Source organism: Polyodon spathula, chromosome 9, assembly GCF_017654505.1.
Source record: "Polyodon spathula isolate WHYD16114869_AA chromosome 9, ASM1765450v1, whole genome shotgun sequence".
In the NCBI taxonomy this organism is placed as follows: Eukaryota; Metazoa; Chordata; class Actinopteri; order Acipenseriformes; family Polyodontidae; genus Polyodon; species Polyodon spathula.
In genome coordinates, this window is record NC_054542.1 from 23,862,152 (window position 1) to 23,999,440 (window position 137,289).

The 137,289-nt window shown below is 38.8% G+C and overlaps 4 protein-coding genes and 1 long non-coding RNA gene across 7 annotated transcripts in view; 2 read left to right on the forward strand and 3 right to left on the reverse strand.

Moving 5' to 3' along the window:
- Positions 1 to 2,984: 2,984 nt before the first annotated feature.
- LOC121321230 lies at positions 2,985 to 8,121 on the forward strand. Its single transcript, XR_005950920.1, has 3 exons — positions 2,985 to 3,085; positions 7,273 to 7,453; positions 7,991 to 8,121. It is a non-coding gene; the product is annotated as an uncharacterized LOC121321230 (long non-coding RNA).
- Positions 8,122 to 34,491: 26,370 nt separating this feature from the next.
- On the forward strand, positions 34,492 to 74,579 carry LOC121320527 (ICOS ligand-like). Its single transcript, XM_041258925.1, has 6 exons — positions 34,492 to 34,709; positions 49,256 to 49,320; positions 50,259 to 50,597; positions 55,290 to 55,586; positions 56,450 to 56,602; positions 74,465 to 74,579. Exons 2-6 carry the CDS (start codon positions 49,260 to 49,262, stop codon positions 74,500 to 74,502), a joined length of 888 nt encoding a protein of 295 aa, XP_041114859.1. The 5' UTR covers positions 34,492 to 34,709; positions 49,256 to 49,259; the 3' UTR covers positions 74,503 to 74,579.
- A 797-nt stretch (positions 74,580 to 75,376) lies between these two features.
- nit2 (nitrilase family, member 2) lies at positions 75,377 to 85,415 on the reverse strand. The gene is made up of 10 exons (XM_041258927.1): positions 85,297 to 85,415; positions 83,615 to 83,733; positions 82,967 to 83,087; positions 82,272 to 82,360; positions 81,709 to 81,802; positions 81,384 to 81,458; positions 80,825 to 80,903; positions 80,423 to 80,521; positions 77,065 to 77,120; positions 75,377 to 76,923 (listed from the first exon to the last, which is right to left on the reverse strand). Exons 1-10 carry the CDS (start codon positions 85,325 to 85,327, stop codon positions 76,829 to 76,831), a joined length of 858 nt encoding a protein of 285 aa, XP_041114861.1. The 5' UTR covers positions 85,328 to 85,415; the 3' UTR covers positions 75,377 to 76,828.
- Positions 85,416 to 87,630: 2,215 nt separating this feature from the next.
- On the reverse strand, positions 87,631 to 121,548 carry LOC121320529 (TBC1 domain family member 23-like). Of its 2 annotated transcripts, XM_041258928.1 has the most exons (19): positions 121,451 to 121,548; positions 114,176 to 114,287; positions 112,642 to 112,747; positions 108,262 to 108,466; positions 107,780 to 107,903; positions 107,088 to 107,212; positions 102,201 to 102,247; positions 101,848 to 101,951; positions 101,571 to 101,693; positions 100,314 to 100,406; positions 99,367 to 99,537; positions 98,215 to 98,257; positions 97,551 to 97,660; positions 95,318 to 95,460; positions 94,676 to 94,720; positions 90,965 to 91,053; positions 90,501 to 90,636; positions 89,263 to 89,457; positions 87,631 to 89,134 (listed from the first exon to the last, which is right to left on the reverse strand). In XM_041258928.1, exons 1-19 carry the CDS (start codon positions 121,486 to 121,488, stop codon positions 89,053 to 89,055), a joined length of 2,091 nt encoding a protein of 696 aa, XP_041114862.1. In that variant the 5' UTR covers positions 121,489 to 121,548; the 3' UTR covers positions 87,631 to 89,052. The 2 variants fall into 2 exon arrangements, with proteins under 2 accessions (XP_041114862.1, XP_041114863.1); XM_041258929.1 differs by lacking the exon at positions 94,676 to 94,720 and having other exon boundaries at positions 87,638 to 89,134.
- A 2,404-nt stretch (positions 121,549 to 123,952) lies between these two features.
- The window catches only part of LOC121320530 (mitochondrial import receptor subunit TOM70-like), a 19,386-nt gene continuing 6,049 nt past the window's right edge, over positions 123,953 to 137,289 (reverse strand). The window contains exons 2-12 of one of the 2 annotated variants that reach the window (XM_041258930.1): positions 135,463 to 135,636; positions 134,965 to 135,091; positions 134,676 to 134,785; positions 134,025 to 134,173; positions 133,457 to 133,664; positions 129,862 to 129,999; positions 129,500 to 129,607; positions 129,048 to 129,164; positions 128,815 to 128,912; positions 127,931 to 128,053; positions 123,953 to 125,845 (exon numbers count right to left, since the gene is read on the reverse strand). In XM_041258930.1, the coding sequence (XP_041114864.1) occupies positions 125,692 to 125,845; positions 127,931 to 128,053; positions 128,815 to 128,912; positions 129,048 to 129,164; positions 129,500 to 129,607; positions 129,862 to 129,999; positions 133,457 to 133,664; positions 134,025 to 134,173; positions 134,676 to 134,785; positions 134,965 to 135,091; positions 135,463 to 135,636 (1,506 nt within the window). In that variant the 3' untranslated portion in view covers positions 123,953 to 125,691. The remainder of the gene's footprint in view (positions 125,846 to 127,930; positions 128,054 to 128,814; positions 128,913 to 129,047; positions 129,165 to 129,499; positions 129,608 to 129,861; positions 130,000 to 133,456; positions 133,665 to 134,024; positions 134,174 to 134,675; positions 134,786 to 134,964; positions 135,092 to 135,462; positions 135,637 to 137,289) is intronic. The other variant, XM_041258931.1, reaches the window with a different exon arrangement.

The following is a 137,289-nucleotide window of genomic DNA, read 5'->3' on the forward strand; positions in this document are numbered from 1 at the left end:
TTTACTCCTCTTTAAGGGTAAATAGTTTTGAATTTTTAAGCCAACTGAGTACATTTCATAAGGGGATTTGGTTCCTTCACTTTATTTCCAGCATATGCAGATGAGAACATTAGGTTGAAAAAGGATTGATTTATAATCTCTGACTTTCTTTCTCCCACAGATGGAAAGGGGGAGGAGTTGAAGTCTGGTGAGACAGCAGCGATGCTGAGCACTGACCCAGGCCCCTCAGCACCCCCTCGAGACAGGGCTGTGCAGCAGTGCTGCTCCTGAGGGTAAATGTCGCACTGACTGAGGAAGGGTGTGTGGGTAATGAGGCTAGAAAACTGCCGTCATGGTTACAGTGGCACCTCTATATAGAAATAAGTTATAACGTGTGTATGAAACATATTGACTTTTAAGAAACATACATTTCATTTCTGTCAATCTGAGTACTACATACTCATGTCAGCTCCCACCGACACAACCCAGTCAGTGCAGTAAGCTGATCGCCTGATTGGCTAATTGTGCAGCAACAAATGAAGGCTTGTTCATCAACTGTCACAAATCTGTATTAATAAAGTTATTCCCTAAGTATTTAGTGTCACCTGGTATTTTTATTATGGTATTGCAACAAGAGTTCAATTATTTATTTTTTTAGAGCTTAACCAGATGGTTCAATGTTAAGCTACAGTACTTACAGGGGAGAGTTTGGTCTCTTCTATTCAGTTATACCCAGTGGTGCAGTCCTAAATCGGAAGGTACCAGAATGCCACTAAAAAAGATTTTCTTAAGAATTATACAAAGTCACATTTTATTTGTGTACTGAACTTATGTAACACACATATAATAGACAATTATAGTTACTCAGCATTTTTAGGCTTCTTAAGGAAGGAGTTTGAAATAGAAGTACCTTCTCATTGCATCAACAGGACTAAAGACTGAATCATGCAGTTGTGCAGGAGATGCGACTCATGTGACTTAGCTTGCCTACTGTGCTCGATTACACCACTGCTGCCTACAGAAAAGAGTAGCGGAGCGGAACTGTAGCACAAATTATACCTTACCTGTAAGTGTGCTGCCTCCATCATCCTTTCGGTTAGTTGGAAGGTCACAACCTTGATAGTTCAGATAAAACCCCTAAAACTACTTGTTTCTGTTTTTTAAAACTAAAAAATATATATATATATATATATATTATCTATATATGACATATATTATATATATTATATATATAATTTTTTTCAATATTTTTTTTTTCAAGCATCTAAAATGTGTGTTACAAAATACAAAAATATATAACCATGTGAATGTTTGAAAAAGATTTATTCAATCCATCAAAACTGAATTTCAAAGATATGTGACTAGGCCAACCTCCATATTTCTCATTGATATTCTAAATTGCACAAATATAGCCCTGGACCAAAGTCTAAAAAAAATTAACACATTGTTTTTAGTTTGATTTGTTTTCTCTTGCAGACTGAAATATGCTTGTATAAGTCAATACAAAACAAGGATGCAGAGATGAAAGAAAATACTGGTGGTGGAGTTTAGACTGAATGGGCAATTATAGATTGACACATTTGTAGAGACACTGGAGTTCAGTGGGACCCTGATCTTACAGGTGTTCTTTAAATGTGTGTGTGTATTTTTCTGTTGGTTAATTTCATTTTGGTGTGTGTGTGTATATATTGTAATGTGCTATCACCCCTATAGGGCTTATAGGAGAAGTTGGGTTTGGGACCTGCCTGTTCCCTGATGGGGTTGTACAGCAACAACGGGGTTTGGAAGCAGACCTATAGCATGTTATGCATTAGTGATTGATAGGTGAGGGTCCTGTGGGTGTTTTTGCTGGTTTTATTTGGGCTGTGATAGGAGGTGACTCCGGAGAGTGTGGGATAAGGGAAGGATCAGTTTGATGCGCTTGGGGTTCACCTGGACAGAGTTAGTTGTGAGTTTGAGCTGGCACGCTATTAGAACAGGCCAGCGTGTAAAACAAATAAAGGAATACAAATAGTTGTCTTGCCATGTTCTCATTCAAGTCATTACCTGACGCTACAATGTAATAAAGTATCCCTACTTGACTGGTGTGTCACTGTGTGGCCCAAAAAAACTGAACCTTCTTATCTTGAGTCTCCTTCATATCTGTGGTCTTCCAAGAAGAAAGATACAGACACATAGCATAGCGAAAAAGCACTATCAGCAAGCTATAGTTTCTGACATCTGTTCTGCAATCTTTGGTAGGACCCTGCACATGCTTTACACATGGTCAAAGGGCATCTGGGTGTAGTAAAGATGGCAAGTGTGGACCTCAATGCCACTGAAGAGAAGGAGCAGGAGTCAGGGGAGCCACATAACATTGTGTCTTGGACTTTCTGCAATGATATTCTGGTGAGCAGGATATATTATTTGTGTAACATTAGATAGCTGTGCCGTTGTTCATTTTATGAAAAGTGTTCCCTCCATACACAACTGTTCTTCCCACTGTTCATGCCTCTTCAGTGGCATTTCGATCTGTCATCATTTTTACTTTCCTCCGGTACACACTGGGCATGTTGCAAAGTATGACAAGATGACCAGGATCCTTGCAAAGTGGGTGGACAAGATGAACCAATCAAAGCGCTGAACTCGCTAGTCAGAAACTCCTCCCAAAACCGGAGTTGATTTGTCTATATCCAGAAACTAAACCAGAGCCGGACTGGTTATTCTAATACAGTGGAACTGAGTCCATTGTATAGTATCACAATCCCCAACTTTCACATTCACCTGTATATTACCTGTATTGTACTTGTTCTACAGACAAACACAAACGAATATCATACTATAACACACTTTGTCAGGTCTGCTTGCTCTTTGACCGATATGTAGCGTTGTGTTTATTGCATAGTATAGTATAGGCCAAGAGTTGCATACCAATAAATCAATCTGTCATGGACACTCCATCCAGTAGATGGCGCCTTAGCATTTTCAAGAAATTTCAACACCATGTAAAATTAACCAAAGGGAAGTAGATAAAAAGACACGTACAAGGTGTCATCGAGCTGCGTTTGAAAACAGCGAGAGACAAATCTAATCTTGGATAAAAGAAAACAAAAAAAAAACTGAAAAGGTAAAACAAAACCAAAAAAAATAAATAAAAAGCACTGTTGAGAACATGTTTGTTTACATATTTTAAAAAAAAAAACAGACTGGTGAAAACGCTGATACAAGTTTTCGAATAGTATTTATTAAGATTGATACAATAAGCCCTGCATATCCACCACAGGTGAGAAATACACACAGCGTTTGCGCGTGATTTGTTAAGATAGGCTGAACAAATACAATCAGAAAAAGCGGAAATGGAAGGTGAATAGTACTGTGTCTTAAAAAATGGAAAATGAAATTACTTTGGAAAGAGAATGAATGAACTGATTCCAAGAAACATTTGTGTGTTTTAAATACTACATACAGCAATTGTTTTCAGTCAAAAATCTTTTTTCGTTTATTTTCGCATAGTTTTGTTTTTTCTTCTATCTCTTAACAACAAGCCTAATGTTGACAAATTGAACAAATGATTTTTTACAAAGAAAAACTAGCAAAAAGTCGATTTAGAAATTGAGTTGAACCTATACTCAAAATATGCTTATGTTTGAGGCACAGAGAATAGTTTAGTCATTGCATTACAGATTAAATGATGGACAATTAGATGTTAATATAATGAAACACTACAAGTTTTTCTTAACAAGTACTGAAAACAAATAAACAAATACTAGTGCAATCATGAACGGAAACCAGTAAAATGTATTTACCATATGTATCGAAGTTCACGTCACATCGTTAATTAACTATGAATGCTAATGTCATTGTCATATAAAGCTTTATTAATGATCTGATGCTTCACTCATCGCTGATCATATTTAATTAACCGTCCATATGATATGCACACTTAAACAATGTCCCCCGCATTTTTCCCCAGTTCTTTAAGGTTCCTCGGTTCAGTAAATGGGAACTGAGCGCCTCAGTCCTCACATTTGACACTACATGGTGAACAAGATAACTGCCATGATTTTGTAGCAGTGTTTACCATAAACCTTTATCATAAACTCCTAGCCTCTATTAGACTTTTTGGATTAAATTCGGCTATGATGTGACAAAATATTGATGTTATACAAATATTTTCCACTTTTTTAAGTAGTGTGTGATTATTATGCACTTATGAGGACCGTGTTATTGTGTACAATGTGTGCCTGTGTTAGTTCTGGTGTTCTTAGCTTGTTCTGTGCCATGTGCCAAAATTAAGCATTGTTGGTTAGGTAAGCTGCATTTGTTGCTATACCATAGGCCATGCAACTGGGTAGGTGTACAGTAGTTCGTGGTGGGTTGTTTTGACAGAATTAAGAAATGGAAATGGCTCTGTGTTACATGGAGGGGGGGTAAGTTTGCTGTTACTTTTTGCACAAAGTGCAGGTGTCGTCCGTGCAGCTTATTTTTCGTGGCTTCAAGAAAAAATCAGCCATGGCCTTATGATAATCATATTCGGAAAATGAAAGTCAGCAAACCTCCAAGCTGCATTTCAAACAAACACTCACGTCTTTGATATTTAAAAAGTTTGATTTTTCCTACATTGACACTTTAACACACATCTTGATTCATGCAAGCGAACTGAAAATTGATCATTGGAGCAAGTGTCAAAATAAGTGAAAATATTGTCCCATGTGGATTATTAACAGCATTATACTACTTCATTGGTAATTTACGCTATTCACATTGTATAATCATTAGTTACACAAAGCATTTCCTTTAGCGTTACAAATCAATCAATCTATTACTTATTTTTTAAAGGTTGTAAACATACCATGGTGAGTGTTGTACAGCCAGGGGCTGTACCTGGGGTACTTTACCCATTCCAGGGCTCTACATTTAGATTGTTAACTGGCCTCTTGAGCAACTGAGCTAATGTTTTTACTGGTTAATCTGGCCCAATGTATATTTTCTCATGATGGTTTTTATTTTCAGTATGTTTCTAACTGTGTATGGTAACCAAAGAGAGCCCACATCTCAAAAGAAAGTGGCTAAACAAAGTCTTTCAATATATATGCACACATTTGTGTGGTTGTCGGGAAAATGAAAATACTGTATTCAAGATTTGAACATGTATGTGTACAAACGCTAAAACTGAATTGTACTAATCCTAATTAGGGATGGGTCAGTGTAGTCAAATACACGATTACATGAAAATAAATTTAAAAAAAAAAATATTTGAATAGCATGTTACATATATCGAGTACACAAAACACCTTGTACATTAGCTACTGGTAGAAGCAAATGCATCTTTATTTTATTTTTTTAATCCTGACGCTTTACAGGTGTTATGTCAGTAAGGACCCAAATTAATTATGCAATGCTTGTAATAGCAACATTCTACAGTAATCGTATTCTGTTGCCAGTTTTATTGCCTTGTTTTTAGCTAATGTTAAGAGCCCCGCATGAGTTCCAGTGTAATGACTGTACACAGCAGCTTTTGCAACTTTTGCTAGCCAGTTGTGAAACAGCTTCCGGGAGCATGGCACCGACGAACTTTGAATGTGCGAACTGAAATGAAATAATGTATATAGCAAGTGCTAAAAGAAGTAATCCAAACTTGGGTACCATTGAAATTAGAAAGGTAATTTAACATTATGATGAGTATAAAGACATACTAAATGTTAAGCACAACAACGCAGTGACTAATAAGAAAATGCAAGATACTTGCAGTTGGAAATTATTTCTTTTTTAACTCTGGACTGCAGTTCAGTGTAAAACATATATTGTTGACTTTCTGTGAATGGAAACATTTGCAATGACCATTAAAAGTACAACCACGTACCCTTGTTTTGAATTATTTACAGGTTATTGAATTAACAAAGTAACTTGACTTACATTCATCTGATGTCAATACTTGATGGCTAGTTGTAATTATAATGTTAAACTGTTGTAATGTTGGAATGTAGTTTCTATTGTTTTGGCCTTTTTACAATATTTACCCTAAGATTATTTTATCAATATTATTTGTTAGAATTAAACAGATGTAGAATATTTAGGTTGCTATATCACAGGTGTTATTTTATTCTGAATACACTACAGCAAAAATTATTATTTGATGGTTTGCACAATATTATGCTAATGCTGCTTTAATTGGAAGAGATACACACTGTGACTGCTGCTCATTGAGTTCTGTATTTTAATTCAGTAAACAAAAGGAAAAACATGTGCCTAAGGAAATAGGGTATGGAACAAAGAAATCTCGTCTTGGACATTGTTTGTAAACTTTGCGACCCCGGCTAAACTTTACCGGCTTACACTGTTATGCTGTCTGCTTGTACACATTTGCCTTTTATTCTTGGGAGCGTAAGGGACCAGAATTCGGGTAATCGAATACACAAAAATATTGCACCCTATGTATTAAAATAGGAAACTATTCAAAATTCCCATCCCTAATCCTAATAAAACACTATGAAAAATAATAACAATCCTTCTCAGAGCGTTGTCGCTTGTGTAGCCTCTCCCAAGCCAGCACCAATCTTGCTGAGAGATACCAAGGAGTCCTGGAAAGATTGTGAATGGCATTTTTGACCTGAACGCATCGGATCCCAAATCAAAAAGTTAGACAGTTCGATCGCGTATCTGGGTATCCATCAGGACATCTGTGAGACTGGATATGATGTGAACGAAATGTTGAATTCACAGCAAATAAAGCTGCTGTTTTATCTGCAAGTCTTCGAAACTGATGCCAAACAAGGCTAAACGTTACTTTTTTTCACTGTCATAGAAGCCAGATGAAGCCTCCACTCTAAATGTTCATCTTAATTTTTTTTTCCCATAATTACTTTCTTTATGATTTATTGATTTCAGCACTTTATATATATATTATACTAGTTAAATGTAACCGGGTCAGTGGTGCTTGTGGGGAAGCAAGGCAGAGCAGGAGCCTTGCAGAGCCTATTCCGCTAAAACAAACCTGAAAACTAACTTCACACGCGCAATTATGAATGTTTTTTTTTTTTTCCAATTTTGTGGTCAGCTGGCCCTGTAGAAGGGGAACCACTGTACATGTTGCAGTAATTTAGGAAAAAAAAATGCTACTAGACTTTGATTTGCGGGCTTTTCTTATTGATTGCACATATTCCCAGTATATTAGAGTATTAACATGTGAACATGTTTATTACCTATGTTTAAACATTCATGAAATGAATTCTCCCCTACTGTGCATTATTCAGTTCGACTTAATCACTCCGTGTCCAGGCTCTGATCTGAAGCTCTTTCCTTGTTCTTTGACAGGGATCAGCAGTGACACAGCAGAGGCATGGACAGTGGATCGAAGCTGACAGAGTTCGAGCGAGGCATGGTGATCGGCTGCATCCGGGCAGGCAAACAAGTCAAAGACATTATCAAGGCTGGAGGCCTGCCAAAGGCTGCGGCGCTGAAGTTTGCAGCGGATGTTGAGAAGGGAATTGTTGATGTAAGACTGATGTGCCTTTCTGCTTCTTTCAGTTCAGCAGTAGGGTCACACCAGGTTATGCAACATCGTATTTGTATGTGCACTTTAATACACGGAGTTTGTAAACCGAATACAAAGATATTGCATAACACGTACAAAGAACTTGGTAGAACCGCTGCGTTTGTTTTCATTTCCACTCCTAATTTTGTTTCAGCTGTAGAGGCACACATACCATTAATGACCTGGCTACAACTTCCAGCAGTGAGTGGTTATACAGTATCTCTGTTATGTTTTAACTTAAGAAACAGAACAGAAATTTAAAAAAGATGTTTGCCCTTTTAGTGACAGAGCCATGTTGAAGTATGGTGGTAAACGCTTTATGAATAGGGAGTGTTGTACTGGTAACAGTTTTACAAGAAACAGTTTTACAGATATTAAATGTCATCTTAAAGATGCAGTGTCCCAAACAGTTTGTGTTTGGTCGTTTTAGGAGATGTCTTGGAAACCAGGTAGTTGAATGATTTTTAAACCTGTTGTTTCTCTCACTTTCATACACAGAGTGAAACAGGACTGTACAAGTCAACCAGAATTGAGGATCTGGAGCCTAAAGAAAACACGAAGTGAAATGGAGAAAACAACAACATAATATACTGATGATCTACTTTTTGTGGAATTATGAAGTGACCAGTAAGTGTTTTAAAAAAAAAAAAAAAAAAAATATATATATATATATATATATATATATATATATATATATATATATATATATACATATTATACATATAACAGTTTACTCAAAGCCTCCACTAGTGTTTTCTACACTATTTTCTGCAATTTCATTTTGGAGTGTGTGTATGTATGTATGTATGTATGTATGTATGTATGTATGTATGTGTGTATATATATAGATAGATAGATAGATATATAGATAGATAGATAGATAGATAGATAGATATCACCTCCATAGGGCTTATAGGAGAAGCTGGGTTTGGGACCTGCCTGTTCTCTGAAGGAGAAGCTGGGTTTGGGACCTGCCTGTTCCCTGATGGGGTTGTACAGCAAAAACGGGGTTTGGAAGCAGACCTATAGCATGTTATGCATTAGTGATTGATAGGTGAGGGTCCTATGGGTGTTTTTGCTGGTTTTATTTGGGCTGTGATAGGAGATGACTCCGGAGTGTGTGGGATAAGGGAAGGATCAGTTTGGCGCGCTTGGGGTTCACCTGGACAGAGTTAGTTGTGAGTTTGAGCTGGTACGCTATTAGAACGGGCCAGCGTGTAAAACAAATAAGGGAATACAAATAGTTGTCCTTGCCATGTTCTCGTTCAAGTCATTACCTGGGGTGACGCTACAATGTAATGCCTTGTAATAAAGTAACCCTACATGACTGGTGTGTCACTGTGTGGCCCAAAGTTCAATAAAACCACATTTTTATCATCTCTTAACAAACCTTCTTGTCCTGAGTCTCCTTACGTCACATCTGTGGTCTTCCAAGAAGAAAGATACAGAGACAGAGCTCAGCAAAAAAGCACTATCAGCAACCTATAGTGACTGACATCTGTTCTGCAATCTTTGGTAGAACCCTGCACATGCTTTACACATGGTCAAAGGGCATCTGGGTGTAGTAAAGATGGCAAATGTGGACCTCAATGCCACTGAAGAGAAGGAGCAGGAGTCAGGGGAGCTATATAACATTGTGTCTTGGACTTTCTGCAATGATATTCTGGCGAGCAGGATGTATTATTTGTGTAACATTGGATAGCTATGCTGTTGTTCATTTTATGAAAAGTGTTCCCTCCATACACAACTGTTCTTCCCACTGTTCATGCCTCTTCAGTGGCATTTCGGTCTGTCATCATTTTTATTTTCCTCCGGTACACACTGGGCATGTTGCAAAGTATGACAAGACGACCAGGATCTTTGCAAAGTGGGTGGACAAGATGAACCAATCAAAGCGCTGAACTGTCTAGTCAGAAACTCCTCCCTAAACCAGGGTTGATTTGTCTATATCCAGAAACTAAACCAGAACCGGACTGGTTATTCTAATACAGTGGAACTGAGTCCATTGTATAGTATCACAATCCCCAACTTTCACATTCACCTGTATATTACCTGTATTGTACTTGTTCTACAGACAAACACAAACGAATACCATACTATAACATACTTTGTCAGGTCTGCCTGCTCTTTGACCGATATGTAGCGTTGTATTTATTGCATAGTATGGGCAGGGTTGCATACCAATAAATCAATCGTGTCATGGACACTCCATCCACTAGATGGTGCCTTAGCATTTTTAAAAAATTGCAACACCATGTAAAATTAAATAAAAGGAAGTAGATAAAAAGGCACATACAAGGTATGTCATCAAGCTGTGTTTGAAAACAGCGAGAGAAAAATCTAGTCTTTGAGGTCTTGAAAGCTTGTGAATAATTATTATTTAGTTAGTACAATAAAAGGTATCACATCTCTTTGCCTATCATCTCTGGACTAATACGGATACCATTTCATCTATCAACGACTAAGCTAGTTTGGAAACACTTGTGGATTCTACGTAATTCAGAAAATTAAAATAAAAAAAAATCTTAAGGCCCCAGTTGTAGCATTCAAAAGAGAAGCTAATTTAGGTGATATTTTAATTCATAGAAACATAAAAGAATAATTGACAGAATATGTTCTACAAATACTTGCACTAGTACATGTAAAGTGTGTAAATACATGGACAAAAGTAAAAATATAATTAAACATAAGAACACATCCACAAAAACTAATACCTACTGTAAAAATAGCAATGTTGTTTATGAAATAACCTGTGAAAAATGTGATGAAATAAAATATGTTGGAGAGACTGGAACACCTTTATATAAAATAATTCAGAATCACCTTTCATTAATTAGAAATAAAAGAATGAATGAACCAATAGTACAGCACTTCACCAGTCACGGACATGACCTCAATGATGTAAAGTTTGTAGTATTAAAACAGCTAAAACTAGACAATGCAACATATATACTGAGCATCAAAATAAATTTATCACTTATATTTGGATAAAATTCACTAAATGTAATCAAAAAATGACAAACTCTGCTGTAGAGCAGGTGCAGTGACTTTTCATTCTGCTGATTAACAATTAGCATTTTACTGTCTAAAGTTATGGGGGGACGGGGGGTACTGTGAAAGTCATAGGCTAGTGCTGTGTGTGGCCACCGTTGGAAGCAATACAAGCAGTACATCTGCGCCGCATGCTTTGTGCCAGGTTTCAGATGTTGTCTTTTGGAATCCTGGCCCATTCCTGTTGTAGTACCTGGACAAGCATCTGCATGTTCAGTGGTCCCTGAGCCCTAGAAGCCACACTTCTCCCAGTTTGTTGCCTGTCATTGACAGAGTGTATCCGGTTAGACCGTCTCACCAGGTTTGAAATTTCTGGCTGTGAGCACCGAAGACGACAAGCCACAGTACCCTGCCCTAGTCCAGCCTCCAACATGACGACTACACGAAGGCACCGTTCTCTTGTTTTTCTGTGATTTTCTTTATTGCTTTTATTCAAGCTTGCAATTTAACAGCTGAAATCACTCCCTATCCAGTGTCCAATAAACTGTCTCACTAATTAGGTGATTAAGTGCATATGCTTCAGTCATAGTCACCGAAGCGTGTCATGATCAAGGATGAATGATCGAGTGATTAGAAAAAAAAAGAAAAAAAGCAATACAGTTTTTTATGTGGGGATTTTGTTAGTTTCTGTTTGCACTTTTTTTGTCAAATGAAACGTTTTTTGCGGTTATTGTGCACAGTGTGTTTGTTTCGGTAGGTTGTATGCACATGTGCTTTGTATCTGTAGTGCATACGAGCAGCTACTGTTATAAACTGCAAAAAATGTTTGCCTTGCTTCACTCTGCACCATACATTTTCAGTCTTGGCTACTTTGCTCTGCTCAAACACCAGGGAGATATAGTTTTAATTGAGTTCAATCAGGTTTGTGATGTAAACTATTTCCTGTAATGTCAGACCTTAGGTACTTGCCCGTCCACCCCAAGTTGGGGCCCACACAAATTTCCATTCCTAGCTACACCTCTGCTTCGTAGAGGCATTAATAATCAGTTTACAGCTTGGTAACAACCACATTCGAAAGTCTGGTTACCAACTTTTAACAAGAAATGCCTCAAGTTGTCTTTTCTGAAAACCCGACTAGTCTATGTTTGTTGTTGTATCAAATGTTGTTGATCTTCTACAACAATAGATTCTCGGGCTACCTTACTTAAGATAATATTAGGCAGTCCAAGATTAGTTTTTAATAAGGGTCTGTGAAACCTTAGGATTTAGTTCTTTTCTTTACTTGTGGTATACAGCTGTATTGTTTGATTTTTTTAGTGAAGGTCCATGTGGCAAAGTGTAAGCCTTGCACAATGAAATATGTAGTTTATTGTATGTTTTTGTGTTAATTGTTAATATTGATTTAATTGTTTAGCTGCTGTGGCGCTCCGCGGTGGACGATTACCCGTCTGCGTGGAGCAGCAGCTGAAAGCAATCAGCTGTTCCAGCAGGCAGGTGGGCGTGTCTCAACGGAGCGTCAGTATAAAAGCATGGCCATCGCTGTGATCGGGGCTGCTGCAAGGCCTGCCGTTTTCACGGCACCTTTTGAGTTATAGTTTGGGGTATTGTGTTTTATTTTTGCACTTTTTGTACAGTTTGCTGTATTTGTCCTCTGTGCGTTACCATCGCTGGTAACGTCACATGACCGCCTTTATTTTACTTTCGTTTTATGTTTTTGTTAATAAATCCTGCGCGCCTGTGCCGGCGTTTCAACACCACCTCTGTCTCTCTGTATGCTTGAACAGCAGCAGGACACTGTATCTTTAGTGCCCACGGGTACCAACTTTGATTGAGCCAAGTTCAATGTATGAGGTGTCTATCTACATTAGAAGTGCATGAGTATTCTAAATGTTACTGTAATCATTTGTATGTCAAAATACATACAAATGCTTTGAATGGCAAGATTAAAAAACAAACAGACTTAAAAAGCTGCTCAACTCTATATGTTCAGCTTTGACCGTCTTGCTGACCTCCACACTCTGAATTGATTTTATTCATACTTTCAGAGACTGACATTGAGATATCAAAGATATTTTTGTAGTACTATTTCCTATTCTGATATTTAGTGTTTTTGCAAGCTGATGAAAAACCCCTAGCAATTTCTTTTTGGCACAATTTTGTAGAAAAAAAACAAAAAACATACCAGCTTTGTCCTCTGTTGGTCTTTTGAAAGTGCCGGTAATGAAAAAAGTTAGGGCAGCAGTTAGCTTGACTGGTGCTGCTATGGCTTGGCACAGTTATCAGCTAGTTGGTCTACGCGTTCCATGGGGACCCTTTGTGGAAATGACAGCAGTGCCCCCAGCAGAAAGCTTATTGGAGTCGCCGTAGCATTTAGGCAACTCCAAAGTGTCCCAAACCGGGGGTGCCATGGTTAGTTTGGAGCACCACTGTCTTCAGGGGGTCTGGTACTATCACTTGCCATCTCCTCCTGGTCCGATGGCTCTTGCCACCTCCACCGAAGTACCCCTTCTCAGATAGCCAGGCTGCTCAACCGCGAACACAGCCCTTTGCTGGTTACTGACTGGATGGCCCTCACTCCCCCTTGCTGCCTGGTACTGCTCAGAGTCCTCCCCTCAATGCCATCCACTGCAGTCAGCTCTTGCTTCCTGATCTCCTGTCTGTTGCAGTGGCTGCATCCCTTTTTGGCTTAGAGACAGCATGACAGAGCATCAGAGTTGGCATGTCACTCCCCAGCCCTGTGTTAGATCTTGTAGTTGAATGGCTGCTGTTGTTCAAGCCAGCAGTCACTTGAGTGTCAGCAGCCACTGGAGTGTGATGTGGTCGACGCGGATGGTTAAGGGTACCCCGCAGAGGTAGTGACACTCCGAGCATGTCACACAGTACTGTCGCTCTGGTTTGCTCAGAGACCGGCTGCAGCATGCTACCACTTGCTCTCCATCAGCTGTGACACGACTGCTCCAAACCTCTCATTAATGGCATCAGTGTCAAGCTGGAACGGGCAACCCGGGTCAAGGTTGGGGCCTGTACCAGCAGGTCATTCCGGTACACCAGGCAGTGTTGTGGCAGAATCCTGTTCAGCACTTTCTCCATGAGTTGTTCAAACGTGGCAGGGGTAACTACAGAGGCCAAACGGCATAACTGAACTGTCACAGTCCTCAAATGGTGGAGAAGGCCGCCTTGGCCCAGGCTGTAGGCCGGGGAAATCCACCTGCCAATAGCGAGCACAACCAGGATGAACCGGGCAAAGCCGACCAGTTGTCAGGTGGTTCGATGAGGCCTGCCACCCACATCTTGCTCAGGATATTCTCTGCTGCAGCAGTCCATGGGGCCGCAGCTTGATGGGTAGAGCATCTCCTCTGGTTTGGATGCAGAGGTGTTCTGAGACTCCAGGAACAGCTGCAGCTGAGCCTGCTGCTCCGGGTTAGCCCCTCAAAGACCGCATTAACTGTTACTGGAGCGGTGTCTCCAACTGTGGCATCATTGGGCTGGCAGGTCCGGCCACTGGCTGAGGGCAGATGGTTTACAAGAGCACTCCTGGGGGTTGATGGTTTCCCCCAGAATGGCCAGATTAAGGGTCAGCTCCCCTGGAAGCTGAGAAACCCCTTTCAAAGGTCCAGTTGGCTGCCGGTTTGTCTTTGGAAGTCCAGCCCCAGGATATGGGGGTCCCGGACAGCTGCCACCCATACTTCATGCCGCACCATGAGGGGAAGGTTCAGCAACATTAGTTGGCCGTCACCTCTCAGCACTCCAGTCAGATGGCTCGCCATCTCTGCATCACTCCAGCAGTACAGTCAGGCCTCATGCCTCCCAGCTGCTGATCCCATTGAAACACTGAATCTTTACCGCTCCTGCCGCTTGTGCCACCCCTCGCTGGACACCGCTCTATGCTGGTTTTCTTCCCCGTGGGCCCCTCTACAGCTCTGCTCCCCTTCTCTTCCAGCATGATGAGCTGCTCCTGCATCCACTCTCAAAAGTCAATCTCTTCCAGAATCAGCATCCGCCAGAGCAGTGGTGGCATGTCAGCCCCGGCCAAAGCTACCTCCGGATCCTTCTTCATACTCGAAAGCTTTCCGTCCATCCCACTTCTGATCACCAATGTAGCAATGGTAAGAATCCAAGCTGACAACATTCATTTTCAAAACAAACAACTCCTTTATTAGCAGAGACCAAACACACACAACACCCAAGCTGGCATGCAGGCCACTTATATAACCCCAGTCCCTTCTAGGTTGTAATATTCATGTAAATTGACGATAGCAAGGGCCGGACTATCCCAGATGGCCAATCAGGTTGCTTCCGTCTCACCCTGCAGTCCCTGGGGCACTTTTTTCCACATGCGGCAAGGTCAGCACAGGTGCAGAGTACAGAAACATAGCTGAAGAGTGCAGAAGCAACACATCCGTTGAGAGGCACCATTTACGTACCATGTTTTAAAAAACGTGAAAATAATTCTAGGTTTAGTAAAGTTGTTTAGAAATTTTGCAAGGTTGTATTTTTTTTCACAAAGTTTCTTTTGAAAAAATGTTTGCATGCTTAACTGCAAAGTGAGTTGGTGAACAGCTCTATTGTGATCAGCTGTGTTGCGTGTGGTGATTGGATTGAGTGTGGCGCTGTACTGATCACAGGGATGAGTTTAACAGTACCGAGCCCACAGGAGTTAAAGCTATGGAGCCAGCACAAACATCCAGAGCACAAACACTTGCACCGGGGGCACTGTATTTATTGTTTATTGTTTGGGACCTCAGCCACAGTTTGAAGTCCCCAAGGGAGCCTTTCGATGAATAAAAACAGGACCATTGTAAATAACCCAGCTGCTTGGACATTCTGTTTTCCCCCACTCCACTCACATCCTGACAATCGCTTAATACTTTAATATCCAGTGTAACGCTGTGTTTATGTTTCTTTTATTTGACTTAATAATCAATAATAATATAAACGAAACATGACTTTGGTGAGTATTTTTTTGTAAATGGATTAGTTATATGTTGAACCGAAGACTGCTATATGTATATGTCAAATATCAAATTATGTGAGTGTAGTTCTTAGGAAAGCCCTTTCATGCTCCTAATAAGTCAAATGTGCTGTTTTGCATGCTTAACATCTCTGTAGCTTTAACCTTCACCACCCCCCACCAGGGTCCCCAAACCGCCAGACCAGACTATATACAAATGTTGGCTTATGTTTCATCACCCACAAATGGAAAAGTCAAACTACACCCATGTATACACTGTATATATATATTAACAAAAACAGAAAAGTAATGGTGCTCTAATTTACCACATTAACCAAAGCATGATTTCCTGAGTATGGACAAATGTATAAAATGACTAGCCATATAGTAACCACAACAAAAACAATTGCTTTATCGTATGTGAACCAACAGTTTGTATCCTGCTCTCAGAGCTGAAACTCATCAACAATTTATTTAAGATGAATGGACTACTGATCATTATCTGCCTAACTTGTAAGTTTTTTGCATCAGTGTTTATTCAAAAAAACAAGTGAAAGGGTCAAATTTATATAAAAGTACTTGCCTTTATAACTGCTAGAATATTTAGTGCTTTTGAAATTACAAAATCATTTTTGGTTTTGAGGTCACAGTAAAGAATATACAGAACTACTGTTACAGATATATTATGTTGGGGAATTTTGAAGTTCAATTTTTTTATTTTCAAGGTACATTTGCAAGGCATGTTTCCCCTGGAGAGAAGGCAGTGATAGAATGTGATCTACAAGGAGCCTCTGAGATTATCTGGTACAGACATCATGCAGGACAATCTCCTGTCGCTATAGTGCTCTTTGCAAAAGGTTCTTCTCTGCCAGCTACATATTATAATGACTTCCACAGTAGAGGATTCAGTACCTCCAGTAAAAGTGGAGCCATGATATTAACCATTGAAAACTTCACCGAAGCAGATTCAGCCACATATTATTGTGCCAGCAAACAAAAAGGAGAAGTCATGTTTGGGATTGGAACTCAGCTGACAAATGAAGGTGACTGGAAATGTGTTTCTACATCTTTTTTAAATAAGGAGTATTTGCAGAAATCACTACTAGATATTTTTCCTTTGGTGTCTTGTGCAGTAATCTCTTAATGACAGATTTCTAGCAGAAGAAAACTCGGAGCACCACCATGGTATGCTTATTAATTCCACAAGCATGTGATAGCTGATCATTGTCTAATTATAAATTATTATACACTATTGGGGATAACTGGGGTAAACTGAATTTATCCACTTCTTACTTCTTCTCTTTGTGACTACCATGCCACTGCCCAGCCTGGAACACCAAAAAAGTGTAGTTTATCCACTTTGTTTTTTACCACTATACCACTCCCAGAGAGGAGATATAGTGGAGACATACACATGTCACATATACACACAACATATATGACTTAATTTATTTGAATCGTCATCCATTTCTGATGAAACTTGCGTCTTTAGCACAAGCTACACTATGCAGTATACTCTGAGAATATGAAACATTATATAACTAAAGAAAGTCTAGTTTCAACTATAGGACAAGAGGTTTTCTAGCTATATGCAAAACTTTGAAATAATATGCAGAAAGACACTTGGATGCATTATGTAACTTGTGCTAAACAAGGCACTTTCCTGACAATTGGACAAGTAGTTTTTTAGATCTGTCCATCTCCAATATATACTCAGCGAATACATGCAATTCCTTCAGGGGGTGGAAATTATAATATACTTAATATGCTGCTTTTAAACATATATTATTTTAAAAAATGTAAATTGTATGAATGAGGAAACTGCTGGTTAACATTTGCAAACTGACATTTTTTAATAATAATATTTTTTAATTTTTATATATAATTTCTTCAGGGTTGCAAGACAATGGAAATAAAACAAATGAAAGATCTTCTCTAGGGCTATGTGAGTCTAAAACCTATTTTAATGTTTGACGAGTGAGGAAACTAAACCACTGGATTTTGCATTATTGTTCTACTCAAATTCTATTAAAATCACACCTGTGTGGGGACCATAAAAACTATACTGAAATTAGAAAACAATGACACAAAAACAATGACATGAGTTGTGTAACATAGTTAACATGAACAAAAGAAACTGTGAGACATGCTTCAGGAAATATTGTTATTCCATAATCTGAGCATTAATTCAACAATCAACATGTTTTCAGATGATCGGGTAAGGTTTAAATCTCTGATTAATAATAATAATAATAATAATAATAATAATACGTAGGCTGAACCTGAGGGCTGTGAAAATATAGTGTTATGGAAATCTTGGTGAATATATTCTTAATTAGCACATATACAAAAACTGTACACATACGGGTGATCATTGACTTTTGTATAATGTCGGGTTTGGAGATTGGATTGTAGACTGCAGTTGTAACCGGCAGCAGCCCCAGTTTGATATTTTGAAACAAGATGAAATTGAGTTTACAGACTGGTTTCATGGTGCAGATGGAAATGTGGCTACTAAAATAATTATATATATATGTATATATATATATATATATATATATATATATATATATATATATATATATATATTGGGTATACCATTTCATGTACAGTGTAGCTGCCTTCATTTTAAATAAAAAAAGATTTAAGGAGTTTGCTTTGGATTAACAAGCTTTGGATTAACAAGCAGGGTATCAGTTTTGCTTGAATTTATTTAGCAAAGTTAGTGAACTTCTTGCAGTAAAGTAGATCTCAATCTTTTGAAGTGAAATTATAGTGTGCATTTAAATAGACTAAGTGAAAAAAATCTAGATAATACTACAAATTCTGTTTTGGGATTTTAACCTTATACAAAATCCACAAGAATGTACATCAAAGGCACACAAAGGCAGTGTATATATGTATATATATATATATAATATATATATATATATATATATATATATATATATATATATATATATATATATATATATATAAATATGCCATTATTGGCTTTTATCTTCCAGTATAAAGAAAAAGCATTTTGAGTACATTTGTTTTCCACAATTCTTAAAGTGTTATGATTTAATTAACTAACTGCTGTGTACTTTCCTTTACATTTCAGGTCAAATGAAATCCAAGAATTGTGATTTGTTCTTTATTCTTACAGTCAGCTTTTCTGTGATATTATTTCTTACTTTTGGTGCAATATTGCTTTATTGTATCAAAAGAAAAGGTATGTATACATTTATAAAAGGGCTTCACTATGGTTCGTGTCAAAGGGCCATATTTCCCACTGCTCTGTTTTAACAAGGCATGACTTACTTGATTTAGAAAAGTAAACAAATATACTTTAATCACTCGGATTACTGTTCTATTGCAAATGCCTTAACCTCTGCTTTTTAAGTGATCTATGCCATGGAACAACCACAAGTAAAACTGATCTTTTCAAGTTTATCTTGAATTTGTTATGAATACTACCTAACCATACCTGGCTGCAGATTTCTGTTGTAAATCTCCTCAGGATCTCCACTTGTACTGTGAAAACTGATTTGCACTGATTTTTGATTTTAAGAATGTAATATATCATTACACATAGCACCAAACAGTTGAAATGTTGACTAGTCTAATAGAAAAGCGACAGACGACCTCAAGACTTTGCAGTCGGCTAACAAAACATCACTTAGGCGTTATATTGTTTAGTTTCAGTTTCATTGTTTCAGTTTTCAGTTGCAATTCATTAAAATATATGGCAGATGACATTTGAATATTAAGAAACTGTTTTTAACAATATCCAATCAGTTTTATATATATATATATAGTGGCGACTAGCCAACTTTTAAACAACTATTTTTACCTAGACTTCTTGACTATGTCAAACTAGGAGTCATTCATTTACACATGATAATCTGGGGGTCATATAGTGGAATGCTAGAAAGACCTCACAGGTCTTTCTTGAGAAACAAATTCAGCTTTTGAAAAAACAATGAAAACAGCACAGATTTATTAATTACAGTTTTGTTTATTAAAACACAGTTTCACAAGATGCCAAAAACAGCCAATGCCAAGTTAAAGAGGACAAAAAGGATGATTCAGAGGTAAGATATATTTTTAATCACCTTCTTTCCCTGGATCTGCATCTGCATTTAAGTAACAGTGATCTAGTGCTTCAAAATCATGAAATCACATTATGGTATTACAAAATCCATAAAGTTTGGTATTCGCATATTTACTGTCTTTAAACATTATAGCACAAAAGATGCCAATTCTATCAAATGTGTAATCCAAAGTGCAATTCACTTTAATATATTGTGGAAGTAATATAAAACTGTTGATGTTAAAATAAATAAAATAAAAAAAAGTAAAGCATATCAGACAATTGAATACTGTATTAATGCTGCACTGTAGCCTATAGGTCATACATTTTAGCTATATTCTTCAAACATGTTGTTCATATTAATAGAAAAAAAAAACGATTTTTAAACACATTAAACGCTGCTCGGGGCTGCTGAGTAGAAGGATATAGTTAGGAGGACTGTGTTTGAGCAGTCACGTTGTAATTACTGTGTATTTGGGTAAACCGTGTGTTTTGTTTTAACGGGTAAACGTCCTATCCGTCCTGTGCTAGGAATGGCGTTGCAATGAGTTTTAGTTAGTGCTCGAACAGAGCTAGGTTTTTGTTTGTTTATTTTGTTTTTGTTTTGCTGGACAGAGATTAAACCTCAGTTTTGTGTGTCTGTGTGGTCGTAAAAGGTTCTGAAAGAACCCAGGGAAGGTATATCGTTTACACGATGTATATTAAAAAAAGGCATATTTTTAAATATATTGCAAATTGTTTAAAGAACTGTTTCAAATATATACTGGATTATTACTTATAAATATGTCTTGGTTGCACTGTATAAAGATTTGATTAATTTTAAATCTAACTATTTATTATAGCAAACTTGCACCCCTGGGTTGTCTATTTTGTGGATTTGGTGTTTCTGTTTTTTTTTTTTTTTTTAATGTGTATATGTGTGTGTGTGTGTGTGTATATATATATATATATATATATATATATATATATATATATATATATATATATGTGTGTGTGTGTGTGTGTGTGTGTGTGTGTGTGTGTGTGTGTGTGTGTGTGTGTGTACACAGTGTATTGTGCAACACGTTTTCAAAACTAATAGACATGTTAATAGATTATATTTATCAATTAACTAAATGCAAAGTGAGTGAACAGAAGAAAAATCTAAATCAAATCCATATTTGGTGTGACCACCCTTTGCCTTCAAAACAGCATCAATTCTTCTAGGTACACTTGCACAAAGTCAGGGATTTTGTAGGCATATAGTCAGGTGTATGATTAAACAATTATACCAAACAGGTGCTAATGATCATCAATTCAATATGTAGGTTGAAACACAATCATTAACTGAAACAGAAACAGCTGTGTAGGAGGAATAAAACTGGGTGAGGAACAGCCAAACTCAGCTAACAAGGTGAGGTTGCTGAAGACAGTTTACTGCCAAAAGTCATACACCATGGCAAGACTGAGCACAGCAACAAGACACAAGGTAGTTATACTGCATCAGCAAGGTCTCTCCCAGGCAGAAATTTCAAGGCAGACAGGGGTTTCCAGATGTGCTGTCCAAGCTCTTTTGAAGAAGCACAAAGAAACGGGCAACGTTGAGGACCGTAGACGCAGTGGTCGGCCAAGTGAAACTGTCGGCAGCAGATGAAAGACACATCATGCTTACTTCCCTTCGCATTCGGAAGATGTCCAGCAATGCCATCAGCTCAGAATTGGCAGAAAACAGTGGGACCCTGGTACACCCATCTACTGTCCAGAGAAGTCTGGTCAGAAGTGGCCTTCATGGAAGACTTGCAGCCAAAAAGCCATACCTCCGACGTGGAAACAAGGCCAAGCGACTCAACTATGCACGAAAACACAGGAACTGGGGTGCAGAAAAATGGCAGCAGGTGCTCTGGACTGATGAGTCAAAATTTGAAATATTTGGCTGTAGCAGAAGGCAGTTTGTTCACGAAGGGCTGGAGAGCGGTACACGAATGAGTGTCTGCAGGCAACAGTGAAGCATGGTGGAGGTTCCTTGCAAGTTTGGGGCTGCATTTCTGCAAATGGAGTTGGGGATTTGGTCAGAATTAATGTTCTCCTCAATGCTGAGAAGTACAGGCAGATACTTATCCATCATGCAATACCATCAGGGAAGCATCTGATTGGCCCCAAATTTATTCTGCAGCATGACAACGACCCCAAACATACAGCGAAAGTCATTAAGAACTATCTTCAGCGTAAAGAAGAACAAGGAGTCCTGGAAGTGATGGTATGGCCCCCACAGAGCCCTGATCTCAACATCATCGAGTCTGTCTGGGATTACATGAAGAGAGAGAAGCAACTGAGGCTGCCTAAATCCACAGAAGAACTGTGGTTAGTTCTCCAAGATGTTTGGGCCAACCTACCTGCCGAGTTCCTTCAAAAACTGTGTGCAAGTGTACCTAGAAGAATTGATGCTGTTTTGAAGGCAAAGGGTGGTCACACCAAATATTGATTTGATGTAGATTTTTCTTCTGTTCACTCACTTTGCATTTTGTTAATTGATAAATATAAACTATTAACATGTCTATTTTTGAAAGCATTCTTACTTTACAGCATTTTTTCACACCTGCCTAAAACTTTTGCACAGTATTGTATATATATATATATATATATATATATATATATATATATATATATATATATATATTATATATAATATTATCATATATAGTAAATTTTTACAACACTTAATAGAAAAATATTGTGTTATAATAGAAAATATAACATGTATATTGTGCAATATACTGTTAACTGTACTTTTTTTCTTTATTCCTTGTTTTTAGGAACCCAGTTCTCACTATGCTGATCTTGATTTCTCTGAAAACCAGAAGAGAAAAAAGATTGAAAAAAGAAATACAACGTATGCTGTAGTACAGTTTAAATAAATGTTACAACTAAAGGAGCATCACCAAAAACAGACTGCTCTGTCCAGAAAGAATATCATAAAATGTTACAAAGGAGCCACCAATATGTGACAGATTCAGAAAGTGGTTAATGTGTGCCTTTGTGCGGATCAATTGTCCGTGTTATTCCATCTTCTTGACAATGTTTCTTAGTTTAAATAACTTTATTAAAACTGTTAAACTTCTTACAGTTCTTGAATATAGTTCCTAATGGCCTTTTAATTAAAGACTAAAATCTAACACTCGCATATGTTACAAAGTAACATATGTTACAAAGCATTGTTTGAGTTTATATTAAATTATATTGCAGCAATTTTTTTTTTTTTTTACTTTTTAGCCAATGTTGAAGTTACTTTTAAAGGTAACACTATGTAGCACAATTTTTGTTCCTGGGTAGTAAGTGTTATTTCCTAATTGCTTATGCCTCAAAAGTATAGAAAATGGCTATTATTCCCCACAAACTTTGCTTGTAAATACAGTATAATCGTAAATCTCGAAAAAATACTCACTTCTAAATCTTTTTTAGTCATTTTTGTATTACTTTAGTATAAATACATGTTAATTTGGATTCTTATGTTGTTTTTTTTCTGACTTTATGTGAACGAAAAGACACACATTTGCCCGTTTTCCCATTGGAAATAGTGATATTTTGAAATATCACTGTCCTGGTCACAAAAGCAAAGTTTGTGGGGAATAATAGCCATTTTCTATACTTCTGAGGCATAAGCAATTAGGAAATAACACTTACTACCCAGGAACAAACAAAACAAAAAACAAAAAATGTGTTACACGGTGTAATCCATTAGTTACAAGTTACTTGAACACAATGGTAACCAACTAAAGTAAGTTACAGTTAAAAATAGTTACCTCTCAGGTACAGTTTATATTTTACAGAGATTTATTTTTTGGTTTTGGTCAGGTTGCAGATCCAAATATTTTTTGAAGATCCAGTTATCAAACCTACTTGTTACCTACTTGATGGATAATAAGATAATATGAAAAACGTGTTGTCATTCAAGGAAAATGTGCATTATCTATGTCAATATGATATAATAGGTTAAATAGGCAAATGTTTTCAAGTATAATATTTTGTTGAGAAAGCATACGGGAAAAGTAAGGACCTTTCAAAGAAATAAAAGTTGAAAACAAGGCGTTGTCTCACATGTACACTGCCTTCTCCCAATAGAACAAGTTGCTCCTTCCTTTCTCTCCATGAGGCATCCTGTCCTATGACTAACCACTCAAATAACATGCTCCTATCAAATAAACCCCAACAAAGCAACAAGACCAGAACTGACATTCACCATGCTTTATTATGTTTTTTTTTGTTTGTTTTTTGTTTTTTTATGTTTTACCATAGTTAAAGCGATTTATATTTTTTTATGAGAAATAACACAATTAGATTAAATTTATGATAAAAATGAAGTTTATAAATATCACCAACCATATTGTTTTTGTTATTAAAGTCAAATTTAAATATATAAAACCACTCAAAGGAGTTAGTGTTCGGAGGCAGAAAGAGATACATGCATGGGTCATGATAGAAAGAAACAGCTCTAAAAACAATTGCTACCGGTGCTGGTTGTACTCCAGCATGATACTTGTTTGGTTCTGTCTATTTATTTTGGCCAGCGAGCCAGTTCCCTCCCGTCGTTGTCCGAGTCACCATTTTGAAAATAAATAGTTTAAAAAATCTCTCTTAAACTTTCAGCTTTTCACAGAAGATTTGGGTCCCTCATAAAAGATACTTTGGGGTTATAATACGTTTTGTTGTCGTTGCTCCCGCTGTGCGTTCTTCGGTCTGCCTGCCTGCTGCCACTGGACCCACCCCCTGCGCAGCTGTGTGATCTGATGCTGAATATTTATAAATTCATCTCGACAGTTCCTGCCATACCTTTTAAATGTGTCCAGGTACGATGGTATCATGTCTTCTGCTGTGCCCTGCATTGTTTTAAATAGTTTCTTAACACTGGCCCAGTAGTTCTCCACGTTAGCATGCTGTAAATTGTCAGTTTGATAAGCAACCTGGTATTCCATTCAAATAACGTCTTTCTCGCCAATGTGAAGCTGTAGCACACATCTGGTATGAATACCTCCTGTTACTACCCCGGATAACAAAGGATGATTTAAAAAAAAAAAAAAAAAAAAAAAACGCATACTCTCACCTGATACTATTGCAGGTCTTGTGAGGAAGGGTCTGTCTGATTTAAAGGCTGTCTTATTTGTGCTGCTTGATTTAGCAGACTCATTTGTGCTGCCTCATGATGAAAATGGGCAGTAATATTTTACTTTAAAATGTAATGAATAAACAAGAATTACAATAAGTCAAACAAATCAAAACTGCACTTTCAATGGCAATGTTCAATTCAACATCTGAAATTATTTTTTATTAATGCATTTTTGGGTTTTTTTTTATGTTTCAAGGGAATATTTTTTCTGAGGTCAGGCAGAGATGGAAGGATATTTAATAAAAATTACTTTTTTGTTAATTAAAACATGTTTTTATGGGGGGTTTTGTTTGTTTTTTTGTAATGGTGGTTGATCCATTTTATAAGCGCAATAAGGCACTTCAGGGTGTGATGTCACAAGTAAAGCTGAATCAGCTAGGCTGTAAAACATTGAATCCCTTGCATGGAGGATCTCAGCAGCTAAGGCTCATGGCTCATCAACTGATTCAGATTCAGTTGTATTGTGTCTGCCAACTGATGATGTGAGGCAGAACAGTAATTGGATACCAGAAAATATGAATAACAGTGAGTTTTGGCCTTCTTCAGTATTCTGGATGGAAGGCATACCTCGCAAAGTGACCTTGTGTGAGCAGAAAGAAATTTATAGTAACAATGTGTACAGATCCAGAACTATTGTACATGGTGCAGAAGTAACCCTGACACATAAATTAAAACATAATCCTTTTGTTAATGGTGCATGTAAAGTGTGCCAAAGCAAGTCATCAGTGACTGGGCCCAGACTTTGTCCGGCCTGCAGTCATTTGGTTAACACTGTAGAATCTTGTTTGAATGCAATGATTCTATAGGAGTTTCTTTCTCTCATTTAAATGTAAACCCAAAAGATATTAAGAGGATTGAATGCATGAGTTGTGAAGGAGGTCACTTAGTGAAATTGGCACATCTAGGTAAATTGGAATGTGTAGAAGGTGTCCCAGCTAAACGTGTCCAAGTATCTTGTAGGTACAAGGTGAGGAGGATGGCGTCTCACACCTGTGATGCTAAACTTTGGATAAAGAGACCTGTGATGGTATTTTCGGAACCAACCAGAGCTGCACCCGGCACAGAAGTTGAATCCTGCTGGGAATGTGGGGATATGCTGGACATGGACTAGGCAATTTCAAATATGGAATGAACTTTGATATAAAAATGAAGTGTTAGAGGCTTTTTGGAAGGAGGGATAAAGAGGGAGTATCCTTGTACCACCAGTAGATGGCTCTCTTGTTCATTGAAATAGGTCAGTCTACACATGTTTTTAATTAAGTACTTAGTAAAATGGGAATTTCTAAGAGAATATATAATGAACGATTTACCACTTGTATATCTTATTAGAAAGCATGACGCTAGATAAAAAGCACCATTCCGGCTAAAAAGTGAACGTTAATCTACAAATTTATGTTCCAACAAAATAAGATAAGAAAGGGATTCTTTACCACAATAAATTAACATTAATCCTTGAACAACCAAAGTCTTAAGAAAAAAACCTGTCTCGGCTGGATTTTGTATGAAAAAAGAACAGGGTCAAGCCTAGTTCAGTCATTATAAAAATATAAGAGTCGAATGCAGTTATACTGGTTGGTGTTTGGATTTAAATCTTAGAGGGAATCACCAAAGAAATAAAGTGATATTATAAATTCTAGGAGCAACTGTTAAACTGAAGTAAATTAATTGAAAGATTATCTTATAATGAAACAGGTTCAGTACTAATTGATACTGTTTATAGTTCATAATAGTTAAAAAATAGTAATTAGACAGAAAGGTATTATAAATTAATAAAATAAATGATTAACTCCTTTTTTAGACAGCATGATATTTGAAACTAAAAATAATTATTTGATTTCATAAGATCAATAATATGTTTTAAATATTTGCTAAAATAAAAAAACATTATTTAAAACTGATAAGTATTATTGCTTGTTCATGACTTTAGTGATAAGAAGATTAAAAGCTGGAGCAGTATTCGATTTAATTAAATGGGAAAATGATAGTTTTCTTTCTCCTTCTATTGAACAACAAGACATCTAGACATTATGATATCCATTGAATTATAGAATATAAAATAGGTTGTGTTATGTTTTTGTGTTAAGTTTGTAATGATATACTATAATGTACCTTGTTGTTAATCCACTATACTATTGTCTAATGATGGTAGATGGAGTCCTTATAATGTGGTTCTTTGAAACTACTGCATTATAAAAGGGGGCCTCTCTCCTTATCCAAAAAGGAGGAATGCCCTTGGGTTCCACTTCAACAAAGCTGCAAGTCTTATAGATTTGGAGATTTAAGGTTTATGGAGTTAGTGGTTTAGCACAGATAAGAATATATCTTGAAATAATATGCAGAAAGTATGGCTTAACAGACATTTATAGGTCATAAATCTAAAAAGTGTTTGCACAGACTCTGGCTTTGTAAAAAGAAGGAAACTGCGGAAAACTGCTTGGAATAGTGCATTCAAAAGTCAGGTACAGGTCAGAGCCTGGTTAGTACAATTTTTAAGGGACAAATAATTCTGATGAAAACTATTACCACTTAAACTTAGTGAAACTAATTGACTTTTGACTAATTGACTAATTGACTAATTGACTGCATGAGACAATCTTTTGTCAAATACTCTGTTAGACATTGGAATATGGAATTAAAACTGACTCATTAGCAAAATGATGAAGCAACATGAGGTTAAAAGAAACACATACCTTTAATTTAGTAAAACATAATCAATTAGAAGATGATGTCACATATTAAGAACATCTCTCATATATAACACATATAAAAATAATGTTTTGCATGCACATATAACAGTAGTGTTTTTTTATTATATTATAAACCAAGATCCTGGGAACATTGGTTCACTTAACTTTTCAGATAAAGGAGGGGCTCAGAGGAAAACAAGGAATGAGATCATAAGAGTTGAAACAAATGTGAAGTTTTGAATTTATTTGAGTACATGACACCTATTAATTCTGAAAAGTTAGTCCGGATCATTTGAAAAACTATTATTTGTAAAACGGATAAGAACTGTCTCACTGATTAATGATTGGATTTAATTGAGGCGTCCCATGTATTCCAATGGGACGAAAAACCTATATAACTCCTACGTAAATTACAACAGACCGCCACACTCATCACAGACAGGGTGAGGTGGTCCATCTTCTGCAAACCAAAACACAATTGAGCTGAATAAACTCAGTTTAATTTGCCTGGTGAAGACATCCTATCCTTTTACGATCTATATTCAGGGATGAGCTTTAATCAATTATTATTTAATCTCACATGTATTGCATGTATTGCTGTAAGGGACTCACACTATGTTTTAGAAGTTAGAGAGTGATTTGTTGAATGTGCTGAAATAGACCATTGGATACTTTAAGTGACATGTTCTTGGCCTGCTTGTCGACCTTGAATATATATATATATATATATATATATATATATATATATATATATATATATATATATATATATATATAAGTGTTAACGTTGATATCTGTTAAGACTCTGGACTGCCCAGTGTGTCTGTCAGCTGGGGATACGAAGTAGCCTGTAACTACTCTATCCAATATTTAACCGTTAATAAACCCAAAGAGTATTGATCATACTGCGATTCGTAAAAAACTTTAAATACATGAGTCTGTCAATTTCTTGGGTGCTATATTAGTCATCTGGATATATTGCGGGTTCAGTGCGGAATAATACCCCACTAGGAGTAATATCATCTCTATCCTCCTAACGTCTCCCCTGAGATAAGAGTATATGGTGAGCAAAATGGAAAGAGTACGTAAGGAAATCTGAACCCACGGATTTTGTGACAGTGGGATATACTGTAATATCCACACGCCCCGGGGGTTAAAGCCACTTGGCTTCGCCTCGTGACTTATAACACACCCGAGGCATGTGGATATTAGAGTATATCCCACACTCTGTGGTGCCTTATTGCTTACTTAAAAGTTCACTAACTATAATACACACAGTAATATAGTGTATCCTTGTGATAACTTATGTATCAAACAACACGTCAAATGTGTTTTAATGAAAACAAACCAGATATTTTTGTTCAAATTTATATATATAGCGGGGAGGACAGAGACTCTGAGACAATAAACTGCAGTGAAAGCGCTGCTGCGCTGTTTAATCAACAAAAAGTAGATCAAAATGTCAAACAAAACACTGCTCACAGAGCCAAAAATAAAAGGTCAAACAAAAAACTGTTCAGGCTGGGCAGAGCCTTCACTGAACTTGGTAACACACAACACAGAAACATTCATCCCAAAACACCTCCACCAAACAAAGTAATTTCCCCCTTTTTTATAGCATGTGGCTGGAGCCTAATTATCAATTATTCAATTAGCTCCAGCCACATTCTCACATGTATTTTGGCAGGGATAGGAAATTAACCCCATCCCTGCCAACCACCACCAAAACACCACACAACAATATTTACAAACAGGGCCCTGCCCTGCAACATTCGCCCCCCCCCCCCCCTTGTGCGTAGCACACATGGCCCCACGGCCACACCCCCCCCCCCCCCCTTGAAAGCCAACCACCCTCCCTCAAGTCCACAAACTTTAATCTTTGCCCCTTCCTGCGGGCGTCCTCTGGAAAGGACCGCTAACCAACAAGGGGGGACCCAGACGGCTTGACCAGGGCGACTGGGGCACAGGCTGGCGACCGGGAGTAAGCAGTGGCAGGCAGAGGTGTGAGACTGCGGAACCGCGCAGCAACATCTGGAGCTTCAGGGGGAACAAAGTGAGGAACGGGGAGCGCACGCGATGTCTGATCCTCACGTCGTGACATCTGCAAGTCCAGGTGGCGCGGAGTAGGGGAGCAGTCAAGCAACTGTGCCTAAAAATGCTGCGACCTGGGAGTTAGGACAAGCGAAGGGAGGTCTGGGCATTCTGACAGGGGAACCACGACGTTGGGGCAAGGGAGCATACTACCTGACGCCGGATTGGTTTCCAGGGGTGGTGGTCGGGGCTGTGGAGGTGGTGGTCTCCTCACCTCCCCCCCTTCTTTGTAGCCGGTAGCTCCCCTTTGTGCAGCTCCGGCCTCAGTATTACCTGCTGCCATGAAGGGCTGGAAGCGACCCCAAGCAAAGCGAAGCCTGCAGTGACCACAGGCGACGGCGGCAGCGGACCCTCAGGAGGCAATGGCGGCAGGGGACCCTCGGGAGGCGACGGCGGCAGCGGACCCTCGGGAGGCGACGGCGGCAGCGGACCCTCGGGAGGCGACGGAGCGGCGGCAGCGGACCCTCGGGAGGCGACGGCGGCAGCGGACCCTCGGGAGGCGACGGGCGGCAGGGGACCCTCGGGAGGCGACGGCGGCAGGGGACCCTCGGGAGGCGACGTCGGCAGGGGACCCTCGGGAGGCGATGGCGGCAGCGGATCCTCGGCATCCCAAGGAAACAAAAAGGAGATACCAGCAGCACCAGGCGATGCAGAGCAGCAGGTTACCCCAGGCGATGCGGAGCACCAGGCAACCCCAGGCAATACGGAGCACCAGGCAACCCCAGGCGATCCAACTGTGGCATCCCTGAGCGGAGCGGGCGTGGCATCCCTGGGTGGTGCAAGGCAGGCATCCAGGATTTTGTGGAGTTGGTGTGCTCATCCTGGAGCAACCCAGTAGAACAATGGACGCTATGCTCAAAAAGGCATATGCATCGGCAGCGCTGTCAGTGCGAGCAACGAATGCTTTGGCGATACTGATTCTCTACCAGACAAGATGTGAGCCTAGAGAGGTCCCACAAGGCCAAGGAGGTCGCATTTTCGCGCCTTCCGGCTTACTGCCAGCGCCCAAGGTGGCCTTTCACAGCCTGCAGGGGCAACTGGGCCTGAACACCACCCTCCACCCCAGAACAGACAAGCAGGCAGAGGAAGAGCCGGCGGCAAGGGACCACCGCCGGCCATGGGTAACCGGTTCTCCAGCTGGAGACCAAAGGTGGAGGCCTAAGAAAGACCCGCCCCCTCCCAGGCCCAAGGGAGACCGCCCTTGAGTGGCCCCGGCTGCCACCAACCCCCTCACAACTGGACTGACCCAAGAACATGACCCATTGCAAGGCTGCGCCCAGGACTGCTGGGTGCTATTGACAATGAGACACGGATACACTCTACAATTCCGCGTAGGTCCGCCACCCTTCAAGGGTGTGCTCCTTACCACCGTCGAACCAGCAAGCATGATACTCCTTCAACAAGAGATCGGCAATCTTCAACAGAAGAACGTTGTGCACTTGGTAAACCCAAGCGATACCCTTAGCGGCTTCTACTCCAGGTACTTCCTGGTGCCCAAGAGGGACGGCGGTTTCAGACCTATTCTGGATATCAGGGTCGTAAACATGTTCCTCAAACAAAGGAAGTTCAACATGTTAACAGCACAGCGTATCCTCCAGTCTGTCCAGCCGGGTGACTGGTTCACATCGATCGACCTGCAAGACGCCTATTTCCATGTCCCAATCCATCCCGCGCAGAGAAAGTATCTGCGCTTCGCCTTTCAAAGCAACGCATACGAATTCTGTGTGCTGTTGTTTGGCCTCTCACTGGTGTCCCGCTCATTTTCAAAGTGAATGGATGCAGCACTGGCTCCACTCAGACTGCGGGGTATTCGTATCCTGAACTATCTGGATGATTGGCTACTCTGCGCGGGTTCCGAAGCACGCACCGAGGCGCACACAAAATAGGTCATAGATCATGTGTCGAAGTTAAGGCTCTCCATACATCAACAGAAGAGCAACTTCGTATCGTCTCAGTCCACAGTGTTCTTGGAGATCAAACTGAATCCTCTGTGAGCATGCTTGCCTCACTGTCGGAAGACAGGATTTGGTTGTTGGAAGTCACATTCTCCCTTTTCAGAGAACGCTCTTCTACAGGTCAAGATATTCCAAAGGTTGTTGGGACTCATGGCAGCCATCTTGAGAATCCTTCCCTTAGGGCTGCTGAGAATGTGCCTGCTTCAAGCCTGGGTAAATACACTAAAGATGTACCCAGTCCGCGATCGGCACCGGCTGGTGCGAGTTTCCAGGCAATGTTGGAAGACACTGGAGTGGTGGCTCCATCCCTGCAATCTGCTCATCGGATCTCCCCTTGGCTCCCCTCACAGAAGGGAAGTTGTCACTACGGACGCCTCCAGCCTGGGCTGGGGAGCGGTCTGGAATGGGAGGTCAGTGGAAGGGACATTGGCAGCAAGCGCACATAAATGCCCAAGAGCTGCAAGCAGTAACCCTGGCATTATCTCATTTTCACCAGCAGTTAGCACACAACCATGTGCTAGTCCAGACAGACTATACTACGGTGGAAGCCTACATAAACCATCAAGACGGCTTGTGCTCGCCGGGCCTTCACCATGCAGTGCACAGACTCCTGTCCTGGACACACAGAAACTTGCGTTCCATCAGGGCAGTTCACCTCCCTGGTGTGGACAAAAAGGCAGCAGACCTCCTGTCCAGAAGAGCTCCAGACAGTTTGGAATGGAGACTGCACCCTCAGGTGGTGCAACAGATTTGGGAGAGGTTTCGCACAGCACAAGTCAACCTCTTTGCCACAGCCGAGTCCACTCATTGCCCCCTATGGTTCTCCATGGAGAGAGACGGGGGCCCCCTGGGAGTAGACGCGCTAGCACACCCCTGGCCACAGGGGCTCTTGCATGCATTCCCTCCGCTACCGCTATTATCCCTGACACTAGAGAGGATCAGGGTGGAGAGAGCACAGGTTTTGCTGGTTGCACCCAGATGGCCAAGGCGCCCCTGGTTTGTTCTCCTCTCTGACATGTTGTTGGATCAGCCATGGCAGCTTCCGCTGTGCACGGACCTCCTGAGCCAAGAGGGGGGGCTATTATGACACCCAAACCCAGCCCAGCTCCAACTCTGGGTCTGGCCGTTGAACGGAGCCATCTATCCAGACGAGGTTTGCCAGATGCAGTGGTAGAGACGCTACAGTCTGCTAGGGCGCCGAGCACTAGAGCCCAGTATTCGTATAAGTGGAAAGTTTTCCAAGACTGGTGCATTGCTGAAGGTCACGATCCAGTGACCTGCCCTATTGAGACAATACTAACCTTCTTACAACACCTATTTGATGCAGGAAAATCTGCATCCACTTTGAAGGTATACCTGGCAGCAAGATCAGTGTGCCACGACAAAATTGACTCTGTGTCCCCTGGGGCACATTTCCTGGCAGTGCAATTTCTTGAAGGGGCTCGGAGGCTTCGTCCTCCCATGAAAAGTATGGTCCCCAAGTGGGATCTGGAACTGGCTGTACTGTCGGTAATCTGGAGCTATGACAGCTTTGGTACAGCTTCCCATTCGGTAATGGTTGTCATTCCATTGAAAGGGAATGTTAGGTTATTACCATAACCTGGGTAGTAAGTGTTATTTCCTAATTGCTTATGCCTCAAAAGTATAGAAAATGGCTATTATTCCCCACAAACTTTGCTTTTGTGACCAAGACAGTGATATTTCAAAATATCACTATTTCCAATGGGAAAACGGGCAAATGTGTGTCTTTTCGTTCACATAAAGTCAGAAAAAAACAACATATGAATCCAAATTAACATGTATTTATACTAAAGTAATACAAAAATGACTACAAAAGATTTAGAAGTGAGTAGTTTTTCGAGATTTATGATTATACTGTATTTACACATATTTACCCACATAAAGGCCCGTCACAACTCCCGGCATTCTGTCAGTAACTCGTAGCCGCTCTAAGACACGTCTTTGACGCCTTTAGACGACACACTCTTGTCTTGCTGCACAGAGTTTGTTTTTGATCGTGTCTGGGCGCTGACGTCTTCTCTATTCGGTGAATTATAGTTGTCAAACAATAATTTGATTAACATTGTATAATAAAAATTTAAAGTAAAAATTTAAATAAAATTATCCACATGTGTAATAATCATTGGAAGCTTCCTTACTTTTTTTTTTTATTATTATTATTATTGCTATACATATTTTATTTATCTGGTTGAAAAAATAAACGACTCAGCTCTCCTGGTAGGAAATGATATGTTGTAATTGATATGATAAAATTGTATAATAATACATTGAATTGCTTTATTTTCTCTTAATAAAAACAGTAAACAAATAAGTAATCTAACTAGGAGCTGTGGTTTAACACACGGATAGTTCATTTTTCAGTCTTGACAAAACTGCCCGTACCCACATATAGGCTATGTACTGGTTTATTTCAGCTGTCATTCCGCTATGAAGAACGCATTGCCCTAAAGTTATGTAATAACGGCATTCTTTACATAGGAAGGCCAGCAATAATTAACTGATATCCAGGGGCGGGTGAGGGCAGGTGTGCAAAACACATTGCCCCAAAGGCAATTCGTTTTATCGCACAGGAATGACACCTTTAACGACACACACACCTTTGGGACGTCATTATAATACTTAATAGATATAAATAATTTGCATTGCTCCAAACTTGTATGTATTTCTTTCGAAGAGACATTTGTCTATGCTGTATTCAAATTATCAATTATGGTGGGGCAAGACGTTTTATTGATAAAACAGCCTTAATTAAAAACGGCATACTGCTTAAAGGGAATATTAATTATTGATCACGTATGCTTACTTTAAACGTTAACTGTTTTTTCAAACAGATATGAGTTTATATGTGGAAAACGCAATGTTTAATACTAGAAAAGCCGGTTTTTATAAGTTATTAAAACTCAAAGGTTGTGAATTTGAGCCTGAGCCAGCAGGTGTAGATTAACGAACGTAGCTGCGTGCGCATGCGACGTGAAAGTTTGGAAGCAGGCGTTCCGAGGAGACCCGAAGTGAGGGGGGATACACGAATCGTTAGGTGATATATATATATATATATATATATATATATATATATAAATAAATACCATGTTTATTGGGCTTTTGAGCTAGTAATATACAAATTAACTAGTCAGTTCCGTGTTGTAATAAGTATTACTTTTACTTTCATTTTTTTAGCGACAGAGCTATTTAAAAGAACAGGAAATAGCAGATTAATTTGAAAGTATGGCCTAGATTTACCCAGATGTCTAGGAAGGAACAACTTTGAAATAATCCAATTCAAGTGGAAACTAATACATTTGGGAGGTACGTGTTTATTTTATTTTTTTATTTTTTTATTTATTTTAAACCAAACAAACAATTACGCACATGGTCATTGTATTATTTAAAATGGTGTGAAATAAAGAGGTGAGTACATTTAGTATCCCTTATTGTACATCCAATTAGAAATTAGAATTGGGGGTTTGTTAAACTTTGTTTTTCTTTTACTAATCCATCATTGGTTATTCTAGACAATATTCAAAATATTTAAATCCTTCTCTAAATGCTAACATGATTTTGCTGGTTTCAAAAAGGGAACTGGTTCCGTGTTACGGAGCAGAGTGCGGATGCAATTAACTTTTCATTAATCTCATGGAACTTTACGTTATTGTTCTGTTGTGCTCATTTTTAGTAGTTTTAAAAAGCTATTTTACATATTTTAGTGATAGACTGCAGAGAGATATATGTTTTCAAGTAAGCTATTCAATTGTTAACGATGCTGAAGTTGGCTTATTATTCGCCAGCTTCTTATTCGGCCGCTGAAGTTGGCTTCTTATTCGATCAGCTTCTTATTCACATCCCGTGAGTGAAGCAACACAAATGGAATAGGTAACTGGGGAATTTCAGGGGGTGACGATTAACTCCTCTATGACACCCATAGGAATTTACCCTGGCCCAAGACGCATTTTGATACGAAAACAGCGGGCAAACAATGCACAGGTAGCAAGGTCGCATGTCTTCCAATGAATGCAAATTGAATAAGTAACTGGGGTTTTTCACAGGTTCGTTTCGTTTCCTTTTAATGAAAACTGTTCTTCATCTCGGTGTAATAATATTTTATGCGGGGAGAGTGTCGACAGCAACTGCGAGCTGACAGCCAGGAAACATTTTTTTAAAAATTGCAATAAAAGCCGTCGAGCTACGCGGTGTGATAATATGTTATCTAGTTGCCGTTCAGCATTTTATTCTGTAAGCCTATATCTGAGCTCCCATATAAATAACAACTGTAAATACAAATATGCAACGTGCAGTTTTACTGTTGTATCGTCGTGCTGCCTTGCGGTAATTAAGCTAAATGTAAATTTAGTAAAGGTTTAACACTTAATTTACAGATTCGTTTCTTTACAAACTTCTTCTGTTTTAGTGGGGGATTATGTGGCCATGTGGTTTTTAAATTACCTCCGTTCATCAGGGTGCTGCTTATTTACAGACAAACCTATGACCAAACACAGACGTTCATGAATAATGGGGACAACTAGCCAAAAGCCCCTGGTTCAAATCCCAGCTCAGCCATTGACTCACTGTGGGAACCATGACGCAAGCCACTTCACCTCCTTGTGCTGTTTTTCGGGTGAGACGTTGTTGTGAGTGACTGCAGCTGGTGTATAGTTCATACACCCTAGTCTTGTATCTTGTAAAGCCCTTTGTGATAGTGGTCCACTGTGAAAGGTGCTGTATAAAAATTAAGTTTAATATGATAACAATAACATTTTTGATACCTGATACTAATAATAGTAAAGTGTAGCTGTTTGCAAAACAACTACTTTGTAACTGACTTGTTTCATAACAACATCCTTATGTCATCTAAAACATATTTTATGATTCATCTTTCATAGTGCTATGCATACAGCTAAAAGGGCACTATTTAATTCCCTTCTGACTTAACAGCTATTGAGCAAATTGCCATGAAACGGCCCAATTCAGCAAAAACAAGTAACAGACAACTAATGTTATTTCAGAGATCAAACTTGTTTTTATAGGAGCATCACATAATAAAGGATGATTTTGAAGCAAGTAAATGGGTGGAGGAAAACGAGCATGTTTTTAGGAAATGTATTGGAGCCATCGGTACCTGCAGTGGAGAAGAGTGATGTGGAAAATGCCATTCTCAACTATCAAAATGTACATTTGGGTGCTGAAGAGGGAGCTGCATGGTACCATTTTTGTACACTTTCACGGAGAGGGCCGATATGGATAAGTTCCTCTTGGAGATGAGAGACAAACAGGGACTCGTTGTACATACATCTTTGAATGATAATTAAAAAGTCAGAATTAAGTAGAACAGTAGGCTATATAGTTTGATTTGAAGAATTGAAATCACATTTAATTAAGTAAGGCACAATGCGCATACCGTTTTACAAATACTGCAAAGAAAGGTTAGTGTACATAAGAGCTAGCAGTTCAATATGTTAGGAAAAAGACAATGTTAATATATATAGTTTTGGACTGTGATATCGTTTTTATATATCAGAGTGGCTTTGATAAAGATGTAGGTATTCACTGTCTTACAAATCAGAGCAAGAATACATTTCAATAATAGAACTGATAAAAAAAGTCTCATTCTATAGAAAATAAAGCACAATGTTAGTAACAATGCATTTGTTTCTGCAAAGTTCAATAAAAAAAAATACCCCAATGACTTATTCAATGTGTGTTGCATTTGCTGCACGAAGAAGCTGGAATGTGCTACCTGTGCCATATTTGCCCACTGTTGTCCTATCAAAACCTGTTTTGGGCCGGGGTAAATACCCACGGGTGACATAGAGGATTTCCCCCCCCCCTGTGAGAATCAAATTCAAAATTGGCCCAAAACGATTTAACTCCGGAAACACCCCAGTTACAATGCATGTCTTCATCTGGTTCGTGGTAGTATCGAAACGCATTGTTTCTTTGTTTGTTTTTTTAGTCATGTTTTTAAACTAATAAAGAGATTGTTTGAAGAAAAAAACAGCAGGAGTTAATTGATGCTTTTTGAAGCAAAATGACGAGAGTGCGACCATGAATGTCTCTACGGAAACTCTTTTGGTAAGCCATCTAAACTGAACGTTTGGCTGAAAGAATCTGGAAATTTTGCATTGCTGTAGAGACTACTTTCATTACATGTAATTACCTTATACTGGTCAGCACCTCATCAGTATCAAGCATTGTAGTACACAAATGACCTTTCTTGTTATATTGTGTGTGTGTGTGATAGGCACTATCTCCAAAAGTAAATATTTGGGTTCCACCCCTAAAGTGATAACAAAAATGAATACAAAAAGTAATACACAATTGGCGTCTTCTATAGTGTTAATCCACCAAGTGCAGGACATTCCAAATGTTATAGCAGTTTTCGAATTACAGTGTTTGGCATTAGGGGTGGGTCGGTATACCGGTTTTTCGGTTTACCGCGGTTTAGGTACATTACGGTATTAATACCTTCGCTTTCATTCTAAACCGCAATTATCGTAATTCGGTTATACACCGGTTAACGCATTTTTTCAACTGCAAACACGCATCTTCTAAATCAAGCGATGGTACTTGCAGCTTTAGCAAAGTGTCTGAGGAAGATCTTTTTGTGAACTGATACTGTATTTTGATAATGGTTTTGAAGGAAACCGTCAACGACACAGAATACACGTTTCAATTGCTGCTTTCTATTACACAGAGCTTGCTGCTCTTGGCTGCTGTCTTTCTGACGTCACACGCAGCTTTTAGAGAAACGCCTTCTCCAAACTTTCAGCGTAGCACACATTTCCAACGTGTTGTATTCACATTTGTCTTGATTATGAAGTCAGTTTGATGTAATAGAGTAACATTAACTTTGTTGTAAAATTATACATCATTTATCCCTTATTTAGTACTTTTTTTTAAAATTATTTATTTATTTATTTAATAAGCGTGGACAAGGCTGTTCACGCCTTCATTGTATAATGATAAAATGTAGTTTGCCTCCGCCTCAGCAGTAGTTTTAGTGGTTATTTGCATTACGATTAGCAGGTCACTCGTGATCTTTGCATCGTCCCTTTGGTTCACAGCTGCAGCCAGCCTCCCGCAATAACATTTCAGCTAAAGAAAGCTGTGCTGGGCTATGCAGAATCTACACATATTTCTTTGGGTGTTGAGGGACGTCCAGAGCGCATCAGCGAGATTCTGTGCAGAACTGCGGAAATCTGCGCTATAAGAACAGAACCGATGTCTCAAACAAAACTAGCACAGACCCGCGACTGCAGCAGAATAGCCTGCTTATTATCAACGTAGTTTTGTTTAAACTAATTGTAACATTATTTTTTTATTCATTTTTTAAATGTATTTTATTACTTTTTTTTCAAACTCCACATGTGTAATAATCATTGGAAGCTTTTTTTTTGCTATACATATTTTATTTATCTGGTTGAAAAAATAAACAACTCATCTCTGCTCTATAATAACCTGTACGGGTACATGTTTGTGTTTTAATCAAAATACCTATCATTTCCCAGTTATGTGCCATCAGCTAAACAAAGTATTTATTTGTTTGTTTATTTATTTAATTTTATACTTTAAAATACAAACTACAGCACCACGGCATTTTGAGAAAATAATATTTCTTATTACTGTTGTAGTATAACATTGAGAGTGTACAATTTTAGTGTTTTTTTTTTTTTTGTTTGTTTGTTTTGTTTTTACATTCTGATTGTCTTTATAAAAAAGAAACGTACCATGTTATTTGGCATAGTAAAATACTAAATACCAAATGTTTAAATCATTGCATGAAAGGAAGTGTGTTTAGTTGGTTTTATTTTTGTGAATTACAGTAATCTAAGCGATTTGCATTAGTCTTTCTTCTTTTGAGCCTTTATTTGATAACTTGCATGATGTACTGTATACCGTGATATTAAGGTTACCACAGTATTTTTTTAACGTTTATCATACCGTGAACATTTCATACCCTCTCATCCCTATTTAGCATCCATTCTTAAAAAGAAAAGATGGAGGACACACTCTAGACTTGGTAAACACAACATCATGTCACCTGGAGGCTCCTATAATGTTAATCCCTAAGTTAACCTATAATAAACCTCCTATAATATTTGGTATCCCCCAGTAAAAAAGAATAGGGGGGTCTAAGAAAGGGGGAAAATAGCACAGTACACACCCTCCAGTGCTACTTAATACAAAATAAGTTGAAAAACCTTCACATTTAATGTTAACCCTTAAAAGACTGGGGATATCAAATATTATAATATCTAGTTTCTCCCGAGTGAAAAAAAAAAGAATGTGGAAACCTAAGAAAGGGTAAAACAGCACAGTGGACATGCTGAAGAACGTATTGCCCCAAATTAATTCCACATTTTATATAGTATGCGCAAATATCTTTGAAAAAATAAACAAAGTTTTGTGGCAATGAGTTTTACACACCTGTATCCTATAATAAAAACATGCAGCCACATCCCTATATAGTAGTGCTGCATTAAGGCTGGCTTTTCTATATAAAAATGCCTTACCCCGGGATAATGCCAAGTGTATCATATTGTAGGGACTTACATCTCAGGAAAAGTAGTTGACATTCGCAAACTACGCAAAAAGAGCTTTACCCACAGCTGTACCCACAGCTGAAGCTGGCAAACCATTGCAAGTGCAATACAAATAAAACTTCGGACAGCTGTGCCCTATGTAGAAAGGCGGCTTGGAAAAGCTCATAATCTGTGTTGATTGTGAACAGCCTTAGAATCAAGGTAAAGGAATACCCTTTTGTTGAAAAGGGGTATTCCTTTCTTGTGCTGTGCGCTTCTGTAAAATGTTTTTTTTTCCTAAGTTTATTTATCTACGTTATTTAGTTGCTTTTGCTCATCTGATAATAAACCGATTGCTGTTGAAAAGTAAAAAAAAGTATTGCTATCGTTTCAGTTTTATAAATAAGTACAGTATGTTGTAAACAGATATCTGTTCTTATGTTTATTTACATTTTCTTTTTTGATTTGTAAAATAAATGTTCATATACAGTGCCGTGAAAGTATTTGCCCTCTGTCTGATTTTCTGCATTTTTGCACATTTTTCACATTGCATTTGGTCAGATCTTTTTGTGGGTTGTAGTAGTATATAGAGGGAGTCTGAGAGAAAAAATGACACCAAAGTTTGGTGCTTCTTTCATTTGTTTGGTGTGCAAGGTAATCAAACATGCAATCTTCAGGTGTGAAAAAGTTATTGCCCCCCTAGTTAACTCAACCCAATTAAAGGGATAATTAGGGTCAGCTGTTTGAATACTTTGGTTAACAATCAGGCCTGATTTGGGCCAGCCCTGCCCAATATAAATCTGACTAACTTTGGCCCTTACCATCAGAGTGAAGTTGTCAGCACACAAGTTCTAGAGACACATCATGCCATGATAAAAAGAAATTCCTGAAGACCTCAGAAAAAAAGTTGTTGATGCCTACCTGTCTGGAAAGGGTTACAGAGCCATTTATAAGGCTCTGGGGCTCCACCAAGCCACAGTCAGACCCATATTGTCCAAATGGAGAAAGTTTGGGACAGTAGTGATTCTTCCTAGGAGTGGCTGTCCTGCCAAAAACGTAAAATTGTCCAGGAAGTCACAAAGAACCCTAGAACAACATCCAGGGATCTGCAGGCCTCTCTCGCCTTGGCTAAGGTCAGTGTTCATGATTCCACCATCAGCAACACACTGGGCAAAAATGGGATTCATGGCAGAGTACCGAGGCGGAAACCACTGCTCACTAAGGAGAACATGAATGCTTGTCTCAAGTTTGCCAAAAAGCACCTGGATGATCCTCAAGAGTTCTGGAACAAAGTTCTATCGACAGATGAGTCAAAAGTGGAACTTCTTGGCCAACATGGGCCCCGTTATGTCTGGCGAAAACCAAACACTGCATTCCACAGTAAGAACCTCATACCAACGGTTAAGCATGGTTGTCATGATTTGGTGATGCTTTGCTTCATCAGGACCTGGACAACTTGCCATATTTGAAGGAACCATGAATTCTGCTTCATATCAGAGAATTCTACAGGAGAATGTCAGGCCATCCATCCATGAGCTGAAGCAGAAGCTCAGCTGGGTCATGCAGCAAGACAATGATCCAAAACACACAAGCAAGTCTACATCAGAATGGTTGAAGAACAAGAAATTTTGGAATGGCCTAGTCAAAGTCCAGACCTAAGCCCCATTGAGATGTTGTGGCAGGACCTGAAACAAGCAGTTTATGCTCAAAAACCCACAAATATCACTGAGTTGAAGCAGTTCTGCATGAAGAAGTGGGCCAAAATTCCTCAATGGCGCTGTGAGAGACTGATCAATAACTACAGGAAGCGTTTAGTTGCAGTCATTACTGCTAAAGGTGGCGTAACCAGTTATTGAGTCTAAGGGGGCGATTACTTTTTCACACGGGGGCATTGGGTGTTGCATAACTTTCTTTAATAAATAAATTAAATAAGTATCAAACTTTTGTGCTGTTTGTTAACTTAGGGTCCCTTTTATCTAATATTAGATTTTGGTTGAAGATCTGATAACATTCATTGTCAGAAATATGCAAAATTGCAGAAAATCAGACGGGGCAAATACTTTCACGGCACTGTATATATATATATATACAGTGAACTCCAAGTGACACGTTTTTTGTTGTTTTGGCTCTGTATTCCAGAACTTTGGATTTGAAATGATACAATGACTGTTAAAGTGCAGACTGTTAGCTTTAATTTGAGTGTATTTTCATCCATATCGGATGAACCGTTTAGAAATTACAACACATTTTGTACATAGTCCCCCCATTTTAGGATACCAAAAGTATTTGGGCAGATTAACTTCATGTTTAGTACTTGGTCACATATCCTTTGCGTGCAATGATTGCCTGAAGTCTGCAACCCATAGACATCACCAGACGTTAGGTATCTTGCCTGGTGATGCTCTGCCAGGCCTGTACTGCAGCCATCTTCAATTCCTGCTTGTTTCGGGGGCTTTTTGCCTTTAGTCTTGTGTTCCGCATGTGCAATGCATCCTCAATTGGATTCAGATCGGGTGATTTACCTTGGCCAGTCAAGAATTTTCCACTTTTTGGCACTGAAAAATTCCTTGGTTGCTATGGCAGTGTGTTTGGGGTCATAGTCTTTCTGCATGATGAAGCACCGTCCAATGAGTTTGGAGGCATTTGGTTGTATCTGAGCAGACAAGTTGTTTCCATACACTTCTGAATTCATCCTGCTGCTGCCATCAGCAGTCACATCATCAATGAAGACAAGTGAGCCAGTTCCAGTTGCAGCCATACATGCCCAAGCCATAACACTACCTCCACCATGTTTCACAGATGAGGTGGTATACTTTGGATCATGGTCAGTTCCTTTTTTTCTCCACACTTTCCTCTTTCCATGACTCTGGTACAGGTTACTCTTCATCTCATCTGTCCATAAGACTTTGTTCCAGAACTCTACAGGCACTTTTAGGTACTTTTTAGCAAACTATAGCCTGGCCGTTCTGTTCTTGAGGCTTACTATGGTTTGCATCTTGTGGTGTACCCTCTGAAGTTCTGCTGGTGTACTCTTCTGCGTATGGTGGTCTTTGACACATCTATGCCTACCTCCTGGAGAGTGTTCCTGATCTGTTGAACTTTTATTAGGGGATTTTTCTTCACCATTGAAAGTATTCTTCAGTCATCCACTATAGTGGTCTTCCTTGGTCTACCAGGTCGTTTGCCATTGCTGAGCTCACCAGTGCTTTCTTTCTTCTTAATGATGTAGCAAGCAGTTGATTTTGGCACGCCTAATGTTTTGGCTATGTCTCTGATCGATTTATTCAGATTTTTCTGCCTCATGATGGCCAGCTTTACTTGCATTGACACTTCTTTAGTACTCATGTTGTCAGACACTAGCAACAGACTCCAAAGGCAAATGCAAAGCCTAGAATCAAGAGTAAACACTGACAGTTCTCTTGTGCATGCACTAACAATGCAAACAAACACACCAGCCTAATAAGAAACAGTTGTGAAGACAATTGTCCAAATACTTTTGGTACCCTAAAATGGGGGGACTATGTACAAAACATGCTGTAATTTCTAAATGGTTCATTTCAAATCCAAAGTGCTGGAATACAGAGCCAAAAGAACAAAAAATTCTCAATTTCAAATAGATTAAATTAGGATTATTTTCCACTGATCTACAAAGCCTTGAGCACCATGTCAAATCCAAAGAAAAATTCCAAAAGCTTTCAACAATTTACTAAAAATGAAAAATAGAAATTATCAAAAAGTATTCATACCCTTTGTAATTGCAAGCCTAAATTTGCTCATGTACAATATATTACCTCAACAAGTCACACAATTTGTTGATGGACTCCACCTGTGTAAGAAATTAGTGGATCACCTGCTTTAAATTAATCTGTGAGGATACATACTGCTCTCTCTGTATGGTTCCACAAAATGAAGATGAAAGAGCATTCTAAGCAAGTCGGGGATGTGACTATAGAGAAGCACAAATCTGGGGAAGGGAACAAAACCATTTGAAAGGCATTGAACATCCCTCGGAGCTCAGTGCAGTCCATCATACAGAAGTGGGAAAAATACGAAACTACCACCACACTGCCTAGATCAGGCCGCCCCTCGAAACTTAGTTGCCGGACAAGAAGGGCACTTGTTAGGGAAGCTACTGTGAGGCCAACTGAGACTCTGAATGAGTTACAGAAGTCAATGGCTGCAATGGACGATGATGTTCATGTATCCACAATATCCAAGGCATTCCACAAAAAGGGCCTTTATGGGAGAGTGGCAAAGAAGAAGGCCTGGCTGAAAAAAACCTTTCCCACGAAGAGTTTACAGAACATCACCTAGAGGATACTGCAATTATATGCCAGAGTGTCTTGTGGTCTGATGAGACCAAAGTGGAACTTTTTGGCGTGAACGCTAAGCGGTATGTGTGGCGCAAATCAAACACTGCACACCAGCCAGGTAACAACATCCTCACCGTAAAGTATGGCGGTGGTAGCATCATGTTATGGGGATGCTTTTCAGCAGCAGGGACTGGCAGTATTGTCAGGATTGATGTTAGGATGAATGGTTTACCATACAGAGCAATCCTGGATAAAAACCTGCACCTCCCCTGCAAAGAAACTCAAACTGTGGAAGAAGTTTGTCTTTCAACAACAATGATCCAAAGCACACTGCCAGAGCAACACTGGAGTGGCTTAAAATGAAGAAAATAGATGTCCTTGAGTGGCCCAGTCAGAGTCCTGACCTTAATCCCATCGAAAATCTGTGGCAAGACCTCAAAATTGCTGTCCATCACCGTTCTCCAACTAACCTGACACAGCTTGAGCAATTTTGCAAGGAGGAATGGCCAAATATTGCTCCATCACGGTGTGCAAAGTTAATGGAGACTTATCCGAAAAGACTACTGGCTGTAATAGCTGCCATAGATGGTTCAACCAAGTATTGACCCAGGGGAATGAATGCTTAAAAAATGCTGACATTTAATTTTTTTAATTTTTATTATTTTATTGTTTACTATTTTCTTTCTTTTTGGGGGGGACTCTGTGAAGAAGAATGTGTGACTCACAAATAAAAATTCCCAATCTAGTGCATCAAAATCCCAGGCTGTGAAACTGTTAAATGTGAAAAAGGGGATGGGGGCTGAATACTTTTTCAAGGCACTCTGTGTGTGTGTGTGTGTGTGTGTGTGTGTGTGTGTGTATATATGTGTATATATAATATATATACACACACACACACACACACACACACACATACGCGCGCTTCGGTTGTTCAGATGTTTGTTACATCCGACTGTTTCTCCTTTCATTATACTATTTACAGTGTTTTGAATACAGCAGTCAGAAAGACTGCTGCTGGGCTTCTAGGTAAGAGTGTATTTACAGTCCTTCTAGTGTTTAAAGGCATGTCATATGCAGACAGGCTAAAATAATTGAATCCTAGATGTAGCCCTTTCTGTTCATCAAATCAATTCCAAAATAATGAAAATCATTTTTAAAAGATATGCTATTTTATATTGTCGGACTCTGACTAAGGATCTGCTAGCCATACACTGTTTTTTTTAAGCTTTAGAACAAGTGTCAGTTCAAGATAAGTTTGATTCCAGGCATAATAAATTCCAACATTCACCAAAATTCACCATAATTACTAAATAAGAGTTTACTTAATCTGTTGGGATTGAATTATGGTTTACTATCAATAATTTGAATACCCTTTTCAAAGTTTGTAGCACATCAAATAATAGTAATAATAATAACAGAACGTGTTGGACTGGGGCACTTCGTAATACACTGTGTTTAAAATAGCAGTCGCTGTATTAAAATGAAAACTTCACCGGTTAGAATAAAATGACAACCCTTTCCAACACAGAATACAATTCCATATTTCTTTTTTTGTAGAATGGATGCTATTTTAATTAATTTTTTTAGTGGGACGAATTCAATGTTGATAAGCATAGTATAATTTAGTTTATCAAGTTATGAATTAAAAAGTCTTTGCACAACAGCGTTGTACACAACACAAATACTTACTCACACATCCAGACAAAGGGCACTATGCTAATATTACGTACATATTCGTAAATACTGCAAATTTGTAGCCTCCATCCGTCATAGAATTTTTGCGAGTGATGTACTAAACAGCTCTTTTTCGTGAACAAGTACTGTAATATCACCGCTGGTTTACAAACAGCATAAAATGATCAATTATAAATAGATTCACATTGCCAAAAGTCAAGATTTAGAACTTCCTCCTGGCAAAGATAAATGAGTGTTATAGTGAACAGAAAGAAGTAGTAGGTAGATATAATATGATCACGCTATGGCTTCTGCAGACTCCAACCACAAAGATGAAATTGACCTGTTAGTGAAAAGAAAAAAACATCAAGAAATATTATTTAACATTCTGATGGACCTAAACACATTAAGAAAATAAACATAGAAAGAAATAACTCTTGACATTAAAAAATGGCATGACCTTAGGAGGATTACAAAAAAGAAAACAGCAGAAAATAAAAAACAAACAGGACAAGCTGAATGTGATGTGTTAAATGTAGCACAGACCCTGGGCACAGCGAAAACAAACCAAAACTTTGATCTAAAAGAAAGGGTCCCCAAAAATGGTCTCCAATAAAACTAAGCTTGTTTCTATATATGGAAGTTTACCGTGGTAAATGTGCACGGTAATTCTGCAGTTTATCATGTTTGTACACGTCAGTACCCTAACCATGATCCCTATGCTTTCAGTGCTTTAACTTATGCATATTTTATTTGTGTAAGGAGGAAACAATATACTGAGTGGGACAATTCACCATAGTTATTATTATTATAATTACTATTGATTTTACTTATCCCTTTTTTCTTTTTTTAACTCAGCCATTAGTAAATGTTGACAGTTACCGAACCTTTACTGTAACACATACAAGTGGACAGTGCTGATCTCATTCAAAAAGCAAGAAAAACCTGTACTATATAATTGCTATTCCCCCAGTGAAAATTAAAAAGAGATTCCTGCAGAATGTATATTCTGATTATCCCCTGCCGCCAAAAAAACTTGTTATCTGAAACTATCTTTTGGTCAAAGGACAGTATCTGACCCTCTCTATTGGAAGTCGATTCCTAGCTAGGTTAAACACAGGAAGCAGAGAATACCTCTCAGAGAAACCTCTAGTTAAGGTAATGTTTTCAGCTGGGTGTTGCAGGGCTCTGTGCTTGGACTCCTGTTGTTTCTTATCTACATCAGTGGCTTAACTCAGGATAATTAGCAAGCTTGTAAAGTGTGTAGAATGCACAAAGGTTGTTTAGAGCTGTCCATAAAAATAACTGAATGGAGCTGAAGCAACTGTAGCAATATTTTAGAATTTCCAATCCGTGCTGTCCTGTACAATGTATGTTGTCAAAGTAGTTTTCCTCCAACCTGCATTCTAACTTGGTAGGAGTGACTACTGTGACACCCAAACTGCATGTTTTGATGCAGACAATTGCAACATAATTTACCAGCTACTGGACTTGAGTGCTGTACCAATAAAAACATTAAGAACAATTAAGAACCATATCATTCAGTACGTTTACATGACAAAGCGTTTTCCGTTTATTCGACTGTATACATGGATTGAACTTTTGGGAAAATGCAGGATATTTTCACATGCAAAGTATTGTAGTGGCCTAAGTACAATTTGAAGACCGGACGTTTCTGCGACAAAACAGAAATCAGTCCAATAACTCAAGTGCTTTATCGAAGTGTCAGGTCTTAAATTCAAAGATTGCTATCCTATACCTCTTCAGATTCCCCACAACGTGCAATCAGCCTTTCCGACAGCTCATCCTGGTCTATATTATCAGTTTTTTTGCAGACATTATTTTAAATTCTCACATAATTTTAAAGCTGGAAAACATTTGCTGCTTCACTATGGGCTATTAACAAATACATACAGACTTTAACAAATGTATTACTTTATCTCTAACTAGACAAATGGATACATACAGACTGACTATAGGTTATTATTATTTTCTGTTTTCTAAAACCATGTGCAGTAGAAAAGTGTGCACATGCGCAGTAAGCTATTTCAATAAGTTTTCCGAAAAGTGTGTTTACATGATATACATTTTGTTAGTTTTCTGAATTTATTTGGTAACTTCTAGGTGCTTGTAAGGCGTGAGTGCATTAATGGAATGTCCAGACAGTAATTTGTGTGTAAAGAAATGAATTGATTTATTATTATTTTCTCTACACAAATAAAAGCAAATAACAAAGAAAACAAAACGGCGTGAGGGAGGGGGTGCTGGAGTAATAATCCCAAATAAAGGTAGTGAAAACGTCCTTAATCGTCTTCTCTGCGTTCCCGGACATAAACCAAAGAAAGACAAAAAAATATTAGTAAAAATTTCACCTCCTATCTCCTCACTAATTCAAAACCCCCGCTGCAAAATCTCCTCTCTCCCTCCGCCCGTTACTCCGCCTATTTTACCTTCGGACCAACCCCGAACACAGTAGTACATTCCCTTTAGTATGTAACGTCCTGCCTCTGTAGTCAGTGGAACACCAATTCCCAACTGACAAGTGTCCTTATCATTCACTTGACTCCAGTGGCTGGAATTTACATACTCGTACTTCCGCCCCTCACCAAGGTGCCGCCCCTCATAAAATGACTTTCGTCATGGTCACGAGATCTTGGTAAGGGAAGTCCCGAGTTGGTTTGATGCCTTCTACTGTTGGGAGGCTCAATCACAGACCGAAACCCCTTTGACTCATCACAGTGCTGTTTTCCAAAAAGTGACTTTTGGAATATTCTGATACATTTTCCGAAAACTGTGTTTACATGACTTTTGATAGCGGAATTAGTTTCGCTTTCGCTTACTATCGGAATTCTTATGCTCATGTAAATGCACTGATTGATGGTGCTTATTATCTAGATCATGATAAGCAGCAGAGAGGAGACCCATGGGTTAAGAAAAGCAATGTAACTGGAGGAGACAGGGATGTATTTTTGTCTGTGTACAGTAAATGTGTGTTTTATGTTTGTGAATCTCAAGTGATTCCATATTGTATTTGCTTTAAGAGGGTAATGCGAAAGTGTTCATGTTTCCCATGCAGAATCACATTGTCTGTAATTTCTGTTTTATCCTGCTTAGAATAAATACTGATTGTTTTTATTGGAACCATTTAATGATCTGATAGCTCATTAAAGCATGTTGCTTTATTAAGTTGAAAAGTAACAAAACCTGTTTCACTGAAGAACCTCAGTGAGCTTAAATCAAATAGTCATTTATTACTCTATTTTGTGCACTTAAAAAAAAAAAACTAATAGAACATTCATTCATTTGCTAACCGTGTTATAAATGCTAATTTTCTTTTTTCCTTACAAAGGACCATGTCATCTGTGTGGATAATATTGCTTCTACTAGTCATGCTGTGTCCTGTCATGTCTACTGGTAAGCACTGAATTGAGCTTTTTCCCTTCTCTTGTTAAGCATTCCTGTGAGGGGAGATTATATGAATCAATATTGTTCTGAAGCATTTAAGCTGAAAACTTCATATTTTCAGTGTTATGGAAACTTTGTGATCAAATCTTATGGCAAATCTCTAGGTCAAATTTGATTGTGGGTATTGTACAAGACAAACTAACCCTATGTCAGTTCTTAGCCTGTCTCAGAAACTATTTAGAGTTGGGGGCTTCATACTGTTGCTCACATACGTATTCCGCCACTTTCTGTAATGGTCTACAATATTTTGCTCTGCTCCATTTTTGTGTACTAATATGCTCCTCCCTTCCTATTGAGTAAAACTGGACTATTTTCAGCCCGGTTTTGCTCCAAAGCAAGAGAATAGCTATTTAATGATCTGTTCCTATGGTAATGAATGGCACCCCCTTTTCAATGTTCTTGCTCTGCCAAAACAGGACCAAACAGCAATATTCATGAAAATGGAGTGAAATGAAAAGAAACATCATTAATGATAACACTTTATTACAATACGCTTCTGAAATAGATTCTTCATGCAAGTCCCAGTTAACACTTGAATGGTTATTTTTAACAACCAGTATGTTAAGGTAACATGTATGGGACTAAGGGATTTAAAGCCAAAAACAATCTTTCTTTTTTATTAATGCATCCACCTTTCCCCATTATTCCCGCCATGTTTATACAGGTACTGTATCTCAACAAATGCTTTTTGCTTCTTACCAACCTTTACACAGCAAAACCAGTAATAAGGCAGCATCAACCCTATGCCATTGCAATAGCACTTTAAACCTTATTAGAAGATGGGACACATTTAGCACAGCCTCATACTATAGTTCCTGACTATAGCATTATAAAGGGGAGCACTTATTATTACATAGACAATATCAAACTGTGTTTAACATTTGCAGGTAGTGGATGTGTTCTTGGAATTATCAGAAAATCTGTAATAATTCCCTGTGAATATAGAAATGAAGGAGTATTGGAGAGGAATAGTATTGCAGTTGAATGGAGGACACCTGACAGCTTGATAGTACACAGCTTTCTACATGGAGAAGATCAACTGGCGAATCAAGACCCACAGTATAAAAACAGAACCAAGTTTTTCAAAACTGAAGTGGAACATGGCGACTTCTCTCTCAAACTGTCTGATATTATACCTGAAGATGGGACAGACTATAACTGCTTCTTCCATAAGGATGGTTGGTCTACATCTAAACATGTGGATGCAATATGTCTCATTGTTGCAGGTGAGAAAAAAAACACTTTTTATTGAAACGCTTTGCTTTAGTAAAATGCTTATATTAGAATGCATAAACCATTAATCAATAGTGATTTTCAAGAATGTTATCAGGGTTTAGTGGGTTTCTCAAGATATCACAGAAATAAACCTGCTACAAATGTGGCGAGACCATATGCACTAGTCATGGAAATGTATTATTCACTCCAGTGTTTTCAATGTTTTCGGGGCGAAAAGATCAATGATTAGGCACTTCCATTGAGAGGGCTGATGCCTAGTTGCAGGTCGAATGTTAGCTGTGGAGATGGGAAGTGCTGACCACGGAGACGGCGGCCATGTCTGGAGTGGCGAATGCCGACTAAGTAATGATAAAGCAACCTGTTTTTCCATATCGTTGAACTAATTAAGTATTAATTGAGTAATTGAAATGATGGGGTGAATGAGGGAGTTCATGTCGTAGAAATATTGTTATGAAGCTTAAGGATGAGTTTGGGTATGTCTCCAGGTTGCTGCGCTGCTGCTGTGGTGAGAACTGCAGCTTATCTTGTGATTGTGTGAGCAAGTTTGCTGACGCGCGCTTGGGAGAAGGAGGCAACATTGAAGCTGATATAAATCTACATTTGTTATTGAGCAACGCCATACTCTCGCTTCCAGGATGTTGGTATTGTTGTCGTGCAGTGCTTTTTTTTTTTTTTTTTTTTTAAGTTTGACGAGTGGTCGATACTTATGGACCATTGGTCACATGAAAAAATATTTTGAGGAGAATCCGACAGAGTTTCCTGAAGCATATGCGAAAACCAAGCACGCAAACGTAGAACAAAAGACAAGAGCAGGAAGCAGTGCACAGCTTAAATAGAGTAGAGAGAGATTGACAGATGGGATGGCCATTGGAAGCAGCTCCGATGACAGAGAGCAGGCTGTCATCCCGTAGGTAACTGCCTTCTACTGCACCCCCTGAACTACTCATTAAAGGCTACATTTATCCACATGGTATGGGCAAACAGGTCAGTGGATGTTAGGATCCCAAGCCAAAATACGACCCCATTGGCTTGGGGTTAAATTACTTTTTTAGATGGCTGAAATCGTGTCATGTGCAGTTTGGGTTGTCTTGCAAATGATCCCCTCGAGGTGCAGAAGATTCACTTTACCCAAAGCATTTTCATCACTTTGTGTAAAAGTGAGACTGAATTATTCTCCAGGGAAATACATTAAAATAAATGTAATAAATTAAAATGTAATAATTATAGTTATCAAATGTATTTTTGACAGAAATTAATGTTTTATTTATCAGTTTTACAAAAAGCATAATAATACTCACTGGAACCGAATCCCTGATATTTGTATCCCGTTCATCAGTTCCAAAGTAGGAACCGGTTACCCAATTTCAAAGGAGTTTGTTTGCATATGCAAGTAAAGAAGATATGTCAGCAGTATTCCATAATAGCAAACATTTTATGTATGTAAATATACAGTGCAGTGAAAAAGTATTTGCCCCCTGGGATTTTCTGCATTTTTGCATATTTTTGACACTGAATGTTATCAGATCTTCAACCAAAATCTAATATTAGATAAAAGGGACCCTGAGTGAACAAATAACACAACATTTTGATACTTATTTCATTTATTTATTAAAGAAAGTTATGCAACACCCAGTGCCCCCTGTGTGAAAAAGTAATCGCCCCCTTAGACTCAATAACTGGTTACGCCACCTTTAGCAGCAATAACTGCAACCAAACACTTCCTGAAGTTATTGCTCAGTCTCACAGCACCGTGGAGGAATTTTGGCCCACTCCTTCATAAACTGCTCGTTTCAGGTCCTCCCACAACATCTCAATGGGGTTTATGTCTGGACTCTGACTAGGCCATTCCAAAACTTAAAATTTCTTGTTCTTCAACCATCCTGATGTAGACTTGCTTGTTTGTTTCGGATCATTGCCTTGCTGCATGACCTAGCTGCGCTTTAGCTTCAGCTCACAGACGGATGGCCTGAAATTCTCCTGTAGAATTCTCTGATACAGAGCAGATTTCATGGTTCCTTCAATGACGGCAAGTCATCCAGGTCCTGATGCAGCAAAGCATCCTCAAATCATGACACTACCACCACCATGCTTGACCGTTGGTATGAAGTTCTTACTGTGGAATGCAGTGCTTGGTTTTTGCCAGACATAACGGGGCCCATGTTGGCCAAAAAGTTCCACTTTTGACTCGTAGAACATTGTTCCAGAACTCTTGAGGATCATCCAGGTGCTTTTTGGCAAACTTGAGACGAGCCTTCATGTTCTTCTTAGTGAGAAGTGGTTTCCGCCTTGCTACTCTGCCATGAATCCCATTTTTGCCTAGTGTCTTTCTGATGGTGGAGTAATGAACACTGACCTTAGCCGAGGCGAGAGGCCTGCAGATCTCTGGATGTTGTTCTAGGGTTCTTTGTGACTTCCTGGACGATTTTACGCCTTGCTCTTGGAGAGATTTTGGCAGGATGGCTACTTCTGGGAAGATTCACTGCTGTCCCAAACTTTCTCCATTTGGACAGTATGGCTCTGACTGTGGTTTGGTGGAGCCCAAGAGCCTTAGAAATGGCTTTGTAACCCTTTCCAGACTGGTAGGCATCAACAACTTTTTGTCCAGAGGTCTTCAGGAATTTATTTTGATCGTGGCATGATGTGCCTCTAGAACCTGTGTGCTGACAACTTCACTCTGGTGGTAAGGGCCAAAGTTAGCCAGATTTATATTGGGCAGGGCTGGCCCAAATCAGGCCTGATTGTTAACCAAAGTATTCAAACAGCTGACCCTAACTATCCCTTTAACCCTGTGCGGTCCATTTATTCTGTGCTTGTCAGACACGTTAGGTCCAAATTATTTTCACACACGCTATTTAAAATATTTTTTTCCAAGTAAAACCTGTTTAAAGGGCATTGCAATGCTAAGCGACATCAGTACTGCATCTCCAGCCAAGCCCCACCCCGAGTTAACTGTATTTTTCACATACCTTTTTATAGACGTGCTTTTCACATACCTCTTTATAGACGTGCATACTGATAAATCCTCTTCTGATCACTCGTTTTATCACCAAACTCCTCAATAATGTGATCCAAGTCATTATTTTATTACTATAACATCTCAAAAAGCTCTGCAAATGTCTGTGATATTCTTTGAGAGCTGGATGCAGAAGCAGCTATCTCCTTTGTTTGTCTGCTTATCTCTGAATGGCGCAGCTGCTAGGGCTATTGCTCACACGCCCCTTTTTGATTTTTTTTTTTTGTTTGTTTCATTCAGCTCCTATTCGTCTCACTTGGCCATTGAATGGTTATCTCGGATTTTTCCGGAGAAAAAACGACTAGCGACCTGTGCTTTACGTCTTTTCGATGATGTCGGACAGGGTCCGATGTGGAAAGGGAAAATCGTAATGTCGGACATGGTCCGACATTGGACCGCAAAGGGTTAATTGGGTTGAGTTAACTAGGGGGGCAATAACTTTTCCAGACCTGAAGATTGCATGTTTGATTACCTTGCACACCAAACAAATGAAAGAAGCACCAAACTTTGGTGTCATTTTTTCCCCTCAGACTCCCTCTATATACTACTACAACCAACAAAAAGATCTGACCCAATTCACAGTGAAAAATGTGCAGAAATGCAGAAAATCAGACAGGGGGCAAATACTTTTTCACTAATATCATTATTCCACTGTGTGAATAATGATACTAGGCTAAGTATAGGCATTTCAAATTTCAGCTATGAACGCAATTGTTTTTCATTATGCAGTGATGGTGTATTATCCTGAATAATAGGGGTTAGATTTTTTTCTTGCAGTACCTTCATTCTAACACAAGAAATGATCGTACGCATGGTCCAGAGTGTGCGTAAGTCTAGGAACATTTCCACACAAATTTGTATGTTCATAAATCTCATACTTTCATACGCAAAGTTTAGAATGAATAGCCACAGGTATCCACAAGTTGCAGATGCCTTTTGAAGAGTTTCAGACTTTTGCCATGAATTATACATTTTTAAGACAACACTACATCTGAATCATGCCAAGATTGCTTTGTCAAAATGTGACCCATTCCAAACCATATTATAAATGATTGTTCTATTTCTGTGCACAGAAGTTTGTCGCTGATAGGCTCTTTTTCTCAGTTTGTTTCAGAAACGTAATATTTAAAACGTAAATATGTTGTGTTGGTGTTCTAAAAGCAATATAATAATAATTTTTATATAGCACCTTTCATAGTGGACAACCATCACAAAGTGCTTTACAAGATACAAGACTAGGGTGTGTGAACTGCATCAGATGCAGAGTCACTTACAACAATGTCTCACCTGAAAGATGGAGCACAAGGATGTTAAGTGACTTGCTTGATGTCACACAGCGACTCAGTGGCTGAGCTGGGCTTTGAACCAGGGACCTCTTTGTTACAAGCCCTTTACTTTAACTACTGGACCACACAACCTCCTATTAATATTAGATTTCTTATTTAAAGATCAGTTTTTTAAAAAAATATTACATGTACACAATTTGGAAATGGTATTGTTCACGTGTTCACTGAAGGATACAATTAGTAACTTTTGAAAAAAATAATGTGTTAAATAAAATGAAATGTTCATCTGATCTATATGTACAACAAATACAATTGAAAAAATTCTCCTTATGCATAATGGCTATGTGACCTTTTAAGGGTTAAATGTCTTCTTTTTTTTCCAGACCATTATACAGAGCCTTTTTTAAGTACATCATCTCATAGGGAGAATAGTGAAGAAGTGAGTTTCACCTGCACATCCAGCAATGGATTTCCAAAGCCCATAGTCCATTGGTTCATTAACAAGAAAGAGATCTTTCCGGAACCTGGCAGAGAAAACATTGTCTTTGACAAAGATCCTTCCACTGGGAGTTTCACTGTGACCTCTATCTTGACTGTGAATGTAACTCAGGACCTCACTGTGACCTGTGCCATTGAAAATGAAAGACTCAATGAGACACGAACTTCAGCTGCAATTTACTGTAAGTGTAATCATTTTAGAACAAATTATTTTACAATGCACACACTGTAACAATTATATTAGAACTCCTTTCAATACTTGATCCACCTTTTGGAGTGGATTACTCACAAGGTAGTGCAACACAGAGGCATAGGTTACATATCCATCATTGCAGGATGCATTCATGCCAGGCATCTACGGGTGCTGACTAATTCAATGCTCAAGATCATCCCACAGATGCTGATTTAGATTTATATCTGGGATCTGTGCAGGGGTAGGTAGATGTGTAAATTCTGGTTCATGTTGGTGAATATTTGCAGTGTCATCTTGAATGTGAAGCATTGTGTGATACACATGGTAATCAGAATGCGCACTGCTCAGATATGCATGATCACTGGCTCTGCCCTTCGAGGGAATAACTGGTCCAAGACCAGCCAACAAAAGCATGTGAGATTGTTACTAGGTTAACAGTAGCTTGGACAGGTGGCATAAGGCCTTCCTTTTTCCATTCTGCATAAAATGTGCAAATGGGAATTTGTTTGACCACTTGTTATTCCACAATCCATACTGTGTTCTTTGTCATTGGTTTCTAATTGATTGTAATGTTGATGCCAGTCAGACCTCACTATTCACTGCAGAGACCATTTGATAAAGAGCAGCTTCTGTTCACTTATAGACCATGATTGATGGATGACAGGATGATCGGAACCAACAATTACTACACAGTCCATGTGTGTCTGGCTCTTCTCATTTTTTGTACTTGCATTGTCATTACAATGTAGTGAAAACCTTTTCCTATGACTCTTTAAATGCAAAAATATCAGTTAAAGGTAGACATGGCTTAATTCCAGAATTCAGTTTAACTATTTTTTCTTTTGTTTGTAGACAGTAAACAAAAACCAGACAATTCACAACCTGGATCAAACACTGGAGTGATCATTGGAGTCTGTGTGGCACTTGCTATAGGAACTTTAGGAATAGTAGTGTTTCTGATATACAGATGTAGAAATATGCCTCGGAGACAGCAGCCACAGGATGGTAAGTAATGCATATTCTTAATTTATTTTCTGAAGATTTGTATGTGCAGATCTGTGGGTTAACTGGAAGAAAACGTCTTCATTTCAAAATCGTTAAGCTTTTCACTGCAAAACAATATGGTGCTTTTCTTATTAAAGAAATAGTTGAATTTATCCTTCATATAGTCAAGAACACTTTCCTGAAAAAAACAATTAAAAACATCATGCACAACCTACTAATGGCAGCAGGTGTACAATACAAAGATATGAATTATGTATGATATTTAAATGTAATGTGTAAAGAATACATTTGCAGTGCCTATAGGAAGTATTCACCTGCCTTGGATTAAATAGGATTTTTTTTTTCCTTTTCTTTTCGTTATACGATCACTGCAGGCTTATCCCGTTCACAAAGATAACACTGTAATGAAGAGCTTACCTCTCTACTCGGTGTTGTATAATATTATTATTATTATTATTATTATTATTATTATTATTATTCGTGTTTAATAAAATATTTACATATATATTTTCCAAATGTATTTAATTTTCAATGGAAATTGCCTAATCTAAGGCTAATGAATATACCAGTACCTACATTACAATGTATAGAAGTGTTTATTATAACGAGTTGCACATGTCAGTAGATTAAATTGCATCCACATTACACCTATTATATGAAGCTTATAGTAATACCGGTCTGAGTCTATGTTGTTACTTGCAGAAATTGTTTATGTGGTATTTGTTGAGAAAAGGGACCATTAACTACTTTCTTAATGGATAACCTGAATCTCTGAGTAATTTCCCTTCAAATCGACACACTTAAAATTTGATTGCTTCAGAATAAAGCTGCCATGTTTGGATCCGGACCACTTTATAACACAATTTGTGACTAACAAATCTGCATCGCAAACAGTTGGTGTATTCAAAGAGTGGAAACCATTTCCATTTATGTATTCTGCTTCATGCTTGGAAGGCGTTTTTATTGTTATATGCGTCCTATCTATGCAGCCAACAGCATCAGGTTTACACACAGAGAGTGCAATGAAACAGACTGCACTGTTGATTTATGCACCTGTATCGAGTCACCGACCAGATTTTGAACAGATCCGGTAACAAAATACCTTAAAGCAAACCTTAAAGGGTAAATGTTTTATGTTACTTTTGAGTTCAGTGATCTTCAAAATATGCTCACGTCTAAATCTAACAAGCATAAAGGTCAATATCATTGAAATTGTCAAGAGGATGCGTGCGGTCTCACGAAACACGCTGACGCCAAAAACTTCAAACACAGTCATCTTCAACAAAACACGCTGACGCTGAAAACGTCAAACACATTCATTGTCAAACAGAAGTGCATTTAGTAACAGTTGCCGTGGCATCTTGGAATGTGATTCTATTAACAGCTTACACCTAACTGAAGATATGCGTAAAATTTTAGTAACAACTAAGCCTTCCGTTATAACTATCTTACCTGGTGCAACCCATGTAAATTTAGTAATGTGCAAAACCAAACTTGGTAAAGACTTACGCTATAACTAAGCTAAGTAAGAACTTACGCATAGCTGGTGCAGCCCAGCCCTGAACTCGGCCTCCAAGCTGGATACAGGCTTTTGTATCCACCTGCTTTACAGGATTGATTATTTAATTCATTGGTCAATCAATTAGGGCCCCAGTTCCCCTCCATTCCAGCCACATTCTCACACGGCTATAACTAAGAACTTGGAAGACCAGTTATCTTCAGGGACAGGAGTTTATTCCTAGCCCTACCAAATTTATGTAAGTTTAAGCCCAGCATGCATGTAGAAACATGTTTCAAGAAACATGTTTGTATGTTTTTTTTTTTTTTTTTTTTTTGTTTTTTTTTTTGTCAAACTTTTGCAAGCAGCATGTGATAATTCCTTCTGCACACTCCAAAAATGGAGGACAGCATTATTGAACTGAGTGGTGCTGAACTAAAGCTTTGTAAAAGGGGAAAGCACAGGAACATGGTTGACTGGACAAGGGAGTGGATCCTGAATTGTGAGAAGAGGAGCAGACCATAATCTTTTAAATGAGCTGCGCTTAAGTTATCACAGTTTTGTTCGAATGGATCCAGACACTTTTGAGGAGCTGCTGAGGACCATGAATATGCCAAAATTACACTACAATGCATCAGCATACATATCGATAAAATGATTGATTGTAGCAGGATTCCAAACCGTGTCATCTTCTATAGAAGTCACCATCTTGCATGGTCACCTGATCGATGACTCATGCTCACAGAGTCTCTCCTGATTGGCTAAAGGCAAAATGTTTCCTGAAAATGTTTCTCCAAGTAGAACCCTGGTCTACTCTGGGAAACATGTTTCCTTGTTTCAGGAAACATGGAAACATCCAGCATACACAAGGAAACATTTTGTCTGGAAACATGCTTTGTCGTGTATGCTGGGCTTTAGATTGTGCGGTACTTCTTCCCTACCAAAGTTAATAAAACAGCATGGGCCCAATGCGTAAGTTAAGTGTTTTGTATCATCACTTTTCTACAGGTCTTTCATTTCCTTATGAGTAATTCATTTAAGTTTTGCATGCCTGGCCTCTCGTTATCATGTGATTTAAAATGATTTAAGTGTCATGTAAATAGCTTTGCATTTCTTTACCCCAGTTTTTGAATTATTTTTTCTTTGCACATGTTTTCTATTGCCTATGACTACTCAGGGTTTTGTTAGTTTGCTTTTCTGTGTGACCCTGATACAAGATTATGCTGTTATAATGACTAACGTATACAAAAAAGACAAGGTTAACATACATGTTGAGATGTTTATAATAGAAAATGCAGTTATACCGTGTGCACGTGGTCACCAGTAAACGGCAATAATTCTGGCACTGTAAACCTACAGGCTATTGCAGTTGTATGTGCAACTAATTTAAGCACAGCACTACAATATAGGTAATAGATAATTACATAGTGAATATGTGCATTAACCTGTAAACTTTCCTTTTATGATAAAACTAGGGCTTTCACGATTTAAAGTAATTGCGATTAATCTCATAATTAAAGAATTTAATCGTGTGATTAATCACATTTTTAAAACAACTAGAATAAAACTGTTAATTTCAGAATATTCAAAGATAAACAGCAACACTGTCTCAAGTTAAGATTTGTTTCAAAAAGACAAAGCAATCAGGTCAATCCATATTTGTTTATTAATGAGTTTGTAAACCCCTTTTATTGGAACTTCAGTTTGCATAAGCTTAACTTAAAATTGTACAGTACATTTTTAAACATGTTCCTTCACTTGCAGTGAAAATCAAAGCTAGATATATTTTTGAAATACAAAATTAAAGAGCCCAAGCTGAATTGTTATATTCAAAATGTGTTAAGTTGCTTAATTTGTTGGAAGTTTTGGCTTTTCTGCAATATTTTAATAAATAAAATACAAAAAAAAACAACCTTATAGGCAATCTGTTCAAGCAGCTGTCTTCCTACCGAGCCAGTTGCTAAGGCAGACCAGCCTATTGACGTTTTCAGGTAATAATGGTGCTCTTTTCTTCTGTCCAACATTGCCTTAGAATGAGAGAAGCCTTTCTCAGGGTTGCCGGTGTTACCAAGTATTATCGAGTCAGTTTAGACAAGGCACCAGCATGCATTGACCACCACTTCAATTGGCATTCTTCTATGCTTATACTGGGTTCAGCTTTTGTAACGATCCATAGCAGTGCTGATTGAAGTGTTGTCATAGTCATCATCGGAGTCAGATGTTATTAGAAGTAGATGCATCTTCTTCGGCAGCTCACGTTCTGTGGTTCGTGTACAGGCTGCTTCGCGATTACAGACAAAACTGTACCAACTGTCTCCCACACCTCACCCCTTTCGGATTATGGAAGGCACTTCAGGTCCTTGAGTAATGCTTTGCAATTATGTTGATGAGGTCGTTAATGAACGCATTTCTCGTTAAAAAGCTTAATTGTCGCAGGTCATTGTGACAGAGAGCGAATGAATCAGGCAGGGTATAACGGGAACAGTGTGGCCCGGACTGGATGGTTTAACAGTTCATTCCAGGGTAAGTCGGAAGTTGGCCATCCAAAAAGAGGTCAAGCCACAATACTAGAAGTCCTTGCCTTACTGCGGTAGGCGATGTGTCAGTCATGGATTGGAGGAGACTTCCAAAGGGGGCGTGACTTAAAGTATATCTGGATGTGGCCGAGCGATCTGAGTGTTTTATGCGAGTTTGTTTAATGTATTAACAGTGCTAGCACCCGGGAGCTGTCGATGTTAAGCCAGCATCAAACTCGGATTAGAAACACCAACACCAGTCACTATAACTGTGAATTCGACACCAGCACCAGTCACTTTAACTGTATTCACCACCAGCACCAGTCACTATAACTGTATTCAGCACCAGCACCAGTCACTATAACTGTGTATTCAGCACCAGCACCAGTCACTATAACTGTGTATTCAGCACCAGCACCAGTCACTATAACTGTGTATTCAACACCAGCATGGGAGCGCCGCGAGAAAGGACACAGAGCCGTGCCTGTACCCTGTAGTGTTTCGCTGTGCAATTACACATTGCTATGTAATTGCCAGCATTATTATTTAACGGTGCCAAACCATTCAACACAAAAATAAAGAACTGTTTGGAGTGTGAGCTCTGTTGTTTGTTGTTGTTTGAGCACTGCAAGCCACTTTGCCACAGTCACCTACATCACTTCCTGTCTCAACGATAAGGGGAACTCATTAATCAAAATGCGTGTTAATGAGATCAATAAAAATGAATGGAAGCATTTTCACTGTTGTGGAAAGTACTAGCATGCAGGGAGGGGCCAAATGGAAATAAAAAATAATGGGAATATCTATATTGTGTATAAAATAAAAAATTGTGCATTTTGTCATGCAGAATGTACATTTATTTAGAACACATTCAATTGGTTTACGATTATCTGGCATATCTGGTAAAAATCGGACGGCACAGATTAAAAAAAAAAAAAACTAAATAAATAAAAATTAAACACTTATTTACCCTCTTTTGGGGGGATATTTTACCACAGCTTACTTTATACAACTCTTTTAATAAGCATTTTGTAATTTTTTTTTTTTTTTTGGTTAAAAATAAAATACCGTAACCAATCTATGTATATCTCCTCTAGTAGAGTGCATGGCCACCCTCCCAGGTGGGGGTAGGCCGGCCTTAGCATAGGCACTCGAAACTGTGTCCACAATCTAGTTGGACAGTTGCTGCTTTGAGAGTTCTTGACCCAGGGTCCTTTCACCATGACAGACAAAGAGCTGGTCAGACTGACGCAGTGGTCTCGTCCTGTCCACATAACATCTCAATGCCCGAACCGGGCAGAGGAAATTCAATCTCTGATGCCCCTCCGAAGAAAAAGGAGGGGAATGGAAAGCCTCAAGTTCCACTGATTGATTCAAGTGGAAAGCCATAACCACAACAGGGAGGAAAGCAGGGTTTGTGCGCAACGACACCCTGTTTCCATTATCCCAAACCCGTGTACAGGAGCTGTGCACTGACAGAGCCTGTAGCTCACTGACCCACTTAGCGGAGGCGATAGCTAATAGAAAGGCTGTCTTCATAGAGAGACACTTCAGCTCTATGGAATGTGTAGGCTCAAACGGGGCCTTAGCGATAGCTTCCAATACCACACCCAGACGCCACTCGGGGAGGGCGTCCTTTCTAGGAGGATGTAGGCGCCGAGCACCGTTTAGAAAACGGATTGCCAGAATATGAGCGCCCAGGGACATGGCGGGATCGTGAACTGTGGTCATACACCAATGTTGAAAATATCTCCACTTACAGGCATACAATGCACTCGTGGAGGAGGCCCTAGCATTTTGCAATGCACTTTCTGAGAGCCCTAAGCCAGAAGCCGGTCCCGTGCAGGGGCCAGACCCACAGTTGGAGTCTACCCGGTTCTGGATGCCAGAGGGTGCCTCTTGTCTGACCTGAGGAGAACGGGATCTCCCAAGGCTGGCCTTGCAACAGATGGCAAAGATTTGCAAATCAGATTCTCCTGGGCCATCTGGGGGCCACTAGGAGAACTATCATCCCCTCTCTCCGAACCTTCTCTAGGAAGGCCAGGAGCCAACGGTATTGGTGATAATACGTTTAAGAGCGCTCTGGGCCACTCGTGTGCAGTGGCAAAGAGATTGACTCGGGCCCTCCTGAACCTTCCCAAATGTGCTCTACCACCTGAGGGTGGAGTCACCTTTCTGACGGGTGAGGACCCTCCCTGGAGAGGAGGTCCACTGCCCAATTCACCATTCCCAGGAGATGAACAGCCCAGAGGGATAGCAAGTACCTCTTTGCCCAGGACAGTAGTTGAAAGGCTATGCGGTGCAACCCCGGGGACCGAAGTCCTCCTTGACGGTTGACGTATGCTACTACTGACATTGTCCGTGCGGACAAGAATATGTTTCCTCTGGAGCATTGGGAAGAAATGCTGGAAAGTGAGATGAACTGCTCGCAATTCCAGCGTATTTATGTGCAGGGATGTCCAGGATCTGTGGACTCCTCTGCCTGCTCAAACCGCACCCCAACCCCTGTTGGATGTGTCTGTTGTCACCACCTGATGGCTGTGGATCACTCCCATCCTTATGTCCTTGTGCAGGTGAGAGGTCTGGGCCACTGGTTCTTTAGGTCACAGATGTCTTTTGCCTGCCTACTGTGCCTTGCTGTCTTACTGCTCAAGGGAGATAGTGAGTGGCTGTGGGCTTGGTGGGCTGAAGCCTGTGCACAGGGGATACACTGTGACAGGCTGGAAGGCAGTTGGAGGAGGATGGGGGAGGATGAGGCTCCCAATGCTGCAGAGGGCTCAGCTGAGCTGGCTGAAGAAGCCACGGCTCTGGAACGCAGAGGCTCTGAGGCACTGAAGCACCGAGGGCTATGATGCAGGGAGTGCATATGCAACGAAGGCACCGAAGCACAGAGGCACCGAGACACCAATGGCACTGAAGGCACAAGCACCGGGGCGTAAGCACCGAGGTTGCTGGGCTGGACTAGTCTGGACCGTGTGCAGTCACACTACCAGAGCAGCACGTAGCTTACAGTGGAGTGGAGCACAGCCTTCAGACGGTATACAAGAAAAAAGAGAGACAGAAAGAAGAGAGATCAAATGTTTTTTGTTTAAAAAAAAAAGTATACCCTACCCTTCAGCTCTGCAGTGAGTGTGTATGTGTTTTTTTAAACAATCAACTTTTCAGACACAACTAATGTACTATATGGACAATAATGAAAGAGCATCTGTAATTTTGAAAAATTAAAAAGTTTTTTTTTAGGCCACTGTGAGGCGTGTGAGTAAAAATGGATTTTCCAGACAGTGATTTACGTGTAAAAATTAAAATTTTATTTAATATTACACGGAAAAAAAAGAAAAATAATAAAGAAGGATGTGAGGGAGGGAGTGCTGGAGTAATCAGAAATAAAGGAACGGAAGCCTCTTAGTCCTCTTTGCGCTCTGCTTAAATCCAAAAATAAAACAAAAAGGAATAAAAACAGAAAAGAGCCAAGTTAGTAAGGCCTCCGTTCGTGACACAGTCCAAAACTCCCACGTACTTCCCTCCAGCCTTTTTTTCCCCGCTCTATTCCTTAGGACCAACCCCGAACACAGTAGCACGTTCCCTTTAGTATGCAAACTCCGCCCCGGTAGTCAGTGGATCACCAATCCCAAACTAACAGGTATCCTTAATTTCACTTGACTCCAGTGGCTGGAATTTACATACTCGTACTTCCGCCCCTCACCAAGGTGCCGCCCCTCAAAAAGATGACTTTTGTCATGGTCACAAGACCTTGGTAAGGGAAGTCCCGAGTTGGTTTGATGCCTTCTACTGTTGGGAGGCTGAATTGCAGACCGAAACCCCTTTGACTCATCACATATCCCACTCCTCAGAGTGGAGCCGAAGGAACACTCGGAAACCTCTAACCCCTCCTTTTCCCCTTCCTCCAGGGAAAAAAAATCAGCGTTTTGATGTAACTTACCTACACGATGCCTTATTTGAAAGGCGAAGGGTTGGAGCGCCAGGTACCACCGCGTAATCCTAGCGTTTGAATCCTTCATCGTGTCTAACCACTTTAAAGAAGCGTGATCTGTGATGAGTACAAAGGGTCGTCCCAGAAGATAGTATTTTAAGGACTCCACCGCCCATTTTACTGCCAGGCATTCTTTCTCTACCACAGAGTACCTTTGTTCTCTCGGCAGTAACTTCCGACTAATATATCGGGTGTTCTATACCATTTTTTTCCTGGGACAGAACCGCCCCCAGACCAGTCTGTGATGCATCGGTCTGAAGGATGAACTCTCGGCTGAAATCCGGGCTTACTAATGCTGGGGCCTGACTCAAATTAGTTTTAATAGATTCAAAGGCTGTCTGACACTCTGCACTCCACTTAATTTTATTTGGAGCGTTCTTTTTAGTGAGATCAGTGAGAGGGGCGGCTATAGTGGAAAAGTGTGGAATAAAGCGGCGGTAATAACCAGCCAACCCTAACAGTGATCTCACCTGGGTTTTCGTGGTAGGTACCGGTGAATCCAACAAAGCCTGGACTTTTGAAACCAACGGTTTCACTCTACCCTTACCCATTATGAAACCTAAATATTTTGTTTCTTCTTTTCCAATAGCGCACTTTGCCATGTTCGCTGTGAGCCCCGCCCTCCTCAGAGACTGTAGGACGGCTTTTAATCTACTCAAATGTTCTTTCCAGGAAGAACTGTATATGACTACATCATCGATATATGCAGCTGCATACTCTCGATGAGGTTGTAATACCCTGTCCATCAGTCTCTGGAAAGTTGCGGGAGCTCCATGAAGTCCGAACGGCATAGTACAAAATTGAAAAAGACCATCTGGGGTTGAAAATGCCGTTTTCTCACGAGAGGCTTTCGTTAATGGAATTTGCCAATATCCTTTCGTCAGATCCAGAGTTGAAATAAGCCGAGCTCGCCCCAGCCTGTCTAAGAGTTCATCTACCCGAGGCATGGGATATGCATCAAACTTAGAGATAGCATTCACCCTCCTAAAGTCTATACATAACCGTAGTGACCCATCTGGTTTGTCTATTGGTACAATTGGGCTACACCACTCACTTCGGGAAGGTTCAATTATCCCAAGTTTCAACATACACTCCACCTCCCTCCGGACAGAATCTCTCCGACTTTCTGGAATGCGATACGGTCTCTGTCTAACTCTCAGACCTGGCGGAGTGATAATAGCATGTTCGATCAAATGCGTTCTTCCGGGCACGTTAGAAAACACATCACCAAACATTTTGATTAAATTGCTTACCTCTTTGCGTTGATCAGGAGTTAATTGTTCCCCCATCGGAACCCCAGCTGCTGATACTGGCTCAATTGAGGGTCCATAGTCCTCTCCCTCCTGTTCGGGAGATATAAAATGGACCTCCCGTTCTTTCCACGGTTTGAGGAGATTAACATGATAAATTTGATTTTCCTTCTGACGCCCAGGCTGTCGGATCTCATAATTAACTTTTCCAATTGCTCGAATGACCTCAAAGGGACCCTGCCATTTAGCAAACAATTTAGATTCCGATGAGGGAAGCAACAACAACACTTTGTCTCCAGGTCGAAAGTTCCTAATTCTTGCATTTTTATTGTAGCTTTGCTGCTGCTTCTGCTGTGCCACTTTGAGATTGTCATGTGCCAATCGACCGACTAATTCTAAGCGATCGCGTAGCTGTAATACATATTTCACTATATTTTCTAAAGTCTAAGAGAACCCCGTTGAGGATTGTGGTACCTCACGAACTGCAAAGAGCAAGTAGGGAAGCAGTTTAGCCCAATTACGTTTCTCCTGATCTACAAAGCGGCGCAACATACTTTTTAAAGTCTGATTAAATCGTTCAACAAGCCCATCCGTTTGAGGATGAAAAACTGAGGTTCGAATTGAACGGATTTTCAATAATTTGTATAATTGCTGAATACAGCCAGACATAAAATTAGTGCCCTGATCAGTGAGAATTTCTTTCGGGATTCCCACCCTAGAAAATATTTTAACCAATTCATTTGCTACCACTTCTGCACTCATAGAGTGTAAGGGAACAGCTTCTGGATATCGTGTTGCGTAGTCCACTACTACCAAAATATACCAATATCCTGACTCTGCTCCCTCCAGAGGGCCTACTAAATCTACACCAATCCTCTCAAACGGTACTCCAATAATTGTCAGTGAGACCAGAGGTGCGGGGCGAACTAACTTAGGGGCAGCTAATTGACATTCCGGACACTCAGATACATACTTCCTCACAAGACCATAAACCCCTGGCCAAAAAAAACGGGCCAGAATTCGTTCCTGAGTCTTTTCAGTTCCCAAATGACCTGCAAATGGAATGTCATGCGCTAATCTCATGACTTCTGACTGAAAAGGCCTAGGAACCAATAACTGTTTTACGAGCTGTCCCGCCCCGGGAGCCCGGGTTATTCTATATAATAAGTGCCCAGATACAGAAAAATGTGGAAATACCACTGGTTGTCCTTCCTGCATATCCTTCCCCTCAACATATCTAACCTGTTTCCAAGCATACTGTAATGTGGGATCATTTTGTTGTTCATAGCCCAGGTCAATATCTCGGTCCCAATGGTTAGGTACACAGAGAGGAGTGTCTTTTATTACATGACCTTCCACATCAGTAACCTCGCAGCCCCGGTCACACTGAACACCTACTCCTTTACCCTGCCATTTACAAGATTGGTTTACCTTTGAGTCAGACCCCTCCCCTTGTCGTCTCAGAGTTCCCTCATATTTTTCCACCCTGAGCTCTCTCTTTGTTTGTTTTTCTCGGGCGGATTTTAGGGTTAAACAGGTCGGATTGTAACGGGAATATCTCGCCAATTGTTTTCACCCGTTGCTTAGATTGTCCCCTGGTAGAAACTAAGACCATTTCCCGACCTAAAATACGATCAAAAAATGGCCAGTCTCTTCCCAGGAGAACAGGGTATGGTAAACATTGCGCTACAGCCACTTTAACGCAAGCTGAATAATCACCTACAATAAGTCTAACTTTAGTGGTGGGATAAACCCGAGTTCCTCCATGGATACATGAGATAGCCACTTTACCCTGTGGCTCCCAGGTTACCCCCTCCAAAAGAGCTTGTCGAATCAATGTTTGTGCACACCCAGAGTCTGCAAATGCATTAGTACTCTTATCCCCGACCTGTACTCTTAATTGATAAGGGCCCTTCCAACATTCCCCAGTGTTCCTACCTGATACTGCCGACCAGGATCTTCTTGCCAGGTCTACCTCCATCATCGGACAATCCCTGGCTATATGTCCGGGCTCATTGCATTGGTAACAAACTGGGGTAGAAGGCACCAACGGAGTTTGCTTGTCCTGTGAGTTGGTGACCGACAGGTTAGGGGGTTTTTGTCTCGCCCAAGATGGGGCTAACCTCGACCTCCATGGTCTGAAGGTCTGGTTACCTCCTCTGGGCTTCACTGATGGGCTGGTCCTGGTTAGTTTAGGCGCAGGAGTGGGGTCAGAGGCGGCGCCTTCATTCACATCCTCATAAGCCTCCGCCAGGATGATGGCCTTCTCGAGAGTGGTAGGTTGATTCCTTTTAACCCACTCCCGATTTCCTGGTGGTAGTATGGAGGTGAACTGCTCTATAGCGATCTTCTGCACCAGTTCTTGGGGTGTGTGTTCTTCCGGTTGCAGCCACCGGGTGCACTGATCCAGGAGATACTGTCCCGCAACCCGGGGCCGCACCCCCTTGGACAGCTGGTATTCCCGGAAACGGCGCCGGTATGTTTCTTCCGTGATCCCGAGGCGTGAGAGAATGGCTTCTTTTACTTTTATATAATCCGCGGCCTCCGAGGCCATCAAGGCTCTATACGCTGCTTGCGCTTGTCCTGTCAAACAGGGTGCCAATTTCATGGCCCAGTGTTCCTTGGGCCACCCTGCTGCTTCTGCCACTCTCTCAAAGGTGACCAAGAACGCCTCAGGATCATCTTCCGGAGTCATCTTCTGTAGCTTTGGTTGTGAAGAAAACATCCGGGCAACCGCTGTTTCCGCCACTGGAGTCGAGATTTTCTCTACCAGCTGACCAAAGAACTGGGCGAGCTGTTCCTGGAGCCGTGCTTCCCTCTCCTTTCGCTTCTCCTCCTGCTCCCTAAACATCGCCAAAACTGTAGCTGGATCCATCTCCCACAATGACACCACGTGTGAGGCGTGTGAGTAAAAATGGATTTTCCAGACAGTGATTTACGTGTAAAAATTAAAATTTTATTTAATATTACACGGAAAAAAAAAAAGAAAAATAATAAAGAAGGATGTGAGGGAGGGAGTGCTGGAGTAATCAAAAATAAAGGAACGGAAGCCTCTTAGTCCTCTTTGCGCTCTGCTTAAATCCAAAAATAAAACAAAAAGGAATAAAAACAGAAAAGAGCCAAGTTAGTAAGGCCTCCGTTCGTGACACAGTCCAAAACTCCCACGTACTTCCCTCCAGCCTTTTTTCCCCCGCCTCTATTCCTTAGGACTAACCCTGAACACAGTAGCACGTTCCCTTTAGTATGCAAACTCCGCCCCGGTAGTCAGTGGATCACCAATCCCAAACTGACAGGTATCCTTAATTTCACTTGACTCCAGTGGCTGGAATTTACATACTCGTACTTCCGCCCCTCACCAAGGTGCCGCCCCTCAAAAAGATGACTTTTGTCATGGTCACAAGACCTTGGTAAGGGAAGTCCCGAGTTGGTTTGATGCCTTCTGCTGTTGGGAGGCTGAATTGCAGACCGAAACCCCTTTGACTCATCACAGCCACACACACTGAGTGGCGTCGACTCGACAGCAGGTGCGGCAGCGCCGGGGCCCGGTGGAGGAAGCATTTTCTCGTTATTTTTTTAGTCCACCAGCCTCTCCTTAGCCCCCCATACATTTTCACAGTGCGTGGGTGCCATCCTACCTCCCGGCTGCAAGGGATCCGGGTGTTGAATTACCTGGATGACTAGTTTTTTGTTTAGTTTTTTTTAGCTGCAAAAGCAGGGGAAAATACACAAAATAGCAGATGCTTTTTGGTTAGAAAGCAGCCTACAATCGACAAGCAATGTAGGCTATTGAAATAAAGAAGTAGACTTCCTGACAAGCCGACTTCCAGGAAAATGCCATGGAATTAGCAGAAAACTCAAAGTGAGAGCTCTTTTAAGATACAATCACACGACTAGAGCTTAGTTATACCTACCTTATCTACCTGATTGTGAGAAGCAAAAGAGAACATTATCTCCACGGAATGACTACCTAATCCCTTTTCCAAGTGCAAAATAACGCCTGATAAATTATGACAATTAACACAGATTTGCTAAATTCCCACGCAAACAAAAGAAAGTCACAAGAAGCACTGCTCATTAAGAGTTAACATTATGAAAGATCACATGGCCCTCTGACAGAGATGGCAGCTTAGAGTCAACTCTCTGTCTCATCTTGCCCTCTTCGTTTATTTTTTATTACTGAAGTTTGATTTCACCCACCTTTTCGTTGGTTGTTTGATTTCTGATGCTCCCAGGAATGTCGGATTCTCAGAAAAAGCGGTCTGCTGAGCTGCTTTTGTCACCCCACAAAGCTCCAAAACCTGCTACTGCTCCCGACATGTCCGCCACATTTGGGATGTTCAAGGAGGAGCTCACTCAACAACTTTCCGCTTTTGTGGAGAAACTCGACCTTAAATTGGAAGCACTGAAGGAGGAGTTCAGCAGTATGATGACCACTGAAATTTCAGCTGTCATGCAGGAGATGTCCATGGTTAAATCCAATCTATCCTCAGTTAATGCAGCTACTGATAGCAGTATGAAAGGGATCGCCAAGCTCACAACAAGACTCGATAACTTCGAGGACAAGGTGGCTTCGCATTGTAGGCTTAAAGGAGGGCGCTGAAGGTGACAACCCTGTCCGCTTTTTAATGAAGATGATTCCGCAGTGGCTCCCGTCTCTTGAAGGCAGAAACATCAAGGTGATGCAGGCACACCACCTTCCTCTGAATAAATCCTTTCCGAGCGACAAACCCCACACCAGCATTTTTATCTTGCTCAGGTACACTGACAGGCAGCTCATTCTCCAAGCTTCCAGGAAGGATCTTCCTCGTTTCACGGATCAAATAATCCGATTCTACCGTGACTACAGTGCTCTCACGGCTCGGAAAAGACGTGCCTTCTCGCCGTCCCTCTCTCTTCTCCGTTCTCGCAGTATCCAGGCCTTCGTTTTGTGCCTGGCAATATGTAAGATTCTGCACGGATCCCGGTCCATCCTGTGCCATGCTCCAGAGGAGGTGCAGGACTTTCTTGAGACGTTGAACAGCACTACTTTACCCCAACGCTCACCTAACCGATTTTCTGCTCTGTCAACCGAAGAGCTGGTGGAATGATGTGCTGCTTCGGACCGTCTTCCTTTGAGTATGTCAAAAGTAGCAACTGATTTAGATTACAATGACAGTAGGCTTGCGCAGACGAATTCCTATGCACACTTATGTAAAACAATGCTGTTCTGCTGTTTTATACTTCTTTGCATTGCACCTGGACTGAACTACTAAACACATAGTTTTCTGTATTTTGGAACATTAGTACATATCTACTTGGCTGATATGTTATAATCTGGGAACATGTGTGTTTAAGATGTGGGTGTTTTGTTCTGTTTTCAAATTAATATTTCTTTAGTCTTCTCTTTATTTCAAGGGGTGGGGGGGGGGTGTTAGTTTAAGGCTTTCACTGTCCGATTTCACATTGGCCGCATTGATTGAATTGTTATTCTTCTTACTTCTGTTCGATTTATTCCTGGGCCATGGCAACCTGGGGAGGGAAAAGGACTCTAATCAAGTGTTTTTTGCATTTTTTTTTTTTTACATTTTTGTAAAGCTCACACTATTTTACTATTTTGTGACGATTACACTGCTAGTTATGTACTCCGCTTATTTGCATCCGACTAGTGTATTAGTTTTCGATTCCTATGACTGATATCACAGTATTATCCTGGAATACACATGGTTTAAACTCCCTGCAAAAGCAATCTGCCTGTCTCGATTTTCTGCGCAGAAAATGTGGATGTTGTCTTTATTCAAGAATCACATTTGAGAGAAGGTGATGTTGACAAGTTTGCTAATAAATATTATTACGTGGCTGCTTCTAGCTGTGCTGACTCCAGGTCTAAGGGGGCACTGATATTACTAAAACGCAGTTTACCAATCACTGTGCTGGAATCACATGGTACTTAAGATGGCAGAGTGGCATTTTTAAAGACTACTGTATGTGGCAAAAAGATTGCATTTGTATCTGTATATGCCCCAACAATTTAAACCCAGACTTTGGCAGTTCGCTAACTACTATATTGTTGGATATGCAAGATTATAGCCTTGTTGTCGGCGTTGATATGAATGCTGTGATTAACTCTGCCATCGACTGATCGAGTCTGGATTAAAGCAGAACACAAAAGGCAGCCTGTCTCACTCTGCAGAGATTATTTTTGATTTAGGGCTTATAGACTTGTTTCGCATATTTAACCCGTCTGCTGAATAATTTACTTTCTTTTCGGCCAGACATAAGTCTTTTTCCAGGATTGATTCTATTTTTGTATCGGAGAGTCTTTTTTCCCCGAGGTGCACAGTATTGATATGCATCTAGTTATGTTATCTGATCAATCAAGTGTCACTTCTAGATTAGTGTTGGCTGACACCCTGTCACAAAGACGGCGGCAGTGGGTGACGACAGACCAGAAACAGGAACTGACTCAGAACACAGGCTTTGGAATGGTGAAGGCGCTGTTGCGCAGTTTAATAATGAAACAGACAGAAAATAAAAGGTTTGTAACAAAAACAGCACACGGCACATGAGGCCAAAATAAATAGACAACCAAAATGAATAGACACTGACAAAACACAGAGTGGACGAATGCTACACAAAACAATTGAGATTTATAATTACGCTTCTCTCTCTCTCTCCCCCGTTCTCCACTCCCGAACACACAACCCCACGTATGTGAAAACATGCTGCTTTTATGCAGCTGTACCGAGACTCGACTGGTAATCAATCATTCAATTGGAGTCTCGGTACAACTGCACGTGAATAAATAAAGTGCAGTTCCCTGTGCTCACATATTATTACATTTTACTTGCACGTGAATTGCTGTTCAATCCTCGTGCCTAAATACACATATGCATTTTAAACACTCGTGTTACACAGACCCGTTTATATCCCATGTACCAATGTCTATACACCACCATTTAAACACACCACACGCAACACATAACAGCTAATATACACGGGGCGGGCACTTTGTCACACACCCCCACTCGAGCCACATGATGGCGCTTCAGTACAACATTACTGAAAAATTAGTCTTTTCTTGTAACACTACAAGTTAAATTGGATGAGTTTATCGGTTTTAACCGTGGCCCATATATGTGGGATGCAATCAAGGGATTTATTATACTCCTCCTGACAAAAAATAACATTTTCAGACAGATAGAGGCCACCTTAAGTAGGTGGGCTCACATTCCCAATTCACTACAATAGTAAAAATGAATATACTTCCACGAGTCAACAACTTTAGCTCTATGATCCCCCTATTCCACCACTACTAAATATTGGGACAGATTGCATAGTATGATTGCTAAATTCGTATGGAAAGGGAAGCGTTCCTGCTTTAAACTTTCTACTCTTCAACATGAGAAATGCACAGGAGGTCTATCATTGCCAAATTTTAAATATTATTTTTGGTCATTAGTACTTCGCCCTATTACGTCTTGGCTGGAATCCAATGTTCTTGTTTCCTGGTGACCAATAGAGGAAAAACTGGTATTTCCACATAGACGTCGAGATTTGGTTTACTCTTCTGTTCCTCTCATCACTGTAAATTGCGTTTTGGCAATCTCTGTTCTTATTTCTGTGTGGCGCACAGATGAGAAGCACACTCACTCACTCCTATTTTTCATAATTATACACTTCTGTCAGGTGGACGCCCCTTTTCCTTTCCACAATGGAGGGATAGGGAAATACATACTCTCAGATATTTGTAGAGATAATTATCTGTGCATTCCAAGATTTACAGCTACAATACGATGTACCAAAGTCTTCCAACTATTGTGCCATCACACTCATTACACACTATCCTAGATAAGAGGGGAAAAACAAAGGTTTTGGTCACCACACTTTATACTCTCCTTCTCCAGGCATCATACAAGCCTTTGGGGATTAACACTATCTGGGATAGGAAATATCTTGGGTCACAGTGTGGAATAATTTAAGGACAACATCTAAGAATCCTAACCATCAGCTGATTCATTTTAACTTTCTTCATAGAACATATCTAACCCCTCGCAAACAATGGTGTATGAAACTGGCCCCTACTCCCCTCTGCATGCTCTGTCCCCATGGTACCGTTGGTACATTTTTGCGTATGGTCTGGGAATGTTCTGATGTGGTTGTGTTTTGGAAGCAGGTTTCCTCAAGCCTATCTGTTGTTCTTGGTAGGAGTCCTTGTTCAACTAAAATATTATTATTAGACGGGGGGTTGCCATCATCGGGGAAGGTTTAGTGTAGAATGTATTTTGTATTTTGTAATAAAAAAAATAAAAAAATTTGATCACAAAAAAAAAGTTAACATTATTTTGTAAATCAACATAATTTTGGAAATCACATTTGGACGATTATTTATTAACAAAATAGGCATAACTACTGCTTGAAAATGCCAAAATCAATGCTACACACCGATTTATTGATTAACACTGGACTTATCATTTACAACCTTCTGAATATGCTGCCCATAGTGTCTAAATTGGAGAGTAGTGGGATCAGTCGCTGAAAAATATACATTGTAATTAGGTTTATTAGCAACATAATACAACGTTCTAGAAATGTTTGCAAAGTTTAACCTATTTTTGTTTTGTTTTTTAGGACCTGAAGCCACCTACACTGCTGTTTCTACTTCATAAGTTTATTCCATAACCTACCCACGGAAAATTTGTAAAATGCTCTGGATTGACGTGTTCCAGTTCCCGCGAATATCCAGCAACTTCGCACAGCCATTGAAGAGGAGCGGGACAACATTCCACAGGCCACAATCAACAGCCTGATCAACTCTATGCGAAGGAGATGTGTCGCGCTGCATGAGGCAAATGGTGGTCACACCAGATACTGACTGGTTTTCTAATCCACGCCCCTACCTTTTTTTTTTTTTTAAGGTGTCTGTGACCAACAGATGCATATCTGTATTCCCAGTCATGGGAAATCCATATATTAGGGCCTGATGAATTTATTTCAGTTGACCGTTTTCCATATATGAATTTTAACTAAAATTAAATTGTTGCATGTTGTGTTTATATTTTTGTTCAGTGTACTTAAAATCCAAAGCTATGCCAATTGGAGTTCTAGGGACACCCTCTCCACCTGTATCTTTTTCCCTTTCTCTGGTCCAAGGGATTTATGTACCTGGGGCTACCTGTATCATGGTTAGGCTGTATCAATATTTTAAAAATTAATATTTTACCAAGACTTTTATATCCATTACGAATGTTACCTAATGCAATTTTCAATAAATTGTTTTTAGACTTAAATAAAATGTTTAATCGCTTTATTTGGCATGGTAAAAAAAGTAAGACTGAGGATAGGCAAACTTCAGCTTCCCACCAATAAAGGAGGTCTGGCTGTACACAGTATTAAATTTTAACACAGGGCTACACAGCTCAGATACATCTGTGAATGGGTTAGGGAAGATCCTGACTCCAACTGGTTGGATACAGTCAGGCGGCTGTGGTTCATTGGCACTTAGATATATTCCATTTTGTTAACTGCAAGAAAAACATGCCAGAGCTTGAAAGTAATTTTATTATCTGGAATACGTTACTTACATGGCATAATATTAAAACATTTTTTAGGATGAAGGAACATCTCTCTTTATTAGCCCCTATAGCAAATAACCCAGATTTCCTACCATCCCTTCAAGATCCAGTATTGGGGACTGGCACGGCAGAGGCCTCACACAATTATTGACATTATTTAACAAAGATACTTTTTTTTTCATTTGAAACTACTGAAGAACAATTTAACTTGCCAAATTCTCATTTATTTAGATATCTTCAGATAAGGCATTTTATCTTAAGGAAACTCATTAACCAGACCACACTAACTTTATGTATGTACAAAAAATCATAAGGACAGCTAAGCCACTAAAATGAACCTCCTCAATTTATAATTCTCTCTATTCCAACTGTAATGCTAATGCTGATGGTAATAGGTTGAGCTGGCAAAAGGCCCTTTGTAATTCTCAGTGCTGTTGGAGAGTTCCCCAGTACTTTGTTTCATTGTACTGTAATGCTGTGAAGACTACTCTTTGCAATAAAACCACTCTGTTGAAACAACTGAGTAAAGACTATGTTGAACTTATTCAATGTGTCTTAAAACTCTAGACACATTGGTTGGCACAATGATACATTACAGACCATAAGTGTCGACATGGTGTCTATAGTTGGTATACAGATGTATTCTACGATTCTCTCAATAAAGTTCCATTATAGGTGAAGCAAACATTAACCATCTCAGTGCCACTGATCTTTTAACATTTCCATTTTACTTCATGTGTACAAACCTTCCGCTATGACAATCCCTTTGAAGCCCCCAGGGAAGCTAAAAGTAAAGTTAAACACAAAAATCAAACTACATATGCAATATGTACCAGAAATACGCCCATTAGCAACCCCCTTTGTGAGGTTTTCTAATCTGCACATTTGGAGGGCGAAGTCATATTGCAGCACTAATTATTTAGTGTATTTTCTCCTATAAGTAGTTTTATTTATTGATTTATTGATTTATTTATTTATGTATGCAAGTAAATACACCTGGTAATCTGTTGCTGGTTCAAAAACGTATCAGGTACATACTGGAGATACCCATATAGTAACATGCTGCTGTTTAAGAGCTCCTCTGATTGGCTAAACTCTATGTGCCAGATCACCCATACATGTGAGAGCACCATTAGTTAGGTCAGCCAAAAATGAATAATCTAGCTGCTTTAGAACTGACTGAGAAGTACATGCAGCAACACCTAGGTTTAACAGGGGATTGATTGGCCATAAAAACGTAATGACCATCATTACCACAGCCTCACCCATCACCAGTTAAAAACTAATCCCACTGCACTGGTGCATACGGGCGCTGAAAATCTGAGGAGTGGAATTCCTCTGACACTTTATAAAACTTCTTTAACTTTGTCCAAATTGCGAGCCATGAATATAAAGCAAACTTTTCAGGAACTGCCCAGAGCTAGCACTCTTGCACAGCGCTGACACTGTAGAGATCATGACGCTTCTGAGTGTGGATAGGAATCTGCTGGCGAACCTCCGTGAGATACTGCAGGTCTGGAACAAGAGGTGAAGGACAGGGTCTTAACCTATAGTCAACTGTTGCTGAAACACATTCATTTTAACCATAACATCCCGCCAGAAAGAAAAGTGTACATTAATTAATGTGAAGATAAGGAGACTTTCCCAGCTACTCACCAATATCTGCATACACAATGGTCTCCTCTGAGTCAGCTTTCGCAACCACATCCCCCCTGAAACGAATGGGAACACAATGAGGTCATTTTAAAAAAAAACTAAATAAAAGGAGGTCATGTGATGGGTCGGGAGTGAGTGGTTGCAAAACAAAGGAGCTCCCTTTAAGAGTCTTTCATATTTCATTTAAAATCCTATTCTCCGACTCTGACACAAGATGGAGCCGGATCTCTCTCCTCAGAATATTCAAGCGTAATGCATGAGTTAGCTTGCATCAAAGATATGCTCAGGAACGTTCGAGAGTCGACAAAAATTTCATGAACGGGTTGCTGCTGTCGAAAAATGAACTGCTGCAGCTGAAACTCAAAGATAAAATAATATCAATGGAATTTTTCTTTCACAATTTACAAATGGAGCTACAAAAGACAAATGTGAAACTACAAGACCTAGAAAATAGAAACAGGAGGAATAATCTGCGCATAATCAGTGTTCCTGAATCAGCTGAGGGAAATAACTGTTCTGAATTTGTGAAGAATCTAATTTGAGACTTGTACGGGAAGGATGAAGTGGAAACTGGAAGACCTGTTGAAATTGAAAGAGCGCACAGAGCACTCGGGCCTAAACCTAGAGATGGAGGAAGACCGCGCTCAATTGTTGTCAGGCTTTTGCGTTTTCCAGGCCAACAACAAATACTGAACCTAGCAAGAAGCAACCCAGATTCTACCTACAAGGGACACAGAATTTCTGTTTTTCAGGATTATTCGACTGAGCTTCAGATGAAATGCTCCAAACTTACACTAGCAAGGACATTCCTAAAAGAAAAAGGAGTTCGATATGGTCTGCTATATCCCACAACACTGAAATTGACAGAGAAAGAGCACTGTTCAACTGAAAACATTTGAAGAAGTGAAAGACTATCTCATGTGTAAACTTTAACGTTATTCTGAAGGACCAGGATACGCAAGAAATGGAGCAATGAATAGCTAGCTTACATTACACCAAATTGACTTGAACATTCTGGAAAAATGTGTTAGAACCTTGTAATTTGAAGATGGGAATGCTTTAAAATGGAAGATAACACCTGCAACTGACACGGTATTTAAGATATACCATCGCGTTTATATGTATATAAAATGGTTCATCTTATTGTTATCTATTTATTTAGCTTATTTATTTATTTGTTTATTTATTTGAGGAAAACTGACTAATTATATGATCTTTTAATAATGAAATTTACTTTTATAAATCTACAGTAGTTCAATATGAATATTTTACTTAGTACATACCTACCGTCAATGTCTACCTTACAGTTATCTATTTATTTATTCATCTGTTATTGAAGATGCATCATGGTGGACATGTTGAATGTTTTTTTTTGTTTCTTTTCTTTAAGCGATGGTTTGTTATATTAAAAACAACTTATACGAAACAAAAAATCGTAAAAGACAACATAAAGCCCGCCATAGAAAATTTACATTATCACTCAGAACAATATTAAAGTTACAGTTATATTGTAAATTCACATTGGTTTTGCATAAACACTCTTTGACAATAATGTTTTGCTTTAATTTAATTAAATTACTGATCTTATCTACAAAAAATGTATGAATTATTGAACTTCATGAACACAAAATGAAAATGACCGAAAGCAGAATAAAAATATCAATAAACTATTTACACAAAAGGCAGCAGTCGTGATAGCAAACTTTTCTGCTATTATTAAACAAGCACATCTACACTTAATAGCTGGTTTTCAGCTGCTGCAAATCTGTAAAATCTTTCCCTCTCTCTCTCTCTTCCATTTCAGTATAACCCTTGTGAATTGCCACAATGCTTCACAGCACTGGGAAACATTTATTTCTATTCCGGTAGGCTAACGAGATACTTTTGTCAACTTTTTAATTTTAAAATCCTCCCAGAGTTCTTTGTTTACCGACAGTTTTTCCGTTTCGTTACATATTCTTGCACATTTCCCCCTGGCTTTGGGCAGCTACCGTGCCGTGCCAGTATCAGGCACAGCATGGTGCCCACAACCCAGGGCACGGTATGGGTTTTTACAAAAATCATGGAAACAATGTGGCACGCTTTCATAACAGTGACAGAACAATGTCAGCACGGTCCAGGTTTGTGGAAACGAAGTACCTTGTGCTGGCTATGCTTCCTATCCCTGTAACTATGTCCATCTTTAAATATATAAATTAATTCTATACAAAGTTTATACAGTAGGGATGGTCTAAAGTTGCCAATATTGCTACTATTTAGCCTATCAGCTTAACTCTCAAAAGATGTTTTTCAGTTTCCGATTCTAAATCCCCATTATGGTTTGATATTTTACAACAAGCTGCTAAACCCTTTCACCTCAAAGAAATTTGTTTTCATGGCCCCCCACCATCTTTACAGAAATACATATGTTGTAAATTTCCAAATCATATTCTAAAGAAAGCAGTGTTTGAACTCAGTGATATGAGATCAGTTTATCTATCCTCAAGTACATGGAATAACCCCATTTTAACTTAAGAAAAAATGTCTCAATGATGATTTGTGGATTAATGCTGGCATAAATGCAATTAGTGACACTTATTTGATAAATTATTTCTCTCTCTAAGAGCGCTCAAAGTAAAATATAAGTAATTCATTTGTATATAATCATATCAAATCTACTCTTTCTAAACTATATAAAAGGAAGGACACTGACTTATTATGGCGAAATAAGGCATTAAAAGCCCTAACACTTTCTATCTGGATACATTTCCCATCTCTGGCATGAAGTAACTGCTTATTTATTATTGATAGACTACAGATCACTGCATGTATTTTATTTATTTATTAATGCTTGGCTGTATGGCTAATGAATTATACAGTTGTAATTTTGGTATTTATGAATTTTATGTAATTGTAGGAGATGAAAATCCTGTTATTGTTATTAACAAACTTAATAAAATATAAATGACAAACAAAATAAAATAATGGTGACCAACTGCCCACTCTGTATTGAAGATGGTATGGGCAATATGCTCGCAGGAGAATACTGGGCCACTTGTATTTTCATTTATAAGGCACACAATAATATATTATTCATTAATGTAAAACACCCCCAGAGCCTAACTGCAATACTTATACCTCCAAGAGTGGACTGTGATGGATTAAATCTGTAAATGGACATTACAAATAAAACATACACTAGCTCACATGCTTGTGTCTAGTGTGAACTATATCAAGAAAGCCGTCAAAAAAACCCTTCCAGCAATCAGCCATTCCATCAAGGTGAATGAATGCCTACTGAGGTAACTGACTTTAAAGAAGAAAGCACTAAATCCATGTACTATAAAATAAACAATAAGCTCTAAATCAGAACACTTACCATGGGCTGACTACACTGCTGTGGCCCCAGGCTGTGTAGGAGGCCTTGTCATCCCTTGCTGGCGAAGCCGTGGCAACATACACCTGGTTATCAACAGCTCTGCAGAGAGGAAATATCAATTATTATTATTATTATGTAATGAGGTTAGTGCTTGTACATCTGTTATTGAGCAAACAAGAGTCCATGTGTCTGGTTAACTACTGAAGGCAGCTTTTTAAACCCTATTTACACTGCAATATGCAGTACTGTGAGAGTTGGTATAGGCAAACACTGCAAACTTCCCTTTCCTAATTTGATTCAACCCAGCCCAGCAGGAAAACACCCTTCTGTAGGCACTGAAAGGGGAGTCTGGTCTCAATGCTCATCAAATCAGTTGTTGTATTTTTCTTTTCTTTGACTAACCTCCCCCTCTGCAGCAGCTCCCAGTGGGCTGGTCCCGTTGTCATGTTGAAGGCCCCTGGATACACCAGCAACTGACATCCTGAGACAGAATGACGAAACCAATATCCGCCCCCTCTGCAGCGCTCCCGTGGCTGGGGCCCGTTGTCCAGTTGACGGCCCCTGGACTACCCAGCAACTGACAATCCTAAGCACAGAAGAGAAATATCCCTACTAAACGGAGTGTATGACCTAAGCTGAGGCAGTTAGTGGGGCCCCACTACACACGATGTTGTTATAAGATTATAATTAATGTTTTCAGATGTGCAAATTCATTTTTGTATGTTTTTAAAATAGCTATGGTTAAGTTGGCAACAACTGAAAGTCTTTTTTCAACAACATGTGTGCTACTAATCTAGGATGATCAAAAAACACACTAGGGTTGTAACAAAAATAGATGTCGAAGGTGCTACTAGGGAGCTAATATATATATATATATATATATATAGAGATATATATATATATATATATATATATATATATCTCACACACACTTACACACTTGTGTGTTAGTTCATCTCACCTTTCTTGGTGTAGATCTGAGCCAGCTCAGCAAACCGGATATCATAGCAGATCCCAACTCCAATCTTACAGAAAGCTGAAACACAACAAATCATTATTATTATTATTATTATTATTATTATTATTATTATTATTATTATTATTATTATTATTATTATTATTATTATTATTATTATTCCACTAAACACACACATCCTGTATAAAACTAGATAAAAAATAAACTAAAAACTAAAGAATGCAAATGTAAACTGTAATATACTGTATGAAAGTGTGTTTTTATCCCAGCACTGGTGTCCTCAGGAGCAAGATCGGTGTCAGTCTCTTACGCGTATCAAAGGTGGAGAAGGTGCTGCCAGGGCTGAGTGTTTCCGACTCCTGGAAGCGGATCTTCCCAGGAACATCTATGTCAAACAAGTGGATCTGTTCAGAAGGGATAGGAGATCATGCTCATGAAACACAAGGCAATTTTCAAACAATCTCTTCCGGTAACTTTTCAAGCAACCAAATCAATATTGCACGTCTGAGGAGTTCACAAAACAATATCCCCTTCATTTTGATTTCAGAAACTTGATGAAATATTCAATTCGTTTCTTCAACACTTGCCTTGTGAAGAGTATTTCACGAGACTTTGAAACTGGTTTGTAAACCAGGTGGTTCTGGTTTAGTTCATAAATGGGAGAAAAAATTCTAGTTGAGCTGCTGAACAAAACCATACAGAGACTGCAACAAAACGTTTTGTCAACACTAAAAGAAATATGACCAACAAAACGTCAAAAATAAGACCGCTTTTGCAATGCAAGTACTTCCCCCTTTTGTGGTTTATAACAGCAATGACAGTAAAGTATGAAGTACAGCCTTGTATTGTAGTTGCATTTGGAAAGCGCCACACCTTCCTGTGCTTCAGCAGCAGGTTACCATCAGGCCCGAACACCGCGCAGGTATTGTACAGCTTCCCCCCATCGTCCTCTGGGATGGAGCCTGAGATTCGAGCAGTCATGGAGACACGGTGAAACTCATTATTATAGAACAAAAAAAAAATATTAAACCAACAAGACAATCATAAAACACAGAACTACAACTGGAATCCCGCCGCTCCCTCCTTGCCCATACACACACGCACACACTTTCATTTGTCATTCATGTTATTAACTTTATACAGTACAGTGTATACACTATGCTTATGCTTTCCAGTTCCTATTTGCTCCACTGAATCTAAATACAGGTGGGTTCAGTACAAACCAGATACTAGGAACAGGACGTGCACTGATGGGCCGTATAGCCTCCTCTTGTTCGTACAAACTTGCTACTTATCATGCTGTCTTCTGCCCTGCAGGTATCCCTGCAATACCCTTTTCAACACAGTCATGTCTGTTTTGATATTTCTTTAACTTTGGGGAGAGATCATATACTGACCTTCAGTTACCTGAAATTGTATTCACTGAAAGCCAAAAGCTATTTTGCTGGAAGGAGGAACGTTAACACGGAGGCTTTACAAAAAATGTCCTAACTCAAAGTAACACTAGAGAGAGAGATGAGATTCTAATGAAGCAAGACTGATCCTGGTGTCCTCACTAGGTAACTCACCTCCAATGAGATAAACCCCACATTCCTTTGCCACTTCCGACAGCACCTGTGAGGATTCCCCAGGGATTTGTTCTGCATACTCACGGAAGAAGTTTGTGCCATATGGAGAGTTGAAGCATTCCTGTGCATGAGAAATATTTCTTTTAATGCAAAATACACTACTCTACACACACAATCATCACACTTTAACTCGACAAATCGAAATTTGGTGCATCTTGACTGTTCATAACAATTAGCATACACTGTACCTAGTCTGAAGAGAATGGGTCATTTCCTTGCATGTTAACTCAATCAGTCTATGTTCCTGGATAAGCCACAGCTGAATTAAATTGGAGCGTAGTACAGCCCTGAACACTCTGATCTATGTCAAACACTTACCTGTGGTTATTCTGGGATTACCCCTAAGAATAAGTGGTTGACAGAATCAATGGGGGATTCCATTGTGCTGTAAGATGTTCTATAAAATCCAGCTGTGTCTTATCCCTGCTGGGTATACAGTAGGTTGGTCAAATCAACTTGTAATAAAACAAAAACAGACATGAGCTTAGCTGTAACCCCATAAGTGCATTAGGTAACTGGTCTGTGGTATTTTTCACAGACCTATACCCAGCAGTCCTTAAACAAGTGAAGGTACACAGTGATACTCACGGGCAGCACCACAATCTTTGCCCCCTGCCCTGCTGCGTCTTTGATCAGCCTGCTCACTCTGCTCAGGTTCTCCGACTTCACCGGAGACACCAGAAGCTGCACAAGCGCTAGCCGGAACTCTGAAACGGAAATCAAGACTGAGGCTGTGCTCAAATTAAGCAGCAAGGCCCGACACAGAGGGTAGTAACAAGTATTAAGGACTGCCTGGATGTTAATGGGGGCCACTGCAAAGTTAATACACAGTGTTTATTAAATATGGGGATTTAGGCACAACTGAACGGTAGTAAATGGTTCCGCTGAAGTATCACTTTGTATTTTATTTCTGCATTTCCTTCACTATTTTATGGCGCTTACAATAGTGAGTGAGTCTGGTTTCTGTTTCTAGAATATAGAGTTATAATGAATTGTCGCTAAATCTGCTTTTACATGGCTTTGAACTTGTCTGGAGAATCCTAAGTGCCGGGACTCCATCAATTCATTAAAGTTATTTAACTGTAACAGTTCAAATCTTCCAGCCGCACCTATTCTCCTTTTATATAGACAGACATAGGTGGGACTGACAGTGTTACATTGTCGCATGGTTTGAACAGAATGTAAACCTGTTCAGTCACAGCACTAGGAATAATTTAATAATCCAGGATCACTCAGGATTGTTGAAGACACCAAAAATAGTAGTATAAATATAACAAAATAAATAAAAATGATATCTGAGGCTGCTATTTAGTTTGTTGGTTTATTCCTCCATGTACTTGACAGAGAACCTCCATTTACAGTATTTGCTTTCTTGCTCCATATGAAGAAACAGGAAACTACATGCGTTTGCTGTTTATGCCGATCTATGTTATTGTTAACAAGGAAAAAACAGAGCAAGGAAGAGAGGAACTGCTTCGCAATAAAAACACACACAAAATCTGGTGAGAGGGGATCATTAACCAGGGACTGATCCAAAGGTCAACCCTGTATCTAATGCATTAGCCCTACTTTTCATTTTCATTTGTATAACGCAACAACCAGTTCAAAACCAGTTACCCTTACATTAGGGATCCTTGATAGATTATAATGAAACGTGTTTTTATCAAAGTTATGGCGAGGCTACACAGGCTTCTCAGGTCTGAACCAACTGCAGATGCAGTCTGTAATGTCACCACATAGAATTTCCTTTGGTGTATTCTATCTGTATACTAATTCTCTAAAATAGGGAAGTACAGCCAATGCTACCGTACTGTAGGATTGTCCAGCTAGATATATTCACAAATATCTGTACCATACGATTGATAGAATGATATAATGTTCCCTAACAATACATGGCTAGTTTTTACTTAGTTTGTACGTTACTAAACAAAAAGACGTTTTTGTGAGTTTGACTTCTTTCTTTCTTTCGTGTATGTGTTAAATTCGGACCTTGAAAGAATTTGCTACACTAAATCAAAATATTTTCCAATGTTATCAGAGACTTTTCAGGCATATAATTCCACAAATGTACCCGAGTCTGTAATATTTCGATATACAGTAAATGTAATAACTTTATTAAACCTAAACTTCTGAAATGTATTAAAATGCAATGCACCGTTCTTTACAACACCGACAGTCTCCAAATGCTGTCAGAAAATGTACAGCTGAAAATCAGCTATTTCTCCACATGCAATTTGTCCCGCTCTAGAACACAAATGCAGATTACTTACTTGTTGTCATCGCTCTTGCTATTGCAGACATATCAGTTCTAGATAGATTCAACCTAGGCTGTCATCTGAATTTGGTAGCCTCCAGAAAAAACAGGAGGCAGACGTCAACCAGCAAAGACTTCTGGGAGCGGACGTTCACCGTCCCTAAACCCTCAGACCACGTTACGCCTTCCGTGTGTGCCCTATGGCAGCACAAATAGCCACTAGAAAGGGTTTAATGGTTAGGTACTGGGTTATGTTTTAGAATCATCTGTGCCCTCAGGACACTTTCTGGCAGATATTACTTTCCGCTGCGTGCTTGAATCAGATTTTCGCGTAGTCTTAGTGTTCAAAACTGAAATGAAGCCATGAACAGCCTTGTCGGCGCTATATTAAATACATAAATCAGTTTTTTAAACAAACATAATGTTACGTCAAACTTACTCTATTGGTAGGTAATCCAGTCATGTAAATATAGATCGTTTAAAAATGATCAACTATCATTAATAAATTGAATATTGTTTATATTGGTGTTCACTCTTTATGGTTAATTTGGTGTAAAAATGATTCACCACACACAATTTAATGAGATGTAACATAATCATTAAAAAAAAATCCCGAGATAGTTTTGTTTATTACCTTAAATATGTAGGATTGTTGTAATCATCATGGACTTTACCACCACCTACTGCATTAAAGCGACTGTCGTTTCTGCTCCAGCTACCTTTAGAGGGGATTATATTCGTCAACAGGTCATACAGGATTTTGTGCCCCATTCATACAAAAGTGGCTTCCAGATTGTTAAAAATTAAATTAAAAATAAATAAATAAAACTTCGCCTTTTCAGACAACAATACCTTAATCTGGCTTCAAGGGCACCTTTATAATAATACAATCCGAGTAAATAGTATGTACAGTATGTAATAAAATTGTAATTTGCTACAAATCCTCAGAGGGGGTTCTTTTATCTATGTGAGAATATTACTTCTTGGATGTTAACTTCAAATAAATAAAAAAAGTGTGCACTCTACACTTGTGAGCATGCTCAATCCCAATCAGATGGACTAATCTAAAGAATACATATTCACAAAACGATGATGTAACATGTCTTTAGAAAAATAAAGTGCAAAGCAGGCTCTAGGGGGGAAATAATTGTTAATTTGTTACTGAATTAAACTTGTTTTACACCAATATCACAATTACTAGGCTTCCAAGCAAAAGGCTGGGAAGCCTATTATTGTTAAGATTCTATTATTATTATTATTATTATTCCCAAAACTTTAAACTGCTGCTGCTTCGAAGCTGTGTGACTTGGCGGCTAACAAACTAGAAACATTGGCCGTCTGATGCTGAAAAAAAGAATTGCTGCTGCGTCCTTGCAATTGGCGCCGTGACACATTTTTCGATAAAACCTTTGGAAATCATCTTCTTGGGAACCGGTGAAGCGATTGATCTGAAACTTGGCATATATCGTCAGCATCCAAACCCGCATCAAGTTTGAAAAGCAGAAGTTGCTGTGATAAATTTTAATGTCAAAATGGCTGCCACAAATCTGATCTAAATTCGCCCCTAACAACAAACTGTTGCTGTTTGAAAACTGTTTGTCCAACAAACTCCAAATTTGGTAGTTATGGTTATTTTTTATAAAACAAGATGGCCGCCTGATGTACGTTTACAGCTGAAATTTAAAACTGCCTCAGTTGACAAATGGTTTACTTGACTAACTTGAAACTTCACAAGCATCATCCTTGACACTGTAGCAATACAACTGACATTTAAGAAACTCGGGTTAAACAGGATGGCTGCCTGATGCATTTTTGAAAAAAAAAAAAAAAAACCTTTCAAAATTTTCTGTGGAACAGTTGAAGTTGCTGATTTTAAACTTGGCATTTGAGAACTAAACACATTTACACAGGTACTACTGGGGCTTGGGAGCCGTAAAACTGCCTGGCAGTTCTAGTTATTATTATTATTATTAATAACTATCCCCCATAATTAACTGTACCATTGAGCAACTAATTCACAATATAATAAAAAAAGTGTTGCAGTTTATCGTTAGCTTTATAGTTTAGATAAGAGGTTTATAAATACAAACATAGAAATAAACCATGCATGAGAAATCAGTCACAGTTAAGTGTTTGTCAATTTCACACAATGTTCACCCCGTGCACGTGAAAGTCTTTGTATATTTACTAGTAGTTCCTGAGTACAATTTTAGTGTTTGTGATTTATAGTAAGTTAACATGTCATGTATGTACAACAGAAATCAGAACTGCTTTGCTGTCCTCCTGCCCAAACTGCATATGACATTTTATTACAGAAAAGACACCCTATTAACTTATACTAGAGTGTTATTGATCTCTTGCACAGTGACATCAGTTGGGGTACCAGTAAATGGATAGATAAGTCGTGCAAAAACAGTATTATTTTTTGTTTTTTAATGAAAATGTGCTGTACATTAAAACCATGCTTATGATAATGCCATTTTAGTTTTTTTTTTTAAAAAAACCCCCCCCCCCCCCCCCGACATTTTGGTTCACTATAGTTTATTAAAATACAGAAGAGGGTTTCCAAAAATTAAGGTGCAGTTACCACAAAACAACAATATTGGTTCTATAAATACATTTCACACAAGATTAGAAAAGTTGAAGCATACTAATGAGGTCAATTTGAAGACATTTGTCAAGAGTGAAGAGAACACAGGAGTCTTGGGTCTGCATTCTTCTGTAGCATCCACACATACTGTACCAAATAACTTGCTTATTTTGCATAGTAATGAAAATTAACAAGAGCTTCTGATTTGGTCTGCAAACTTACTACGTCATTCCTTTGAAGGCAAATAACCACCAACCTTCTAAAGGTGAAGCCCGTTGGGAGCTGCAACAATATCCAGACATTTCTATAATGGTTTGTTGGGAATGAGAAAGTTCAGCTTCGGGAATATCAAACTAAGGAATGGGACCAAGAACGAGTCTAAGTAGTTAACATTCTCCTTTCCTCCTGTGAATCTGGTAGCTAAGCTGCAGACAGATGCATGTGAGCTAACCAGACTATATTATATATACTTAACATTTCAAGCAAAACATTTGAAAGTTGCTACTTTTGTTAGTTAATAGGAAACGTCTACAATATATACAGTATATTTATATTAACGTATACCCACACGATACTGGATTAAGGCCGGATGAGAACAATACTGACATTTTTAACACTTGTTTAGCAATGAAACTAAGTAATGAACTCACAGCACAAAATCTCTGCCAGTCCTGGGGATCACACTAACTTGACTAACTGGATCATCACTGACTAGTATGAGCACTTCACTAAACAACTGTCGGACTTCTCGAAACTCCCTTCATCTGAATGTCACAAGCCACCTGTATCCATGGTCATTAAGACTGGAGGCACATACAAAAAAAAAAAAAAAAACCTTAAACTGACCTGTATAATATACTTCATCTTTTTTACAATCTGATTAAAAAAAAAAAAAATACTGTTCATATGAAACAGTAGAAATAAGACTCTGTAAATTTATATAACTTAATATCTCAATTTCTCAATGGTCTACCACAGTAACTGCTCTCTTGGGAAGCCAGCGATTGAAGCACACTCCACTAGCAGACAAGGGGAGAGGGGGAGTTGTTAACATTGAATGTTATTATTTGTCCATTCGAGACAGAGGGGAGGAGCGCAATGTCAACATCCTCCAATAATCTGGAGCCTTTGCGGTTCTTTTAACACCACGCAGGGGTTTCAGATTCACCAAGTTCCCTTCTATCAGCTCTCCAAGGCATCCAGGACTTTCATGATCTGTTGTTTAATGGCTTTGGTGGCATCACCTGCATTTGGTATCAAGTACCTAGTTTGGAAGGAGAGAGAAAGTTAATAAACAGCGATCCAAAAACATTTCAGTAGATTTGCCATGCATAAAAAAAAAAAAAAATCTTATGACTGTATGCCCTGATTTGCAAACAAAAGATGCATTACCTTTCAACAGCCAGTACCTCCACACCCGAGGAGTTGCTGTTTCCGAATTTGAAAGTGATGAGTTCTGGGTGTTTCTTCTTGGAAGTGATCTTCACCACAGAGTTTAGGGCTTGTCTAGACTGGATGTAGGCAAAACCCTTGCGAGAGGAGATCTCGCGCAGGCAGTACATGTGCGTCCCCGTCACCAGGAGATGGCTGGAGAGGAACAAATAAAGAAATGAAATGTTGTTTGGGAGTTTTATTGTGTTAAAAAGGAAAGGTGTACAGAGCTGTTGTTCTTTATATCAAGCTGGGCGTAATTAATGGGTGTAGTGTACTGTAAATACTACACAAAACAATGCCGTAAAACTTCAAATAATTGCTGGGTCTCAAATAATCGTCCGTCTCCAATATGCGGCGGGTCTGTTGGCAAATATTGTAAATAGATGCTGGGTCTCTGTCATTGACATTGAAGCTGAGGGAGATGAGGAGCTTGAGCGTAATGTACTGCTAATAAGTGCCAGCAATGAAAGTGGCTCTCAGGAGTAATATAATAATAATAATAATAATAATAATAATAATAATAATAATAATAAAAACGTAATTTAAGGTAGGCCTACATGTATGCATATTTGTTTAATGCAGTTATTACGTTTTGATAATTTTAAGGGTGCTGAAATTAGGCCAGATGCAAACCTCTTGGTGTATTTTAAGGTGTTTTGTTGTATTAACAATGTGTATTTTAACGTGTTTTGTTCTATTAACAATGTACAAGTGAGATAAAACAATACATTTTTTTTTTTTTTTATAATGATGCTTTTATTGTTCATTTAAAAAAAAAAAAAAAAAAAAAAAAAACTTAGAAGAAGTTGTATATATATATATATATATATATATATATATATATATATATATATATATATATATATATATATATATATATATATATATATATAGATAGATAGATAGATAGATAGAGAGATAGATAGTTTTACACACACACTAGTGGATAATTATTTTAAGTTATGGGTCTTGGTGTACAGCGTCAAAGCTTCATGGCCAGGGTTCATACTTTTACATCCCAAGATGGTTTTGTTTCATTCCAAGATGGAGCAGGTTCACCTGGTTTTACCCCAGGAGAATCCTGCCAATAAAGCAGGCAATTCCAAGCTAGTACATTTCACACACTCTGATGCACAACAGGTAACGGGCCCTGGAAAGGAATATAGTTTTTCAATCTGTTTACGAAGAAGTCCTACCTGGGGAACATGTGGCCAGTCTCCTTCACCTCATTGCAGGGAAAATGGTGTTTGATATCTGGTTTGTTTATCCAGGTCTGGATATTTACAATCTCCTTCCGATCATCGTCAGACATGGAGGAGCTGTCAATCTCATCTGTAGCACAACAATTACCTTTACTTTTGTTGTACTGCACAACAACACAAGCATTGAGCATAAAGTCCATTATGCATTGCTAACTTACAGATCTAGTTCAAAGATTTCCTGGGGATGAATTCACAAAGCATTTGCATGTATGTAATTTATCTAAAGTTCAAAACTACTTGTGTTTACACTTAATAGTTTCCTTTTCTTAAAAACTGTGCTGGAGCCCATGCTAGTAAATTGGGCCAAGAGCTTTTTTGAAAAATATCAAAACCCACAAGCCCCCTTCATACAAGACTGCCAGTGAGCTGAACAGTTTGGGGGGTAATGTAATACTCACCTGTGTCGTATTCCTCTTCATCCCCGATGCTGAACACTGGTTTTACTCCTCGGTATGGCTTTCCTACTCTGTCACTGCTACTCACATGCCTGGAAATTAACAAAAAATAATATCCAGTTCACAAGACTGACTTGTGAAATGAAAGGCAGTCTGGCCTCCTCATCACCACTTCCACAAATCAGCAGTAACACAGTCTATATCAACGCACTGCATATTACCAGCATCTGCTTCTGTTAAAAAAAAAAAAAAAAGTTATCAAAATGAGGATGTAGCAGGGAGAGATCTGTGCTGACTCTGCTGGCGTGTTCACAGGGCTGCAGGAAGAGGGCGGCAGTCGTCCAACAACCATCTGCGAGTTATGGCAGTGACACGGGGAGGTGGGAAAGTGGGTGTGTGGACTTTCCCCCTCTCTGAATGGCTGAGAGGCGAGTCTTGGGAGATAGTTGGCCCTATAAGATAATGCTCTGCTGTTTCCTCAGGTCTGCCCTTTAAACGCGCCGAGAGTGTGGAAGCGCTGATTGAGGACCGAGAACCAGTCGGGAGAAACCAAAACCGAAACTGAGTGTGTCAGAGCGAGACAGTGAGAGCGGGGAACCCTTGGGCAGACCCCGAAGTATTGTAATGGAGCAGGCTAGTTAGCCGGCAGTGTAGGATGGTGATCCGGGTCGCACAGGTAGCGGCGACTGGGATATAGCTGTCAAGTGCAGCACCTTTTCTTTGTAGTTTTGTTACTGTTTTATTTTTCCCTGTTTCTTTGTGCCTTCTGTTTTGAATTATTGTTTCGAAGCACCTGCAAGGGCGCCGGTATTGTGTACCATCGCTTGGTATGCCTGTGGTTCTGTTTACCATCGTTGGTAAATCAGACCACGGACCCACAGCGCCATCTGCGGGATAAAAGAAAAATAGCAACCTGAAATAAAACAGGGCACCTGTGCAGTGTTGCCAAATTCACCTGTCTGTCTCCTGTGTCAGTGAATTACCCACCACCCTTCCACAGAGGACTATATCAGTAACCTGTGTCCAGTGTTATCTGAAAGCTCATGTACTTTGTCTTTGGCTATTGAAATGTGACACAGTGTGATGTTTCTAGGGACCACAAAAAAGTAGGTACAGGAGGTCAGAGGTCTCATGGTGCCCTTGGAAACACAGACACCCCTTGATCCAGATATCGACGCTGTTCAGTAACAGAAGCTTGCCTTTCGAATATCTGTACTAAACAGGAATGCAACTACAAACAAACAGACATGCCTGGTCTTGGTGAGAGGAATGAAACTGAAGAGAGTCAGTTGAGTTGTCAGCATGTTTAAACTGAAAAATAATCCCCTAAACATACCTGTTGAGCACTGCTGTTTCTTATACAATGTTGGTCTCAAGCATGCAGTTTTTAAAGAAACATATTACAGTAAACAGGTATTGTTTTCAAACATGATATCTGGTACTGCACTATCCATGTTTTCAGACAGTGTTTTACTTCCTTGGTCATTTTCACCTGGGGCTGGTTGTACTAAACAGATCGGAGCCTGGACCCAGGCTCCGATCTTGATCCTATCACGTATTGAGTTGCACTAAAGGGATCAGAGCTGATCCTGAGCTCAGTTTCGGCTCAAAATCTATTTTGATCTTGCTTCAGACCAAGATTAGAGTGGGATCAGTATTCATTGAACATTTTATAAATGGAGAAAATAAATGTTTTTAGTTTTGAACAAAAGAATAAACAAAATTATGTAATTCCTCCATTTAAAACTCAGCTCTGATCCCAATCTGATCCTGCTCTATGGTTGATGGATGAGAATTAAAACGAATGAAACTGTAATATATATTAAAGAGATGTTTAACATACTCCATCATAATACGTAAAGGAAACTTTTTACAACTGCTAAAGTAATCTTTAAATAAGCACACTGTATTAAGATAATTGCTCGACATAACGTTAACTTAATAAACTTTTCAAATATTTGCAGCATTCCACAAATTGTATGAAAACGGACATACTTTAACATTGTCTAAGTAACGGTGCATTTAAAAGTAGCCATAAATATTATATTAAGAAAATATCGCTGTATATAATTTAAAAAACACTCAGTTATGTCTATAATATATCATGGCCTAATACAGTAGACCTGACTGAGTGACGAAGCCTCGTAACTGAATATTATTACACACGTTTTGTGTGTTGGCAAAGTCATACTGACGTTATCATATTATCGATTACAATTAAATCATTGCTTTAAATCCGACCGAACAATGTTTTTTTTTTTTTTTTTAATGTTTTGGTCAATTCCTTTTTTTTTTTTTTTTTTTTTTTTTTTTTACTTAATGAGCGTACCTTCTGTGACAGCCTCGATCTCCCCCTGTCCGCGACATTTTTCTAGTGGCAGCTATCAGCCCTTGATTCAATTTGCTCAAAATGTGTTGATAATTTGCCCTGAACTGATGCTGCAGCTAGCTGTTTGTGTGTTTGGTGGCTAACTTACCGCTGTAAAGAATACAGCATTGTGAGTGTATCAGTCAGCTAATACACACGACCGTAACGGCAACATTTATTATAAACTTTTTAGAAGTTTAAAAAAAAACAAAACAGATATTAACATACTCAATCTGTTTATAGAAGCGTTGGATGTTTAAATTATAAATGTAGTAGTTGCTTCTACTAGGTTCCAATATGGACGAGATTTATGTCGTTTTAAATTAAATGTACTTGACATTATGACATTCAGAATCTTTAAACGCTGCGCCACGAATATTCGCTTCTCATTGGTCAGGTTTCTCTAGTTACAGCATGCGCAGGGCCAGAATCGGATCAGCGGAGCCTGCTCATGGTCCGTTTTGTACAACGCCTTCTCAAGATCCGACTCCAGTGAGCCTGGATCTGACCCGGTTTTTGATCTCGTTAGTACAACCGACCCCTGGAGGAGTGAAACTGTACCCACCCCTTCAACAGCTTCTTTTCTGTCAACCAAGCAAATGCTTCTCTATTGACTGACATGCTTTAAGACAAAAACACGCTTTGCCCTAGAAGACACAGCAAATTATCTAGGAAATGCAAGTGTGTAACAGATTCCCTGTGAATAAGGCCTAGAAAATTGAACTTTCGTTTTACTTAGTGCAGTACCAGAGATCATGTTTTAAAACCTGCATTTACCTTAACACCAGTGTTTCTTTAAAAACTTCACATCTGAAGAAGCGGTAGCAAAATGCTAAAAACAGGTACAATTTATGGAACGACTTTGGTAGCTACAATCACTCTAAGCATAAAGTGGTTCTCCACACAGACAAATGACACTGGTAAAACACACGTTCCTAGCTAGAGACGGTAACAGCAGTACAGTAGTGAAGAATCTTGCTACAACAACTGCTAATAGACAACAGCTCTATCCCCAAGATGTAGTTGCTTACTTAGAGAAGTCAGTAAATATTTAAATGCACAGCAGCCGATGCCAAGCTTTTGTTAGTGAGTGAGGAGCCTGAAGGAAACAGCAGTGACATTCAAGACATGGAGACCCAATTGTATTTAATATCTGGATTTACCAGGACTGCGCTTTGTATAATAAATGTTGTTAAGTTCCAAGTGAAAACCTTTTAAGTATTTGGGCTGCTTGATCTTCCAGGCTTGCGATTGTCACTGCTGTGTTTGTCACAGGCAGTAATGCCAGGGGCTCATGCTTGTGAAGACAGACGCTTTAAGATGTGGAGGTTCTCGTGTTTTCTTACCTATCCGGAACCACATTTTCTGGCCAAGGTAGATTGAAAGATATTCTATTGTGAATTAAAATGTTAGAAAAGATTATTAATAAATTGAAAATAAATCACTCTCACTTTCAGAGTGCCAGACTGACACATTTCTTAACACAGAAGGGACTTTACAATGGCCATTTGGTTTTGGATTTAGGCAGGGTTGTTTTTTGTTTAGGTTTTTTTTTGTTGCTAAATTTGCAAATTCACAATTGTTTGTAAAAAATGAAATCAGTCTGACTCTTGGGGTGTGAGATATTAAAAAAAAAAAAAAAAAAAAAAAAAATCACAGAATTCAGCTAAAGAAATGTACCTCCAATGAAAAATAATAGCCAGATGAATTTAATTAATCCTTTTATGCCAGTATACAAAAGTAACTTTAAAAAAAGCATGATTCCTAGGTTTAAACTAGACTACATTTCTTCAATTTTTCACTGATTTTACGAGCATTTAAAATGCACTTTTTTTTTTTTTTATTTATTACAGAATAATTTACCATTTTATGCTCTTGTCTTGTATCAGTAAATCACAACATTACCCATGCTGGAAAATAATGCTAACTCTGCAATGAAGAGCTGAAATGTAAAAGTGTAAAGTTCGGTCCAGGAGAGGCTGCATTACCTTTCGACCGGGGCAGACGTGTTCTCAATGAAGCTGATCACCTTCTCCTTTACGTTCACTGACCTGGACTTCAGGGCAAACGTCATTTTGTTGACCAGGGACTTCACTCCCTTCCCATCGCCCGAGCCATTCAGGACCTCACCCTACATTTAGAAGATGCAGCAGAGACAGACAGGGATCCTAATTTAGGGGCATAGGGATTGGGCATTCAAAATGACAGGTAGCAATTCTAAGAATTTTCTATCGAGGTTCAGAAAGAAAATTCATGAAAACAAATGGAGAGAGATATTTAAATAGGATAGGTGCTGACTGGCATTTAAAACAGGATTTGTAAATGAAAACTCTTTGTATTGTTTATATTCAGTACCAGTCAGAGGCAATTAGAAGGCTGCACATTAATCATATTATGTAGCTAAGGCACAAATTCAATCAACTTCACAGCTTTTTGAAATGGAAAATCTAAAACCTGAACTCCCTCCTAGTGAGCAAGCAGAGAATTAAAAAAAAAAATTAGTATACAGCTTGAAGGGCATAATCTAGTTCAGTGCTGCGCAAAGTGGAGGGCGAGTAGAATCAGTAAGGGGGGCGCGACTATGACTGTAGGGGTAGTTCTGTAAAAATAAAGATAAGAATAGAACAGTTTAAATAAAACACATAAATGACAGATAATTATTCCAAGTTCTTACCTTTCAAATAAGCCATTGACGATTACTCTAGGACTTGTACAACTGCAGAAATTATGTTTGAGGTGGCAAGTGAGAGTGAAACTGCAGTGAACAGAGCCGAAATGTTTTACAGCTGTTTTTCCCCGGATTTAATGTAAATTGCATATTTGTTCATACACTTAACCAAGAAAAGATAGTCCAGATTTCGCTAAATACATAAATGTTAACAACACATTCTTCAAAGTTTTGAAACTTGTACTTTTTTGGGGGGCATTGTATGCAGAGGAGGCCGGGAAGTGGAGAGACTGGCTCTCGGAGTGCATGGGTAGCTGTACAACATACAATGCCAAATCAAGCGTGTCAGTGGGTGGGGGCTTATTTGCATGTTAGCTTCAGGTTTAGCTGGCAAAATACATTTTTTGATTGTTTGTGAAAAACCCAGATTATTTTTTTCTGATTTAATTGCTCAACAATAATGTTTTTCAGATTTATGTTCAGTCTAAAGTTTGAATTGGCGAATTGGCAAAACATATATATATATATATATATATATATATATATATATATATATATATATATATATATATATATATATATATATATAGACTGATTTTAAATGTTGAATTTGTGATACGCGTTTTCAACATTTATCAATTATATCTGAAAGTACAAATTTCAAAATTTCTAAAAATTTCTGTATTTAGCGAGATCTGCACTTTTTGTGGTTAAATGTAGGAAAAAAATATGCGATTTACATTAAATCCGGAAAAAAACACCTGGTAAAATATAAAAAGTATCATTTTAAAGTTTTAATATTTGTGTCACTGGGGTGGGGCACAACAAAATAGATGCTAAAAAAGGAGGCAGCATTTAAAAAGTTTGCACACCACTGATCTACTTCATTAACAACACAAAGAAGCTGTTAAACACAGATAAGCATTTGCATAAAGATCCTCTGCAAGAACCAAGAACTCCAACACTTTTCACAAGATGCCAAGACATTACTGAGGTGAGCCACCAGGTGGTGCCAAACTTCATCATAAACTACTATCCAACACATACTTGTGTTGCAGGAGAGTATATAATGCCTCTTTTCTACTGTACAACCGAGCCCTCACGGTGCGGTTAAGGAGAGCCTGGGTTGTTTTTCCAACTTCCAAGTTGTGCTACTAACGTCACACGCAACGAAAGACAGTTGTTATTTATTAACTCAGTTTGCTAAAAGATGCGTAAACAAACAAGGCTGTGCTCTTCTCTCATCACACTCGCTGCCCGGCATGTCATTTGTTGTTTGTCTTTGTAGAGTGCACTGACTGACGCAACATAATGACAAAAATCCTGAACCCCGCCCCTGGCTCGGCTTGGCTTGCAGCTGGATTCAGATGACTTGCGAGGCCAGAGTTTCACAGTTTGGCTCTCGCTCAGCTTGACAAATAGCCAGCGGAGAAGCACCCATACCTGTACCATACCGAGCCCTCACGGGCCAGATGTGCCAGTGGAGAAGGAGAAGGTTTTATTGCTTTGGTACTGCAGTTCAGTTGTTAGACTCCCCTGACATGCATACTCACGTCAGCAGGTGAGCTGATGCTGCCTCTCGATCCTGAAGTGCTCACAATCCAGTGGACGTAGACATTGTCAGGACCCTCAACATTAATGTCTGCCAAGTGTTGCTGAAGTGCTGCAAAACAAGGCAAATCGTACAGAATGTATACACTCTAATGTACAAGCTAAAGTAACCTTAATGATGAGTTAACTGACACAAACAAGGAGTGGCGATGTCCCACATCAACAGACTCTGTTGTGCGTTATTGTTAAAACAAACAGCATTATACAGATAATAGTTTCAAACTGTTTTTGAGTGAATACTCTAAACAAGTGCTCTTCAACTGCAGACACTGTGGCCTTTTAATGGCACTGGTATTGGTTAACTGATTAGCTTTCATTCAGCCCATTTCATTTGAAATCATACTGCTCCTCTTCATGCAGCCATCACATCTTTTATATATTTAGATTAATAAAACACAACAAAGAATGTTTTAATTCCAGCATTCTTTTCATACACAGATCATTTTTACCACCATTTTTTATAAAGTGTCATAAAATTGTGGTGAAAATATTACATGCTGGGTAGTAAACATATCAGATATGCTAACTAGACAAATCAAAAAGGGTCACTTAGTCAATGTTAGCTATCAAGCCTCCAAACTAACAAGCAAGGAAAAAAGAACTTACCCATAAACCCCCCCTTTGCAATACTGACATACTCCTTGTTTTTCTGCAATGAAAATTGAAAACATGACAAATGAGCATTTCCTGAAAAGCACACTTATGTCAGTTTCTAGTTTGTAAGATTACATTTATAAACATACACACAAGGTTAGTCTGATGTCCTTTCTAGCTTATTAACCCACAATAAAAAAGCACTGTAGATAAGACACTTCACAAAAATGTACTTACTCTGCGTGTTACAGAGCTTGAAGGGCAGACGGAAAGTGCACTGTGCCTGTTTGGCTGTCTGCAGATTACCAAGCAATTCAAGGTCTAAGCACTTTCAATATATTGATTTCACATTTTGAAAATGTTACCAGAGAATTTTCTTACTGTTAAGGAGGTGTCAGTTATTTAAGAACTGGAGTAAACACAGAAAATATTCTTTACAAATGGGATTACAAAGCCAGCTTCTGCTGCCTTAACTGACCATTGTCTTGTGTTGCAGTGGAAGCAAGATCAGACCCCTCCTGGACTCCAAGTCCCCTTTCTATGAGCAGCAGCTGTATTTACCAGTTTGACACTGTTAATAGGGTACAGGGCTACCATGGGCAGCAAGTATCCAAGGTTAGAATTGTGTGGGACCTACCACTTCCAATTTGGTTCTTCAGGACAGCATATATAGTGGATCTTCAGTAATTGCATTTAGAACACCTGCCTACCAGGTGTCTACTGTCAGCCCCCACGTCAAAGCCCTCTTGTCTTGTCTATCTCTACTCAACTGCATCAATTGCATGCAGGTTTTCTATACTACACATGACATGGATGTCATCTTCATAACAAATTAAATATTGAAGCGAGAGACAGTCCATTTACACAAAATAGTGTCAGCATACAGCAGACGTTCCTGTTTTTTTTTTTTTTTATCTGAATGAGCATGAGCATGGTTAGAGGATATTTCTATAGCTGTAGCACAAACAGAATTGGTGGTCACGGTCGGTAGTTTTTTCAGACTAGGTGTGAAATTGAAACCTTGCACACCACAAGCAAGTGTCTTAATCACTACATAAACAAAACTTGTTTAAATAGGGGTAAGAATTGTGCCAGGGCAACATAAAACAGTGTATGTTACACTAGCTCTCCCTGCCTGTCTCCCTGCCGGTCTGCCTGCCCTACCTGCAGGAAGTGAGCCAGCACCATGTTCATGTACATGTCCTCCTCCTCCCGACCGCTGCCCATAAAGCACAGGTGCTCCCCGCTGGCGATGGAGCCAGACTCCAGGGACTGCTTCTGGGCCTCCAGCAGAGACTTCACAGACAGGGCAAACTCAGCAGGGTTCTGCAGCATCTACAACACAAACACCATCCAATTCATTACCAGTCACAGCCACGACCAGTACAGGAGACTGCACTGTCAACACTGTCGCATTTTATAAGAAGCTAAGTGGACAAATGTTTCAGTGTACTGAAGATGGCACTAGCTTGAAAACATTTGTCTACTTGACATAGGCTGTTACTCAAATGCTGATTGTAGCCTTTTGTAGCTATGAATGAACACCAGCCGCAGCAATGCAGAGCCAGAATAACAGAAAAATAAAACAAGATGAACAACAAGATATTTTAGGTTCAAATTTGTATCTGTCAAATTGTAGTACCAGTAAACATCCTGTTTTTGTGGTTTGTGAAGAAGCTTTTATGAATCATATCAGCACTGTATTCGTCCTTTAACAACTAATTCCAACAATAAGAAGGTTCACATTAAGATAAGAGGTATTACCGTATTTTTGAAAGTTCCAGTCTTGAATTAAATCCTATTTTTTTTAAATTACAAAGTCACCTGTACATTTGACAAAACTAGACTCCTGTATTCTGGTTTGTGTCTGCAGATTACCAAGTTATTTAAGGTCTAGCACAATTTAAAAACAATAACACCCATTCAAAGAAATGTCAGTTGAACAACTGGAGTAATGACTGAAGATATTCCATTCAATGAGGATTACAAAGCCATCTTCAACTGTCTTAGCTGGCCAAGACAGTGTTTCATGTTACAGAGAAAGCAGGACCAGCCTGCTGGTGCTCTTTGTATATAGTATCAACCCCACTTTGAGCAGCAGCTGTACTTACCAGGTCTGAGTCCAGGTGGAAAGCTGTGGAGAGGTGTCCTGCATTGTACTGCTCAGCAGGCCGGCAATCCACCACAAAGAACCGCACACCATCCTGCAGAGGAAATCAACAGACTGTTCAATACAAGCCACCATTATGACCGAGCACAGGTCTAACAAGTCTGTTGGTGTCATACATCACCATCAATCAGAGCTATCAGCAGCATGAAAAAGCAGATCACCATGACCTACATACTGAACACTGTAAGTACAAAATGGAAGTGTGATATATGTACAGGTTTCTCTGTATACCACGAGATACCATTTAATTGTTCTTATTTAACCTTCTATTACAAAATATAGGGGTATATGTTATTGTGCAAGATTCAAGCTGATTTTTCACCACTTTCACCAGTAAGCCCACTTTCAGCAAAGCTTTCCGTGAAGTGGATACCAGTTTGTCTCATAAGACACTATTGTATTTTTCAGTGCTTGTTTTTAGATTATTTTTGTATTTTCAAGTTTTATGTAAATAGTTTATTTTCGGGGCTTTCGTTTTTTTATATACTGTATGAAATTAGTGTTTTCGGTTACTTTCCAAAATGCTTCAGTGATTTTTTTTTTTTCTGTCAAAATATGTATCTTAACTCGACAGTACTTGCACACTAAGTTGTACCTTCTTTTCTTTGCTGTCTTCCATAACAAAATCTCTATGGTCACGGGCACACTCTCCTGGGGTTTTTGCATGTAGGCATTTTTTTACATTCTGTTTTAAATCCTCTATCTTAACTGTAATACATCTTTAAATCCCGCTAACAAGCCCCCATTCCTGATTGTAATCTCATTTTAAATCTTGCAAGTGGAGTCTCCAATAGAAATGTAGGAATGTGCTGTCACTCAGTAGTTGGGGCGGGTTTAAAGTATTCAGAACGAATCAATGATAGATACAAAAGTCAGGAAGGTGGGACATTGCCCAGCAGCACTGGGAAATGTATTTATAATTATTTTTGTATGTTTTATTTTTTAAAGGGAAAAGGGAAAGTCAATGTGAATTGATTAACCATTTCCACCGTTTTTCCAGTGTTTTCCGGTGTTCATTGGCTATCCACCGATTTCATTTTTTTTTTTGTATCGGGGTGTTTTATCGGTTAAAACCGAAAATCAAGCCCTACCTGTACTCTGCTAAAAAAAAGTGAGTTGCACTTGAATGACACAACACATCTCTTCAGTGTCTGTTGGACTCTTAACTGTGAAGAAGCGACAGACTGTCTGGACTCACCCCCTGCGGCTGGTTTGCCTGCAGGATCTCTGGTACAGAGACAGGCAGGCAGAGAGCTTGGCTTAGATCCATCTCCTCATCTTTCAGCGCCACCAGACTGCTGCCAAACAGGTTCTGATTATCCTGCAGAGATCAAGGTAATAAGGGAAGGAAAAATTAACATTAAGGGAGTTCAAGAAAAGAAAATAATAAATGCTAACTTACTTTAAACGACATTCAGGGCAAATAATATGAATCTTGGATTACTGTAGCACTGGTTTAACTGTGGGGTTTGTACCTTTCTCAAAGACAGTGGTGTCTTGCTGTAGTAATACTGAGCCAGGGAGAAGAGATCCTCCATGTCTTCAACCTCCAGATGAGCTGGTGAGGTTTCCAGCATCTCTGAAGCACAGGAAATATGCACATCAGCATAATTTCCATTGATCAATACAGCAGAGCTAACTAGCTCTCACAATGCAGCCAGAATGCTTTTTTGCTTAATCTCTGAACAGTCTCAATGTTGGATCTCTATTCACTTTCATTAAAAACTGGGGAGAGGGAATATGTTATTTAGATCATTAAAACATACTCCCTATGTTATTACATGACTAAAACATGTGTTTCGTGAGTTGGATAAAGGATCAGACTTACGTACGAGTTCCATTTTACGATCTCCTTCTTGTGACAGAATATTATCTCTGAAGGGAAAAATACAAAAGACCAAGTTAGCAAAAATAATTTAAAAACAGAACAAACATGTTGCAATATTGTAATGGACCTTTAAAACAGCACAAAATGTAATTTTGAGGACAATGCAAATTTTCAACCACAAGTGGAATAAAAACTTGATTTTGCAAAACTAGCAAGCAGTCTTTTCATTTTCATTTAAATTAGGAGGCTAGAAGCAGAAGGCAGGGGGTATGGGGGTCCTCTCCCAGTGCAGGGGGAGGGGGGTATGGGGCAACAACAACCCCGCCCCCCTCCATGGAAAACAAATTTCAGGGTTTTGCAGAGGTCTAAAACTGCATATCCTGTGTCTTAAAAGGGTATTTAAGGACATTTTTATTTTACTGTGTTACATGTTCCCATGTGTTGCTACAATTGTTTACGTAAGGTGTGTGTGTTGTTTTATATATATATATATATATATATATATATATATATATATATATATATATATATATATATATATATATATATATAGATAGATAGATAGATAGATAGATATTTTTTTTTTTTTTTTTTTTTTTTTTTTTACATTTTGACCACTTTTTTTAAATTGTTCACAATAGCTTCAAATGTACCTGCATGGACAGAGTAAATTTGAATACAGAAAAGGTAAGCTACAAGCTGTGTTTTGTTTTCTATTTTTTCATGTATTCCAAACACAAGACCAATTTTAAGTTTCTAAAAATATTCATACAAACCAGTCCTTACATTTATTTTCAGTGTTCCAAGATTCTGAGTATACATACTTTCCCATGTCGTCGTTTCTCAGTAACTACCGAGAATGTACAAGTGCATTAATAAATAAAGTTTTCAGAAGTTCATTTCTGTTGCATTTTCTGTAAACATAAATGCGATTTCTACAGTAATTTTGTATTTTTTTTTCTTTTGTTTAATATTATTTCAATTCTACTTGCTTGATTAAAATAAATACAAATAACAATAAATAATATATTGGCATTTACATAAACAACGTAGCTTGAAAGTAAGTCCAGTATATAAATATCAAGTAATAGGTGTATGAAATGGAAAAACATGGAAATTTCTTCTCAAATGGAAAAGAGTAATGTTGAAACGGAAAATCACTTTTGTCTTCAAATTACACTTATATACACAAATGCTTTTAGATATTTCTTATTCTTTTTATTAATACAGATTAGCACAAACCGACATACCACTTCCATGGGAGATTAGCATAGCTACTATAGGAAATCTGCAGAAGATTCCCTTTTTGGCTGGTGGGGGCAGTCTGCTACAAAACACTGCAATACGTGGCTTACTAGCTTTAAATTTGTATTACATTAAAGTACGACTACTTACTGTAGAAATCACATTAATGTTTATGTAGGACCCTGGAAAGGGGGTAAAAAAGTTATTAGATTATATACACTCTGTTTAAGACTTTCAATGTAATACTGTTGTAGCTCAATTTTGCCAGAACGTATTGCCTCGAGAGGCACTCAGATCGAAGAGCCAACTATACAGCTGGTGAGTGCGTAGGAAAGTTTCAAAGTGAAAGCAAATGCAAAGTTAACCCATTCATTAATGCCTACATTGTTTATACTGTGTATGTGTTTGCACCATGCCTTCAGCACCCTAAAGGCCTGGACACACCAGCGTTTCTCCTCGCTTTTTCTGATGCACAGTAGAGAGTGCCACAGCAGCCTGTCTAAACCCAAGCAACAATTCCCTTTCCAGGCTAAAAATGTATTTTACAGCATTACATTTAGCGCAAAAATACCCCCCCCCCCCACCTAATATACAAAGAAAATATGGCTGTGTTTTGGGAAGACATGTGAAAGAGTGACATCAACAGAAGAGAAGGATGAAGAAGAGATTCGTACTGTACATAAGTTTGAACATACATTTCCATTTCACTTGAACTTCTTAAAAAGGGAATTTAGTACATCATCTTTAGTACCGTCCCTATTTAAACACAGATAGATAATCACAGTACGTGTGTATGCATATTTGTACGTGCGTGTTTGTTTGTGTGTGTGGGTGGGTGTACTTTTTATCTGTATATACATGCTGTGTGTAAACAGTCAATAATATTACTAGACCAGTTTTATAGCAACTGATTATGCAGCAAAATATCTGACCAGTACATCTTGTTGCTCACATACCGATATTTTTTGTTTAATAAAGACAAATCAGCAAAACAAAGCACATAAAAATAAAATAATTAAGTCATATTAATTGTGCAATACAAATATTGTTTCCTGAATTATATGCTAGGTTTCAGATCGATCAAAGTCAACGCCTGAGGCATTTTACAATGCTGTAACATATACTCACTATTTGTTTTAAAAAAAAAAAAAAAAAAAAAAGTTATATAATTTCTTAACTCTGCTGTACAGTTACTGACTTGGGTATATGATTGTACAGCTCAGCCTTCATCACCAACATCACTTGTAAGCTCGAAACTGATTGGCCCACTGCGTTTCACAGTGTCCATGGAAACTAAATGCTCTCAGAGAAGGAAAGTTTTACTAGACTTACATAAGAAATGAACTGTGGAAATTGCCGCTATTTTACTGGAAGAAAATAAACACTTTCAATACTATTCACTGGAACATATGAGCACTGTAAAAACTTTTTTTTTTCTTTTTGCAATAACTATTTTAGCAAAGCAGATGTTAATTTAGCCAGCCGCCGGCTGGAAATGAGAAGGCCGAGTAAGAAACAAGTTCCGAGAAATTTTGAAATAGAGCATAAAGCCTGATGGTTATTAAACACACCAACTGCTGGTTAAGTTTCACTTTTATAAAACACTTAGCAAATCTACCAGTAACTTGCCCAAGCAAACTAAGAATACAAATGATTTTATCTAGGTAAAAATGGCCTTACTTAAATATTATATATTAAAGGTCATCATTTGAAACAACAACAACCACCTTTTTCCTACACAGTCTCCAATTCCAAACAGAGATGAAAACATCATTATTTTAAAATGCTGACACTAAATGTATCACAATATACAGCAAGGCAAGTTACACTCCACAGCTCAGCCTCTGATTAATCATTTGGCAAGGAGTGCAGTCAGGTGCATTATGGGCTAATTTCAAAATATGGGCTTGCATACCGGTACTAGTGTGAAACCAAGTACCTGGGTGATAACCGGGTTGTCCCAGGTCGCAGCGACCCACCTCAGGTCAACACGCTTTGACCCGGGTTGAGCAAAACAAATTGTATGACGGCCGCTCGTAAGCCAACGCAATAACAAACTGCCACACCTGCGTGAAGGTTTCACTTCTGCAAGGAACATTTCTGTTCAAACTGCTTAGCCAAATTTCGTTGACTGAGACCAACCACGAGCCAGATTGCAGCAGGGATTTTGAAACATTTTCTCTAATCAACATTTGGGCAGCCGGCTCAATCCAGAGAAGCTTGGATGGAAGAGTCTAACAAGCTGCTTCCAGGGCATTGATACTCGCATTGTTTACTTGTGTCTGTCACCCAGGTCATCCCTGCTTTATCAAAAGCAGTGTGAAATCGCGTAGCCCAAGGGTTTTCAACCGGGTGTACGTCTAAGTGTCATAGGGGGTACGTAGAGTGACACAGAAATGCACAAATAAAATGAAAGTAAGAGAAATTAATGATCTTGAATATTTTTGTAACAGTATTATATAGTATCTAAACCACGGTGTATTCTTATTTAATCTTTGTTTAGCAGCTCAAAGTGAACCACTAATGGGGGGGGGGGGACCAGAATATAGCACATCCACATTTTCCACCTGTACCGCAAGAGTGATTTCGATTGTGTCGATTTTCACTCTGATATACAGGTGAAGCAGGCATCTGTGCTGCTCATGATCTTTGCTGTTTTCAACATGTTATATAAGAAAAGCACAGTGTTTCTGAATTTTTTTTAGAAGTATAAATGCTCTGGTAAATATAAACTGTCATCACAATACTCATATTCGACAGGTTTTGTTTATTGCCACAGCTGCATTTTATTAACAGCATTAGCAGCTGGTTGAATATGTTTTCGGTGTTTCACACATTTCTTACTTGCAAAAGAAAAACAAAGGAAAACACAATAGTCAGAAAGTGCAAAGTGATAGAAATTTATACAGAGTCCCTTTGCTAGTAATTAGAGTTTTATCTTGAGGTTAATGTTTCTGATATTGTAAACATTTGAAATGGCAATTTAAAATTATCCTGAGGTGGAAAGTAAATAGCAACATGACAAACATTTACAGTCTGTATTATTTTTTATTATTTGTAATGACTATGAATAATTATTTAATGACTTTGCCCACAGAAAGCGAATAAAAGTGTTTCCAAAGATTCCTAAATACTGCCATTTAATCATTTGAAGACATGTAATTAAGTTTTAAGAACGAAGCCTAATGTTTGGTTTTCTGTCTCAGCAATTTGTTAGTCCCAGACTGTTCTGAAAAATTATATATTAAATAAACGGTTGAAAAAATAAATGTGCTAACCAGATTATTCTGCCTTTCATTGCAACAGTGGTACCATTCAGTGAGCAGAAATTGTAAACGGTACTTCAGCTGAAATCTTAGTTTCAAAAAAAAGGTTGAAAACCCCTGGCGTAGACGACCAGCATGACACCGGGGCCTGACCGGGTACAGCATGCTAGTGTGAAAGGGGTTTATGATAGAGAACATGAAAAATGAAATTTTACTGTAATACTAAAATATAAATTATATATATATATACAGAGTGTATATATATATATATATATATATATATATATATATATATATATAGATAGATAGATAGATTAGTATGAGATCCATAACACTGGTGTATATAGATGGGAGTCTTGCTCCACTGGGTACCTACTTTGCATTGACAAGCATGATGAGCATTAAGAAGAAGATGAGGAACGGATCGGCCTGCTGTAAATACACGTCCCACATGGCCTGGGTCACCTCCGGCAAACACTGCCCTGCAAACATGCTTCCCAGCTGGGGAAGAAACAAGAGTCAGGAGGCATCGGGACAACAGCCACACCTGTCGGCTCACTAATGATAAAAAGCAAGCATAAGATGGTCCCTATGAAGCCTATTCTGGAAGGATGCTACATAAATGAAACTGGTATGATATGGTATGGTAAAACCACACATGCTGGTTAGCCTGGAAGACGGTTAACACCCCCACGAATTTACCAGGAATTATTGACCGGTCAGATCATTTATAGGGCCTGACTTAAAATTGAGCTGACTAATTAATCAAGTATTACTGATGGATGTGTGTGTGTGTGTAGGAAGCAATTAGTACTTTCTAAACATGCTTCTGTAAAACACAATGTGTTTTATATATTTCAGACACTAGTTAACACTAATAAACCTAGCGGCATGGTTATTTTTTCATTATTTCTGATAGCTACTACATATTCTATTGTTTGATACATCAGGCAACAAAACAAACACAGTAATGTATGCTCTGGATTTTGAAGAGAGGGGGAGAATATGAGATCACAGACAGATCTGAGAGCCAAAGAGAAAAACAGGCTAGATGTTTGTCTCAGGTACCCAGTTCATGGCGTAGGAGTCAGGGGTGATCTTCTTGGTGTCCAGGAAGGAACAGAGCTCAGGCTCGTGGTACTGCAGCAGCAGCCGGAACAGGTGAAATGGACGACCATTTGAAACGCAGTCCCTGTCAGAAATAACAATTCTACTCAACATCACAAGAGTAGTAATGTAACTTTAGTCAAATTTAGAAATGCCTTAGTTACATGTTCTCATTACACTATAGCCTGTTATAAATAACTGTTAAGGACTCTTCCCAGGTTGCAGACAGAACTGGTAAATATAACATATCTTAAATCTAGAGCTAATTGTAAAAACAAGCATTCTCTAGATACTGTATATGCAAAACCCAAAAAGGTATATGAGGGCAGATGGACTATACCAGTCACCAGGACAAGAATCCCCAGTGGGGTATAACAAACAAAGGAAAGTCCTGATTTTCCATCTACAAAAAGCCAGGGTATAGTGTACAGTGTCCAGCATACCTGGGAATGTATTTATTCATGATGGCGTAGAAGCAGTTGTACAGGTCACTGCGGGGCAGCTGCAGACTCAGCAGTGGCTTCAGGAGCTCTGGCCAGTTGAGGTTCTGTTTAAAGGTGATGTTCCGGGACTTACAGTAAAACGTTATGACCGACTCCACATCCACCAGCAGAGCAGGCTTCTCCTCCTCTGGCACCTGCTGCAGGTCTGAACAGTGAGGAAGCGTTAATGACCACTCTGCGCACAGAACAATACACAGCCCAGAAACTTTTGCTTCTGATTTATTTATTTTTTTTACAATCTGTTGAGGCAGGTGTTTGATACATCAATCAATCAACCAATAAAAATAAAACATATCGCGCGCTTTCCCCCGGGTTTCGCCACAAAGTATTTTACATGTGTATAAAAAACATATATCGTTTATTTTTATGTAAATACTTACAAGAATTTTTTTATATATATATATATATATTATATATATATATATATATATATATAATAGATATAATATATATATATTTATAAAAAAAAACACTAAATAAATAAATAAAATAAGATAAGAATACAGAAGCGAGAGGCTATCACTTTAAAAACTTGAATAAGCCAAGATATACAAATGTGTTTTTAAACAAGATTTAAAAGCATCGGCAGAAGGAGCTTCCTTTATAGTACTAGGCAAATCGTTCCATAATTTCGGTGCAATGTAGCTGAAGCATCTACCACCTGAGTTTTGGTTCTGAATACTTGGTATGGAAAGTATCCTGGCATCCTGTGATCGAAGTGGAACGTATGGTTTTAAAAGATCCTTTAAAATAGGGTGCAGCTAAATACATGACTTAACACCTTGCCAATTTGACTTTCAATGGTGCAGAGAGATTACCATTGGATAACATACGAAACAATGTCTTTGACTGAAAATTAAATTCAAATGAGGCCACTATTTCACTTATGACACAAGCCACCTTCAAACCCAGGCCTTTAAGTAGCTGTTATGTAGTCTCATATGTCATCTAGCCCTCTTAAATAGTGTTACTCCAACTAAACTGTATTTATAAGGAACCTGAGAAAGCTTGAGATGTAAAACAAGGTCCTATTGCAAGTGACACTGCAGCAGTTCTTGTTGATGCATAGTTCATCCCCTAGTCTCTGTAAGGTGTTTTGGATAAAACCATCTGCTAAATGACCAATTCATAATAATAATAATAAATAATAATAAAATAAAAATGCATACCTCTTCAGTGTTCTACCCCCTGAAGGACATTACTATAACTTTTCTGAGCCATACCAATATGATGAGTTGATCTATTTTACTGATCTAAACAGTGGCAGATCTTAATACTACTACCTTTAACCTGCTACCTTTTTACCTCATGGTTGATTTATCGAATCCCTTACGCACAATAAAAATAAGTCTGCAAAATACAGGTTTTTACAATTTTAGGTCGGTTTTCAGATTCCACTGCCTAAGAAGTAAACTATTTTGATAAAGGGCAATTACAAATGCAGAACACAGTTTAGAAATATTGTATTTTCTGACATCAATTTCATGGTGATAAAGTGAGTCTCCTTTCTACAAAAGACACTTAAGAGTGCTCTAAAAACATAATTTTGCTTCAGTGCAATATCAAATGCGATTTGTGCACAGGTAAAATTATTTCATTAGGTTTTTCAATCTGTAGGTAGATAAAAAAATACTTTTAAGTTCTATGTAGTAACACATAACATCACGTATTATGGTGGCATCTGTGATAGACAAACAGGTATACAAGCACCTCAAGGTTTACCATCTGATACAGAGTTTATGTACAAATTAAAAGCTGACATGGACTTTATGGTCCTCATTTGTGTAACAGTATTCATTACCCACTGTATTTATTATTTGCTATATTATCCTCCACAAACTAAATTGCTCTAATCTCAGGGCTCTACGGTGCATCCAATTTGGTCGCATGTGACACCAAAAGAGTTGTTTGCGATCAGTTTAGTTTTAGGCTTACATGTACGACCAATGATTTCACAACCTCAAAAACTGAAAAGAATTTAAAATTGTCAGCTACAAATATAAACTCACCTGGAAAACAAAAACAAGGATTGTTGTTATCACTGTCCCCCCAGGGAATACAAATCAAATCCACCACTGCTTTTACCGGTAAGTGCATGCAACAGCATGTGCTCTGATCAAAAGAACCACAAAAAAAAAAAGTGTAGCGGCTTCTTTTTAGTTTCTCATCCCATATCCAGTCAGGATCAACAAGCTTTTATTTTATGTGCAGTTTTGGAAGCTGTAAAAATGATAATTTGTTGTATCTGTAAAAATAATTAACTGTTGCCGATGCAACATTTATCGTTGTTTATGCCACTTAAATTTCTTCCTAATTGATGCATGTTCAATAATAATTCAGCTGATTGTTAATTTGGTAATTGGATTTGGTTTTTGCTCTTTTGTTACGCTTCGTTCAAACAGCTAAAATGTTTGTCTCATATTATGAGAATGTTGTCATCAGTTGGAGTTTGAGTTTGAAATTTCACTTACACAGACAAAAGTGTCTGTGAGTGAAGACAGTAGTGAGGACTATGTTTTAGACTTGAAAATGGCATGCGAAAAAATGCAAAAAACAACGAAATATGAACGGGGAACGGAGAGTGAAGTTACTGATTGTTTTACCAAACCTAAAACACATTAAGACCTATATATCATTGCCAGCAGTCGGTTTTTGAAAAGCATAATGTGGGCTGTAAAAAGCAAAAAATATGAAATGCTAAACTGAAATCACAAGCCCTTTTCTAAGTGTTACCTTTGAAATGTGCAATACTATAGTTAATTGTTGAAAGGATTGTTGAATAAAAAATGGTCTTTGCTTTTCTGTTGAATGGTTCTTTTGTTGACAAATCAACGGTTTTCTATGGATTTGAAGCACAAACTCTGAACTTGTTAATTTACCATATATCTGGCCTGCTCTGGGTAAAAATAAAAAGTGTAACATTAATAATAATAATATGCACATTTTCAATTATGCATTTATTCGTAATACCACACACACACACACATATACATATTATTTATGTATGTATATATATATATATATATATATATATATATATATATATATATATATATATATATATATAGATATATAATATATGTATATACCATACCATAGATATATATATATATATATATATATATATAGTACTATGGTAATGCATAATGCTGCCTGCTCTGTGAACTATTATATACAAGAATCTAACCTTTTTTCATAATAAAAATGATAAGAATAATCTATTAAACTTATGCAATGCTAACAGCAATTAACTCAAACAGCATCAGTGGTGATTGTATTACTGATGATGTAAAGTGACCCAGTCTCTACAACTAAATAATCAGGTTTTATTAAGAGTCTCAAACTGTGTTTTATTCAGAGACTGTCTGCATTAAGAGTGGGCTGTTGCCAGCAATTGAACAATGAACTGTTCTGCCTCCACATGCTGCCTGCTCTGTGCACTGTGCTCTCTGGAAAAAATCAGATGACCTCACCCTGGTGCGCTTTGAGGAGATAATATCAACTTTATGTGCTGCTGCTTTTAACTTAACACAAGCACACCAACAGCAACATGCCAAGTATATCTGGAGAAATATTTAAAAGCAAATCCTACCACACATCATGATGTAAAAACCAGAATATAAAAATATCTTCATTTTTAATGCAATAGTTTTCTTGTCACATTTAAAGCAAGCAGCTGGATTTATGGTCCTAGTTTACAGTTTCAATTAAAATCATACTACTGTTACTGACACTCTGAGCCTGTCGACTGGTTACCTGCGTGTAGTGCATTTACTGGACAGTTCAGTGCAAACACGTGGCAGAAAAAGGGTTACTCTCTGGAATGTTCTATCAGTCTTATGCCTCCCACAAGGAATGACCTTTTGTAACGCAGTGCTGCAGTGTCTCAGGAAGTTATTTGGTCATTCCTCATACGTGGCATAATACTGATAGAATACAAGGTTCCAGACAGTAAGATCTACATCCTGTACTGGCATGAAAATAATTGAAAGATTACTATAGGGAGTCAGATTGCCTTTCATTTTGTGGTTTGGGGCTGTTGGAAAACATCACATCTCTCAGTGTTTTTTTTTGGCTCTGTATCACACCAAAGCTACTTTGAGACGTGCATGTTCATATTCAGTGACAACAAAAATATGAAGATTTACCCAATTTAGAGGAACTGAAGTAGAACCAAACAAGTATAACAATATACTCAAAGCTTGGTAACATACGCAAAGTAAATCTCAGTAAATAACAGTCAAGAAAGAATTGAAAAGATGAGGCAAATTTTGTGCACAATTACTTAAAACATAAAGCATGTTAGTAAGACATGCTCACCTATTAGCTGTTGACACTTGTCGTGAATTATGGCTTGCTCTGGCAGATCTAGTGACCCATCCCATGATGCCAGACTGTCTCCTTTCCCCGCTACATTCAGTGCAATCTAAAACAAAAGGAAACAGTGCATTAGAAGACAGTACTGGATACCCTTTAAGACAGAGAAAGTATGATATTGTATTGTGGTTAAATGTTTGTGGTCTGGAGGAGCTGACGGTGCTTAATAAGTTATCATCAAGCAGAGAGCAACAGCATGGCTCAGAGCAGAGGAGTGCAAGGCTACAGTGCTGACCCATCATCCCTCAGGTAGTCTGAGCCCCACCAGGGAATACAAGCTGTAATGAGAAAGTAGGCAGCACGTGGATCTCAATCACACACAAATGACAGAGTAAGATCTATGGTACTATTCAGTGGTTAAACAATACAGCTTTATTTTAAATGCTGCATTGGCTTAATATGTTGTTCCCACATTATTGTAACATTGTACATGAGATGTGTACAGTATTATTCAACAGCAGTTGTCTATCAACACTTATACCGCTGTCTGCATCAGTGTCTTGGATGACAGACAGATGCATTTTTGTTAATTAGCAGCAAATCAATAAATCAGGCAGCTTTCCAAGACAAAGCCTCAGCCAGGCTAGCAAAAACACAGATTATCGCAGCCAGCTATTAACTCCTAGCTCAAATGACTGCCATCAGCTTTCATATTTATCACTTGGCATTAGATACTGACATGAACTTTCCAAAAAAAAAAAAAAAAAAACAAGAGACAACATTTCAGGGACACTGCCCTTGGGTTAAGCCCCATTTTGACAGCAGTCAGTGGGGTATTTTAATAATCTAAACGGTAGCAGATCTAAATACCTCTGCTACTGAAGTCATCCCGCTGTTGATTTTTTGACCTCCGATCAATGCTTTACAGTTCAAATACAGTGGAAGAGATTACAGCAGAGCAGGTTTATTAGCAAGGCAGTATTGTTTGTCACGTCAGATCACTGGAATAAATCTCGTTATGCATCTTGGTATGCAGTGTTGTCAGCCCCTATCTACTCATGAACGAGTTGATGGAATGATGAGTAAAGGGGTGGATGCTTTGAGGTCAACAGTCCTCAGGAATACATTAGGTTAGGGTTGTAACTATACAGCACGCTACACGTACTGGATGTACGAAATACATTTAAAAACCACGGAGAACAAATATGGTATTTATTACAACCACTGACAAAAGTGTTGCAAGGGGGACAAGCTAATGGTTACACTCTGGGTATTAAGAAAGGTTTAACAGCTTTTTTGATGCCACAGGGGTGCTTTTAACATGCAAGTGTTAAAAAAAGTCAACAGGATGTGAAGCCTGAAACAGTAAATGATATACAAAAATCTAAACAAGAAGAATAAATTAGTTAAGATGATATTTAATACCTTTAGCTGCTCTTTAAACAATACAAGCTGCAATCACAACAATAGTCAGTAGTCAATATCTATTCTGTTCATTTGCCTTTAGCATAAACGTAAGTGACTTCCTGCAACTTACCTTCCAAATTTTGGCCCTTTGGTCGCAAGGCAGCTCTCTCCCCTGGATTATGTTTCTCACGGTTTCCAGATCACAGCCGCCAGATTCCAGAGCGTCAGCGAGGTCTCTGTCCCTGAAGAGACACAGAGAGGATCAGCGAGCCCAGCCAGACACAGACTGACACCGAATCGCCACAGTGCTGCCTACCAGGTTTATAGTCTGTTGTATACACCTTAAAACTTCATCTGACACTGAATGCTGCTGCAGCAGAAGAAGAGTTTTTAATGTAACTTCATTCTCTGTATCCTAGACCAGTGGTTCTCCAACAAGGGGATACAGTGATAGATAGACTTTCATTAAGTTACTGTGAACATCTCACAGTAACATGCAATGGCTTATAGAAATACACAAGCAAGTACAGCTAGTCAGGGTGTTCCCTGGGTTTCACATTTTTGTAGTGACTAGTCGCTAATCCTTTCAATAAAAGCTTACTGGAGAAATTCAGTAGTCAGTACTGGTACACAAGAGAATCTAGTCCCTGCTGGTTCTACAATACTTGTTGATGGCACATATGTGAACAACACACAGGTGCACTTAATGCAATGAATGTTTATGTCTTTCTTTTTAAATATGTAGGGCCCTTATTATTTTGAATTTTCTGATTAATTTTTCCTGACTTCTGATTTTTCAGTTATACAAATCTGTAATTTGTTTGTTAGTTTATTTTTTATAACCACAAGTGTTTGATACATTGACAGCAATGATGAAGCTAGAAATGCATGAAAAATATGACCAAATGGTTTTAATTAAAGTACTTTCAGAAAAAAGGGTACAAATTGGCACAACGTAAATCAACAAACTAAGAACTTCATAAATTAAAAATAAATAAATAAAAAATAGGCTTTTTTAATAGTTTTTCTTTTCAACACTAGCTGAACTATAACATTTCAAAATAGACCGAATGTTTTCATTATTAATTAAATGACAATGTAAATAAAAACCTAAATATTTAGATTTATTCCAATTTAATAAAAAGGCACTTAGTACTATCTCCTTGAGAATTTTGAAGAAAAAAAAACACAGCAACTACACCCTACATTCTGCAGTAGTCATTACAGTACAGTCCGCTCAGAATAACTTATAAGTAGTCACAGTTGTGTATGGTTCCCATGACGTATTTCTTGAAGCCTGTTGACATACAAACACTGTGCTATTTCAATGTAATTTTTAAAATATATATATTTTGTTTGTTTAAATTGATTTTGTGGTAATGTCCTCAGGTGGCTAATTTGTTTTTTTCTCTGAATTCCGCGACTTCGTCCTTATTCTCCGCAACACGGATTTCATAGGGCCCTAAATATGGCATGGTGTGCTTCAATGTAAAATGAAAGGGTATGCACACTCAGCTAGTTTGGATGTGTGTGTTGATGGTTTGCAAAAGTGTTGTGTACTATGTAGTAACTTGGGATGAATAAGGACAAGAGTTTGTCAGTTGTACCATCCAGCGTATGTAGGTTACATGGTACAGTACAGTAATGTAATGTGTCTAAAAGACACAAATGTCCCTTTCTTTCATGTTAAGTGCTACAGCATGTAACCTGTGTGCACCTGGAAGAATGTGTGTGTGTGTGTGTCTGTGCCCACTGTACTTGTGGTGTTCTTGTCTGTCTAGTACTGGGGTGTGTTGTGGGATGCTCTCCCTGAAACTGCCTTTGTCTTGTCAAACCACGCAATGGCGGTGCGGCAGGCGGAGAAATGACTTCACATAAACTAGCTGTAAGGAGAAGTCACTCAGGACACTGACTGCTTGTCATTGGCTGGAAGATTAGGAAATTAAATTCATGCTGCAGAATGTCACTTGATTTCAGCCTCATCGTTTAACTGTCATTTCAAACCAGCAGGAGGCCAACTGGAGGTTAAAGGAAGCTAAAATGTAAATGTCCTGCTTGCTGGATTTTTTCCAGCAAGCAGGCACCTCTAGACACAACAGATCCCAGCTGGCATTTTACATTAGGTGGTGTACATAAATGTCAGTGAGTGAGAAGTTTGTTTTAGACTTAAACTGCAAGCTGGATCCTGTCAGCTGCCCTGGTGCAGGGTCTGGAGAAGGGAACTGTGTTTCACCTGACATGACAGTGTGTCAAGACTTATTTTCCAGTAGAAACTACAGCACCATATTTGTAACTTTTAACCCCATCAACATCTAGGCTGGGAATATTGCCTCGTTCCTTTGTTTAGAGATACAATTTTATTAAAAATATATAATAAATGTCAGAACAAAATGCTTTTCTTACCCCGTGTGGACTGACCCATTCCACACCCACTATAGCACGAACACAGATTGCAACAATGACGCGCCAGCTCGACCGAGAATAAAACCTGCCCCGTTGTCAATCTTTCTGTTGCACCAATTAGAAAAGCTGCTTGGAGGCAATTGCCAAACCCCTTCCTTTTCACAATATCCACCCTTACTGTGGCACCACAGCAGTCAGATATGCGACGGACTAATGTATATGTCGATAAATTACTACAATTAAACACATTAAAAAATAAGGTTTGGTGAAATTTGTCACGTGACCGGTAAATACATCTAGCATATTATTCAACATTTAACCACTTCTTTAGAGTTTATATGTTTAAACGTTTAAAATTCCCATCCTTAGTAATAACATCTCAGCACTTCAGAAGACTGTATAATAACTCACATGCTTGGCCATACAAAATCTCTCCGCTGTACTACTCACTGGCAAGCAATATTCTATAGTAAAAGGATAAATTAGATGGTATCTAATTTTCTGCCAACCTTTTGACGTCACAGGGCAGCAATTTGAAACTGAAAGAATGAACAGCCCATATTCCCTCCATGGACAAACTGCAACTTCTTTTGAAATGCCTTTTAGTTCTCATACCTAAAAAATATATATATATTTTTTTTATCCTAATCATAAAATCAAACTTTACGATTATGTTAACAGCAAGGGATGTGACAACACAAAGTGTTTACCATTAATGTACAGATGTGATAAATAATCCATATTAAGTAGAGAGCTTTCACTCCACAGTAGACAGTTACAGAACACCCTACAGTGTTACAACAAACACTGCATTTTTTGTTTCAACATATTCCTGATAGTTTACTGTAGCTCTTTTTTTGTTTGTTTACACATCACTGGTAAATTACCTTTTTCAATTTTCACTTGGGAACGTTTTCCAGGAGAAGGGCCTTTTTTTTGTAAACATTGCAGCGTACCAGTGCATGTTCCCTCTTGCAACAATGCTGGTGCTCTGACTGAAATAAGTGGTGTGTTGTGGGAAAAGAAAAGCAGCACTGTTGCAGGAAGGAGCAAGATTTGGATGCACTGCGATCTAAAAGATCCTTTTTTTTCTGTCCTGGAAAATGCTCCAGAGTAAATGTTGAGAAATATATTGCTAAGCTGATTTATGACCCATGATGTGCAATTAAAAATGTCTAATGAGTCCGAAAAATGTTTAAAAATATAACGCTGCAATACGAACAACATGGGACACAGCAAAGGTAATGTAAAGCACTTCTTGTAAACCTTGGGGGACACTCTATAACATCCTGAAATACAAAAATACTTGTTTTACTTAAATTGTTTGCTTCAAGACATTGTAGATGTATGGATTTATTTTAAATTTAAACCTTATATTTTCTTTTTCTTTTGTTTAAATAAAGAATTTCAGGTGCCCCCCTCCCATTTTGATGAGTTCAGTTCCAATTCAATTCAAGAGACTTTTGTCTCTTATATTACAATAGTCTGAATGTCACTAGCCAGACCCTGTGCTACAAAGCAATTATCCAATTCAAAAAGACATCAGGCAATCAATCTGTTTTTTTTTCAATTCTAAGCAAGCAAAATGATCTCTTACCCACATTCCATGAAATACCGTGGTCAACACTTAGATGCAGATTACTCTGTGAAAACTTGCCGTAAGAAATTATTCAACTGCACACAGCCCTGTGAAGCAGCCATCAATCATTCTGAGCTTGTGCTATGCAATCAGGCCATTTTAACAAAGCACAACTATTGTGTGACTCCAAGATCATTCTACAGTATTCTGCTGGAAACACACCAGTTTTTCCACATAGGGAGTGAATACCGTCACTCTCTATTTCCAGCAGTTTCTACTTTAACTAAGCAAGTTACTGGAACTGTGACAAAAATAAATGAGACAGACCCTGAAGCCTAGGGCTAGTGCATTACTGTCTACTCTGAGTTTCTCTGCAAAGCCTTTGCATCAGCTCACCTTGAATTCCATCTTTCTGGTGTACAGTAAGCTGCTGTCCAGATACCTAAGTAGACTGAATCACTCTCCTCAGTACTGTTGAGCTAAGAACTTGTACAGCTACTTCAGTATCCCACACACACCACTGCTACTTTCTGCCTCTATTAATATGTAGCATATTGATCCAATATCAAACTGGGGCCACTGCTTACCAGTTCAATGTATAGTCTGCTGCACAATCCACACAGGTCTCACTCTATGAGTTACTGATTTGGAGAGAACAATTTCTGACTGTCCTCCATTACAGTTCCAGTCAGTTGGATTTCCTTAGACTGATGGAAGCAAAAAGGATTGCTTTCATATCAGTCCATGAGGCACATGAAAATGTAATACAATGGCTCCCAGAAGAATTGATACTCTCCTAACTAAAACAAAATGAATGGATATTGCTGTACCTGAGGACTATAAACATTCTTTCGACACTTGCAAGAAATATTGTGGAAAACATACACATTTTAACATTTAAAAAAATTAAAAGTGACACTTAAGAAAAATGTACACTCAAAACCAGATTGTTAAACTACAACGTTTTCTTTGTTTTTATGTAAAGTGACGGGGTAGTGCCGCTTTTGGAACACTGTTCCCAGAACTTTTCCTAGGGTGCTCATTTCGTCCCGTTTTTTCCCCCCTAGTATTGAGGTGCCGGTAACAGATGTATTTTATTGTATTTTCATGCAGGCTGCTGTGTTACTACAATAGATAAGTTACTACAATACAATGGCACGATGTGACATAAGGGAAGGTTTAATTACCAGTAGCATTAAAAACCAGCTGTACAGCGCTGTGCAAATCTGTAGAATCACTCAACGTTCATATCTGCAACCAATCAGAGAATTGTGGGTGGGTTTATCCACAGACGTGCTAAAACAAACTGGCGGCTATCCTCATCTGAATCATCACTCTCGCTACCTGAAGACGTTAAACTAGGGTAGTCTAGCATTAACAGCTCATACAGGTACCTTTTTATTGTGCTGGAATTATTCCCTTTATCCAAGATATTTGTATTGTATCAAACGACTTTGCTTCGCATGCGGCTATGGGCGACAATTCATCGCTGTAATATCACATCAACGTGCCACGTTTACAATTTACATACAACGCAGTGCACTGAAGCTTATCGTGGTTTGAACACTGGGCATCAAAATAGCCCATCACAACAATAGAAGACAAATGTGACAGAAGTATTTGGAAACATTTCTATTGAAATAAGTCTATATTCACTTTCACCACAGGTACCCTCTAAGAAAGTATGTTAGTGAATAATACATTATTTGTGAACTAATTTGTGAAACACATAAATTTTACCTTTCTTCTTTAAAAATATCTAATTAAGCTACCTTAGAGGCAGGATACATCTTTTAAATTTGGTGACCGCTTATTTTTTATTTCTAAAAAATAGAAATAAACTTCTAAACTTAACTCAGAATAGCCGATTATCTGCGAAAAGGTGGGGAAGTTTATGAGTGAATCAGTGGGCTTAATTTATTGCACACAGTCAAAAGATAGGATATTTAACACATTTCATCATCTTTAGGCTTTCCACCACAATCTAAAATATGAGTCTTGTTTAATAGTAGAAAGTGGCTGAAGAAAATGATTTTCTAGTATCTAATCTAGTAATCAAAGCAGAAACTGCAACGGGGGAAAAACACAGAACAGATACCATGGTATATTAAATGGTAAGCAGTCATATTTTGAAACCATTTCATAAATAGAAATATTGAGATATGTAATGGTTTCATACAGGAAGGGTTTGGTTTACAGATTGGACACTGGAGGATAGCACAGAGATAGATTTGCAGCAGTAATCAGCAATGAAATGTATTTTTCGTGAATCTGATATTAGACCAAACATTGCTAAAGTGAAAATAAAAAAACCTTGAGTTTCCCCGTAGCTTGGAAGTTATTCACAATATTTCCATACTGTCCCAGTTTAAGGTCTTAAAATGATCACCCTATGTGTATCTAAATTAAAAAATATAAGGCAGCAAACTTTAAGGGAGTTGTAATTGTCTTATTACCATATTTCGATTCATAATTTAAAAAATCTAATTGAAAGCTACAAATGTTGAGAACATACAGACTGAATACGGGAGCTCTGCATTGAACATAATGGTTAGTGAACAGAAATCCCTGATAAATTAATGGACTTTAAATTTACGGGGTTCACAAACTTAAATTATATCATAGTCAGGCGCTACAGTATATTGTGTCCATCAAAAAATGTAAGATTGTAATTGAAAAAATATTTATGTGGAAAAGGGAAGTACTGTACTTCCAAAGACTAATTATTTTAATACGTCTCTCGTTTTCTGCCTTTTTTTTTTGAGAAACCGTAAGTAAAACTGGCGTCAAAGTGGACAGCAAACAACCTATAACAATTACCCTACAATAAGAAAGTTGAAGCACAATTGAGAAAAAGCCAATATTAACAGGACAAGGTGCAAGCGAGATGTGTGTAACGTAATCAAAGTCCAACAATCCATACGGGTATTGTATAGTCATCGTAACCCGTAGGAGTAGGATCTAGAGACGAGGGGTGATGATTAACAACAATGTATATCCATCGTGGACGTGTTGTGAAGAATATTCTAGTGGAATAATTAGCCTTAACTCGAACGGTTTGTCTTCACAATAATGCAAAATACGACAAACCTGCCTGTACGGCACACAAATGCGGTCACGTTATCATCAGATATAACTTCAGCCTCTTTCTTTAAATCTATTTTCCTTATCTGGTTGTGAACACACCGACTACCTTCCCCCTTAGACTCAAACCCGTCTCCAGTCTATCAATCCTCACTCATCTTCTGGACTTGCAATTTCAATGTTTCTGTCCGATACACACACCGACAGACAAACCCAGAGCACAAATTCCCTAGTACTCCTCTCTTTTCTACAAACCAGGATGAGGCACATCCAACGCAGTTACACAACACATTTCAGAGTGAACCAAGGTTCTGTCGACAGTTTTTTAAGGCTTCTTACCAGCTGCCTTGGAGGAGCTGATCCTCTCCCTCCGCCATTGTTGTTGACGTCCACGTCAAAACTACCGCAAACCGTGTCGGGGTGGCATAAAGTAAGGATGGTAGAACACAGCGCTTGACGATAACTGCCTGTGTTGTTGCAATGAATCAGTCTGTGGATCTTGGTTTTTGGCATCGCAAGGCTATAGAAAGTCTGTTTTGGGTGTTTTAGAACACTGAAAATGATGGGTATTTTTGGTTTGTTTTTTTTTTGAAGACAGAAATCAGAATGCTGACGCTAGCTACAAAAGTATGAACCCCAAGGGTTTAATAAACTTTAGGCGCTGCATTTACCTTAAAATCGGCGTTCAAAAAGAAAGAAAGAAAAAAAAAAACACACCTACCCTTATAAAAGCTTACCATGGGATTTGCACTGTAATTTTGCATTTTTGCCATGTTTTCCCCATGGTTACACAATGCATTTACCAGTTTACACTGGTTTGCCATGCTTATCAATATGCTTTACCATACTTCTTTGAAATGCTTACCTATGCTTTACCATGCTTCAACAATGCCTTGTTGCTCTTTGCTATGCTTTTACTATGGTAAACCTTTATAAGGGCACACTGCAACATTCCAGCAAAATTAACACTGTGCTGTTATGTTACGTAATCATCCATACATATTTCAAATGTCTGTGTTTTGGATGTTTGCCCTGAAATTCTGAAACAAAGACCACGCAATCAAGCACAATTTGCAAATCTCTGTGAGAACAGTGAGAACCTGCAAGTTTTGTGCACTCTTTGAATTTTTACTTGTACAGAAACCGTTCAAAACACAGACCCTAAGGTTTGTACTCTTCAACGACGATGCACTTGAAAAGCATTAGCAAATACCATAATACTGCAGTTCTATCTAAGCAAGGTCTGCTACTTGCCAAAATACTGTATTCAGAACATTTGTACTTATTAAGATTTTATTAAGGGCTGTGAAAGGCATTCGTGGTACCAAAAGCAAGTTTATATATTTTAGTTTATTAAAAAACGTGTTCATACTTAATGATGAAAGAGAATGTATTCCATAGAACATTTCCAATCATTGTACAATCCAGGTGCTTGTGAATGTAAATGCATGCACCCTCTTAAGGTGAAACATAGGAATGGAATCACTCTGTGCCACTGCTTCAGGTTGAGGTGGTAAAATGTGAAAGTTTAAATTTAAATACACAATATTATTTGACAAGTGGAATCTCTGGCATTCATTCCATTAGGAATCCAAACCTTGTGATATGATAGTGTAGTTTGGATAAACCACTGTTATAACAGGTGCATGGACATGTTGAATGACTGATTCTGTTGAAGCCAGACTCACTGTATAAGCACTATTATTAAATGATAGACAGACAAAAAAAACACAGCTGTGGCTAAATAACAAAACAGCACTACCGATCTGTGTATCAGTTTTGAATATTATTTATTTGGTGAATTTACATTGTTACATTCCATTTACAAAAAGACATTCAGTGCAGTTGGTAGCAACAGGCAACAACAGTCCATGACAAGGAATGGTGGAAAAATATACAACATGCATTCAAGACCTGCCACACAACCGCCTCTATAAACCTGAACAAACACCACCGACTGGTTGACCTAGTTTATAAAGGCAGGGAATGTTCAGAGATTATGATGTCATGAAGTTCTATCTTGAAGTAGAATTACTGCATTTACAACTGAACTGATTTGACCTGGGTGCCTTTTTCACTCTGGTCAGGATGGTACCTGCTGCCTGTGGAAACCTCCCATTTTTTAATTTAGTTAAGTGTAGATGGCAAAGTCAAGATTTAATGTAAAAGTCTGTGCTGCTTGAAAAGCAAGCCTAAATTATATATATTTATTGGGAGCAACATTTCTTGCTTTAAAACAATTAAAACACAATCCTCATGCCTTTTTAAAACTTACCCAGAACCAACTGGGCTTTACAACAGTACTTGTAAGTGTTGTCTAGTGAGGTCCTGGGAACCTCCTGTGTCTTCTGGTTTTCATTTCAATCACTTAACTAAGCCCTTAATTGAACTAATAATTTAACCTTTTTTTATTGTTTTCAGCTCTTAAGCAGTTGCAGAGTTCAAGTTACTTATAAAATGTCATAGCTAACTTGAAATTCTCAACTGTTTAGAGTTAAAAACAAGTAAAAGATTCTAATTAAGCAAATTATTAGTTCAATTAACGGTTTAGTTAAGTAACTGAGAGCTCAGTTGGAATGAAAACCAGCAGACACAGTGGGGTCCCCTGGACCGTGTTTGAGAAGCCCTAGTCTAGTGCATTTTACCAGTCTCAACTTCGATAAATGAGTGCTACTAAATGTTTAAGCAACAGGTAGTCATTTATAAAAGGTAGGTTATGTTAACCAGCTGTGTTTACAAAAAAAAAAGCGTGATAGAACAATCTAAGGCTGTATGGTGCCTGCATTTAAAAACTGCTAACCATGACCCCAAGAAGAAAGCAAACACATTGTGGAACTCGACAACAGAAAATGCATGTTTATTGGTTGCTTTTTGGGTTGCGATCAAGTATGCATACAGAATATATGTGCAAATACCAACCCAACCAGTACTGATCACTAATAAATGACTGGAATCGCACACGCAATACAAGAAAACAATGTACAGGTTTGAATTACTTTAGCAGATGTGAAGAGATTCCCCCGAACACTCACAGGACAAGAACCTGAACAGATCTACTGGAAGCTTGGTTTTAAGGATTCACCTGCAGCATGTATACTAGAATCAATAACTTCAGTCAGTTTATTGTGTCAGGCTGTCATGCATGAAGTGTTCAAACATTGCCTTCACAGATTTAGAGGTGTACTGCCTGTAAGGAAACACATTCACATTATCTAGAAAAATACAAGAATGCGATTTACATAAATTAAAAAAAAACAAAAACAAATTTAAAAAAATATCACCCAATTAGAATGAAAGGGTAAAGGATTTTAGCCAGAATATATGTATATTTTGTTTCGCTGAAAGATGCCGCTATTCAGGATTTGTTGGGCGTGTCCAGTGCTGGATTACCATCCAGCTCCCCTCCAGCAAAACTACAGTACAGCACAAGCCATTCTTGACAAGCCAGTTTCCAAAGCTACAGTGTATATAAAATGCACATTAAGAAATACAGTTTAATTTTCCCCTCATGGCTCCTCACATTTGAATTTCATATTAAAATCCAACACTAACAAATTGGCTGGATTATAAAGCAATTTTACAGCACTATAATTATATTAACATTTATTTAAGAGAAAACCCACACATGCTGTACATATTTAAAAAAAACAAAAACAAAAAAAGGTGTGTATATTGGCAAACACATCTTTGACAGCTCTCCTGTGATTCATGAACTCTTTACATCTTAGCAGAGGATGCCTGTAAGTTTGCAAGGTGTCATAATGGGGTGAGTAAGATAACAATGGGGTCACCCTGTGCAGCACAACAGTTTTCAGTAACTATTAACCAGGTACAGGCAACATTGGTCCTTGATGGCCATTTAATGTCCAGAATTCATCCTCTTAAAACTGCAAACCAGGCCCTGAAGTTTTTAGTAACACACAGATTGCAGAAGTCCTTGAGTAATACGCTGTATGAATACGCAGTGGAAGGCAACTCTGGTCCTTAAGGCCATTCAACTGCTGGGTTAATACCCAAAAAATATTTGGACTTCAGGGCCTGATTAGTAGTTGAACTGGTTCAAAGAAATCCTCCAGGACAAGGTTCAGCCAGGAATTTGGACTGGAAGAATGAGTTGTTGTTTAGCATGGACAGGTGGGAGGTGGGAGGGGGAGCAAGGTGACTTAATACTACCCTAAATTTTAGTGGCTGCCCCTGGACAAGGGTGTACGAAGGTAGAAAGGGTTAATTCACAGGCAGCGGGGATTCTCTGAAGCCTAACATCATGTACAAGGGGGGTTGGGGAGTCATGCATATTTTGAACTGCACGGCTGTGCTGGAAGTTCTAGTGCGGGACAGGGTAAGGCGGGGTTGAATAGCAAAACCTTCCCTTCCCCTGGCAGGTGTATTTGTCTATTACAGGCTGCTTTATACACCCTCTCTCATCGAACACCCTTGACGCTTAAACATCGAATATAGAATTACAGGATCACGGAAAACATTTTGTCATTCAATACAGCTGATACAAAACAAAAAAAAAAAAGAAAAAACAACTTTCAGGGTCAGCAGTGGAGCGAACGGGAAAGTGCATGAATGCAGCGTTACAGTGTCGGGGGCTTCAATCCGTATTTCTTAGCCACTTCTGTCTGTGCGTAAGCAGCATCACACAGTGAGTAGAGGTGTGCCATCTCCATTTCTGACTTGGCCAGGTTAATAGCTTTGTTGAACATGTCAATTGCCTTATCCAAGTTGCCTCTGTGAAAACATGAAGTATTTGTGTTAAACAGGGAACAAATAAACTTTCCAATGACATCAAACAGAAGGAAATCAGGTAATTTATCTTAAATACGTGCTTATTTAGAAGTACCGGGGCAAATGTCCAAATATTTCTTTACATGTCTTCGAAAGCAATTTTTGCCAGAAATTACATAATTGGTGGAAATTAGAAATATGTGTTTTGCCTTAAACTGATTACCATGTTACCAGAATTTGCAAGAGGGAAAATAGCTATGTGGGGGATTTCTAGATTCCATATTCCTTCAAATTTAATACGCACTTTGAACCATATTTGCTTCTCACAAATAGCCTGTGTCTTAAATTAGAGTACAGTATAGTGATGCGTGTATTAAAAATCACCATCAAAAGACGCAACTACCCGAGTACACAAACAGCAACGTGACTGACTGCCGAGAAAAGACGAACCAAAACATTACTGTATGTTCTCCAATTATCCATGACATACAGGCAGCCAATTTAAAAAAAACAGTCATTAGCTTCCTGAGGAATTCAAAAGACAAGCTTTTACAATTTCAGCATTTCTAACAAACAGTACCAGCTTGGACAGATCATAAATGCTGATCTGACACCTGACATGCCAAGGAATACCAGAAATTGGGAGAAAAACAGATGTGAATAATCATGTCTGGAAATGAAAAGCAGCACAGAACTGTAATGCTCTGTGTGATAGCAGACGGATGGAAACTGCCTTCATATGCACAACTGAGGTGGTAACTTTGTAAATACGTATTTATTTGATATTTAATTTTTTTCCTCAAGTTGATGGTGGGAAATTTGGGCTTCGTCTTAAATTTACTTCTGGCTGTCAAACATCAGCATTTTAAGAAGTCCAGATTAGAGTGCTGCTTCAGATTTGGGAAGCAAGTCAATCAGGTCCTGTTTCTCTCTGTAATAAAGACACAGATCAGGAGCATCACTCCAAAATACAACACGTTCTCCAACACTGGTCCAACTCGCAAAAGGAATTTTCATATAGTGATTAACATTTTTTCTTTTATGTTGTGACCCTAGTTTTTGTTATGAGGAATGTCAGGCAGAAAAAAATGGAGAGCATTTTTTGTTTCATTATACAACATCCCCTTGTGTGTTTATTCAAGTTAAAAAGTAAACCCTAGTAATTTATAAAAATGAGTATTCAAATACTTGTCTGAATCTTAAAACAGATATCCAAACACATATATTCCATGTTCATCCCAGTACTATTAAATGCATAGGCCTCTAGACCAACACCTTTTTTTTTTGTAAGACAACATGATAGCAGCCAGTTCGATAAGAGAAAAATTACATAAAACCTCAATATTAGAGGAACAGAAAATGGAACCACTCAGAATTGCTGCAAACACCACCAAATAAGAATTATGAAGCTATTTATAGCTGTATTCGAGCCAGGTATCCAGAGTTAAGGACCAATGAATTAAATACTCCCCATAACCCTCCAGTAGGACTTTTAGCCCATATCCACGTGCTGTGCCCCACATTGCAAGTGAAGAAACCGGACAAAGCATAAGCTAACCAAGATCATCCATTTAAATCTCCCCTCTACAATTTACATTAAAAAAACTGCCCATACCAAGTTTAAGGCTCATCCTTACAATGGCAGTCTGAATTAAAATGTCATTAGTTATTTCTCTGTATTCACTGGGTGGTATCTAGGTCAGTGTTTCCCAGACCTGTTCCTGGCAGCACACCGTGTCTGCTCGTTTTCATTCCAACACAGCGCTCAATTGCTTAATTGAACTGTCTCAACAAACGAAGAGCTTGAAAACAACGAGAAAATGCCCAGTTAATTACTTTATTATTTCAATGAAGGGTTCAATTAAGCAATTGAACGCTGAGTTGGAACAAAAACCAGCAGACACAGTGTGCCGCCAGGAACAGGGTTGGGAAACACTGGTCGGTTAGATCATGAAATACTGCAAACCAGAATCTGGTGTGAATGTGTCCTGCACTTCACTGATTTACTAAGTTTCCTAAACTGGGTCCATGGCCCTGTTGTATAGATCAAGCATTCTCATTGGTTCGTGCGAAAGATGAAAGCCTTACCTTTGGACTTCAATGGTCCCCATTGTTTCATACGCAAAATCACATTTGTTGTCGATCTCAATGGCTTTGCTGATCAGATCTAAACCTTTATCAAGATCTTGCTTCCACTGGAGCTGTAGTAAACTGGGAAAATAGAAAAAAAAAGACAAGATGGCCATTAAAAACAAATGGTCACTTTCAGGGTGAATACAAACAGGGAAAACTTTTCGGCAAGTTCATTCTTCGCTTTTGCTGTGTGGTGCAGGCCTGTAGCGATACTTTTTCGTCTTGCTACTTCAGCGATGCAGATAACAAGCCAACACACCAAATGGGAATCATGCAAAAGGGTTATTCTAGCCCTGCAACGATCAATTTCAATATAATTCCTGACCCTGCCTGTGGTGGTTGCCAGTCTGGCTCCACTGTATAAATGGCACTAATGTACGCATGTGTTTGGAGTGCCCTCGTATATCCAGCAGAGTGAGGTGCCAGTGACACCTGCACTTTCTAATGAATGACGATTCCAATCTTCAGTTATCCCAGATGCAGCGCAGGCTCTTGCTGGCAGACCGCACCGCAGCAAAGAAAACAATATCATAGTCAGGGTTTTCAAAGTAAGCCGGAGACCGGCACAATCCACTGCCTAATACTATATTTGTGCCGACTACTTTTACTAAAAACAAATATATTAAGATTTTTCTGGTATTATCATTATAAATTTGTTGTTGTATTATCATACGGTGAGGTGATATATAGTCCATAATAGTTAGATTGATAAAAGTTTCATAAAGGTAAATTCAGTGCATCCTCCAGTTAAAATACAACTGAGAGGTCTGAAGATCTGATAGTGTGCTAACTGCTGCACACGTTAAAATGAATGCGTTGCAGAATGAGAAGACCCTCACCCTTTATGCACATATGTAGTAGCGTTGTCTGGTTCCAGGTCGATGCACTTATTATACATCTCATTGGCTTTTCCAAAGTGCTGCTGATCTGTCAATGCCTGACAAAGAAAAATAATAATTTGAAAATGTTGCAGAGAGGTCATTGCAAATATATGTATACCACAGTGTCTATATACATATATATAGAATATGAAGGTTGAAGTCTGAACAGGATGCAAAGCTATACAACACACCTGTGCATACAGTGCATACCCCTCTGCACAATTTGGGAATCTTTTAATGACGTCTTCAAAGCCGTCCATGGCAGTCTGGACTTGTGAAGGGCTGTTTCCCGTGTAAGCCTGGCGGTACTAGAACAGAAAAAAATAAAAAATAAAGACTTTTTTTGTATGCCATGTTAAGTATTTGTGTAATTTACTTTTTTCCCCCCACTGGATGTTAAGTGGGGAGGGTTACTGAAGAGCGATGAGCTGAACTATCCCATGCAGCGCTCCCTGTGGGATGCCTTTTATGGTCAGCCACTTTGCACAACTAAGATTCGAACCAACAATGTCTCAATTACACGACTCAACATGCACTCTACTTAGGATTGATTTTATTAAGTTACAGCTCCTAGAATTGTTCTTTTTCTTTAACACCAGAGAATTTGTATTTATTTTCAATTTGACAGTGAAACTCAGCTTACCAGAGCAAAGCATTTCTGAGCTTGTGCTAAAGCAGAATCTGGACGCAGTACAATGCACTTGTCGAAATCGCCCACTGCTTCCTCTACCTGGTCAAGCAAGATCTTCAGCTGCAATGAAAAAGACTCATTAATAAAGGGAATATCCGATTTCTTCAGAATTCATCTTGCAAGTTTTAAAAACAATAAGGGTTAAAACATTACTTTAAGAATGTCCACAACAGGACTGGGGAAGCCACGTGTTCGAGGCAAATTTATTCTGTACGTGCTAAAGCAAACCGTATATATTTTTCAATTTGAATTCAAACGTAGTCTCCGAACAGGAATCGCATGGTTGTGTAAAGGCTGAAGCGATGGTCTCTCACCTGGCCTCTGTGGTGGTACACGTCTGCATTCTGAGAATCGATGTCTGCAGCCATGTTGAAGTCCTGTGTGGAAAGCAAGGGCTGCTGCTGCTGCATGTACATACTGCCACGCTTGATCAGGGCATTAGCGCGTAGCTGCTGAAAAAAAAAAAAAAAAAAAACATATCTATCTATCAAGAATCCATTTCCATGGGGGCTTATACCTGTACATTACAAGGTTCAAAGTACATATTTTATGCAGCTTAGAACAACAGACAGTGCTATAAAATAGCACCACTGTGTGTGTAAAAAAAAAAAAAAAAAAAAAAAAAACACATCACCAAACTCCAAACTGGGCTAATCCAGCTTCAGCAGCTACTTAAATATAAAAAAAGCAATACTGGTGCTCAGCATTCCATCTAAGGCTAAAATATGCACATTTTTCGCAGTAACTGGCAACAACCTTTGCACTCTGTTTACTAACTTTCGCAAGTTATTACTATAAATATCAACCTCAGTCGAGACTCCATTTTGACACCAATCTTACAAAGCATTAACATAAGCATATTTGTGTCTGTCTTGCAGCTGACTCTCTGATTTCCCTCTGTAAACATGCACATCACATTAGTGCAGAGCTCGCTCGGGCACCAGCAAATCTACTGGTACAGGGCGGGCGAAGCAGGCGTCTGGCGATTCTGCCTCTGTAGAGAGTGCTGCTCGGTGCTACTTATGAAATTTACAGTTTTTAAACTGCTCATATAATTGAATAATAAAATTAGTGAAGCACAATCTTCCTGCATTATTTACAAGTATAAATACTCTGTTTTATTTCCCTTTTAAAAAAAATGACCATTTCAGAAACCATCGCAAGCGTTTTGAATCTGGTAAAAATGTAAATCAGCACATTAGTCGAAAATACACATTTAAGTGTATAGTAACTGAAAAAGAGTGTATTCATCATGTGACTTCATTCCATGTCTCTGATGAAACTCAACATGGTGGCAGCACCAACGAAGAAAAAAAAGCAATGTTTCAGTAAGACAGAGCTAAAAGAAATCTGATTACCTATATGATAAACACGTAGAGAATAAAGCAAATAATACAGCAACAACGGCAAAGCACTGCATTCTTCCATGCTGAAAAACTAAGACCTAAGGTACTGTGCTCAAGTCAGAGCTTTCTCCAAGTAAGTAAGCTAAATTAATTGTGTATTTCATTATTGTTTACTTTATTTCTTTCCACACTACCTGCCTTTAATGAAGTTATAATTAGCAATTTTAAACCATGGCTGTTTCCTAATTGAATTATATTTCTGACGAAGAAATGAGCTCAAAACTGTTTTTCCAGCTATACAATCCTTAAAGGAAATTGATCGCTTTACTGTGTAAATGATGTAGTCACTACACTACACACCGCTGGTTTCATAAAGACATTCTGTCTGGAGACACGCCTCTTTAACACTGCAGAATTAGGAAAGAAACAATTGAGAGGATTAATTATGCTATTTAAATTACAATCGGGTAATACTTAGCAGTGAACCTGTTTTAGAGCAACGAGTCAGTCAAAATGCCTTCATCAGTGTTTCATATTTTATCCTGGTTATTATTATAATGGTAGTAAAATGCTAAACTTAATGTGTGGAGTACTGTACATAGGATTACTCTCACATGACATTGCTGGAATGTTACTAAACTGTTTCATATGTTTTATTGTTATTGTAAATGCCAGCAATAAGCTAAACCAGGTATTTTCAAAACACCTTTATTTGAAGACTAAACTACTGTGTAGTGGAAGACTGTAAATATGACTTTCACAACTGTGCTGGACATTTGGTTTTCTGAAACGTTGTAATACAATTCTTAGGTTTTCCTGCATATTTTAATGCCAGCAAAAAGCCAAGTGACACCTATAAACATTATGACAGGTGTCTTCAAGTGCTTTACTTACCATTGAAAAAAAAAAAAGAATTGTGGTAACTTATTAATTTACTTATTTTAACTACCAACATTATATTTATGTTCAAATGCCATATTTAATTATTAATACATTGATAAAAAGTGGGAACAAATGGAATTGGCCATTTTTGAAAAACAAAATTTGGTATTCCCACGAATGGAAAAATTAGTAGCCCTAGAGATGGTTACAATTGAAGGCAGTGCAGACGCCGGTGTTTTATGCAGTAGTATAAAGCAATTTTATACAGGCCACCAGTTAAGCATGCAGTCTATATATATGATAACAAACCGACAGGGCTGCATAGGACCAGAGGATGTTTCAAAATCAGAGACAGAGCCACAATAAATGTCTTGTTTAAATTTAAAGTAAATTGTAAAATTGTTGAGATACTTGTGTTGGAATATTGTTTCAAAATTGTATAATGCAACAAAATATATTAAAGAGTTAATGCGTGGCCGAAGGTTTCTCACCGATAATTGACCCTTTCTCAGTCAAAATGGCAAGTTTCTCAGTAACTAAAAGGCTTAGAGGGAACGCTGCTGGTGCTTGTTCTAAAATCAACTTCCTAAACATTAAAAGACCATTCAATACTAATTTAAGACATTCTACAACCATATTCGTGAAAGTTATCTACAGTTAATTAAATGTATCTTGATTAAAGATTATGTTCTTTTCAAACAGTGACAGATTCAGTTTTTCTTTCCATTAGAATAGAAATATTCCTTTTTTTTTCTATATGCGTACCTCTCGAATACAGACACTGTAATGTGTACATTCGGATATGTCGGACACAACGTATGACCCCTAATATAACTAATTAAGTGTGATGCAGGTCACTGTGAATTCCATGATCTAAAGAGTAACCAAAGACAGGATGAAAATAAAACTCAAAAACAGATACAAGTAGCCCACTAGAATCAGTAAAATTAAGAACATGAGTAAAATAAGGAATATAAATTTACACTATAGAATTTAAACTAACTGCGATTGATCGGTTGGAAATGTGCAAGAAGCTTTTAGAAATACTGCTGGACTCCACTGGTTCGAAACGCATGACGTGGACAACATTAAAATTCAGAATTTGAAGTCTTTAATTACTGTTTGCAAAGAAAAGAAAGTCTGACTCGTACTAACCGAATACAAAAGAAGCAGGTTAGCTGTGAGTTTTACTTGCAGCCACACGTACATTGTAAAATTTTCTATGTCAATTTAAAAATGACTGATTATTTCTGTAGTGTGTGCAGTATATGTAAGGTACTGTATAGTATCATAATGTGTTAATGCGGCACCATGATCTATTTTGTGTTAGTTTTTATTTAGGCTATGGTAAATAAAAGAAAAAGCGCTAAATTAATTTAGTTTCAATTTTAAAAAAATATTTTATGTCCACATTGTATAGCAATGTGTAGAGAATGAAGCATAAAGACTTATCTTGTGTTACTGGTATTATCTACAGCGGCCTATAGGCTAGGTGTTCATTTGATTTTACTCTATACTGTATAGGCCTACTGTGTGTGTGTGTGTGTGTTTTTTTTTTTTTTTTTTTTTTTTTCAAGCCGCACACCTTATTTCAGACAATCGGTGTGTCTCCAGACATCCGGTTTAGTGAGGGACTACTACACGACGCCCAAAGGGACTGCAATTGTCCCAGCCCCCATACCTTAACGTTGGCTTCCTGCATGTTGATAACCTGGTCCAGGTCTGGTTTAGCAGCAGTAGCGTTGCCAATCAGCAGGTAAAACGTGGCCCGCAGTAACAAAGCCTCTGCTGCGTACTTCCCGCGACTCTCAATCTCTTTAGTGCACTCACTGATGATTTTGTCGTAGTTTTCCTCCTCCATGAACTGCTTAGCTTTCAGGTAGCCAGAGCTGAAGTAAAAAAAAAAAAAAAAAAGATTGAAGATTAGTAGGTCAGGAGGCTGACTAAGCTCTGAAACAGCAAACCTTCACACGTTTAACAGTATTATGACTAGTGGTGGTAAAGGGCCAGGTTCGATTTTTAAACTCACATTCTAACCCTTTACCAGTCACCACGAAATGCAGGTGTACAAGTATAGAATGCAAGTTAAAAAAACTGAATAGTCCCAACCTTTTCCAGTTAAATTTGAGACATTAGGTCACCTATGGTTTCCTGTGCTGAAGTGTAATAGAGCTCAGGTTATAAATAGGGACTGGGAAAAAGATCCTGCACTTGTGTTCAGCTTCCCCTGCATGGCCTTGCTTCTATACCTCTCTTTGACCTCGGCTGTCTCCCCCTCCTTATCTTTATCCTCGTCTGCCTTCTCTCCCTTCAGGAGGGGCTGCGAGATGATGTCGTCTGTGAAGGAGCTGAAGTACGACTTGATGAACTGAGGAGACGGCATCAGGGGCTCCCGGTTCTGAAAAGAGGAGGAAACTCTCGGCAATGAATGACAGCAGCTTTAGAGGATAATTAGGTGAGCAGCACACTATTAGCAACTATAAGGCTATAGTTCTCACACTGGTTAGAATTTACACTTTCAGATTTATTTTAATGTATAAATCTTGGACACAAGAAGTGTGCATCTTAAAGAAAAGCTTTGCTTTTAAAAAAAAAAAAAAAGTATGTTTGTAACTTACATTCCCGTTATTAATGCAAAGCTATTATAGCTACCAATTACATGAAAAAATGAATACATGCCCTCAATCCAATGCACATGTAAAAAATGACACATATAACCCAGTACCTCCATGTATCCCAATATTCTGATACTCAACAACTATGTAATAAAGAATGTCCGATTACGTTTTACAACTGGATAAGCAGTTTCTTAAATATCTTCTGTGAAACTGTGGCTGGCATGTGTTGATGAATTTGAAAAGCACATGCTATCTTGATTTCCTTCCCCAGTTGAAACAAACCTTGTATTTTTCTTTTGCTTTTTCTTTTCCAAGCAGCTTGAGCACTTTGTCTGCCAGAAGCATGCTCTGCTGATTCTGGAATGCTTCTAGTATACATACAGCTGTCACATCTGAGGGGAGGGGGAGAAAAAACAAAACGCACGTCAATTTGGGAATAACTATTAACCCACAAACTTGCCTTGCGCCAATCACGGCATCTCGTCAAGAGTAATGAACCATAACCAGGGATTAAGTTTACAGTTGTTCTGCAGAGTATTGCAGTAGTAGCGCAGAGCACCGCCGCACATACCTTCCAAACACTGTTTCTTGTTGTCCAGGCGCTCTTGGGCTTTGGCCCGTCGGAATAGCGCCTTTACGTAGCGAGGGTTCAGCTCCACTGCTCGTGTGCAGTCATCCACCACTTCCTGCCACTTTTGCTGCAAGGGAGATCCAATAGCTCAATATAAAAATGAAACATTGGGACGAGTCAGCTTAAACCTGGTTCACTCACTGACTACATTGAAATAACAAATGAATACAAGTTAAACACTATAGACAGAGGGCCTATAAAAGTATGACTGTCTTAAGTACTTTATTGTAAAAAGACAAAACAGTAAGCAGCCTATTTACTGGGCACACATTTAACGATCATAATTGGAGTTGAATTGTGTTGTCAAACACATTGCAACCTTACTGAAACGAGACTTATTGAAACAATCAATTTCACAGCTGCTGGAATGCATGCCTGCAGATAAAACATCTTTGTACAGCACAGCTGAGCTGCGTGACTCTGCAGCCCCCACTGTACCTGCTGTTCAAATGCTGCAGCTCTGTTCTGGTAGAATGTGGAGAGATCTCCCTTCTGCTCAGTGGGACACCGGCTGATGGCCTCAGAGTAGCACTGGATTGCCTGGTCATACTTTGCTGCCTTGAAATACTTGTTGCCTTTATTCTTTGCAGCCTGGGCCCGGTCCAGAGGATTCTAGGAGGAAAGGTAGTAGAATGAGAGTTGTTCTACAGCAGCCATCTTTAAATTGTTAATTTACTTTTGGTTTCTGATTTCATTATGCCCGTTGGTTTTGTTATCAACCTTGATAAATAATGATTAACAAAGAAAAATAAATAGCAACGACATTTTTTTTAGCAGAGAACGATAGGCAGGGAATGTTATTAAATAAACAACAATTATCCGTAACTGAGCTAATACTTGAATAGTGAGCACATATACATGGATTCTCCCCATCTCCCATATAAACAGGAACCAAAATATTCCCTATAACACTCTGATTAAACAGAATATCAGCTTATATAAATCAGTGATACTATAAAATGACCACTCTCACTAGGTGGTTCCGGGGTCATTGTTCTAATATTTGGAATTGATATCTCTTAATTCTGTTATCTTTGTTTCTTGGGCTCCCAGGAGATCCTATTGACCCTGCTCAGTCTGCATTTTGTACAATCAAACTTTTATGATTTGAAAAATCAGTAAGCAGCATCCCTCTCAAGGACCAGAAGCACATAGGTCAGGAAGAGCATTAGAAAGAACAGCATAGAAATAGACCCATAGCTACACCGTGGGGTTGTTTCAATACACTTTTTGTATTCCCATGTGTCTTTATAAGGCAGCGCTGTTTTTATTTAAAGTGATACATCATCATAACTTGCCGTTATTCCTGAAACTAAGGCAGCTGTGTGATTTTTTTTTCTATGTGAGGCAAGTGGGCTGTATTACAACAAATCACGTTTAAATACATCATTAGGAAATAACTGTTGTTTTAACTATAGCCCCTTTCACACTGGCCCTCCTAGCTAGCCTTGGGATGTGGGTTGACACGATTTGACCTGGGTCCAGCGAGACAAAATTCATGATGGCTGTTTGTAAGAGGACAAAGTAACAAACAGCCACGTCTGCGTGAAGGTTTCACTTCTGCAAGGAACATTTCTGTTCAGCCATATTTTTGTTGATTTGAGACATACCATGAGCCAGATTGCAGCAGGGATGAAAAAACATTTGCTCTATTCAATCCAGAGAAGCTTGGATGGAAGCATCTGTAACAAGCTGCTTTCGGGGCACTGTGCACGTGAATTGTGTACTTGCTTCTCACACCCAGGCCAACCCTGCTTCATCAAAAAGCAGTGTGAAATTGTGTAGCCAAATCAGGTCTACACAGGGTCATGACCCGGGTAGAGCATGTCACTATGCACTGTGTTGGGTTTGCGCCAAACATAACGCTTTGCATTTAGGCCAAAAAGTTCCATTTTAGTTTCGTCAGACCACAAAACTCTTTGGTAGGGTGGCAAGAAGGAATGGAGCAAAGTACAGATAAGTCCTTGAGGAAAACCTGCTGCCCTCTGCAAGAAAGCTGAAACTGAGATGGAAGTTCGCCTTTCAGCATAACAACAACCCAAAGTAAACAGACAAAGCTACACTGGAGTGGCCAAGGAACAAACAGGTAAATGTCCTTGACTGGCCCAGTAAGAGTCCCGACGTAAACCCAATCAAAAATTTGTGGCATGACTTTGAAGATTGCTGTCCATCAACGCTCCCCAAGGAACTTGACAGAGCTTGAACAATCTTGTAAACAAGAATGGCCAAACATTGCCAAATATAGGTGTGCAAAGTTGATAGAGA

What these genes read in the sequence shown, in the direction of transcription:
- LOC121320527 (XM_041258925.1), top strand. Translation starts at nt 49,260, where the DNA reads ATGTCATCTGTGTGGATAATATTGCTTCTACTAGTCATGCTGTGTCCT. An exon ending in AATATGTCTCATTGTTGCAG is followed by an intron (nt 50,598 to 55,289) that starts GTGAGAAAAAAA and finishes TTTTTTTTCCAG; the next exon opens with ACCATTATACAGAGCCTTTT. An exon ending in AACTTCAGCTGCAATTTACT is followed by an intron (nt 55,587 to 56,449) that starts GTAAGTGTAATC and finishes TTTTGTTTGTAG; the next exon opens with ACAGTAAACAAAAACCAGAC.
- nit2 (XM_041258927.1), bottom strand. Translation starts at nt 85,327, where the DNA reads ATGTCTGCAATAGCAAGAGCGATGACAACAA. An exon ending in TGCTGCTGAAGCACAGGAAG is followed by an intron (nt 81,803 to 82,271) that starts GTGTGGCGCTTT and finishes CCTTCTGAACAG; the next exon opens with ATCCACTTGTTTGACATAGA. An exon ending in CTTCTCCACCTTTGATACGC is followed by an intron (nt 81,459 to 81,708) that starts GTAAGAGACTGA and finishes GTTGTGTTTCAG; the next exon opens with CTTTCTGTAAGATTGGAGTT.
- LOC121320529 (XM_041258928.1), bottom strand. Translation starts at nt 121,488, where the DNA reads ATGGCGGAGGGAGAGGATCAGCTCCTCCAAGGCAGCTG. An exon ending in TCCACCTGGACTCAGACCTG is followed by an intron (nt 99,538 to 100,313) that starts GTAAGTACAGCT and finishes TTTGTGTTGTAG; the next exon opens with ATGCTGCAGAACCCTGCTGA. An exon ending in ACTGGCCACATGTTCCCCAG is followed by an intron (nt 89,458 to 90,500) that starts GTAGGACTTCTT and finishes GTTCCTCTCCAG; the next exon opens with CCATCTCCTGGTGACGGGGA.